General features: G+C 40.4%; 6 protein-coding genes and 3 pseudogenes across 10 annotated transcripts; 1 reads left to right on the forward strand and 8 right to left on the reverse strand.

Moving 5' to 3' along the window:
• Positions 1-6,991: 6,991 nt before the first annotated feature.
• LOC115678717 (probable inactive poly [ADP-ribose] polymerase SRO5) lies at positions 6,992-10,487 on the reverse strand. 3 transcript variants are annotated; one of them, XM_030602130.2, is made up of 6 exons: positions 10,271-10,487; positions 9,255-9,832; positions 7,932-8,173; positions 7,700-7,836; positions 7,496-7,591; positions 6,992-7,353 (listed from the first exon to the last, which is right to left on the reverse strand). In XM_030602130.2, the coding sequence occupies exons 2-6, from the start codon at positions 9,818-9,820 to the stop codon at positions 7,339-7,341; spliced, it is 1,056 nt and encodes a 351-aa protein (XP_030457990.2). In that variant the 5' UTR covers positions 9,821-9,832; positions 10,271-10,487; the 3' UTR covers positions 6,992-7,338. The 3 variants fall into 3 exon arrangements, with proteins under 3 accessions (XP_030457990.2, XP_056175343.1, XP_056175344.1); XM_056319368.1 differs by having other exon boundaries at positions 9,255-9,853; XM_056319369.1 differs by having other exon boundaries at positions 10,197-10,487.
• A 13,057-nt stretch (positions 10,488-23,544) lies between these two features.
• On the reverse strand, positions 23,545-37,019 carry LOC115678958 (probable inactive poly [ADP-ribose] polymerase SRO5; annotated as a pseudogene).
• Positions 37,020-39,453: 2,434 nt separating this feature from the next.
• Positions 39,454-42,167, reverse strand: LOC115678959 (probable inactive poly [ADP-ribose] polymerase SRO5; annotated as a pseudogene).
• Positions 42,168-72,302: 30,135 nt separating this feature from the next.
• On the reverse strand, positions 72,303-74,489 carry LOC115663468 (probable inactive poly [ADP-ribose] polymerase SRO5). Its single transcript, XM_030585470.2, has 5 exons — positions 73,777-74,489; positions 73,230-73,471; positions 72,989-73,125; positions 72,786-72,881; positions 72,303-72,627 (listed from the first exon to the last, which is right to left on the reverse strand). Exons 1-5 carry the CDS (start codon positions 74,343-74,345, stop codon positions 72,556-72,558), a joined length of 1,116 nt encoding a protein of 371 aa, XP_030441330.1. The 5' UTR covers positions 74,346-74,489; the 3' UTR covers positions 72,303-72,555.
• Positions 74,490-84,264: 9,775 nt separating this feature from the next.
• On the reverse strand, positions 84,265-85,367 carry LOC115666838 (PWWP domain-containing protein 3-like; annotated as a pseudogene).
• Positions 85,368-87,549: 2,182 nt separating this feature from the next.
• On the reverse strand, positions 87,550-90,302 carry LOC115678718 (probable inactive poly [ADP-ribose] polymerase SRO5). 3 transcript variants are annotated; one of them, XM_030602131.2, is made up of 6 exons: positions 90,189-90,302; positions 89,256-89,851; positions 88,773-89,014; positions 88,526-88,665; positions 88,322-88,417; positions 87,550-87,918 (listed from the first exon to the last, which is right to left on the reverse strand). In XM_030602131.2, the coding sequence occupies exons 2-6, from the start codon at positions 89,819-89,821 to the stop codon at positions 87,904-87,906; spliced, it is 1,059 nt and encodes a 352-aa protein (XP_030457991.2). In that variant the 5' UTR covers positions 89,822-89,851; positions 90,189-90,302; the 3' UTR covers positions 87,550-87,903. The 3 variants fall into 3 exon arrangements, with proteins under 3 accessions (XP_030457991.2, XP_056174919.1, XP_056174918.1); XM_056318944.1 differs by having other exon boundaries at positions 88,526-88,662; positions 89,256-89,833; positions 90,189-90,291; XM_056318943.1 differs by having other exon boundaries at positions 89,256-89,833; positions 90,189-90,291.
• Positions 90,303-97,481: 7,179 nt separating this feature from the next.
• Positions 97,482-101,513, reverse strand: LOC115678786 (serine/threonine-protein kinase ATM). The gene is made up of 2 exons (XM_030602221.2): positions 101,223-101,513; positions 97,482-101,010 (listed from the first exon to the last, which is right to left on the reverse strand). Exon 2 carries the CDS (start codon positions 100,975-100,977, stop codon positions 97,687-97,689), a length of 3,291 nt encoding a protein of 1,096 aa, XP_030458081.1. The 5' UTR covers positions 100,978-101,010; positions 101,223-101,513; the 3' UTR covers positions 97,482-97,686.
• A 1,275-nt stretch (positions 101,514-102,788) lies between these two features.
• LOC115678787 (iron-sulfur cluster assembly protein 1-like) lies at positions 102,789-105,689 on the reverse strand. Its single transcript, XM_030602222.2, has 3 exons — positions 105,256-105,689; positions 103,698-103,752; positions 102,789-103,181 (listed from the first exon to the last, which is right to left on the reverse strand). The coding sequence occupies exons 1-3, from the start codon at positions 105,563-105,565 to the stop codon at positions 103,013-103,015; spliced, it is 534 nt and encodes a 177-aa protein (XP_030458082.1). The 5' UTR covers positions 105,566-105,689; the 3' UTR covers positions 102,789-103,012.
• A 24,681-nt stretch (positions 105,690-130,370) lies between these two features.
• LOC115678846 (boron transporter 1-like) lies at positions 130,371-136,215 on the forward strand. The gene is made up of 12 exons (XM_030602310.2): positions 130,371-131,524; positions 131,730-131,812; positions 131,902-132,094; positions 132,188-132,326; positions 132,544-132,709; positions 132,939-133,105; positions 133,225-133,398; positions 133,470-133,565; positions 134,191-134,328; positions 134,404-134,723; positions 135,021-135,291; positions 135,759-136,215. Exons 1-12 carry the CDS (start codon positions 131,421-131,423, stop codon positions 136,035-136,037), a joined length of 2,130 nt encoding a protein of 709 aa, XP_030458170.2. The 5' UTR covers positions 130,371-131,420; the 3' UTR covers positions 136,038-136,215.
• Positions 136,216-144,179: the final 7,964 nt, after the last annotated feature.

A 144,179-nucleotide genomic window follows, 5' to 3' on the forward strand; every position in this document is an offset into this window, starting at 1 on the left:
GAAAACCTTTCCGGTTAGACTTGCCACCATGAGTGTTCTTTACTCAATTTTGTCCTATGTAAAAGGAAAAGATATGTCATTTCTATGCTAAAGTGGATGAACTTTAGAAACGAAATACACCCTTTTTGATGGACTGGGAGATCGCATGCCCCTTAGTCTACTCTCCCAATTAAGCATTTCTTCGTCATGTTTCATTCGAGAGGTCCCAACATTGGTGCTCTATCCGGCTCGCCAGCACGTCAGAGTCTAGCATGTTCCCCAATTCATTATCTTTTTCTTTCAAAAGGGGCAATCTTTTCTTGATCTGCCCCCGACTTTTGTACGAAATGATGTTTCGCTCATCATGGGGTCAAGGAATGGTCAGCATTCTCTTTGACTTTCTGGGGTTGATATCACCCACTGGTAGTAGTGAGATTTGCCCCATGTTTCATTGAAGGTTGGATGATCTTCGCTCGACTGCCCCTATCAGATGAGTTGGTCCGCTAGCATCATCAGGGTCTGGTGTGCTCTTCAGCTTGTGTCATTTTCAAATGTCCCCTTCGTAATAACAAATCAAAAAGGAGTATGCTCTGAGACACGAAGTGAGCAAGTTAGAAAAACAAACAGGGCTAACAGCATGCACGCTTTTCCACCACCGTTTTTTTTTTGCCCTTTTGAAAAATGATAAAACGTTTGTTTTATTTTCAAAAGCTTAGAAACGAGGAAACATGAGGAAGCCCGGGCCTCAGAACACTTTCCTTTTCGTGGCTGGATATCATCAACGGGCCGGTTTGGAGTACTTCCTCAGGCCCTCAAAACAAAACATTTGTAATTCTTTTGAATAATTCAGGCGAATTACATTTGTTGGAATGGAAATTGCAATACTAAAATTCCAAGCATAATTACAAATTCGAAAAGCTGGGAATTCTAGAAAACAATTGAGACTTTTAGAAAGCAAGAAAAGCTCCCAAGTATGGGAGGATTCAAACTATTAAATATGCCTCTATTCTAAGGGAGGAAAATTGAGTCTACAGTTTACTCAATGATGACATCCGCGCCTCCTGCTTGATTGGGTGGTGCATTGTGGAATGAAAGCATCTTTGCATCCAATAATTTCTAGACCTTATTTTTCAGGACGACACAGTCATTGACGGAATGTCCTATTTCGCCCAAATGATAGTCACATGCCTTGGAGGGATCGTAGTTGGAGAAACGTTCAGGATTTTTACGCTTTGGCTCTTTAGCAAGCAACCTCTTGTCCAGGAGAATAGGCAGGATCTGAGACATAGGCAAAGGGAGTGGCGTGAATTGTTTTTTGTTATTTCGCCTTTGGGGTGGAGGGATACCGGGTTTGTATTGTTCACGTTGCATGAACTTTGGGCATAGGGTGCTCAATTCCTTAGGATCAGGGGACTCGTGGACATTGTCAACTATGACATCTTTACCCTTCTGGTTGACACTGGATGGCTCCATTTGAATCATCACCCCTGGTCTTGGATAGCGAAGCGGAGTCATGGCGAGTTGGTCTAAGCGGACTGACAGATGTTCCACTTGTTTTGAGAGTCGTTGAAGAAAGGCGAAGACCTGCTTCATTTCGGTTTCCATGTTATTGAGACGGATGTTTTCTTCGGCCATTTTTTGTAGCTACCTGCGAAAACGCTGATATGAATGAGTATAATGCCCAATAAAGAATCATTCTATGACTTAGTCATATTATTATTGCATATTTTCTTTATTTGCAAAGAAAAAATAAGCAAAAAAGGTTTTTATTAATATTAACATTATAGGCTGCGTCCCCGGGGTTCGAACCCCGGTCGCCTCGGACCGTTACTGCTCATCCCCGGATACCACTGGGCCGAAGGCCGCGGTGGTGTCATTAAGGGGCAAAAAATTTTATTTAAAGCATACAAAACGGTCCGAGTTATATTAACATTTGTACAACCCATGAACATTTTTACAGGAGATAACCAAAACCCCTAAACATAAATACAGGGAAATATAAAAGACGGGGTTTTTAACAAAAATGGCGCCATTCCCGGATGCTCATTCTATAAACGATGGGGAAGCTACAGTCTCTCGGAGCCGCTTATTTTCATGGATAAGTTCTGCAATAAGCGTATCTCTCGTCTCGTCGGTCCCACCATGCTAGCAACTCTTTCTTAGGAGCGGGGACGGATTGGATATCAGCTCCTCCCATCGTATGTAGAATGCAATCAACGGGTGGCCTAACATTAACAAATCAAATAAATAAGTAGGCTGAATAATAAAATGAGAAGGGACAGAATATATACCTTTCCTTGAACCATGGCAATCACAACGACATTAACATGGGGAGTGAGGTTCGATTTCTATCTAGACTGGCTCAGCAACATGAAGTTAAAAGGGTGCCTGATCGTCGCAGTCTCGCGTTGGTGTCAAGTCCTTTTAACCTCGGCCAAATCGAAAGGAATAACTTATAATCACGCGAATAGCGGCTAAAGATACTTCTTTACGATTTTTAGAAATAAATTTTGGGGAAAAGAAAGGCGACCTCTACATCGCGGGCTCGCGTTCGAGGTCGTATCTTTCTTAACACCATCCTAACATGCCCTATCGCGGCCCAGGTCCGGCAGGGTGGTTGTGTGTGCAACGGTGTAGTGCTAAATCATTAAAGCATGCACAACAAATTATAAACAATCAATTCGAACCTGCAAGAACAAATAACACCTTAATGTCAGTATCGTACCTGGAGTCCTTGCTGCCAAACAAAAATCATTTTTGAACAGGATAAAATTTTTGGCCTAAGTCCACTTTAAAAAATGCAAGTCCCCAGTGGAGTCGCCAGTCTGTCGCGACCGAACTCCCGAGCCCTTTTTTATCGAACATGCAAAAAAGGGGGGCTCGCCTGGTACGTGCTAAGTCTAGGTTCGGGACTTAACTCGGGCTCTCCCAAGCCCATACCATATCGCGACTTAGGGTTTAAGTTTCTTAACATGCAGGTGATTTATATCAATGAGTCGCCACTAATCGATTTTGGGTGGACTGATTAGAAACCCAAATAGGGTGATGGGAGAATCACCCTATTCCTGCGAACCAGAGATTAACTGAGTTCGGGGACTTGGTTACACTAGTTGGATAACTAATGCCATTTCGGTACCATTTTACTTTGTTCATTTCATGAAAACATTTGTCAAGCAGTTTGGATTGATTTTAGGACCTTTCTCCTAACATGTGAGGTGATCAAGCGAGTGCATAATCAGAAACGATTAGCAGTCAGGAACATAACAATTCAAGCAACCTAAGGTTCTAACTTTAACTAAGTCAGATGACATTCAAAACACAACAGCTCATGCAATTGTATTAAAAACATGCATAACAATACAACGGTAATAAAAACTATCATGCAAAATACTACCGCGCAATCCTAGGCTTATCTAATTTAAACATGGTAAATTATGCATAATAATACTACAATAAATTAAACATTTAGAATATATCACACAATAATTTTTTTAAAAAAAAAGATATTTTCTTTTTTATTTAAAAAAAATTTAAATTTTTTTTTTCGAGAAAAAAAAATAATACAGAAAAAGAAGAAAAGAAAGAAAAATTTTAAATTTTTTTAATTTTTTTTTAAAAATAATAAAAATAATAATAATATAATATTAAAACCGGGTCGGGTTCGGATCCGATCCAAGTCTAATCCGACCCGGGCGTTGACTCGGGTCGATCGGTCAATCCGGTCGGGTCGGAACCGACCACCGGTCAACGGATCCGACCCGGCGTTGGACCGGGTCGGATCTATTAATCCGGGTCGGTCGGACCGACCCGGGCGTTGACCCGGGTCGGATCTGTTGATTCGGGTCGAATCCGACCCGAACATACAGACCCGCGGGGAGGGGGGCGTCGGAGAGGCCAAAATTGGCCGTCCGCCGGCTGACCCAGGCCAGCGCCGCCCCCAAATCGCCCGACTAGGACCGCCTGTGGGCTGTGCCACTCACCTGAGCCGCCGTCGGACCACCGTTCGCCGGCCGGCGATGAAACAAAAACCAGCCTGGTTGAGGCATTTCGTCGAACGCCTGGCGGGTGCGTGGAAAAACGAGGGATTCCGACCTCCTCCGGCGATCCGGTCGACTCCCGCGGCTTGGGTTCACCTCCGACGGCGACTACGGATCGGGACCGACGACGGTATGGGCCGAGATTCGCGCGAAACGGCCGGCGCGAGTCCCGGCCTAACCACGCTAAAAAGCAGGGGAAAACAGAGGGGCTTCTCGACCGGGGGCTCACCGGTGACGGCGCGTCGGGGCGGCTTTCTGGCTATTCCGTGGGCGACGGCGATGCTGCTGGTTGTCCTTCCTGCTCCGGCGTGGCCTCTGTTTGCTCCCTCTCTCTCTCTCTATTCTCTCTCTTGTCTCTCAGTCTCTCTCTCCTCTGTTTCTCAATGAAAATGGCCGGCCGGGACTCTCTCTCTCTCTTTCTGTGTCGACGCCGTCGGCTCGGCGACGGGGATGGATGGCTGAGGCGCGGTGGCCGCCGGAAGAGTTCTCCGTCTCTCTGTCTCGCTCCGTCTCCCTCTTTCTCTCGGCTCACGCTCTCTCTCCCTCTGCTCTGTTTCTCTCTCTATTTGGCCGACCGGCCTCTCTCTCTCTCTCTGGCTATTTATAGCCGGCGACGACGAGCACTCTCTGCCTCTCTGCGTCGGCGTGACGACGGCCTGCACCGGCCTACGCCACGCCACGACTTTCGTGGCCATTTGCAGGCCGGTGCAGAGCAGGGGCGGAGCAGGTCTGAGACGGGGCAGAGAGGAATAACGAGCTGAGAGGGAGGAGGAGATAAGGGGAAGCCGGGACAACGGGGAGGACGGGACTGGCAATTAATGCCAGTCCCGTCGGCGTGCTCACGCGGCCCTGCTCTGGCCGGATAGCGACGCCGAGGAACGGCGCCGCCGTGCGTCGGCGTGACGTCTCGAGCAGGGGAGAACCTGGGCGAGAGAGCGACCGGCTAAGGGGAAGAAGAAAGGAAGGGGCTGGGCCGGGCCAAGCCCAGTCCGCGCGGGGAGAGAAAAAAAGAAAAGGAAGTGGGCTGGGCCTGCGTGGGGGAGAAAGAGAAAGAAAAGAAAAGGAAAGGGAGCGGGCCAAGGGCCCGCGCGGGGGGGTGGGGGGAAAGAGAAACGGGCCGGGTCGGCCCGGTCCTGACCCGGCCCGACTCGATTTTTTTTTTTTAAATAAATTTTATGCTTCTCTAATAGACCATATTAATGCAAATGTGCCTAAATTCTATATGCAATGCATTTAAATAGAAATATTTTTTGTTTTAGGAATTAAAGAAAATTAACTCCTAAATTTTGTGCAATTAATTTTGGGCAAATTAAAAATAGGTGTCAACAATCGTCGATCAAATTCCGGCATGATATTTTTACATTCTCAAGCTTTGTCGTCGATTAAATTCTAGCGGGTTTGTTTACGTCTGGTTCGTTTGTAAAAATTATGCTTTCCGAACCTTGTCTTGATTAAATTCCAACACGATTCGAGTTTGTGTAGTTCTATTTGGAATAAAGTTGTTGATTCTTCCATTTGTCTAGATATTTTATGTCTGGAATCACTACAGGACCCAATCTCCTTTAATTAACAGCCGAAGAACACTTTCAGTGAAATATATTTCGTCTCTAGAACAATTCCGACGAAACACACCAATATCACAATTTTCTAGATTGTCAACAATTGCATCTTCAACAAATGCTCGAATTTATCCCTGCGCCAGTTCTCCAACACTCACAGCAAAATCAACACCGTCAACGATCTCAATATTTCTACCGGCCCCTTTGATTGGAACCTCCAAATTAAATGCCAAGCCGCTACATTTCTCATCTACAGTTTCAGTCCAGTTCTTTCCTTCAACATCACAGGTTACATTCTCATTCCCAACTTCAGCATCTGTCGCCACGGCTTCAAATGTTGCACAGTTACCATTAACCTCAGACTCGAATTAACATTTTCTTCCGGAGAATCAATATGCAAGCTTGACCTATCACCATCCTCACCGGAACTAAACAGATGATGCTCTGAAGTAGATTCTCCCAGGGTATCAACTCAAGGGCGTCGAGCAAGCTTTTTGGTCTTCCATCAAAAGAAGAACTTTCCAAACATTTTTTTTTTATCTTCTTTATTTTTCCCCTTTCCTCAATAGAACGAAACTCATTAAAGAAAAGGCCGGAGTCCCTATTCCGGGAAATAAATGGGTGAGCAAGAAAAGAAGCAAACACAGGTGAATCTTCCCCTGAATGATACCATTTCAGTTTCAACCTTTGACATCTAAGATTGTTACTCAGTTACGTTATTAATGATTGAGCCATAAGGTTAAATGGACATATTCACGAGGAACGCAGCCAAGTCCAAGTCAAATAGAAATCCTTTCTACCTATTTATAAAACGGGGACTTGGGCTTAGGCTTCTTCCATTTCTCTGACCTCTTTTCTTTTTTCAATTCAATCGATTGAAACTAGGCTAAAATTTGACCAATGCCCACCAAACAGAAAGATATGACAAAAAATAAAAATAAAATGCTGGAAGATAAAAGACCTTTTGGCATGAATTGAACCTCCAAGAAGCAGCTTAAGCTTCCTTTCAAAGGAGGAAAACTTCGAGTTGCACTTTTGCATCTATAAAGGCAAAGCAAGGACCTTTCATAATAATATAAAAAGAAGAAGACGATTTTACAAAACAAAGAGAACCATTCCACCCTCAACCATATTGCTAGGGTCGACTACCGATTATAAACACGCTCACAGGGCTCATCTACCTCTATAACTAAGCTACTTGCCCATAGAGGAAATTTGAATGGACAAACCAAGGATCACACTTAATGAAGATGCATAATTCAATAAAAGAAAGGTGGCTAAAGATAAAAGGTTTTCCCAAAAATTTCTGGCTACAACACTATTCCTCCATTTTTATCAAATCTAGCCAGAAAAGTTTCAGGATCTCGTTGTGTTGTGACAGGTCATTGGGTGGAAATGTAATTATATCGTACATAATTGCACAGATAAAAAATTATTCCCATAACATGTTAACTAAAGAAGAGTTGTGATACTCCACTATAAACAAACAGTCATGTAACATAGGGACCAAGAGAAGCCGCAGTTTAATGCTATAATCAAGCGCAAACATTCAATTCAAACAAATTCCAAAAGAGTCGTTTTCCTATCTAAGAGTCAGCAACTATGTCAGTGTTTGATCCGGATGGGCCTCCTCCTCCACATCTTGTGTATCATTAGCTCATGCCACTGTATGCTGTAAACTCATCTAAATGAATTTGTATATTATTTATACGCCTCCCGTCCCACCTTATTCAAGTCCATTCATGGTCCCATAATCAGCCGCTTCACGCCCCAAATTGCTGTAGAACATAATAAATTATTTACTATCAACTCATCAATGTTATATTCCGATGCAACCCAAGCTCACTATGTCCATGACTTGACATTAAGACATAGCAGTGCTTTCGAATTACTGTCTATCAAAGGGATCATAATCCACACCTTAGCTCGGAATCTTTTAATGATTTGAGTCAGCAACTTATCGCCTACAATTTGTCTGACTTTTTGTACCAGCACATGCCTCGAAATCTTTCCCCCCTGGAAAATGTTGATCATGTTTTAACATAATTCAACATTGAAGGTAAGAAACAAAAAAAAGCTTGAAAGACAAGAACTAATTGATGACACTGTTGATATGGCACTTACTTTGTGGGCCTTATAATAGTTGGACATCAAGCTGACGTCGGATGGAGGGAAGATTTTCGAGATTTCCGAAATAAAATATCGAAATGGGATCCACGGGGCATTAGGATCCCATGACTTCTCGGGAGTTCTCAGTGACCCTATTAATACATCAAACCAGTTGATAGAACAGACAAAGTCATACACACAAACATGGTCAATGCGAAAGTAGGAACAAGAAAGAAAATTTGATTACCTCTTAAGCGGAAAGGGGCTCTAAAGCTGACAACGTACTTCGGCAACACGTGAGTGTTCAAGTGGGTGCTCCAAATAATGTATCTCCTTGGAGATGATAAGTTGTCGACGCCCGAGTCATATTGTTCGGAACTGGGATGAGATTGTTTCGAGCCACGACGGACAAGCTCAGATTTCCCCAGTATGACAAGGCAAATTAACATATGTTGTAGGCCATCTTTATCTATAGGAGTGGTCTTAATGCTGCCAAAGCAGTGCAAAGAAACTATCTAAGATCAATATTATCACATGCACAAATATTAAAGTAAGTCAAGAAACAACATGTTTGTGAAACGTTGGTGATCTACTAGATTTAACCGACTATAGCTTAAAAGGGAAATACAATAACGCGCTAAATCAACATGTCTTAGTAATAGTACCACTTTCCACATAGTATCTCTTGATTATTAAGCAATTAATATTGGCGGATTTAGCGCTACCAAGGCATTACCAAGAAACCATCTAACGACAATTTCATCATATCCACAACATTCTAACATGAGTTCGAAAACAACATGATTGCGAAATATAGGCGTTCTATTATATATAGTCGATCATATCTTACGAGGGAAATATAGTAACTGTTGGGGAAATATGCTCCTCCTAATTTGTAGAAAAAAAGAAACTTCAACTTCAAATGAGATGAACAATGAAGTCAGACTTTGAGGCGTGATATCACTTTTTTTAAGGAATTATTTGCTCCACAACGTTGCTAATGGTTACCGGCAAAAATCTTTCAGGATACAATAAAGTCTCAATGAGAATACCAGATAGCAATTCTGGTACATCTCTTAGAAGAAATGGGAAATTGTTGTTCTTAATGAACAAAAACGTTGAAATATTTATACGTTGAACAAACACAACCTTTTGAATGTGAAGAAGTTATGTACGAACAGACACGACTTTCCAAAGGTTAAGAAGTTATGTCCGAATAGACACACCCTTCCAAAGGTTGTAAAGCGCCTAATAACTGTTAGGCAAAAATTAATAAATTCGAAATTAAATTATTAAAAAATAACCGCACTTTATTGCGAACAAATCATCTTGTTTCAATATGACAAAACAGTTATTTTATAATAATAAATTAGCAATTTAATAAATAAATAAAAATGATCGTTGATTAGTACCAAATCTCGTCCACGTGCACATTCACATCCTTTCGATGTGGGACAAGGCACCTCGTTGTTTGTTTTACAAACAAACTACCAACAGTAACGTGCTAAATTAACGTATCTTCGTTATTGTATCACTTTCCAAACAGTATCTTAAAAGGGAATTTCAGTACCTTTCGAGTGGATGATTAAGAGGAGCAAAATAAATTCCACAGCCATACAAGCCATTGTTCTCAGGCTTCCCACTGTAGCCAAAGCCATAGCACAAGATCTTGGACAACTCTTCCTTCGAAGTCGCATACCATGCGCGCGTCACGTTGGCAGTGTCGCCGCCACCTTTCTCCTGTACTGCCTGTGAGCAAAGTTGAAAAGCTTGGGCCTGTGCTTTCGCCAAGACACTGGAGTAGCAATTCTGGTGGATTGCCACCACGGTAACTTGTGCCCCCAGCGCAGCTAGCCGTGAGACGAATTTCTCCTTGATATAGCGGTGGGTCTTGTTTCCCTCGCTGAGTTCCATCAACCCGCTGCCGATGAACGGCGACAGAGCAGTACCGGATTGATCACTGGAGAGAACGCTCTTGCAATCGGAGACGGACGAATCCGGATCCTGATCGTCCTTCAGATCGTTCAGATCTGGACAGTTGACATCGATTGCCAGATGGTTGAATTGGTGTGCAACCTCATCAGGAGTGACGGTGTGGACAGTCGGTGACGGACATTGATGGATGTTGTCCGACATTTTGGGTTGAACCTGGAACGTTCCAAAAATGTGCTTCAAAAAAATAACGAGAGGTTGGCACGGATTGAAGAAAGAAAAATGCGCTTCACAAAAATTTTACAGCTGCTAAAAGAAAAACGATTGCAAAATTGGTACGGATTGAAGAAAGAAAAATCGAATTGCGGAACAAATGAAGATCAAATGCTTTTAATTCATGAAGTGACAATTGAAAAAAGAGCCGCGCAAATCACCAAACGAAAACACTAACAAGAGATTCTCCAGGTTTAGTCGAAAGAAGCAAACAAGATATTAAAAACAAAGATAGCCGACGGACAAGAAATGAGAAGGTCGACACTCTGATTCTCAGCAACAAAAGCATACATCTCTGGATGCTTACAGAGGTTTTCAGGAAAGTGAATTTCGTTGGCTTCAAGAAACACCGCGATCAAAGCAAAGACGAAGGACTCTTACTCGATTTCTCCAGATACAGAATTAGTGAAAGACACGAACAAGGAACGAGTGAAGCAGAGGTTGGTCTGCTGTGTGCGGGGGATCGATGGATCGAGTGTGTGTGGATGGCTGAGATTGAATGAGAATAGGGTTTGTGCTTGAAGAAGAGGAAGAGGGGGATTTGAGTTGTAAGACAAGGATTTTATAGAAGAAAACCAGCAAAGTTGCCCTCATGCCTTTCACGCACGTATTGTGTGACGGTCTTCTACCTTTCAAACCTTCCTTTGGCGGTGTCATTGTGAAGTGCATGCAGTTCTTATTGAGCTGTTCGTTTTCGCTTCGCATTTTGTCTGGAAATAAAAATAAAAATAAAACATCACAAAAAATCTATTATTGTGCCTTACATCTTAAGTAAATCAATTGGGATTTTGTCAACGAATGTTGAGAAACACTTGGTGAACATTAAAATATAGAAATTTGTCATTTTCAAAATAGCATAATCAGAACATTGAAAATGGAATAATTCTTTATTAGGTATGATTAACGGAACACACTGAAAGCTTCAGTTGATAAGATTGATTAATCATCGGTATATAATTTATTGGTGATACGTGAAAGGTATAATATTTATGCACGGAAGTGCTTCGATCACTCTTTCACATAATTAATTGAGACCGTACGCGGAATTAATTCAACCTCTGAAGTCCCGATATTCCATCACAAATAGAAACTCTATAGTTAGGTGCCAAAGCAACAATGAGGAAATATTATTTCGCGCTATAAATACTAAAATTCAAAAATCTACATATTAAGTACGCCTTCAGCCCGAGAACCCAATGATTGCTCTTTCCCAGAATTAAATGAGCTCGTTCGCGGAACTAATTGAACCTCCGGAGTGATGACGAGAAACAAAGCAAGAACATATTGCTTCATGTTATGGATAATTAGTGCACTAAAATTGAAAAATTTACAAATTAAGTACACTGTAATATAAGATTATCGAAAAGAATAAAATGGAAAAGCACAAACATAGAGGGGGTACCCAGCACTGGAATGAGATGCTTTGAACCACGTGAGAAGGCAAGAGCTCCCTTGGAACTATCCTTGACCATAACGTCCAAAACGGGCAACCACCCTGTCTCTCTCACCCACCGTTTTTGTAATATTTGCCTCTTCTTTTGACCAGGTCAAAAGACTTAGGCCGAAGGAGAAAAAAAAGAAAAGAAAAGAAAAGAAAAGTCAAAAAGTGAAGATAAAAGGAAGAAGCAGCGGCTGGTCGGGAAAACAGAAGAGAAAAACAGAGGAGAAGAAAAGGAAAAAGGAGAGGAGAAAGGGAAGAAGAGAAAGGGAGGGTTTGTACGCGCGGGTCCTCGCCGACCGTTCCGACTAAGTAACGCAACGACTAGTAAGTACTTCGCAATCCTCGTTAGTCCTATCGGAATAATTTTTCGATTAGGGCTCGGAAATAAGAGTTATGTGGATTTGAGCTGCGTAGTCCAATTTTTGGGTTGTCAAGTCTTAAATATCCATGAAAATGAAAGATTATGGTGTTGTGGGGCTGTGCGTTTTGACGGATATCGATTCGGAGTTACGGTTTGTCCGGAATCAAATTTTGAAGTTGAGAGCATAATCTGGAATTTCGTGAACAGTACTTTCCAGGGCTTTGATTGTTGTTTTTGGGCTGTTGTTTGGGTTGGCTGTGTTGGGACATCCATAGTATGCTGGATGGGTTTCGTTTTGACTATAATAGCGCGCAAAACGGAGTCCGGTGGAGGAAGTTATGGCGCGTGGAAATTTGGCGCGCGAGTTGTTCGTTGTGGTTGGCATTAGATTTTTTCCATTGAGCAAGCCATCGTAGGCTCGTGGGTGTCGGATTATTGGCTAGTTAGCCTTAGCTTATTCGAGTCGCGCGTTAGGGGTAAGTATTACTCGGTTTTGATTCGTTTTTTCCGTATGTTTGATAGGATTTTGGAACCGTCGGCTCAAGTATCACATATGGGTTAGTTGTGGATTACCAGGTGAGGGACATTATATCTTCTATGAATTTACAAATTCATATTTTGATAATGAGATATAATTTTTAATACAGTGGAGCATGTTTTCTGCATAAATTGGATCGATCATTTACTACATTTTGTCGATTGTGAAATGAGTTGAAAAGTCTGATGACGTTATTGAAATGAAGCTTTTGTGAATGCTTATATTAAAGGTTTTGTGAAGAGGATTAGCCGAGGGCTATTCTTGTTGTGAAATGTTTTGTGAAATGGATTTATTGGTGTTGATTATGGATTTCTAGATTGAGTTATAAGTTGCTGCTGCTCGTATTACTATGTTAAGAACCCGTTGAGGGGGGAGTATGCATACTGTCAGGATATCCTTCTGGGCCGAACCGCCGGCTTATAATAGGTGGTAGACCTTGCCAAGAGGGTTAAACTTGGTCGCCTTTGTCACGGCGTTAAACTTGACCATAGTTTGATTACGAGCATGAGATTGGTTGATGGATGAACCATCAACGTGTTATGTGATGAGATTAGTCAATGGATAGACCATTGATGATTGGCTATTGTTGTTAAGTGAGCTTTTATTGAGAAATCTGATACGAATGACTTTTATTGAAAAGTTATTATACCTTTGAGATATTTTTGGTTATATTGTACATTGAGTTTGAGTTATGAGCTGTGATATTTTTATGCTATTGCACAGTAATTGTTCGACCCACTTAGAAGAAATATGTTACTCACTGAGCCGTGGTAGCTCACCCCTTATCTTACATACCTTTCAGGTTCTTCTGCTGGCCGCAAGTAGGGCGTGAGCGGCCGTAAGTCGGAGGATTTCTTTTTGATTGTGGGATTTTGGGTACGTTGTACATATTGACGTTGAGCTATTGGAATAGTTTTTTTGTTGGATTTGTATATATCCTTTAGATGGTTTTAGAAAGCTCTGATGTTTTCGAGTCTTGTTTAAGTTTAGGCTGCGTCCTTTGGGTGAAAGGACGGTCGTGTTACGATCCCGTTTTGGTTATATTCGGGGTGTGACAGTTTTGCTTGTAAATTGATAAAATCATTAATTACATACCAAATGGAGAGGATAAGATAGAGATTTTCACAATATCCTTTTTGTCTTTTTTTCATTTATTGGTAAATTTTTTAATTATAGACCAAATAGAGAGGATGGGTCTAAGATTTTTATAATACCTTCTTTTGGCTCTTTTCTTATTTATTTAGTAAAACCATTAACTACAGGCCAAATGGAGAGGATATGACCTAGATTTTCATAACACTTTTTTTTGACATTTTTCCTATTAATTTGGTAAAATCATTAATTACAAGCCAAATGGAGAGGATAGGGAAGAGATTTTCACAATAACCTTTTTTTTTATAGCATTTTTCTTATTTATTTGGTAAAATGATTAACTACATACCAAATGGAGAGGATAGGGCAGATAATACCTATTTTGGCTTTATTTATTTGGTAAAATTGATAATCAAAAGACCAAATGGAGAGGATAGGGTAGAGATTTTTCATAGCATATTTTTTTTGGCATTTTCTTTATTTTCATACTTAATTTGTTTGAGGAGTATTGACATTTGAGGTAATGGTGGGTGCTCGGTGAAAGCTATTCGCCAAGCTATTCACACAAACATAGCACAAAAACTAATGGCCAATTTTCTTTGATCAAAACCTTAAAGCATATACAATGTGTTATATGAATAAATGAGATTCCAAAAGTCATTACCTGATTATTATTTCCGACAAGTGAAGTTTTCAAAACAAGTGCAAAGTTAGAGAAGTCAAATATCAAACATTTGGGTGAGAGAGAAGAGAGACCCCAAAGAAAGTGAAAGTTGAGGAAATCCTTGTTTGGCTTTATGAACGGGACTAATTTAAATAAACAGATTTGGCTTAGTGGTAAATTTGGTATGAAGTTTGATAAGTGTAACAGGTCGTTCCTCCTCCTAAAGATGTTTGTGAATTTTTCTTCTAATTATACAAAATGTGATTACGAGTAAATCCACTCTCAATCATGCATATGTGTAGGTAAAAAAGTTTTCTTTTCATTCATCATTGAAAAAATTAATTACTTGAGAATGTACGAAGTGAAATTCTTGAATTTCAAAATAATAATTTTACATTCCATGAATGCCTTTAATAAAATTTCCTAACTACACTTAGAAGGTTAGTGACAATCATCGTCCTTTTCTTTTATAATGAAATGAATGTATGAGCCATAGAGTGGTTCACGTGTTTCTATTTTTACGCAAAGACCTATTTTGTACTTCGGTCTTACTTTAACGGTATGTTTTTTTTTTTTTTTGTAACCGAGAATCCGCCACTATTCCCCGGGGACAAGTCCGCACGGGTAATCGGGGCGCCTATACCTCGGGGGAGATTAGCCCAGCAACCCACCGCCAGGGTCCCCCACTTAAATTACGGAACCGAGTGGGGATTCGAACCCAGAACCTCTGGGGAGGGAAGGAAAGCGCCCACCAACTCGGCCATACGCAGGTGGGTACTTTAACAGTATGTTGCGCTCATCAACATCTGAGAAAATCAATAATTACACTAATGGGCATTTAAATCATATTTCTTTTCTCTTTGAGATGCACATTAAACTAAAAAGAAGAAAAAAGATATTTCTATAATTAGACCAAAAAAAAAACGAGAAAAGGAAAACAAGACATTTTCCAAGATATTTTTTATTGGAAAAAATAATTAAGTAAGAAAACCAATTTGCTAGTTTAGTTTCTGTATAGACAATTTACTTTTTAGGTAAAATATCTTAGATGTGCGCCTCTCATTAAGTAACTAATTTAGTTTATATATAGACAATCAGACCGTCCATGATGTAAACCCCATTATTAAGCCAATATAGAAATTACCCCGTTAGGTACTTAAATATCTGAGCTTGCAACATGAAACAAAACTTACCAACATACCTTTTTCGCCTGGATATGTTCATCTATCATTTTCAGAAACCCATTTATTTTCTAATTTGGTTTTATTTATTTTCTGGATTTTTAGCATCCTGAAAACACAGAAAAAAATGCCCTTTTTGGATAGTATATAGTTCATTGCCATTTAATGCCAACCGACTCTCATTCAAAATTGTGTGATAAGTCTGGCGCCGTTTGGTTACGTTCACAAAAATCGTATTTCGGTTTTTTAAAGCAAAAGAATAGTTTTGACATGAAAACACCACTTGCATGGTTTTCGATATTATCAATTATTTTTAAAAATTAACGTAATCTACTGTTTTGAAAGAAAAAAATTATTTTTCATACAGAAAAATTAACTTCCGTTATCTCTATCTCTAATTTTGGATTAATAGCGGAAGGTGATTGTTGATATCTTGTATAAAAATTTATATCTTCTTCTTTGCCACAAAATATTCATGAGAGCTGTTAGCGCCTTTAATTTTTATGAGGGATGAAATTACTAATTCAATGATAGCTGCATATGTTTATCACAAAAAGTAACCCCTCTCGTATCATGTCGTAAAAGCTATTAGCGATTTTGACATTTTTGTTTGTCTTCTAATTATAAAGATTTTTTTTTTTATGTATGATAAACAATGACGATTTTAAGTTGAGTTGAAAGTGGTTCTTTTAATGTTATAGAGAAACAAATGTGTCACTTTTGTTAGTTCTAACTAATTAATATTAATTTTACCTATAAATAGTTTGAAGTACTGATATCGATGAAAAGTATCATTGGAATTTAAACATGACAAACATAATTTATGAAAATGATATTAGATAAACATTTATTGTTCGGGATAACCAAATGTATCGTGTTTTTAATCAAGAAAAGTTCAAATAAACTAAAAATAAGTTAAATAATTTTACTATTTACAAATGAAAACAGTATCAAAGTAACCAAAGGGGACCCTATTATATGAAAAAGAATCTTTATAGAAATCACCCTAATTACTATATTGCTAGTTGCAGTCATTTCCGTGAGGACACTTTAAAAAAGCTTTCAAGAGAACTGAGCAGCATGTAAAACAAACCAATGTAGAGTACAAGAAGGAAGTTCAAACTTCAAACTACACAACCCCCTTAACCTATTCTCTTTGGAAACAAGTGGAAAATAATGCATTAAAAAAGGGGTAAATAAGGGTCATCACTTCCTAAACTTTTGTGTCTCCAAAACAATGAGAATTACAAACAGAAGATCAACAATAATTCCATAACCAACATTCCATCCCTCGATTGCGAAAATAATTAAAACCCGCCCCACGTTGTGCTGATACCAATTCTAATATTCTTGCACTTTTGATCCCTTTCCTGGTTGAGCCAAAAATGCCATCACCTGTCGAATTTAATAAATTAAGAGATATACATAATTACTCTATAAGAAAAGGCATAAGATATATATATATATATATATATATATATATATATATATATATTTATATGAGAACGAGGGGGAAAATAATGTAGATCTTTGCGGTCCGATTGCTACAATATTAGGTAAATTATTCAACTGTCCAAAAAAAATTTATATCAATTTATAGTATTATAGTATTCTAATATTATACGTGGATAAAATTGTCCAAAAAATCCTAAACCTATTTGTACAGCGGCCAAGTTAGTCTTAAACTTCTAATTTTGCCAATTTAGTTTTAAATTTTTTGACGATTTTCCAATATTGTCCATCTGGTCAACTTTGGCTAGAAATCGCTGACGTGGAGGTATAGCTTAGCATTGTTCATCCTATGTGGCACAATAGCGACGACCGGTGACGTGGATGATTATAGCAAATTATTTTTTTATGAATTTTTCTTTTTTCCCTATGCTTATCTTTTTTTTTTCTCGTTGGTTGTTGGCCACAAGCAAGGGCTGCCCTTGCTAGATGTTCCTGACATAGATAACGGCGAGGGCGTCATGGCCCTTGCCTATGGCTGGTGATTGACAGAGAAATAAGAAAAAAGAGAAAAAAGGAAAGGAAAGAAAAAAAAAGGAAAAAAATCAGAAAATTTAATAAAAAATAGAAAAAATTCACGTTAGCACCGGTTATACCACGTGGGATTAGCGGCATTGACTACACCACCATGTCATCAATTTCCGATCAAAATTGATTAGATGGACTACATTGGAAAACATCAAAAAGTTCAGGACTAAATTGGCAAAATTAAAAAATTTAGGATTAAATTGGTCGTCGTACAATAGGTTTAAGACTTTTTAGACAATTATCCCATTATAAGTGTAAGCATTGAACTTGATAATAGAATGGGCAAAGAGTAGCGGGCGGAGTTTAGCTAGACCCCGCTATTATGAGGCTGAGAACGGGCTTGCGCCAAGCCCACGTCAAATGACCCAAATTGAGTCCATTTTTAATACCTTTTTCTTCCCTTAACTTTGATCAAGCCAAAAATGGGCTCATCGGTATGTGCGATCCCCTGTTGTGCACAATACTTATACTCCGAAAAATTCATGTATGCATCTGGAGAACATGAGTTCATTTAACTCCACCATTGAATGTTGTTGCCCCACATGAAACCCACAGAATCTAATAATTGAGATGGAGTGAGTTTTTAGTGCTTCAATATATTTCATTCAAATGCATACCTTGCATCTAACAATTTAGAATTGTTCTCACAAGTCTCTATATGTGAAAATTGACTAAAAACACACCTCATTCTTAAGAATCCTCCACTATAGACCTTGTGAAAAGTTCTTGATTGACCACCACGAAAGCGATCGAGTTGGTCACAAATTGAATCGACACATAAAAGTTTTAAGTCGCAATCAACAAGTCTCTTGCTCGGATCATACTTACAAGATATATAACCACATAAAAGGCTAAATAGTTTAATTAGGGTTTGCAACTTAATCAAAACTGCAAGGAAACACAAATGATATTCCGAAGCATAAAAGCACTAAAAATCCATGAAATGAAATCGAGACAGCTGCACAATTGCCAAATCGAATGTACGCCCAACTTTTGTGCTCAATGAGTTGGTGCCAAATCAGCAGGTTTGCTCGAGCCCTTAGCAAGGCCGTTGTTCCCTGGTGAGTCGTCCGGCGAATGATTGTCATTAGTTGTGCATCGAGGCAGCGCGCCATCATCTCCTGTAGCACTCGATGATGCTCCAGCAAACCCCCGAGGCACTTCAGCTGAATGCTTGCGACCCTGCTCATTTTAAGCAATACATAAATAAGTATATAAATGCATATTATTTTAAATACAAGGCTGGAGGTTTAAATGAGGATGGGAGGGTTTGGAAAATATGGATTATATGTAGACCTGAAGATTGGGAAGCTTATCTTTAAAATTTCCTAGATTGAATGGGAAGGGCATGCTTACCATGGTCGGAATTGGGATCAACTTCTGCAGCCATCGGATTCTCGACATGATGTCCTCATTCCCAACTGTCACAAAAAGCATAGATCAAGAGTTCCTAGAGATATATGTCGCAGATCTCTGCATTTAACCATGTTTATGTCATTGCCACATGCATAACGAAAATAGTTTTTCACAATGATGGCGACAACGACGACCACCGCCACCATCAAGCCTTTTATACGGAGAAAATTGTTCAAAAGGGCTTCAACAATATAGAAAGTAGAATCAAACTTTAAAGTGAGTTCTAAATAATCTAGAAAAGAAAGCCTTACCATAGTTCGAGTACATTTTACTTATCATAGTCCCGTGAAATTTCTCCAAATCGGTGTTTTCATCGCTCTGATCCTTGGTTTCCGTCTGCTTAATTATCAACAAACAACTTGAAATACCCATCAGTTCATCCCAAATATAGAGACTTCAAATAAAACCATCTACATAAACTAAAGATTGGGATAAAATTCCTTAAACTCAGAGAAAGTAGTATCACCTCCAAAGTTGCAATCTCAGCTGCTCGTGCCCTAGCTCGAGCTCGGCAAGATTTCGTCTTTTCCTCCAACAGATATTCCTCCACCCTTTTTGTGTTCTCAGATTTGGTGGCAGATGCACGCTTCAACATAATTCTAGGAGCAAAAATTAAATGAAAATAATTTCCACTGCTTTATTTGAAAATTTCGAAAATAGAAGGAGGAGACAAAGATTTGGATTAAACTACAGGACTTCATGGAAAAAACACACTTCAACGTTAATTCAAGAAAATTCAATCACAATTTTTTCGTATAAACTGGAAAAAGTAAGGAAGCATATTGTAAAACATTATCTAGTTGAATACGAAATCCTTAGAGGAATTGTTAAAAATGATGGAACATATAGTACAAAGACGGCCATATATATAGGATTCCTTTGAAAATTTTCTTAGGTGGTTGGTCAATGAGTCATGAGGTGGTGTTTCTCATTCGGGATAAACAAGTTCGCTTGTGTTAAGTTTAGTTTCATGAAAATCCAAGATATGTTGAGAGAGCTGTAAAATGATTATCTCGACTTATATATGTTTGGAGTGGATTTTTACCTCAAGTATGATGAGCACATAATATTCTTTTCAGCCCATACAAAATGAAATGCAAAAGTACATATTACCACCTAGGTATTACTCTACGAATTTGAAAATCGATTAGCTCTATTCCCAATAGCATAGAATTGCAAGATTTAAGATCTTTGTGAGCTTGATAGCAAGACACCGGAAGACAGAACAAAAATATGCATAGACTCCATGATTTTATGTGCAAAATGATATTGTAATAAAAAACTAAACTAGTCATCTAATTCAATAATGTTTTTCGACTGTTCCTTTCGCTCAAAAAACTTAAAATGTCTTTCAATTAAAAACAAGATACTTTCAGGTAAAATTATAATTTCCATCTCCGACCTTTATTCTACTCCATCAAATTGTTTTATATGACTTATTATTTAAGAGTACATTTTCTTTTGCACAATTTTCTTGATTAACGGTGCATATAAGTTAGTGAAGGAGCCCATATGTGTACTAATCATGTATTAGAGAAAACTGGGTGCTATAGGTAATTCTTTTTTTTTTTTTCAGATATTGTCGTGTTGGTAAGAAATTAAACGAACTTATGGAATTAAACTGAAGTATTAGCATGTACCTCTTTGAACGCCTTGGATTAAGGATGGCTGATTCTTGGAGAGTAGATTTCGATTGTTTCTTCCTTGGCTTCTTGAAATCAGCAGGTAACTCCATTGCGCTCGGTGTCAGTGACGTGCGTGGGATGTGCACGACATTTGAATCTTCCATTTCTTGCCCAAGAATTGGTGACATTTCATCATCCATGTATTGTTCTAGTTCGGAGAAGTGAACAGGGCTTTGGTTCATGAACTTGGAGAAAATTTCGTCTCCTTCTAAATCATTGAGTCCATCAAAAAACGATAGATCGTCTTCTTCCTCGACATGATTTTTGTTTTCGTCCATCTCCACCAAACTATTCGCGCATACAGAGCACAAAAAACAACAGTTGATTTCTTAGATCCAAACCTTAAAGCATGTAATAAAATTGGTTATTTGAATAAATGAAAGCCAAAAGTCATCACCTGATGTTTAGTTCTCACAAGTGAAGTGTTTAAAACAAGGTGCAAACTCAGAGAGGTTAAGTGTTATGTATTCGGGTGTGAGAGAAAAGGGACCCAAAAAAACGAAAGTCAAGAAAATGCTAGCATAAGAGAATGAAATCCTTTCTTGAGTTTATAAACAGGACTAATTTAAACAAACAGATTTGGCTTTATATTTAATTTTTTGTCAAATTTGACAATCATGACAGGTTGTTCCTTTCCTCAAAAGAGATGTGATGGATTTTTCTTCTAATGATATGTAATGTTGTTTGTCATAAGCCACTCTCGACTCACATATTCTTTATCAATTATGCATGTGTGGAGTGAAAAATAATAAAAAAGAGAGTAAAGAGGCTCTTGTTCGTCATTGAAAATTTAGTTCTTGAGAATGTATGAAATGAAAAGCTTGATTTTGAGAAAGGATAATTTTCCATTCTATACTTAAAGGGCTGGTGAGAATCATCACCCTTTTCTTTTATCACCAAATGCATGTATCGGGCTGCGGCGCGGGAAAACCATTATTTTGTGCATTTCTATTTTATGCGCGAAGGGTTTATTTCCGTACTCGATCTTGCTTTAACGGTACGTCTTGCGCACATCGACAATTGTGGAAATCAATAATTACGCTAACGGACATTTAAATAAAACAATTATCATGATTGAAATACGCAAATCTTATATTATTCTTTTCTCTTCGGAACGTCCTTACTGTGTGCAACGATCTAGGAGGGCATATTAATCTCAAAAGGAAAACAAAATATTTTGAAGGATATCTTATTGGGTAATTTGATAGTTTAGTATACAGACAATTTCCGGCCTATTTACTCTTTAGGTAATATATCTTAGATGTGTCAATGTTATCAAGTAACTAATTTAGTTTATACATACACAATCTGCATGTTCACTTGTATTATTGGGCCAATATGGCAATTTCCCTGTTAGGTACTTAAATTTCTGAGCTTGCAACATGAAACAAAACTTACTAACATACCTTTTTCGCCTGGATAAGGTAATCTAGCATTTTCAGTAACTCATTTATTTTCTTGGTATTCACAATCCAGATATTACTCAAAAAAGGATATCCTTTTGGGATAGTCTAGTTTATAGCCATTCGGTGCCAACCATCTTTCATTTGGATTGTGAAGTAATTTGGGTTTGTTTATTTTGGGGAAAGTTTCATGACAAAGGAAAATGCTTTCTATGGAAATCATTTTCAATGAAAATGTTTTTCCTTTTTCAGATCAGGGAATTCATTTACCTAATTATAAGCATGTATATTTTCTTTATAACTAATAATTTTCAGCAAACAAACACGTGATAGTCCGAAAACTAATTCAATATTCTTTCACTCAAATAAATACAATCGTTTGGTAACAATTACAAAAATCTTTTTTCTGTTTGTAAAAGAAAAAAATTAGTTACAACATGAAAGCCTGTTTGCATGGTTTATTGATATTATGAACTATTTTTTTTTATGGTCGAAATATTATCGACTATTTGAAAACAAAGTGACGTTACCATTCTACCCATTTTGGGTTCCACATTTCAGCAGCCTATCCGTTCCCTTGGTGTCCCTTTTTTGGTATTTTCTTTTGCGGGTTTCGCTTTCCTTCATCTTCATCCTTCTAGTCTCTTTATTGCTGGCAATTTTCTTCCTTCCACGCATTTTGGGAAAATGTGGTATCCTCCGATGGAGTTGAGGAGGATGCAGAGTTCGAGAGAGTCGGGGATATGAGGCGGCCTCCGAGCGGAGATTTCTTGCCGAGGTAGTTAGCGCCACACCTGAGATTTGCATCCAAGATGGAGAAGATCCATCCGTCAAAGACAAGCCATCAAACTCCATCAATCTTGACTCAATATTTTCATATCCAGCAAGGTTTGCAATTTTTACATTTGTTAACGAGTTTAAAAAGCTTCGGTGTAGTTTAAATTGGGAATCGCAATGAAAATAATAGAGAAGCATAACTTATGAAGAAGCATAAGAACAAAATACAAAAGAAGATGCACATTTTATCAGAATGAATATATTGACTTGCTCATAGCTTGAGTGATTTTGCAATTTCATTGCGACACATAATAAAAGCTCCAGAACTTAAATAATTATGGAACATCCAAACAGGTATAGAGGAAGATCTGGTGTATAGAAGAACTAGTGTCCATCCAGGCCAGTATCCTCAACCTGAATCTATAGTACCACATTTTAATCAAGAACATGTAAAAGAACTCGGTGGGCAAGATCAAATCCAGGTACCACACGAGATCCAGATACAAGACGTGGACTAGGACAGCAGTGAGCGGGGAGTCACTTAACACGCTTACTACCTTGTCAAGCACGTGATGATCGCCTTCCAAGCACAGCCTCGAATATGACATGTCGTAGTAAGACCTACCTCCGCTGGCGCTGTCATCAAGCGCAAACCACTCGGATGCCATGTGCCTCTCTTTTATTCGTTGCTCGATCAAGCTCACCACTCAATCAAAGAGGTCAAAGCAGATGCCGCCGAGGAAGGTCTCTGACAACGAAACCCAGACAGAGATCTCTAGTGTGGAGCTCGCCGACTTAGCTTGTTGTGGCCGAGCGTGAAGAACTGGTGCCACTCGGACGAGTCGGTCGGCTTGCCGAGGCGGTGAATCGCCAGCTTCGTACGGACAAAAAGTGAGTCAACGTGCAGATCTCTGCGTAGGGGCTGCCGTTGTGAGCGAGACTACGCGGCTTGACAATCTTGATGAATAGGTACTGCATTGGCTCCACCAGATCGTACAGATGGATCCTCTCCATCTCGGATGCGAATCTCAAGTGCGACCATATCTACCTTGGCGAAAAATCATCGCTCAAAGGCCACCTTATAACCTTGACTCTCTCTCCGACTCTCTTGCTCTGCATCCTCAATTCGCTGAAAGATGCCATGTTTTACCAAAAAGCGTGGAAGAATTGCCTGCAACAGAAAGAAAGAAACAGAGAATATTGATGAAGATCAAAGAAAGCAGGACCCGCAAAAGAAGAAACCAAAAAAAAGACATCGAGGGAACGGTTAGCTGCTGAAAGGTGGGGCCCACAGTGAGTAAAATGGTCACATCACTGTTTTAGGGAGTGTTTTAGCCAAATTAAGAGTGGAAAAAGCGCGGCCCGTTGTTCAATTATAACTTTAATACTTGTCATTACCACGTAGTTTGTATGTTTTAACTTCTCTACTTTCATTTTTATGAAGTGAATCTAGTAGTCCAATGTTTAATTATTTTTATGCCATCATAGCATGACGTTTTAAAAGATACTTTAAAAAAAAAGTAAAAATATGACAAAGTTAAGTAAATAAAAAATTCTAAACATCCATTATTATCATGCAAATGCAATAGAAAATGCTCCCTAGAACATTATTACATATAATACTATCGTTGTCTTGATTACGTGGTATCATTAGCTGTTGAAAAGAAATTATGACCATTGTAATGGCATTAGAAGACAACCTATTCAAACCATTTGCAAACACGTTTCTTTTTGTCAATTATAAAGGCATCAACATTTTCATAGAATCATCAATGAAAAGAAAATTATCCTCAAAATACAAATATACTGCAATAATAACAAGTTGCATATGCAACTTAACAAAAGATATTGTCTGTGGCTCCTCTAAAAAAGGTTACTCTCTCGGAAAAAAAAATATTTTACTTGAATCAAATAATATAAGTTTTTAATTACATCAACAAGAGAGTCATTATTCACTTAACACAATATATATATATATATATATATATATATATATATATATATATATTAAGGAATAATTTTCAATGTTATTGTGCAAGAAGCTCCAAATGAACTTGTTAACATGATTAATTGCCGTTCTCTATTAACAGTTTCATCATCGACATATACATTTAAGCAATTTGGGTTTTCTTCAATTTTGCCTTTCGTAAAAACAATACAATGAAAGATGAGTAAATTGTGTATAATGCATTTATCAACCACAATATTCAATCTTCGAGTATGTTCTCGTAAATTTGTACCGAAAATCGAAGTTGAAATATTCATGATTATGAGGATTATCTGGGAAAATAAAGTTAATAATTGGCGGAATAATTTTAGAACATGACAAACATGAATGAAACTTTAAAATGTAATGAATGTGGAAGAAGCGGCTAGGGTGGAAAAAAGTTAATTAAAAGGGAAGTGGGTAATTTTATCTTTTAATAAAATTGAAAAAAAAAGAAGAAGAAAAAAGGTAAGAAATAATCTTAAATCGAGAGTAAGACCTGCAAGGGATAATGTAGTCAATTTGATGTGATAGAGGTCGGTGTCCGGAGCCAATAAGAAGGTGGAAATAGCACGCGTCAGAGCAAAATATACGGTGTGTATATACCTTTCATTTTCGATTTGGCATGCAAAACAACGTTAAGCCACCGCTCTAGAAATCTTCCTTCATCAAACTAATTAAAAAGGAAGGACAATAATTACTCGTTCAATCCTGGGTTGTAAGAAAGATAGCTTTATTGCAAAGGGAAGGGAAAGTCTTGGACAGCTCGGGCTGACCCCGAATGGCGATCAATTCAGTAAGGTGCCAAGCGAATTAAGCGAGATAGAATTTAATCATGGGATATGTTTAGTGCTGCCGGTAAGAAACTCAAGAATTCTCCCTCCCTCACCCATCTGTGGACTACACAAGAAAGAAACCCCACTCCAAGAAAAAAAAAACCGTAACACAGTTATTCGTTGTCCCGATTTGTATAAAGGTAAAATAATCTTAAGCTTCTTATGGTTTCACATAAAATGAATTTTGGTGGAAAATATTTCCAATTTCTTATTTTTGGTTGTGTTTTGCAATTTATATGGAAGTGATTTGCTAACGTTTGTTATTGAAAAATTATGAAACGCTTGTGAGTAAAATTATCGCATACAGCACTATGTTCCAGGTTCACGCGCCGGGGATCCAAGTTTGAGAGTCGGGGACTTGGGCTCAGGTGCCATGATCTTGGGCACATCCACCGGGGACCTAGTCACGGTTGTCGAGGTCTCAAGCTTGGCCTCAAGGAGCCAAGGCCCGAGCACCGAGGTCCCAAGCTCATCCTCAAGACCCAAGTGCAGTCGCTGCCGACTTGGGCATGAGCGCTGAAGTCCCAAATGTAAGAATTTCCTAATGTGGGCTTTATTAATTGAAATTAACTGAATTAGTTTGGTCTAATAAATGTGATATATGTTGGTTCTTAATAAGTCTAATATGGGGCTGGCTAGTATGGGCCGAGTACGGCCCGGCTCGTAATGAGAGATCCCGTGGTCGAAAACTCTATAAATAGCACCCAAGTCATTTCCTTAACCAGATGATGTACAATCTGGCTCACATACGAATCTAGAGTAGAATTTCTTCACGTGAGTGACAATCTCATTAGGCCAGCGTCCGACAAAGGGTATAAGGGAGATGCACAAGAGTTCGTGTTCGGAAACCGTCGCCAATTCTGCGTTAAGTTCGATGGATTCCAAACCAGATATGTGAATAGATAATTTCTCTATTTACGTGAATAGATAATTTCTCTATTTACGTGTTTCGGTTTCTGTTTATGGTGATCCTGGGTGTGCCATTTTCGTGGCCAATATGTGGTATCAGAGCCTGTCATAGATTAGAACTGAAACATGCGGGTTAAGATCGTTTTCGTTTTGACCAAGAGGTTTTTGCCACTTTTCGGAATTTTTGGTCGGATAAAAGTTGAATTTTATTGCATATTTGAAATCTACTTGTTGAGATGAGAAGATTGATGGGCGGCATGTCACTGGGGGAGGCCGCACGGGCCTTCACTCGCCGACACACGCTGTGGGCGCGGCGGCGCTTGACGGCCACGTGCGGCCGTGACTAACCGGCGCATCTCCCCGCCGGTAACCGCCAGTAACCACTGACATGACGTCAGAGAGGGTGCGGATCCGGGTTGACCCGGACCCTAACCTGACCCGACCCCACTGATCACCCAACCCGAATGTCGACCCGACCCGACCGTTGACCAGACCGGTCAACCGGTCGGACTTGCGTTTCAGACTGGTTGACCGGCTGAACATGCGCGCACGCGCCGTTCTTTCCGGCGACGCGTCAGGGTGCGTTCGGCATCCGTTTGGGACGTTCTTGGTACCGATGTGCTCGTATCGAGATTCTCTACATTGTAGTGTATTTATTTTTAATGGTTGAAGCTTTTAAAGATTTGAAAATACATATAGAACCCTATATACAGTTATTTTTAGGGTATTTTTGCATATTTTCGTGTATTTCTCTATGGTTTCGGAAATGCATATGGAAGCTCACATGTATATCACCACATAAGGAATGTGTAGAGTGTAATTCATTGTCTATCAATGAATGGAACAATATAATTAACATGACATGTAATTTCAGATATATATGTTCCTGTCTTTATATCTAACATTATATGTATACATTGAATGTGATACATAAAGCTCATATCCCTAGTATGAGAGATTTTCAAGGATTCAGTTGGGTAGTGATTGCCAAAGTGGCACATTTGACTGGATTTGAGAAATATCGGTCTCATATTGTAGTGGAATGTCTCCTGTTCTAATGCATGGTCATACTCCCAAAGGAGGTGATTTTGTATTGGTTCATGGAGAGATGCATGTATGGCATGTGCTTGAGGAATGACTGATCTTAGTAGTTCATACACCCAAAGGTGGTGATTTCACGAAAAATTAGAATATGTTCTCATGGCCGCTGTCATGTAGAGACTGTACAACTGCATGTCATATTTCTGCCCAAAGGTGATTATGTGATGATATATGTAACTTTCTGCATAAGTACTCACATGATGTTGATTGTATTGTTTGTTTGTTATCTAGTCACCTTTTCTGTAAACGGCAATGCCATTTCCATTAAGGTCCTTACTGGGTTGAATTTTAAGAAATGGAAAGAAGATTTTCTATTTTGAATGGAGCTGGCAAATGTTCACATTGCTCTTACAAAGGATAAGCCGGCAGATATCACGGCCACCAGTGCTGAAGCTGAGAAAGCGCACTATGCTGCTTGGGAAAAGAGCAATCGGATTTGCTTATTGACAATGAAGAAATCCATTCAATACCATTTGAAAAGTGGTTTGCTAGCTGATTGTACTGCTAAGGAAATAATGGCAGCCTTAGAAGCTAGAAACCGCATTTCATCTAATGCTGAGGTTGGTACACTTCTTCAAAGGCTCTTCAATATGAAATATGATGGTACTGCTGGGATTAGAGATTATATCCTTAGGATGGTAGACCTAAAGACAAAGCTTCAAGCTCTTAATGTTTCCATTCCTGATGCTTGCATTGTGCATCAAGCCCTGAACACCCTTCCACCTGATTTTGGGATTATAAAGACAAATTACAATTCCCAAGATGAGACTTGGTCGGTTAATGACTTCATAGCTAGGGTGGTAGTAGAGGAAGAGAAACTTAAGAAGGAAAGAGGGCATCTAGCCTTATATGTTTCTGATTCGCACAAAAGGAAGAATAAGAAGTTCAGAAATCGTACTCATAAAGATACTTATGAAACTATCGGTCAATCTAATGATATGGGTTAAAAAAAAAACATCATTCAAGAAGGATGGTGACTGCTGCTTCTTTTGTAAGAAGAAAGGTCACATAAAGAAGGATTATGGAAAGTTCAAGGCTTGGATCTCCAAACGTGAGCCTGCAGGTAATGATTCTTTGGCACTCATTTGTGAATCCAACCTATTAGAAGCACCATCCAGTTCTTGGTGGCTTGATAGCAATGCAACTAATCATGTTGCGTTTACCATACATGGATTCATAAACCGGAGGATGCCAAATCAGGATGAATCAAGACTCACTGTGGGAAACAACGAGAAAGTCGACGTGGTGTTTGTGGGAGATGTTATCTTAATTCTAGACTCTGGTTTTAGATTAATGTTAAAATATACTTTTTATGTATCTTTTTTTAGATGGAATTTAGTTTCCGTATCGTGTTTGGACATGTATGGCTACTCTTTTGAAATTAAGAACAATGTTATTTCTTTGTTTCATGATTCAAACAAGGTTGGGTACTGTAATATGTCCAATGGATTGTACAGATTGTATTTGTCTCCCAATGACATATATGTCACTTATACGGCTGAAAAGGCTGTTTCCAAAAGACCTTTACCTAAGGAACAGTCTTATGTATTGTGGCATAAACGGCTTGGTCACATCTCTAAGGATAGAGTAGAAAGACTGATAAAAACTAACATCCTGCCTGCTCTTAAAAATGACCTAGAGACATGCATAGACTGTTGTAAAGGTAAAATGACCAAGATAAGGAAGAAAACTGCAGTCCGAAGTTCTGACCTGTTGAAGGTCATTCACACTGATATTTGTGGACCTTATACAACAACCTTGTGTAAAATTTTTTATTTCATCACATTTATTGATGACTATTCCCGATGTGACTATCTGTACTTAATTAAAGAAAAGTCAGAGCCTCTTCACAATTTCAAGATTTTTCGGACTGAAGTCGAGAAACAGTTAGGAAAGTTCATAAATATTGTTAGATCTGATCGAGGTGGAGAGTATTATGGCAAGCACGGCGATGCTGGACAGCTTCAAGGGCCATTTGCCAAATACTTGGATGATTTTGGGATAGTGGCTCAGTTTACTATGCTTAGAAGTCCTGAGCAGAATGGTGTGGCCGAAAGGCGCAATCGCACCCTTACGGAAATGGTGAAGAGTATGATTAGTAGGATAAACTTACCTGATTTTTTGTGGGGTAAAGTTTTGAAAACAGCTTTGTACATTCTAAATCGTGTTCCTACTAAACTTGTCCCATTGACTCCTTTTGAGTTATGGACTGGACGTAAGCCTAGCTTAAACCATCTTAAGATTTGGGAATGTCCTGCAAAAGTGAAGTTATATAATCCAACATTAAGTAAGTTGGACTCTAGAACCACTCGGTGTTACTTTGTATCTTACCTGGATTATTCAAAGGGATATCGGTTCTATAATCCCAATGGAGGCACAAGAATTGTGAAATCACAGATAGAGAAGTTTCTAGAGTTTGATGTGGCCGAAGAAAGTAGTTACTCACAGACTATTGAGGATAATAGTACGGTGGGTAATGTTATATCTTTTTCTCCTCCCATACAGAAAATTATGGAGACTCCCACACCACAAACTGAACCTATTGAGGCTCAGGATCCTATTGTTGAGACAGCTCCTGATGAAGTTTCTCAAGCCTCTTAGGTGCAGGATGAGACTGTTGCTACTCCAATTAGGAGATCCATTAGAGAGAGACGATTAGCTATACCACCGGACTATTTAGTCTATATAGGAGAGCAAGACTATGATATCGATTTTGTGACTGATCCAGTGACTTATGCAGAAGCTGTTTCTTGTCCTCAGTCGGAATTATGGTTAGATGCAATGAGAGATGAAATGCAGTCTATGAAGCATAATGGTGTTTGGGAACTTGCTGAATTACTTGAAGGTCACAGATCTATTGGCTGCAAATGGGTATATAAGACTAAAAGGAATTCCAAAGGAAAGATTGAGAAGTTTAAAGCCAGATTGGTAGCCAAGGGTTTCACTCAGAGAGAAGGAGTAGACTATGAAGCAACTTTTTCTCCAGTCTCTTCTAAAGATTCTTTCAGAGTGATCATGACATTGGTAACTCATTTCGATATGGAGTTACACCAGATGGATGTTAAAACTGCCTTTCTCAATGGAGACATTAATGAAGAAGTCTATATAATGCAACCCGAAGTACGCTTGTATGTAGACTGAAAAAAACTATTTATGGTCTCAAGCAAGCTTCTAGACAACGGTACTTGAAGTTTCATAGTGTTGTCACTTCATTTGGTTTTGTTGAGAATAAAGTAGATCAATGGATATACTCCAAGGTCAGTAGGAGTAAATTCATTTTCCTTATACTCTATGTGGATGATATTCTGCTTGCGAGTAGTGACCTTGGTTTACGACATGAGACGAAGCGGATGTTGTCAAAGAACTTTGATATGAAGGACCGTCGTGAGGCGTCTTTTGTCCTTGGTATTGAGATTCATAGGAATCGTTCTTCCCGACTATTGAGTTTATCTCAGAGGGCATATGTTGATCGTATCTTAGAAATATTCAACACGCAGTAATGCAAGCCAGGAATTGCTCCTGTCATTAAGGGTGATAAGTTGAGTCTGTCACAGTGTTCTCATTCAGATTTTGAGAAAGCCTAATGAAGAATGTACCTTATGCTAATGCACTTGAGAGTATTATGTATGCTCAAGTATGTACTAGACCAGATATTGCTTTTGCAACAGGACTTCTAGGCAGATATCAGTCAAATCTAGGACACGATCACTGGGTTGCTGCCAAGAAGGTTTTGAGGTACTTAAAGAGGACAAGAAATTATATGCTGATTTACAGATATGTTCAGGACCTGCAGCTAGTAGGGTATTCGGATGCAGACTTTGCTGGCTGTTAAGATGACAAGAAGTCGACAACAGGGTACATTTTTCTATTAGCGGGAGGTGCAGTATCATGGAAAAGCAAGAAACAGAAATCCATTTTATCCTCTACCATGCAAGAGTTAGGCTATTTAGCTTTGGAACCTCATTAGAGAATTGACCGTATTTGATTTCGTGGATAGACCCATACAGTTGTATTGTGATAACAAAGCTGAAGTATTATTTGTCAACAATAACAGAGGTCTCAAGGGGTCTAAGCATATGGAGGTCAAGTTCCTGACCATAAAGGAAACAGTTCAGAATGGTGACATTGCAGTAGAGCACATTTCGACATATGATATGATTGCAGATCCACTAACTAAAGGCCTTCGCCCTTGTGTATTTGATCGACATGTCATTAACATGGGCTTAGGAGTATCATGTGATATTGTTAATTAGTGGGAGATGTTCAGTCTTGTGTTGCTCTTATGAAATTTGTATATGATTTTGTTACATTTTGTAACATTTGGATATGTATCAACTTTTTGCATTTAATGAGGCATTTGTGAATGTAATTTTATCACGTTGAGTATGTATAATATTTGATGAAAATCTCGAGGCATTGTGTAAACTTTGAGTACAAGCTAGGGGCATTCTTGGTATTAGCTTTATCGATATGTCTTGTTACACATAAGGAATAGTTAACTATAAGGGTAAGACATATGTATGTTCGTTGGAACCATGAAGGATATTCTCTAGTGACACACTAGGTTTTGTGACACTTGAGGAGAGAGAATTTGGACTGACAAAATAGACAATACATGAAGTATCACTCATTATGAGGTATTGTCCATTTACCATACTACTATATTGAATCAATATTAGTAAAGTTGAAAGTACTCGTGACCATGGAAGGCTTTGCGTTAGTACATGTAGTTACCGACATGATTCGATGTTCGAAACTTTATGGGATCGGATTGACTATTAAGAATAATTTCTAGACCAACATAAGGGTGCGCACACAGTTTTGTTTCAATTAATATAGCCCATGTGGGAGAATGTAAGAATTTCCTAATGTGGGCTTCATTAATTGAAATTAACTAAATTAGTTTGGTCTAATAAAGGTGAGATATGTGGGTTCTTAATAAATCTAATATGGGGCTGGCTAGTGTGGGTCGAGTACGGCCCGACCCGTAATGAGAGGGCTCGTGGTCGAAAACTCTATAAATAGCGCTCAAGTCCCTCCCCTAACCAGATGATGTACAATCTGACTCACATACGGATCTAGAGAGGAATTTTTTCTCATGAGTGGCAATCTCATTAGGCCAGTGTTCGACAAAAGGTATAGGAGAGATGCACTTGAGTTCGTGTTCGAAAACCGTCGCCAATTCCGCGTTAAGTTCGATGGATTCCAAACTAGGTACACGAATAGGTAATTTCTCCATTTACGTGTTTCGGTTTCTATTTATGGTGATCCTGGGTGTGCCATTTTCGTGGTCAACACCAAACATAGGCCCTAGGGTCTTGGGCTTAGTATTGGGTCCCATGAGGATGGGATAGGAGCCTTAGCATCCGATTCAGCGACGGCATGCTCGAGACCCCTACGCTCTGGTCCCCGACACACATACCCAATTACTCGACCAGGACTCGGACTCCGACAATCATGCTTGAGTCCCTAGAAACCTAGTGCAAGACCTTAGCTCCCACACTCAAGACCCAACAGCTTGTTAGCAGCCTCTTGAGGATGAGGTCGAGTCCCTCAAAGCCAAGGTTGAGAACCCAATGGTCGAACCCTGGACTCTAAACCTTGTGCAGGAGTCCCAACTGATTGGGCCTGAATTTCTTGAGGACCGGCCTAGGACCCCGGCTCTCACGCCCAGGTCCCTCGAGGCCGAGCCCTAGACCCAGGCTGTAATGCACTAAAATGTCACGCACAACATGTATCCTTTATTTAAACATTTTCTCATTAATAGTAGCATACGCAATCACACCAAAATGTCAATACATAGATTCCTTCAAGATTAACATCATTCGATTTAACATACATAAACATTTATGTACATTCTCTATCTTAACATCCTTACAACGGTGATCAACAACTACCAAAGAATACAAAACATAGTCCTGGAAAAGGTTGCGGTCACCTAACACCTTCACACCACTCTTGCACCAAAATCTTGCTTGTACAAAAGTAAAGTTTTAAACTATGGATCGACAATCTCGCCCGTTGACACATCGCTATCACCATGGAAGCCGGGGGGACCATCAAAGCCCCTTAGTGATCCAGAAAAGTTTCAGGATCTCATTGTGTTGTGACAGGTCATTAGGTGGAAAAGTAATTATCTCCTACATAATTGCACAGATAAAAAATTATTCCCATAACATGTCAACTAAAGAAGAGTTGTGATAGTCCATTGACAACAAACAGTCATGTGACATAGGGACCAAGAGAAGACTGCAGTTTACAACTAATCAAGCGCAAACGTTCAAATCATACAAATTCCAAAAGAGTCGTCTTCCTATCCAAGAGTCATCAGCTATGTCAATGTCCGATTTAGATGGGCCTCGTCCACATCTTGTGTATCACTTGCCCGTGCCGCCGTGCGCCATGAACTTATCTAAAGGAAAACAGGTCTTACCTATACGCCTTCCATCCAAGTCTTATTCAAGTCCTTTCATGGTCCCATAATCAGCCACTTCATGCCCCAAATTGCTGTAGATCATGATAAATTATTCACTATCAACTCAATGCAACAGGAACAATCATTAATGTTATATTCCGATGCAACCCAAGTTCTCTCTATCCATGACTTGACATCAAGGCACGACTGTTTGTGTCCCCAATCCTAACAATTTGAAGCACCCACATGAACACTCGCGTGTTGCCTAAGTACATTGTTATTTAGAGCGCCTTGTTGCGTAAGAGGTAATCAAATTTTCTTTGTCATTCCTGCTTTTGCATTGACCACATTTTTGTGTTTGACTTTGTCTGTTCTATCAACTGTTATGACGAATTGTGAAATTTATATGCAATAAGGTCATTGAGAACTCATGGAAACCGAATTCCACTTGGATCTCGGTTTGGTTTTTGATTACGGAACTCTCGAAAATCGTCCCTCCATTTGACGTTAGTTTGATCTCCAAGTATTATGAGGCCCACAAAGTAGGTGCCACATCCACATTGCCATCACTTAGTTCTTGTCTTCATGATGAATTAAACCTACCTTAAACGAAAGATTTTTAAAGTGATTTAGCCGGATCGGAGGAAATATAAAACGTTGTGATGCACCTACTGAAGTATTCATTAGAACTTGACATGTGATTTTAGTTAAGCTAAATGGCGATCTTGGCCTTTCTTTTACTTTGAAATTATGAATGAGCACATGCAAGAATTCATGCCTGCCAATCGTCTTCCTTGTGTTTTGCATAATCAGGATATTGAAAATGAAATAATTCTTTATTAGGTATAGTTAACGAAACATCGTGAAAGTGTCAGCTGACAAGATCGGTATAGAATCTATTGGTGAAACGTGAAAGGTATAAATATTATAGCGCATAATTGTTATACCTTTCACGTTTTACCGATAGATCCTATACCGATCATTAAACAATCTTGTCAACTGACACTTTTAGAATATTTCGTTAACCATACCTAATAAAAAATTATTTCATTTTCAATGTCCTGATTTTGCAAATGTAAGAAAGACGATATTTGAAAAGTGATAGATTTCTACATGTTGATGTTCAACAAATGTTCCTCAACATTCGACGACAATTGGCAGGCATGAATTCTTGCTTGTGCTCATTCCTAATTTCATTGCACGTCTAAACTAAAAAAGGGACAAAGATTGCCATTTAGCTTAAAGTAAACTACAGTCACATGTCAAATCCTAATAAATAATTTCAATAGGTGCATCACAATTTTTTAAGGGTTAATACCACGAAAAACCCCAAACTAGTACACTTGTAACAAATTTACTCCAAACTAATTTTTTGACTACTAAAAGCCTCAAATCGGAATACCTATGACAAATTTACCTTCTGTTAATTTCCATTAAATTTTATCGTCAAATTGCTGAGTTGGATAACACCTGACAGTTGGTGGGTGTACCGGTTGGGGTTTTATGTTACATGTGTACCAGTTTGTGATTTTTTATTGTATTAATCTAATTTAACGGAAATTAACATAAGGTAAATTTGTCACACGTATACCAGTTTGAGGTTTTTGATAGTCGAAAAATTAGTTTGGAGTAAATTTGCCACAAGTATATCAGTTTCGGGTTTTTGATGGTCAAAAAATTAGTTTTGGATAAATTTGTCGCATGTATACTATTTTGGGATTTTTTGTGGTATAAACCCATTTTTTAAATTTCCTCTAGCTAAGTCACTTTAAAAATCGTTCATTAAAGGTAGGTTTATTGCATTAGGAAGACAATAACTAAGTGATGGCAATGTTGTTGTGGCACTTACTTTGTGAGCCTTATAATACTTGTAGATCAACTTGACGGATGGAGGGAAGACTTTCCAGAGTTCCGTAATCAAAAACCGAAACGGGATCCAAGGGGAATTCGGTTTCCGTAACTTCTCATGAGTTCTCAACGACCCTATCGCATATAAATTTCACAATTCATATAAATTTCACAAATCATCAGACCATTTGATAGGATAGACAAAGTCAAACACAAAAATGTGGTCAATGCCAAAGCAGGAACTAGAAAGAAAATTTGATTACCTCTTCAAGCAGCAAAGGGCTCTAAAGCTAACAATATACTTAGGCAACACATAAGTGTTCATGTGGATGCTCCAAACAACGTATCTCCTTAGAGATGAAAAGCCGTCGACGTCCGAATCGTAATGTTCTGAACTGGGATGAGATTGTTTCGAGCCACGACCAACAAGCTCTGATTTCTCCAGTATGACACGGCAAAGCAACAGATGTTGTAGGCCATCCTTATCTAAATGAGATGTCTTAATGCTGCTAAAGCATTACAATGAAACTATCTAAGGCCAATATTATTGCATGCACAAATATTGAAGCAAGTCAAGAAACAACGTGCTTGCGGAACATACTCGATCTACGATATTTAACCGACCATAGCTTAAAAGGAATTCACAATAACGCGCTAAATCAACATTTCTTCGTGATAGTATCACTTTGCAAATAGTAACTCTCGATTAGTTATGCTATTAATAGTGGCAGATTTAATGCTGCCAAGGCATTAGCAAGAAACCATCTAAGGCCAATGTCATCATAGGCACAACATTCTAACATGAGTATAGAAACATGATCGCAAAATATGCTCATTCTATTAGATATAACCGATCATATCTTACAAGGGAAACATACTAAAACGCTAGATTAACATATCTTCATTATCGTACCACTTTACAAAGAGTATCTTAAAAGGGAATTAAAGTACCTTTCGAGAGGATGATTAGCAGGAGAGAAAAAACTCCACAACCATATAAGCCATTGTTCTCAGGCTTACCACTGTAGTCAAAGCCATAGGACAAGATCTTGGACACTTTTTCCTTCGTGGTCGCATACCATGCGTACCTCACGTTGGTGGTGTCGCCGCCGCCTTTCTTCTACGCTGCTTGTGAGTAAAGTTGAAAAGCTTGGGCCCGTGCTTTAGCTGAGAAACTGGAGTAGCAATTCTGGTGGATTGCCACCACGGTAACTTGTGCCCCAAGCGCACCTAGCCGTGAGACGAATCAGTGGTGGACCTTGTCTCCCTCACTGAGTCCCATTAACCCACTGCCGATGAACCGCAACAGAGTTGTCTCAGATTGATCAGCGGAGAGTATTTTCAGATTGATCAGCGGAGACAACACTCTCGCAATCGGAGATGGACAAATCCGAAACCTGTTTATCCATCGGATCGTTCAGATCTGGACGGTTGACATTGATTCACAAAAATGTGCATTTAAAAAAATTACGCATCGATTCAGAAAAATTTTACAACCGCTAAAAAAAAACGACCGCAAAATTGGTACAGATCGAAGAAAGAAAAATTGAATCGCGGAACAAATGAAGATCAAAAGCATTTAATTCATGAAGTGATAATTTCAGAACAGAGCCTCGCGAATCACCACCAACGAGAGATTCTCAAGGTTTAGTCGTTAGAAGAAGCAAACAAGATTTTAAAAACAAAAGCAAACAAGTTTAGTCGATGGACATGAAATGAGAAAGTTGACAATCTAATTCTCAGCAACAAAAGCATGCACCTCTGGATGCTTACAGAGGCTTTCAGGAAGGACTGCGATCAAATCAAAGACGAAGGACTCTTACTCAATTTCTCCAGATACAGATTAGAGAAGGACATGAACAAGGAACGAGAGCGGTTGGTCTGCTGTGTGCGTAACGGGTGCCGACGGAGGGAGTGTGTGGGAACGGCAAGATTGAAAGAGGGGGATCTGAGTTACAAGAGAAGGATTTTATAGAAGAGAACCAACGGATTTGCTCTCACGCCTCTCGCACACGTATTGTATAATGATCTTCTACCTTTCAAACCTTCCTTTGGCGGTGTCATTGTGAAGTGCGTGCGTTTCTTATTGAGCCGCTCGTTTTCGCTTTGCATTTTGCCTGGAAATAATAAAAAAAATTCACTAAAAATAGTCTATTCGAATTTGAGGAATTCCGTGCTAGTGTCTCTCATCTAAAGTAAATCAATTGGGATTTTGTCAACGAATGTTCAGGAACACTTGTTGAACATCAAGATGTAGAAATTTGTCACTTTCAAAATATCGTCTTCCTTGCGTTTTGCATGATCGAGACATTGAAAATGAAATAATTCTTTATTAGGTATAGTTAACGAAACACCGTGAAAGTGTCAATTGACAAGATCATTTAAATGATCAGTATAGAATCTATCAGTGAAACGTAAAATGTATAATGTTTATGCATGAAAGCACTATGATTTTCGCTCATTCGCGGAATGAATTGAGACTCTCGAAGTCCCGATATTTGGTCACAAATAGAAATTCAATTGTTAGGTGCCAGAGCCATTACAAGCAACAACATGAGAAATATCGTTATGCGCTATAGATACTAACATTGAAAAATCTACATATTAAGTATGCTTAAGCATGAGAATGCAATGATCACTCGTTCGCAGAATTAATTGAGCTTGTGCACGGATTAATTGAACCTCTCGAAGTCCGAATATTCTAACATAAATAAATATTCTATTGGTGTGTGTCGGGATAAGGGCACCAAAAATGTCATAACTTTCGTATGGCGCTTACTTAAGTGCCATAACTTTAAATCAATCACTTGAATATCATAACTTTTTTTCAACTACTTAAGGGCCATAACTTTCAATTAATCACTTAAGTGTCATAACTCTTTAAAAATGTTCACCACAAGTATTATGCCACGTTGGAGTTTCGGCACTTGGGTGAACATTTTTAACAAATTTTGGCACTTAAGTTATAGATTGAAAGTTATGATACTCAAGTGAATGTTTTTTAAAAGTTATGGCACTTAAGTGGTAAAAAAAAAGTTAAGTGCCATATGAAAGTTATGACACTTGTGGTTTCTTTATCCTGGCACCCACCAATTGAACCTTTATTTATGATAGAATATTCAGACTTCGGGAGGTTCAATTAATCTGAGCAGAAGCTCATTTAATTCCGTGAACGAGCAATCATTGCATTCTCTTAAGCATACTTAATATATAGATTTTTCAATTTTAGTATCTATTGCGCATAACAATATTTTCACATGTTGTTGCTCGTAATGGCTCTGGTACCTAACAATTAAATTTCTATTTATGACAAAAATATCGGGACTTCAAGAGTCTCAATTAATTCTACTAACCAGCAAAAATCATTGTGTTTTCATGCATAAATATTATACCTTTCACGTTTCACCAATAGATTCTATACGTATCATTAAACGATCTTGTCAACTTGACACTTTCAGGATGTTTCATTAACCATACCTAACAAAGAATTATTTCATTTTCAATGTCCTGATTATGCAAAATGCAAGAAAGACAGATATATAGAAAGTGATAAATTTCTATATTTTGATGTTCAACAAGTGTTCCTAAACTTTCGCCGACAATTGGCAGGCATGAATTTTTGCTTGTGCTCATTCATAATTTCATAGCACATCCAACTTAGAAGGAGAGGCCAAGATTGCCATTTAGCTTAAAGGAAACTAAAGTCACATGTTAAATTTACGCCAAAAAAAAAAGTCACATGTTAAATCCTAATGAATACTTCAACAGGTGCATCAGGAAGACAAGAACTAAGTGATGAGAATGTTGATGTGGCACTTTGTGGACCTTATAATACTTTGAGATCAAATTGACATGAGAAAACCGAAACAGGATCTAAGGGGAATTCGGTTTTTGTGACTTCTCCGGAGTTCTCAATGACCCTATTGCATATAAATCTCACCAATTATCAAACCAGTTGATAGAACAGACAAAGTCAAACACACAGATGTGATCAATGCAAAAGTAGGAACATTTGAACAGGAAATAAAGTTTGATTACCCTTTAAGCAACAAGGGGCTCTCAAGCTAACAACATACTCTGGCAACACGTGAGGGTTCATGTGGGTGCTCCAAATAATATCTCTCCTTGGACATGATAAGTCGTCGACGCCCTCAAATGAAACTGTTTCGAACTGGGATGAGACTATTCTGAGCCACGATTGATAAGCTTTGATTTCCCCAATATGACACAGCAAAGCAACATGCTATAGGCCATCTTCATCTAGAGGGGCGGTCTTAACGCTGCTAAAGCATTACAACGAAACTATCTAAGGCCAATATCATCGCATGCACAAATATTAACGTAAGTCAAAAAACGTGCTTGCAAAACAGACTCAATCTACTAGATTTAACCTATCATAGCTTAAAAGTGAATTACAATAGCGCTAAATCAACATTTCTTCATGATAGTACCACCTTCCAAATAGTATCTCTTGCTTTTTTATGCAATTCATAGTGGTGGATTTAACAATGCCAAGGCATTAGCAAGAAACCATCTGAGGCCAATTTCATCATATGCACAACAATCTAACACGAGTACAGAAACAACATTATCGCGAAATATATTCGTTCTATTAGATATAACCAATCATATCTCATAAGGGAAATATGCTAACACGCTAAATTAACATATCTTCGTTATCGTACCACTTTCCGGACAATATCTTAAAAGGGAATTCCATTACCTTTCTAGAGGATGATTATCAGGAGCAAAATAAACCCCACAACCATGCAAGCCATTGTTCTCAGGCTTCCCACAGTAGCCAAAGCCATAGCACAAGATCTTGGACACTTCTTCCTTCAAGGTCACATACCATGCATGCCTCATGTCGGTGGTGCCGCCGCCGCCTTTATTCTACACTGCCTGTGGGTAAAGTTGAAAAGCTTGGGCCCGTGTTTTCGCCGAGAAACTGGAGTAGCAATTCTGGTGGATTGCCACCACGGTAACTTGTAACCCAAGCGCACCTAGCCGTGAGATGAATCTGTCCTTGATATAGCGGTGGACCTTGTCCCCCTAGCTGAGTTCCATCAACCTGCTGGCGATAAACAGCAACAGAGTAGTCTCAGATTGATCAGCGGAGGGTAGTTTCAGATTGATCAGCGGAGACAACGCTCGCGCAATTGGAGATGGACGAATCCGGAACCTGATCGTTCAGATATGGATGGTTGACATGGGTTGCCAGATGGTTGAATTCGTGTGCCACTGCATCAGGAGTGACGGTGTGGACAGTCGGTGACGGACATTGATGGATGTAGTCCAAAGATTTTGACCGAACCTGGAACGTTCCAAAAATGTGGTTAAAAAAATAACGAATCGATTCACAAAAAATTTACAACTGCTAGAAAAAAATGATCGCGAAATTGGTACGGATTGAAGAAAGAAAAATCGAATCGCAGAACGAATGAAGATCAAAAGCTTTTAAATTCATGAAGTGACAATTGCAGAATAAAGCCTCGCGAATCACCAACCCAATACACTAACGAGATTCTCGAGGTTTAGTCGTCGAAAGAAGCAAACAAGATTTTAAAAAACAAAGATAGCGACGGACAAGAAATGAGAAGGCTGACAATCTGATTCTCAGCAACAAAAGCATGCATCTCTGGATGCGCACAGAGGCTTTCAGGAAAGTGAATTTCGTCGGCTTCAATAAACACTGCGATCAAAGCAAAGACGAAGGACTCTTACTCGATTTCTCCATATACAGAATAGTGAGGGACAAGAACAAGGAACGAGAGAAGCAGAAGTTGGCCTGTTGTGTGCGTAACGGGGTTGATGGAAGGAGTGTGTGAACGGCGAGATTGAATGAGAATAGGGTTTGTACTTGAAGAAGAGGGAAGAGGGCGATTTGAGTTACAAGAGAAGGATTTTATAGAAGAAAACCAACAAAATTGCTGTCATGCCTCTCACACGTATTGTATAAGGATCCTCTACCTTCCAAACCTTCCTTTGGCGGTGTCATTGTAATGCGCACGCAGTAGCCATTCGGTTTCGCTTTGCATTTTGCCTAGAAATAAAAAAATAAAAAAATCACAAAAGAAATCTTTTCAAATGCGAGGAATTCGGTGCTAGTGTCTTTCATCTAAAGTAAATCAATTGGCCAATAGGCAATAAGCATACGACCCTGCTGGTTAAGGGATTGGAGAGGGGCGCTGGTATCACAGATGTGAGGTTCAATTTTCGCGCTCTACAAAAGGCAAAGTAAAAGTCAGAAAGTGAGGAGAGTTAGAAATAGAACAGATAAAAAAAGGGTAAATCAATTGGGATTTTGCCAACGAATGTTACGGAACACTTGTTGAACATCAAAATATAGAAATTTATCATTTCCAAAATATCGTCTTCCTTGCATTTTGCATAATTAGGACATTGAAAGCTCCGTTGACAAGATTGTTTAATCATTAGTATAGAATCGTTCGGTGAAACGCAAAAGGTATAATATTTATGTATGAAAGCACTTCGACTCTCACTTGTTCACAGAATTCATTGAGACTGTACACAGAATTAATCGAACCTCCGAAGTCCCGATATTCCATCATAAATAGAAACTCCATAGTTAGGTGCCAGAGCGATAAGAGCAACGACATGAGGAAATATTGTTTTTCGTTATAGATGCTAAAATTGAAAAAAAATTACATATTAAGTATGCCTTAAGCCTGAGAACCCAATGATTGCTCGTTCGCGGAACTGTCCTTCACCATGACGTTCAAAGCGGGCAACCTCCCCGTCTCTCCCCCACCGTTTTGCTTGTAAATTGGTAAAATCTATTACAGACCAAATGGAGAGGATAAGACAGAGATTTTCACGATTTATTTTTTTGGCTTTTTTCATTTATTGGTAAAATTATAAATTACAAACCAAATAGAGAGGATAGGATCTTGATTTTTATAATAACTCTTTTCGGCTCCTTTCTAATTCATTTGGTAAAATCATTAATTACAGGCTAAATGGAGAGGATAGGACCTAGATTTTCATAACACCTTTTTTTGACATTTTTCTTTTTAATTTGGTAAAATTATTAATTACAAGCCGAATGGAGAGGATAGGGAAGAGATTTTCATAATATCCTTTTTTTGGCATTTTTCTTATTTATTTGGTAAAATTATTAACTACATATCAAATGGAGAGGAGAGGGCAGATAATACCTCTTTTGGCTTTTTCTAATTTATTTGGTAAAATTGTTAATTACAGACCGAATGGAGAGGATGGGGCAGAGATTTTTCATAACATCTTTTTTGGCATTTTCTTTATTTTCATACTTAATTTGCTTAAGTGGAATTGATATTTGCGGGAATGGTGAGTGGTTGGTGAAAACTTGGATGGATGAGATTGAGACGCAATCAACAGCATTTTATTTAGGGTTAATACTACAAAAAATCTCAAGCTGGTATATCCGTGCCACATTTATCCAAATTAGTTTCTGTGTCAAAAAATAACTGGCACACATGTGCCACATTTAACCCAACTAATATATTTGTGATGCACCTATTGAAGTATTCATTAGGATTTGACATGTGACTTTAGCTTACTTCAAGCTAAATGGCAATCTCGGCCTCTCTTTTAATTGAGAATTGCTATGAAATTATGAATGAGCACAAGCAAAAATTCATTCCTGCCAATTGTCTACGAATGTTCAGGAACAATTGTTGAACATCAAAATATAGAAATTTATCACTTTCAAAATATCGTCTCCCTAGCATTTTACATAATCAGGACATTGAAAATGAAATAATTCTTTATTAGGTATGATTAAAAAAATATTTTGAAAGTGTCAGTTGACAAGGTCGTTTAATGATCGGTTTAGAATTTATCAGTGAAACGTGACAGATAGAATGTTTATGCACGAAAGCTCAATTATTTTCGCTTGTTTTTGGAATTAATTGAGACTCCCAAAGTACTGATATTTTTTTATAAATAGAAATTCAATTGTTAGGTGCTGGAGCCATTACGAGCAACATGAGAAAATATTTTTATTTGCTATAGATACTGAAATTGAAAAATCTACATATTAAGTACGCCTCAAGAACCCAATGATCGCTCGTTAATGAGCTCGTGCTCAGATTAGTTAAACCTCTTGAAGTCCAAAAATTCAATCATAAATAAAAATTCTATTGGTAAGTGCAAGGATAATGACACCACTAAATGCCATAACTTTTTTTTTCGACCACGTAAGTATTATAACTTCTAAAAAAAGTTCATTTTAATGTCATAACTTTCAATCAATCACTTTAGTGCAAAAAAATTTTAAAACGTTCACCCAAATGCTGGAAATCCGACGTGGTATAGTATTTGTGGTGAACATTTTAAAAAAATTATAACACCAATAGATCGATTGAAAAGTTATATGGCATTTAAGTGATCAGAAAAAAAAAAGTTATGATTCTCAAGTGAATGGTGTACATAAGTTTTGACACTCAAGTGATCGAAAAAAAAGTTACGACACTTGTGATGTTCTTTTCCCGATGGGTGCAGAGTGAACATGAGCAACAAAACAAAAATTTATTGCTTCCTGTTGTGGATAATTAGTGCACTAAAATTGAAAAATTTACAAATTAAGTACGCTTTTATAAGATTATTGACAGAATAAAATGGAAAAGCGAAAACATAGAGGGAATACCGACCACAAGAGTGCCCGTAGAACTGTCCTTTTTTTTTTGGTCAGATTGGAACTGTCCCTTTTGTTTTTTTGGTCGGAGGAACTGTTCTTGAACATAACGTCCAATATCTTGGAACTGTCCTCCCCTTCTCACGGTGAGAGGGTGAGAGTCTCACCCACCGTTTTGCTTGTAAATTGGTAAAATAATAAATACAGACCAAATTGAAAGGATAAGACAGATTTTCACAATATATTTTTTGCCTTTCTTATTTATCGGTAAAATTATTAATGACAGGCCAAATGAAGGGGACAAGACCGAGATTTTCATAATACCTTTTTGGCATTTTTCTTGTTTATTTGGTAAAATGATTAATAACAGACCAACCGGAGAGGATAGGGCATAAAATGCCTTTTTCTATTTTTGACTTTTTTACTTATTTGGTAAAATTGTTACTGATGTATCAAATGGAGAGGATAGGGCAGATTATACCTTTTTTCGGCTTGTTTATTTATTTGGTAAAAATGTTAATTACAGACCAAATGGAGAGGATAAGACAAAGATTTTCACAATATCTTTTTTTTGGAATTTTTTATTTATTGGTGAAATTATTAATTACAGGCCAAATGTAGATAGGGCGGGGATTTTCATAATACCATTTTTGCATATTTCTTGTTTATTTTGTAAAATGATTAATTACAGACCAATTGGAGAGGATAGGGCATAAGATACCTTTTTTGGATTTTTTATTTATTTGGTAAAATTCTTAATAATACATCAAGTGGGGAGGATATGGCAGATTATACCTTTATTTGGCTTGTTTATTTATTTGGTAAAATTGTTAATTACAGACCAAATGGAGAGGATAAGATAGAGATTTTCACAATATCATTTTTTGGCTTTTTTATTTATTGGTAAAATTATTAATTACAGGCCAAATGAAGACGATAAAATCGAGATTTTTATAATACCGTTTTTGGCTCTTTTCTTATTAATTTGGTAAAATTATTAATTACACACCAAATGTAGATAGGGCGGAGATTGTCATAATACCTTTTTGGCATATTTCTTGTTTATTTTGTAAAATGATTAATTACAGACCAACTAGAGAGGATAGGGCAGAAAATACCTTTTTTTGGCTTTTTTTTATTTATTTGGTAAAATTGTTTATTACATATCAAATGGAGAGGATAGGGCAGATAATACCTTTTTTTGGCTTGTTTATTTATTTGGTAAAATGGTTAATTACAGACCAAATGGAGAGGATAGGATAGAGATTTTCATTACATTCTTTTGGGCATTTTCTTTATTTTCATACTTAAGTTGTTTAAAGGGTATTGATATTTGGGGTAATGGTGAGTGGTCGGTGAAAAGCTGGATGAATGAGATTGAGACAAGATTAACAGCATTTTATTTAGGGCTAATACTTACCAAAAACCCCCTAAACTGGTACACACGTGCCACATTTACCCCATTTTGTGTTAAATTGGGATTGTTTTGGGGGGGGGTAAATGTGGCGTTGGTGCACTAGATTAGAGTAAATGTAACACACGTGTATCGGTTTGGAATTTTTTGTCAAATAAAAGTTATTTTGGGATAAATGTGACATGAGGTAACTAGTTTGAGGTAAATGTGACACAGGTATACCACTTCGAGATTTTTTGTGATATTAATTCTTTTATTTATTTGTTTTTTATCTTTAATTCCATGATATCTTTTGTGCGCATTGAATATGTGCAATTGGCAGGCACGAATTCTTGCATGTGCTCACTCATGGCACGTCTAATTTAAAGAGAGGCCAAGATTGCCGTTTGCTTAGAGTGAATTAAAGTTACATGTCAAATCTTAACGAATACTATAACAATTACATCTCATTTTTTTTGTAATTTATCCGGCTAAAGCGCTTTATAACTAGCCACTAGCTAATAACGTGTTGAATTCTTTAGTATTATTTGCCCCTTCTAGTGTGTGCGAACATTTAGCTAGTTAGCTGTGAGGAGAGAACGTTCATTTCTCGTGTGACAAAATTAAAAAGGGAGAAGTGAAGAGGGTGGTTGAGACATAGAGAGAAAGAGAAATCAAGGAATTATTAAAAATCCGGTACATAAACGAAATATATGGCGAGTATATACCTTTCATTTTCGATTTGGCAAAGCAAAACAATGTTAAGCAACAGCTCTAGAAATCTTCATTCATCAAACTGATTAAAGAGGAAGGACAATGATTACTCGTTCAATCCTTGGCTGTAAGAAAGATAGCTTTATTGCATAGGGAATGGAAAGTCTTGGACAGCCGGGCTGACTCTGAATGGCGATAAATTAAGGTGCCAAGCGGATATAGCAAGATAGAATTCAAACATGGGATATGTTTAGTGCTGCCGGACAGAAACTCAAGGATTCTGCCTCCATCACCTATTGGTGGACTTTATAATAAAGAAATCCGGCTCCAACAAAAAAAAAAAAGCTTATTTTGCTGGAAAATGTTTCCAATTTCTTATTTTTTATTGCATTATGCAATTTATATGGAAGTCATTTCCTAACGTTTGTTACTGGAAAATTATGAAACATGTAATTAAGCAAAAGTATCACGTACAATGCTATGTTCCAAGTTTAGGTGTCGAGGACAAGCTCGGGAGTCGGGGACTTGGGCTCGAGCACCAAGATCTTGGGCATAACCGTTGAGGACCTAGTCATGGGTGCTAGGATCTCAAGCTTGGCTTTCGAGGAACTAGGGCCCGATAACTGGGGTCTCAAGCTCATCCTCAAGAGACCCAAGTGCAGTCATTGCAGAGGGCGCTAGGCAGAGGTGTTAATAAAGCCCGCGCCGGCCCGACCCTATCCTAAAATTTTGGATATTTTGGGGTCGGGCCTTAGTTTTTTTGGGTAAGGGTTTTAAGGTATGGGTATTGTCAAGTTATGGTTGGGTTGAGCCGGGCCGGGCCATCCCTTCTTCTCCCCTGAAACCTCCCACGTTTCCTCGAGTCCTCTCCCCTCTCCTTCTCCAATGGCTCTCATCACGGCTCTGTCCTCTCTCTCCTCCAAGTCCCTCCTCCTCCCTCCCTCCCTCCTCACATTCAAGATCCGCCTGCAACCAAATCTCTCCCTCTCCCTCTTCGTGCTCACGCCTCTCAGATCCGCACATGGTGAGATCTTGCTCCGGCGCGTGAAACCTTCGAACCGCCGCCGCCGCCGCCGCCGCCGCTGCTCGCGATTGTGTCCTGGCGAGCCGGAGATTTGCTACCCACCCGTCCCCTTCTTCTCCTTCCTGTTGAGCCTCCGCCGTAGTTATTACGGATCTGCTGAGGCGCAAGAGTGTTTCGCTTTGTTCTAGGGTTCCGATCTCTTACTGCTTCATTTGAGGGGGTAGCCGGGGCCTCGGCCTCGGCGGGTTTTAAAGCCCCCACCTTCACAAATCTATCAAACAACAATGACGACAATGACGGCGGCAACAATTGCTCCTCTAAGCTCTTGATTCTTTACCTGTTCCTTCCTCCGCGGAAAAGAAGAGACTACCGTAATGCCTACCCTCGCTTGCTGCGTGGACCTTGTTGCCGCGCCTCCGGCTACGCCCTCGTCGTGGATGGTTCCCTCCACCTGCTGGCGGCAGCAGTCCCACCTTTCTCTGGCGCGCCTCTCTCGACGACGACCACCGCCGCTGTTGAGGACGGGTCCTTCTGGTCACTCTCGCTATCAGAGTCCCTCAATCGGATCCCCGAGTGGGGGCTCTGTACTTCGCAAGCGGCAAAGAGAAGATCTCCCTCTCGCTCCTCTCCCAACCCGAAACCCGACCCGGACCAACCCGACCCGACCCATCTCTTGGGGTATATAATGAATAGGGTCTCGGGTCGGGTCGGGTCGGGTCAAACAAGACCTTATAGGTTTAGGGTCGGGTTAGGTATCATGAAAACCCGACCGATTGACACCCCTAGCGCTAGCTCTCGAGCATAGGCGCTAGGATCTCAGGATTAGTATCAGATCCCATGAGGATGGGATAGAAGCCTTGGCACCCGGTTCCATGGCAGCATAATTGAGACCACGGCGCCCTGCGCTCAGGTCCCCAACAATTGTACCGAAGTACTCAAATGGGACTGGGACCCCAACGGACATGCTCGAGTCCCTAGAAACATAGTGCAAGACTCTAGCTCCCACACTCAGGACCTGGCAGCAAGTTAGGAGTCTCTCGAGGGCAAGCTTGAGTCCCATGAAGCCAAGGTTTAGACCCCAGTGCTCGAACCCTAGACTCCAAAGCTCGTGCTAGGGTCCCCAACGGCTGGGCATGCACTACAAAAAAACATGGATTTTGCCACGGAAATTTGCGATGGGTAATTTGTCGTCGCAAATTTCCGACGAAATTTGCGACGGATTTTATTTTCCGTTGCAAATTAGCGACGAAAATTAATCGTCGCTAATTTGCAATGGGTTTTGCCAAGAAATAAAAATTCGTCGCAAATTTGCGACGGAAAATAAATCCGTCACTAATTCTGTCGCAAATTTGCGACGGAAAATAAATCCGTCGCAAATTCCGTCGCTAATTTGCGACGGAAAAGTGGTCGTCGCAAATTTGAGACGGAAAATAAATCCGTCGCAAATTAGCGACGATCACTTTTCCGCCGCAAATTAGCGACGGATTAATTTGCGACAGAGAAAAAATTCGTCGCTAATTTGCGATTGATTTTGCGACGAAAACGAATTCGTCGCTAATTTGTAGTTTATGATGGAAAATAACTTCCGTGGTACCCACCCCACCCGTCAATTTCTCTCTCTGTGTACTGATTCCTCATATCCCCTCGCTTTTCTCCCTCTTTCGTTTCTCTCAATAAACCTATCCGTGTGCGCACAAATCAATCTCGGTAAAGCATTTCTACCGGTAAGTATCATAGCTAACTTCGTGATTCGAATTATTTTATTTTATTGACTTTTTTTTTGTTTTTTTTTCATAAATTCTTCGCCGGCCATGGGGGGAGGCCGAGCGGCCTCGGCGGCTATGGGGCGAGGCCTCTCGGCCTCCCCCTATGGCCGTCGACCTGATTTAGGGGAGGCCGACCGGCCTCGCCCCATGGCCGCCGGTCGACCTTGCCCAGGTGTGGCGGTCGACCTCGCCGTCGCCTCGCCGGCCATGGCCGGCGAGGTCGAACTCGCCGGCCTCAGCCGGTTGCAGAACCGGCGACCGGAGAAAAAGATAGGGGAAAAAAAATCGAAAAAAATTTAAAAAAAAATCGAAAAAAATTAAAAATTATAAAAAAATGAATCTTAAGTGATTTTTGTTTTTAGGTACGTGTCCATTTGAAGGTCTCGCAATCCAAGTGAACATTGCAATTCTCATCAAATTGACCACTTTCTACTACAAAGATTTCAGTCAAATATTTAGGTAAGTCTTCTTTACATGGTAATTTTTTCTTTTTTTTTCAAGTTCAAAGTAATTGTTGCGTCAAAAACAAAATTTTAATTTTCATAATTTCATGGTTTTAATTAAGAACAATAGATATGATATTTTTAATATTTTTCGAGATTTTTTTATTGTTATACAGACACAATGCAAAGAGACAGGGCTTGGACGTATAATAAGAACTTACCTGGACGTCGAGGATTGACTGATGAGTTTCGTACTGAGTTGAAACTATTTTTAGACTTTGCTAGTAGTAAATATGAGTTCATAGATGGAAATAAGTTAAGGTGTCCGTGTAAAAAGTGCAGTAATGGTAAATTTCATGTATGTGATAAAATTAAAGAACATCTTTGTAGATTTGAGTTTACTCCGAACTATTATAATTGGACTTCCCATATTGAACCATTTATATCTGATGAAGGATATCGAAGAAGTAACCAATTTTTAGTTAGGGAAGAATGTAGCTATTATGACCAATTGAACCCATACGAGAGGATGGTGATTGATGCAGCTGGTCAGAATTTTATTTCAGAATCGAATCATGCAAGTACTAATTTTACTCCTACACTTGAACAAGTGGGTACTAGTCATGCATCACAATTGGAAGAGATAGGAATAACGGGTTTTGATGAGAATGTGTGTAATAGAACTTTTCCATCTAATTAGTTCTGGGAAGTGTTGAAAGCAGCAGATGAACCTTTATGGGCAGGTTGTGACAACCACACTAAGTTATCAATGACAGCAAGACTGTTAAATATCAAGGCAGAGCATAATGTGTCTGCGGATTGCTTCAACTCTTTTGTTGAAGTAATGCGAAAAATAATGCCTTGTGATAACATCATGCCAAGTGATTTTTACGATATGAAAAAACTAATGGATAACTTAGGTCTTCCGATTGTAAGGATTGATGTATGTAGTAGGGGTTGTATGTTATATTGGAGAGATAATGAAAATGCAGAATCTTGCAAATTCTGTAGCCAACCTAGGTACAAGATTTACAGGAGACAGGGTTGTAATCTGAAGCGTAGACCATGCAAGCAAATGTTTTATCTGCCCTTAATCCCCATATTGCAAAGGCTTTATGTCTCTCAAGCCACTGCTGAACACATGACTTGGCATGCAAATCATGAAACAGAAGAGGGTCTAATGTGTCATCCTTCAGATGCAGAGGCATGAAAACATTTTGATAGAACATACCGTGAGTTTGCGATAGAGTCTCGAAACATCAGGTTAGGTCTATGTGCTGATGGATTTGCCCCATTTGGGAAATCAGGAAAAAGTTATTCATGTTGGCCAGTTATCTTAACGCTGTACAATCTTCCACCTGGTATGTGCATGAAGACACCTTATATGTTTTTGACATTGATCGTGATTGGCCCGCAAAATCCGAAAAAGTTAATAGATGTTTATATGCAACCATTGATTGAAGAGTTACAACAGTTATGGGATGAAAGTGTCCTTACATATGATGTTTCTACCGATCAAACATTTGTAATGAAGGCTGCTCTTCTTTGGACGATAAATGACTTTTCAGCTTACGGAATGTTATCTGGATGGAGTACAGCTGGGATCTTAGGATGTCCGATATGTTTGAAGAGATCAAAGTCATTTAGATTAAAACATGGAAAGAAGCCAGCTATTTTGACTGTCACAGGCAATTTTTACCGATAAATCATACATTCAGAAGGAATAAAAAAGAGTTCATCAAGAATAGGACTGAAAGAACACCTCCACCATTGAGGTTGACCGGCGATCAAATTTGGGAACGGGTGCAGGACTTTCCAACTGTTGTTCAGAACCTTTACGGCACGACTATTGCGTATGGAAGTACACATAAGTGAACTAAACGCAGTATATTTTGGGATCTACCAAATTGGAAGGCCCATCTTATTCATTATAATCTTGACGTCATGCACATAGAAAAGAATATTTTCGACAATGTCATAAATACTGTGATGGATGTCACCGGAAAAATAAAAGACAACTTGAACGCAAGAAAAGATATGAGAGATATTTGTGATCGGCCAACACTAGATGTGGATGCAAGCAGCAGGGGACCAAAACCAAAAGCAGTTTATACATTGGATAAGGATCAGAGACGAGTTATTTGTCAATGGTTGAAATCTGTGCGGTTTCCTGATGGATATGCTTCGAACCTCGGGAGATGTGTTGATTTGAATGAATGCAAGTTCACAGGTTTGAAGAGTCATGATTGTTACATATTTATGGAAAGACTAATTCCAATAGCTTTCAAGGAAGTTCTACCGAACTTTGTATGGGGCGCCATTACAGAGTTAAGCAATTTCCTGCATGATATTTGCTCGACAGTGTTAAAAGCATCACACATGGAGAAACTAGATAGAGATATTCCAATTATTCTTTACAACTTAGAAAGGATATTTCCTCCATCGTTTTTTGATTCGATGGAGCATCTCTTAGTTCACTTGCCTTATGAGGCCAAAGTTGCAGGTCCCGTCCAATTTCGATGGATGTATCCATTTGAGAGGTAAATTTTTTTTTAAATAAAGTTCAAATTACTTTATTATATATTATGTTCCGATAAGCTTCTTTCTATTGCAACTAGATTCTTATATCATTTGAAGAAAAAAGTGAAGAATAAGGCATGTGTTGAAGCTTCAATTTGTAATGCATATATTATGGAAGAAGTAACAACATTTGTATCATACTATTTTGAGCCGCACGTGCAGTGCAAGAGGCGGAGAGCAGGCAGAAATGATGAGAGCCCCATTGATCCCAACTGCAAATCATTCTCTATTTTCAATTATCTGGGTTGACCAAGCGGCGCATGTACGTTTCGTTACTTAACAGGCGAAGAATGGCATGCCGCCCATACATATATTTTACTGAACTGCCCAGAAGTCGAGCCATACTTCGAGTAAGTGTAAATTTACAAATATATGTATTGTGTGTCAAATATTTGCTAATATATAAGTAGTACTTATTACTAGGATTTTTCAAACTTCAATGTATGGACTACCACCAAATGAGTTTGACCGTTTGTGCGATGAACAATTTGCAGCATGGTTCAAAACATATGTAAGTTGCCTATGGACCAAAACCAAGTTATTAATATTTTATACATCATTTATTAAAATATATATTATTGACTTTGCGTGTGTAACCTTAGGTTCACAGTAATCATGATGAACTTGGAGAGCAAGGATTACTATATCATCTGTCATGGGGTCCACAGTTAAGAGTACGCAGTTGGCCAGCATATTTCATAAATGGATATAATTTTCACACTCAAGAATATGGAATGGGAAAAGCCACAATGAATAGTGGTGTGTCTATTCGGTCATCCAATGGTGGCAGTTCAAAAGATGATTTTTATGGCTTGTTGGATGAAATCATAGAGATAAAGTACCCTGAACCATTAATGATGCGGGTTGTGTTATTTAAGTGCAAGTGGTTCGACCCCGTCAAAGGAATGAAGGTGCATACGAAATTTAATTTGGTTGAAATAAATCACAAGAAAAGATATATGAAATATGAACCATTTGTCTTGGCACAACAAGTAATTCAAGTATGTTATGCATCATATCCTAGTTCGAAACGTGACAAAGCTGATTGGTGGGCTGTATGTAAAATCAAAGTACGGAGAAAAATCGAGGAACACTGGAAGGATAGAGCCTATCAACAGGAGGAAGTTTGTAACACGGTTGAAACTGAGGAATATAACATTCCAACTTTACGAGATCCATGCGGAGCAATGATTGATGTGGATCCAACTGAAATTTGCGAATTAAATGTAGAAGATGGTACAGAATCTGATTTTGAGACAGATGATGAAGATGATGCTCATGAAGAAGATGAAGATCAAGATCAAGACGAGGACGAAGATGCAGATCAAGACGAAGACAAAGATGAAGATGAAGATTAAAATTTTTGTGACAAAACACTAATGATGTGTAATTATTATTGCGACATGTGTTATTTTGGTTGTCATAATTATTATTATTGTTCTTGTTATTATTGTTATTGTTATTATCATTATTTTTGTTGTTGATTATTTTTATTAATGTAATTGATCGTCGGAAAATTTGTCACTAATTTACGACAAGTCAAATATTATTCGTGCGATGACAATTGAGATATTCTATTTTCCATTGGATTTGGATCGTCGCTAATTCCGTCGCTCATTTTACGACAAAAACTTATTCGTGGCTACTGTTCTTCAAAGAATTAGCGACGGAAGTGAAATTCGCGGCAATTTTTCGAATTCGTCGCAAATTCCGTCGCAAATTTGCGACGGATTCGAAAATGCCATTTATTTTTGGAATCCGTCGTAAAATCTGCGACGGAAAAAAATTCCGTCGCAAAAAAAATAATTTGCGCGGAGAATAATTCCGTCGCAAAAAAAATAATTTGCGACGGAATATATATCCTTCGCAAATTTGCGATGGAAGATAATTGCGTCGTAAAAAAAACAATTTGCGACGGAGAAATAATTCCGTCGCAAATTTGCGACGGATTTTGCGATGGAATCGAAAATGCCCTTTATTTTTGGAATCAGTTGCAAAATCCGTCGCAAATTTGCGGTGGAATTATTTTTCCGTCGCAAATTTGCGGCGGAATTATTTTTCCGTCGCAAATTTGCTACTGAATTCAAACTTTAAACCGCTGAAAGAAACTATGCATATGGTGGTGAAAGAAACTAGCCCTAGAATGTCTTAGAATATCAAAACTTTAATTTTTTTTAGGTGAAAAAAAAGCAAAAAATCAAAAATTTCAAAACTTCACAGAATGACTTAGAATATCTGTGGCCACCCACTTTGAGTGAAATTTAAATTTTTTTAGGTGCCGAAAAATAAAATAAAAACATAAAAAAATCTAAAATTTTAAAACTTCACAGAATGACTTAGAATGCCTCTAGCCACCCACTTTGAATGAAATTTAATTTTTTTAGGAGCCCAAATGGTATTTTTTATTTTTTTTATTTTTAAATTTTTATCGGCACCTAAAGAAAATGAAATTTCACTCAAAGTTAATAGACACATGTATTCTAAGCCATTCTGTGAAGTTTTGAAATATTTGATTTTTTTTCTTTTTTTTCTTTTTTTCGGCACCTAAAAAAAATAAAATTTCATTCTAAGTTGGTGGCCACGGGTAATCTAAGCCATTCTGTGAAGTTTTGAAATTTTATATTTTTTGCTTTTTTAAATTTTTTTCAGCACCTAAAAAAATTAAATTTCACTCAAATTGGGTGGCCACAGGTATTCTAAGAAATTCTGTGAAATTTTTAAATTTTAGATTTTTTGATTATTTTTTATGGCATCTAAAAAAAATTAAATTTCGCTCAAAGTGGGTGGACATAGGTATTCTAAGCCATTTTGTGAAATTTTTTATTTTTTATTTTTCAATTATTTTATTTTTTTCGGCACCTAAAAAAATTTAAATTTCGCTCAAAGTGGGTAGCCACAGATTCAAAACTTATTCTGTGAAGTTTTGAAATTTTTGATTTTTTACTTTATTTTCCCATCTCAAAGATCGTGACTTCCAGATCAATATGTGTTTTGAAGAAAGAGTTCTCTCAGAAATAATTCTCATTTTTGGTCTAGAAATAGAAAACCTACTTTTTTTTTGTTCTTATTTCTGGTTCAGAATCGGTTCTGGAACAAAAAGTTTTTCCAGAAATAGAAAAATGGAATTGCGTTACCAAACGGGTTTCTGATCCAAAGCTATTTGTGGGAACAGAAAACCAGTTCTGGACAGAACCAGAATAGTTATCATGCGCTACCTAATTAGAGTAATTTGCGACGGAAAAATAATTCCGTCGCAAATTTACGACCGAAAGAATAATTCCGTCGCAAATTTGCGACGAAAAAATAATTCCGTCGCAAATTTGCGACGGACAATAATTCTGTCGCAAACTTACGACGGATTTAATTTTCCGTCGCAAAATCCGTCGCAAATGTTTTCTCGCACATTCAAAATTTCGCGCACGTTCAAAATTTTTTGCTCTCTCTCTCCCCCTGCCCGCGCGCGTGCTCCCCGGTCACGTCTGCGCAGGCCTTGCAGACCTTTTTCCTCTCTCTCTCTCTTCTTTTTCTTTTCCTTTTTTATCTTCTTCTTCTTCTTCCGTTCACGTCCCTCGGTCACGTACGCTGCGGCTCCCTCGCACTGCCCATCCACCCCAGGCCGGTCGACCCGCTGCTGCACGCCGCCTTCTTGCCGACCCAACCGAGCCGCCCGACCGCGCATCGCCTTCTCTGCCTGGACCAGACCGCCAGCCACCGTCGCTTGCCGCCAGGCAGCTCGTAGCCGCGAGTGTCGCGGCTCCGCCCGTGTGCTCGCCGCTCGCCTCGCCGAGCTTGCCGCCGCCCAGCTTGCCCGTGCGCCTCGCTCGAGCTCGTGGCCGTCGCCGCCCAATCAGCTCGCCCAAGAATGCCCGATGCCGTGATGCCGCTGCCAGCCGCCGCCGACGCGTGCCGCCGCCCGAAGCCCGCCGTCCGCCGCCGCCGTGCCGCCAGCGCGCTCGACGCCGTCGCCCCCCCAGCGCGACGCCGCGATCGCCGCCTTAACGCCGCCGCCGGGCCTCGCCGGAGCTCGTGGCCGAGCTTGTCGCCGCCGCCCGACGCCGTCGCCGCCCAGCTCCATCGTCGTTCGCCCGGCCGTGGCCGAGCGCCTGGCCGACTAGCCGCCACTTGCGGCCGAGCCCGCCACTGGCCGACCAGCCATTTTGCCCTATTGTTTGGTTTTTCTTGGCCTTGAACCAAGTAAGCGACTCCCTAAACCCTACCTAGTATAATGGGTATTAATCGGATTTGTTTAGGGATTGTTTAGTGTCGAATTGGTTGGCTAAGTTAGGGGCCGATTTCAGGATTGCATGTGGCTTTGATCGATTATGTGGCCGATTAATTTGTCGATTATGTGGCCGATTAAGCGTTCAATGACGATCGTGTGGTTGATTAGGGTGAGCATTGAATGCATTCCGGAACAGAATGACGATCGTGTGGTTGATGGCAAAGGTACACCACAAGTGCCATAACTTGTGTACGGCGATCACTTTGGTGCCATAACTTTTTTTCGGATCACTTTGGTGCCAAGTCGGAAGAAAAGAGATCACTTTAGTGCCAATTTGGCCGGAAATCCGACGTGGCATTTTCTATTAATATTTTACGCTGACGTGGCTCGCCGGAGGATGAGTCAGCGTGTACAGTCAGCATTTTTAATTTTAAATATTTTTTTTCCTTTTTTTTTTCTTCTTTCCTTTTTCTTTTCTTTTCTTTTTTTTCTTTTCTCCCCTTGAAGCCCGGGAAGGGCTGGGCGAGGGCGGCCTTGCCCATGGCCGGCGAGGGGCAGCCTCTCCAGATCTAGGCGAGGTGACCCTCGCCGGCGACAGGCAAGGCCAGCCCTCGCCGGCCCAGGCGAGGCCGACCCTCGCCGGCTTTTTTAGAAAATGCATAAAAAATGAAAAATTCTAGAAAAATTCATAAAAATTTCCAGAAAATAAAAAAAATCATATTTTGGGAAAATATTAAATTTGGTGAAATTTTTTTTAAAAAAAATAAAATAAAAATAAAAAATTTCAAAACTTCACAAAATGGCTTAAAATACCTGTGGCCACCCACTTTGAGTAAAATTTAAATTTTTGTAGTTGTCCAAAAAAAGAAAAATAATTAAAAAATCAAAATTTTCATAACTTTACAAAATGGTTTAAAATACCTGTGGCCACCAACTTTTAGTGAAATTTAAATTTTTTTTATGCCCAAAAAAATTATAATAAAATAAAAAATTTCAAAACTTCACAAAATGGCTTAGAATACCTATGGCCACCCACTTTGAGTGAAATTTAAATTTTTTAGGTGCCCAAAAAAAATTAAAAAAATAAAAAATATTCAAAACTTCACAGAATGGCTTATAATAACTGTAGCCATCCACTTTGAGTGAAATTTAAATTTTTTTAGGTGCAGAAAAAGGTTAAAAAATAATAATAAAATAAAAATTTTTAAAACTTCACAAAATGGCTTAGAATACCTATGGCCACCCACTTTGAGTGAAATTTAAATTTTTTTGGTGCCCAAAAAAAATTACAAAATTCAAAAATTTCAAAACTTCACAGAATGGCTTAGAATACCTGTGGCCACCCACTTTTAGGCAGAAATTTTAATTTTTTTAGGTGCCCAAAAAAAATTTAAAAAATCCAAAATTTCAAAACTTCACAGAATGGCTTAAAATCCCTGTGGCCACCCACTTTGAGTAATATTTAAATTTTTTTAAGTGAAAAAAAAATCAATAAATCAAAACAGAGTTCTGTTCCAGAAATCAATTTTGGAGCAGAATTAGTCATGTTTTACCAAAGAGATTTCTCCTTCAGAAATCAAATTTTGGCAAAAATAATTAAAAAATCAATTTCTGGCAACAATTTGATTTCTAGAGCATAATGGTTACCATTCGCACCCTTAGTTGTATAATGCCAATCGTATGGTTAATTAGTTTAATCGTGTGGTTGATTTGCTTAATTGTGGCTGATTGGTTAACTATGGCCCGATCGTGTGGGTTGATTGCTGATCGTGTGGCCGAGAACGAAGATCATGTGGCTGAAATTGATGTTTCATGGTTGATCTTGTACTTGATGAATGATCGTGCGGTTTGAAAGTGGATCGTGTGGTTAATTATGGCTATTGTTGGCTTAGCATGGCATATCGTGATCATATATTGATGTTTGATATCAAAATGAGTGCGATTCATAGTATATTTGTTCGTAGGAAATTGTACGTCATAAACACTTGGCATTGGCTAATTAAGAGGATACATTTTCTGCTTCTGAAACAAAATGGTAAGCTTTGTCATGTACGTCATTATGTGTCTGTAATACGTGTTCATATTTTTTTACATAGTTGTCTAACCTTCCTACTTGTCAGTATAAACGTGGAGGTCACATGCATAGAAGACCAGCCCCTTCCTCGTCCTCGTCCCCGTCCCTTTCCTCTTCCTCTGCCCTTGCATCTAACCCTCAACCACTATATGCTGATGGACAATATGGACACGTTGGCCTTTCCTCCAATACTCAAGAACATGTTAGGGGACTTGGACACATGCGAACTGAATCTCCTTTAGATCCATCTCCTTCCGTTCCACCTTATTATTCAGCGCAACAATCAAATAATGACGGAAACACAGGTGAAGAAGATAACCGATTCATGATATGCCCATTTGGAGATTCATAAGTACTTCATTTTTTTTAGTATATGTAATATTTATGATTTTAGATATGGATGTCAACTGAATTGTCGATGTTGCACAATATCCGTATGTTTGCAGATTCACGGATGCTCCGTTTGTTGTGAGGGAACTGAATAAAATAGTCAAAAGTGAAAGATTGGATGGGGCAGTATATTAATTACAGCAGTACTCCACAAGAAGTAAAAGATTTGTGGTAGAATGAGTTCAAGATAAGTTTTAGATATTCTATTTTCTCACCAACTAAGTTCGGCGTAGTATATTGATGGTCAAGAATGATGTAAATGGACCAGAATAACTCTTTAGTTTCGGTACTAAAGGGACCAGATATTTTCCCCGAGATGATCTTTACAAAATCTATCGCCGAATTGTCTGGTGCATGGTAATGGATATGTGACCATCATAATAACTTTAAGTTGTTTTTGTATTGATTGCAGCGGAAGTTCAGATGGGATGAAGAGGAAGAGAATGAAGTGAGAAGAATTTTTAAGAAGAAAGTCGGTGATCACATACGAAATGTGATGAATAGAGCGAAGATCAAGCAAGTGAAGCCGGCTTTCATTACAGCTGACAATTGGACGGAAATTAACAGAATTTGGAAAACTGAAAAGAGTCAGCAAATCAGTGAGCAGAATAAAAAGAATCGATCTTTTAGTTCTAGTGAAGGGTCTGCCACATATGCTGGGGGCTCTATCAACATTGGGAAGTATCGCAAACGAATGGTAAGTCTGTTAAATAAGTTATAAGTTAATTTAATTCAATTACTCGTGTTTACATTTTGTAGGCACATGAATTGGGGACGGAACCGACATTTGCAGCTACATTTGAACGCACATTTCAAAAAAACGATAAGACATGGACTGGCCATCGAGCAAAAACTATTAAGGTATGTAAGCTTATACTTTGGACTTTATGGAAACTAGAATAAAAACCGTGAATGCTTTTAATATTTATGGTAGATACATATATGAAGTTATTTTATTTTCATCTATATTGTTAATGTAGGAAAAATATAATGAACTTTTAATGAGCAATGCTAGTGGTGGTGATGGTGTTGTTGCGTCTGAGCCATCAGTTGACAGTATGGCATTATGGGTGGAGGCAACGGGTGGGATGAAAAAAGGAAAAATATTTGGGATGGGATCCTTGGCAAGGGTATACATGTCGAATCATGCAGCAACTTCATCATCCAATGCGACTGGTTGAAGGAGGACACGACATGACGAGCAATTGACCCAAGAATTGAACCAACTGAAAAATATACTTGTAGAGAAGGACGAAGAAATAAATGACTTGAAACAACAAATGCAAATCGTTATGCGACACCTCAACCTCAATCGCGATGAGGTTCCTCCTGTACCTCCCGTCAATCCAATAGGTGATGGGCACAATGATGAGCGACACAATGATGTTGAGATTGCTGATGATGATGATGATTTTCTCAGTCATTTCTAGTTAAAATTCCCAAAATCGGGGGTAAGCTTGCTTCACAATCTTTTGTGCCATAAGTGCAGTTTGCCCAATATGTTCCTGCCCTACAATTACTTTCTGTGCACAACTCTCTTACAACTAGGTTCTTTGCTTGCGAAAAACTGAAAATTTAGAGATCCCAGGATGACATGCTTGTTACAAAAAATCATGATATTTGAACATTGTAGAAATACATGCCGTAATTGACTTTGAGTCCTGCCTTCCTGGGAATTGGTGTTGGTAATTCACCTCTCTAAGTCATTAAACTGTTGAATGCTGTTTGGAGAAGGATCTAATTTTTCGTAGGTGACAGAAATACGGTTTACAAGGGTGAAAAAACTACAGTGGATGTCAAAGTTGACTCAAATTCATATGTAAAAACATTGATGTTCGTCCTGAAACGTTTTTTTGTTAACCCTCTTACTTGTTTTTTTATACCTAGTTCCACATTCATGCATAAACGCTTCTTTTATATTCTGGACTGATTGAATATCTTTATTTATGTATCCACATTTCATCAGGTGTCGACAAAAGTGACTGCTTCTGGTGTCCTGCTGAGTACCAAAGCTGCCCAATCTTGTGTCTGGTTTGTCGATTTTTCGTTTTTGAAGCAGAATCTATGGTTGTCCCGCCTCCTTTGAATGTTTTGAATGTATTATAAGATTGGATATCAAATAGCATCATGTCGTACTTTGCAACTTTGCATATATCATTATTTTTTGCGGACTAGCATCTTTCCTTCAGTTATATTTTTCAATTATATGGCATTGTATCTAGTTAGTTCGTTTTCTTATTCTGAAGCGAAATCTATGGTTGTCTCGTGTCCTTTGATTGTTTTTAATGTATTATATGATGTTCATTAATGCGTAGCTATTGCTATGGACAAGATTTGATGGCCCAACTGGTGTACAATTTGCGACGAATTTTGCGACGAATATTTAGCGACGAATTTTGCGACCAATACAGTTCGTGGCTAATTTGCGACGAATAAGTTGCAACGAATTTTCCGACGAATAAAGTTCGTGGCTAATTTGCGACGAATAAATTTTGCGACGAATAAAGTTCGTGGCTAATTTGCGACAAATTCGTTGCGACGAAATTTTGCGACGGATAAAGTTTGTGGCTAATTTACGACGAATAAAGTTTGTGGCTAATTTGCGATGGATAAAGTTCGTGGCTAATTTGCGACGAAATTTCCGACGAATTTTGCGACGAAATTTCCGACGAATTTTGCGACGAATAAAGTTTGTGGCTAATTTGCGATGAATAAAGTTTGTGGCTAATTTGCGACGAATTATTTGCGACCAATTTTGCGACGGATAAAGTTCGTGGCTAATTTGCGACGAATTTTGCGACGAATAAAGTTCGTGGCTAATTTGCGACGAATTTTGCGACGAATAAAGTTCGTGGCTAATTTACAATGAATTTTGCGACGAATTATTTGCGACGAATTTTGCGACGGATAATGTTCGTGGCTAATTTGCGACGAATAAAGTTTGTGGCTAATTTGCGACGAATTTTGCTCCGTCGCAATTTAGCGACGGAAATTGAAATTTTCCGTCGCAAAAATTTGCGATGCCGAATTAGCGACGGAATTTTTTCCGTCGCTAATTTTGTCACAAATTCGATTTGCGACGGATTTTGCCATATTTTTCGTCGCAAAAATCGTCGCTAATCCCTTGTTTTTTTGTAGTGGTGCGTTTCTTGAGGATAGGCCTGGGACCCCAATTCCAAGGCCTTGGTTCCTCGAGGCCGAGCCTGAGACTCAAGCTATGATGCCCTAGAACGTTACGCGCAATTCGCATTCTTTACTTAAATAATTTTGTATTAACGTTCGCATGCTGAAGTACAACAAATGTCAATATATAGATGCCTTCGAGATTAACATCATTTGACTTAATATACATAAGTATTTATTTACGCTGTGTATTACACATCCTTACATTTGTAAGCAACAGCTACCAAAGAATACAAAACATAATCCTGAGAAAGGCCAAGGTTACCTAACATCTTCACATCACTCCTGAACCAAAACTAGCTTGTAAAAAAGTAAAGTTATTAAACTATGGATTTTTTTTTTGTTTTTTTGGTCAAGTATTAAACTATGGATTGACAACCTCGCCCGTTGACACGTCAATGTCACCATCAAAGCCCTTGAGTGGTCCAGCCAACTCACCCCCAATATTAAATTACCAAGCGGCAAATCGATGGGGGATCCACTCTTGTAACCCCGTGTTAATCCATACAATTGAACCGCACTTAGTATAAATTATTGCCAGCACATCTTGATATTCACAATCAAAATTACTGAAACTCTGAAAAACAATGGCAGAGAGGAATTCATCCTACAAATCTTAAAAAATTAAGGGGTGAGTCAAAGCTCAAGCAATGAATTCTCTAAGTCTAAGGTAGTAGGTTCTCTTATCACTCAACCTAGTATCAATAGAACAACGTGAGTTCAGGACAAGTACAAAATAATTTTGTTTGACCAATGTTATAAATGCACTATCTTTCCTATTGTAATATCCAATTAGACCTAAGAAACTCTGAATTTCAATTACCGTCATCAGTCTTGGCCAATTTATCACTGACTCAACCTTTGTTTGGTCAACGGATATCCATGCACCGATTACCACTTGGCTTAAAAATACCATGCGGTCCAACTAGAATTTGCACTTTCTAAACTTATCATACAACTTGTGCTCACGAAGCGTTTGAAGTACGAGCTTTAAATGCTGCTCATGTTCATCCTAACCTTTTGAGTATGCCACAATATCATCAATGAACACTATTACAAATTAATCTAAAAACGACTAAAGCACCCTGTTAATTAGATCCATAAATACTGCTAGTGCATTAGCTAATTCAAAAGGCATGACTAAGAGTTCAATATGGCTGTATCAAGTTCAAAAAGCTGTCTTAGGGACATCCTTCTTTTTTATTTCCAGGTGATGATACCGCAATCAATCAATCTTGGAGAGTACTGACACCCCTTGAAGCTAATCAAATAAATCTTCAGTCCTAGGCAATGGGTACTTGTTGTTAATCGTAACTTTCAATTACTGCTAATCAATGCTTCCATCCTTCTTGATAAACAGCATCGGTGCACCCCAAGATGATGCATTAGGTCGAATAAAACCTTTGTCAGATAATTCCTCAAGTTGCACTTTTAACTCCTTCAGCTCCATTAATGGAAGCTTCAGAAATAGGATCCATTCCAAGAGTTAGTTCAATTAAAAATTTAAATTCACGTAACCTTGGTAATTCCTTTGGGAATACATCAGAAAATTTTCGAACTATAGAATTTTCTCAAGCTTTGCTTCTTCTTCTTTTCACTAATTGGCTACAAACGGTAAATATCATTGGCAGATGTCATTAAGAAGACAGTGTACCTCAAGTTCAGAGTTAAAACTAGGACAATTAGGTGGATTGAATTGAATTTTACTCTGACAACAGTCCACATTGGCTCATTTTTTACGAAGCTAGTCCATTCCAAGAATAACGTCAAACTCATACATAATCAATACGATCAAATTTGCCATTTGATATTGTCCACCCATTGTGACCTTACAATCCTTACACACCATAGTAGACAAAATTGCATTTCCTAATTGTGTAGAGATACTTCCAGCGGCCTAGAATTTACTCCAATTGATTGTACGAATCGTGTAGATATGAATGACTGCGTGGCACCTATATCAAACAATGCATAAGCGCTATTGTCTCATAACTGTAAAAACTCGGCCTTGATATGGTGGCCTCTGAAAATTTTCCTGCTACGGGGTTCTGTTGTGTTGCGATTGCTGTGTCGATTGTGGTGGCATCATACGCTATTGCTGCACCACCAAAAAACACCCCCTCATCATGTGGCCTCGTTGTTTACGTCCGTAAAAAACTCCTCTTAATGCCTAGCATAGTGCATTTCTATGTTACTTCTCACAAGCACGACAAATATCACTTTGATACTACGTCCACACCTCTTGTTGATTATTTTGTGTGAACCCAAATTGTCCCCTAGCATTGTTTCTCCTATTCGGATCAAATGGTCCCTTTCCGACTTGTATAGGTCTCTTGTCACGGCGAAAGAAAGATCAAAGGCTTGATGATTAGGCCTTGCCTGAAAGTTGTCGCTGCCAATTCTGACAAATCTCTCTCCACAAGTTGAGCAGGCTCATAGAGATCATTATAATCCTTGAAATTTAAGGGCACTAGCCTACTCCAGATATCTGGCTGTAAACCAGCCCGAAACCTCTTACGGATCCACTATAAGGTCATTCTGTAATTTCATCATTCTCTTATTCCGAGCATAGTCCAAAAAATACTTTCCAAAAAATACCTTAACAAAGCCATTCCAAATAACGATAGTACTGGCTGGGAGCACCGCTTCTTTAGATGCCCTCCGCCACTGTTTCGCATTTTCTTGAAGTTGGTACTCAGCTAAGGCTATCTTGTCAACTTCGTTGCAATTTAGTAAGGCATATATCTTCTCCATTCCGTGGGGGAAGAACAGCAGAAGTGCCAAAAGTTGTGTACGGAGCTCACTTTAGTGCCAAAAGTTTCAAACAGATTACTTAAGTGCCAAAAGTTGTGAAAAACGATCACTTAAGTGCCACATCGCCGGAAATCCGGCATGGCATTTTTTTATTAATTTCTCAAGCTGATGTGGCTCGCCGGAGGCTGATGTGGCATTTCTTTTCTTTTTTTTTCCTTTTCTTTCTTTTTTCCTTTCTTTTCTTTTTTTTCTTTTCTTTCTTTTTATTTCCGATGGCCGGCGTCCGGCCACTGGCCTCGCCAGGCGTCGCCTTCCTCCGGGCGAGGGCCGGCGAGGCCGCCGTGGCCTCGGCGAGGCCGCCTCGCCAGATCCGGCGAGGTCGGCCTCGCCGAGGCCAAGCGGCCTCGCCCGGGAGGAAGGCGACGCCTGGCGAGGCCGCCGTGGCCTTGGCGAGGGCTCGCCTCGCCCGGAGGAAGGCGACGCCTCGGCGAGGCCGCCGTGGCCTTGGCGAGGGCTCGCCTCGCCGGATCCGGCGAGGCCGGCCCTTGCCGAGGCCACGGTGGCCTCGCGAGGCCTCGCCCGGAGGAAGGCGACGCCTCGGCGAGGCCGCCGTGGCCTTGGCGAGGGCTCGCCTCGCCAGATCCGGCGAGGCCGGCCCTCGCCGAGGCCACGACTACCTCGCCAGGCCTCGCCCGGTGGAAGGCGACGCCCGGCGAGGCCGGCCTTGGCCGGTGGCTGGCCTCCGGCCACCGGCCATGGTAGAAGAAGAAGAAGAAGAAAGAAAAGAAAAGAAAGAAAAGAAAAAAGAAAAAAGAAAAGAAAGAAAAAAAATCAGAAAAAATATTTAAAAAATTGAATTATACACGTGGAAATGCCACGTGTCATTAAAATTTAAATATAAAAGCCACGTATTAAATTTGATCGGAATTTCTCTCCGTTGGCACTTAAGTGATCGTTTTTTCTCCAATTTGGCACTTAAGTGATCGCCGGCGTAAACTTTTGGCACTTAAGTGATCCGTTTAAAACTTTTGGCACCAAAGTGAGCTCCGTACATAACTTTTGGCACTTCTGTTGTTCTTCCCCCCATTCCGTCGGTTCACGAGTTTGTCTCTTCAGGATTTCCTATTCCAACAAACCTTGGTGGTTTCAGCTTCAAATATTGCTCTATCAAACCTGCAAATGACTCTCGTCATTTCCTGAACTAGAGGCAGTTTGCTGTCGTGCCTACCTTTCATCAAACTTTCGTCATTTGCAAGCATGGAGGATCCTCCATACAAGGATATTGCTCTGAATTGGGGGGAAGAACAGCATTGGTGCCAAAAGTTGTGTACGGAGCTCACTTTGGTGCCAAAAATTTCATTTGGATCATTTAAGTGCCAAAAATTTTGAAAAACGATAACTTAAGTGCCAACTCCGGTCAGTTTGGCCGGAAATCCGACGTGACATTTTTTTATTAATTTTTGAAGCCGATGTGGCTCGCCGGAGATACAGTCAGCACGTACAATCAGCATTTTTTATTTTAAATAATTTTTTTTCTTTTTTCCTTCTTTTCTTTTTTTCTTTTCTTTCTTTTCCCTTTGGTCACCGCCGGTGACCGGAGGCTGGCCACCGGCCGCCTGGCCTCGCCCGGACGAGCCCGTCGTCGCCCTCCACAGGCGAGGCCCGGCCGACCCTTGCCTGGGCGAGGGCGAGCGAGCCCCGGCGAGGTCGGCCTCGTCTCGCATGGGCGAGGGCGAGCCCTGGCGAGGGCTCCCCTCGCCAGATCCAGAGAGGCCGGCCGTCGCCTAGGCCACGGTGGCCCCGCCGGACGTCGCCCAAGGCGGCGGCCTCATTCGGGCGAGGCCCGGCGGCCGATGGCCGGCCTCCGGTCACCGGCGGTGACCAAAAGGAGAAGAAAGAAAAGAAAAAAAGAAAAGAAGAAAAAAAAGAAAAAAATTCAGAAAAGTATTTAAAAAATCGAAATATATACGTAGAAAAGCCACGTAGACTAATTTTTTTTTAAAAAATCCAACTAAGATTAAAAATTTAATTATAAATGCCACGTATTAATTTGGCCGGAATTTCTCGCCGTTGGCACCAAAGTGATCATTTTTCCTCCGATTTGACACTTAAGTGATACAAATGAAACTTTTGGCACTAAAGTGAGCTCCGTACACAACTTTTAGCACCAATGCTGTTCTTCCCCCCTCTGAATTGCCACCAGAGCTCATCTTGTCTTACAAAAGCCTACATATATTAATTAACTCAGTAGATAGAAGCTAACATAATTTGTATCACACAAACAATCAAGGGTAAAATGTAACAATCTGAATTTTCGATCCTTTTCCCGGGATTTAGGAAATGAATTTGATCAATGCACTTAAAGTGAGATCTCACCCGGAAATGCGCATTCACGGGATGCTAACCTTAGGGGTAGGGCCGTTACGGGATTGAGTTCACACGACCAAAGAACTCGACCTGGGTTCGATTTTCGACCATATGGATTGACGAGGGAATGTTTTGAGCCAACCGAGACCGGTCTACTTGATTGATCGTGTCCGAAGGGAACTAGCGACAGACCCTCGCAATTATATGACAACCGAGGTCGTCCTGGATAGAGTAAACTTAAACGTGATTTGACTTAGTGTCAGTCACGGGTCGAGAGCGCGTAATTCCAGAGAGCCGCCCGTTAGCCAGAGATAAGCTAAAGTCGCGATTGTTCAATTTTAGTCATTTCTTGGAATTCAGGCCCGGGAATCGAGAATTTTGAAAGTGACAATTTTGGACGGCCGATGACGTTTTTGGCTTGGCCAACCTTGGGGCCACCCATTTCTGCAAAAAAATGGATTTTGGTCCGGGGCCGGGAAAATTACGATTTTGCCCCTGTGGACACCGATGTTGGATTTTGAGGCCGTTTGAGGTTATTTTTCGCGGCCAAGGTCAATTTGGGGTGGCCACGCACATTCAGAGTGGTTTTGGCCAAAAATTGGAATTTCGACAAAAATTGGAAAAATAATATTATTTTATTCCCGAGACTTTGACGTGGATTTTCGAGGGCTTGCGCGATGAATTTCGCGATTCTGACGCCATATTATGTTGGCCACGCACATATGGAACACGTATGTGCAAAAATTGGAATTTCGGTTCGGGATCGGAAAATTACGAAAATGCCCCTAGGCCATTTTTGATTAATTCCGAAAATTGGATTTAATTTTGGGATTAACCAAGGTGAGTTAAGGCTAAACCAGGTCTGGTCAACCATGGTTAAGAGCAAAGGACCATTTCACCCCTAAATTATTGGATTGGATCAAATTTGGGCCCTTGGATTAGGGGCAAAATTGTCCTAAGGCACTAGATTGAGACACTTGGACTCCACTAAGCTATCTTTGACCCATTTGACTAGATAGTCTTCTCTCTCTCTCTCTCGTGCAGACCCATTCGGCCATTTTCCCATTTTTTTTTCCTCTTCTTCTTCACGTTTCTGGTTCTGCAGTCCCGTTTCGCCATTTCTGCAGATCGTTCACGCCGAACAAGACTGCCCGCCTGTGCCGCCCGCCGAGCCAACATCACCAAAGAACCGTTTCCACCTCCGTGCAGCCACCATAGCCCCGGTTTTTGTCCAAAATAGCCTTGTTCTCTCTTTTTCTCTTTCCCGGTCTGCAAACAGTACCGTCGGAGCTTCGCCGGAGCTCCGATCGCTGTCCGTCGACACCCAGGCCGCCCAGCCTCGCCAGTACGTCGCCATCCAAAGCCAGATCCGTACAAAGTGTCCGTACGGTAATGTTCACCGCCCCGTACGGATCACTGTTCACGCCGGACCGTACGGACGCGCAGCTGTCACCGGCACCTCGCCGGCCACCGTCCCAGCCTGTCCGTACGGTGTCCGTACGAAATTACTGTTCACCGAGCCGTACGGGGGATCACTGTTCACGCCGTCGTACATTGCCGGCGACGCTGCTCCCGTTGCTGCCGCTGACCCGGCCTGTTCCAGCCCCGTTCTGTCTCGCCTTTTTGGGTAAGTGTTTTCCCCAAATGTCATTTAGGACCTCGGGTATTTCTAGGCTCGTTTAGGACTTGATTTAGGCGAAATTGTGGCTGTTTTCGTGGCTGTTTTAGGCTGAGAACGGGGCTGGCTGTTCGGAGGTTATGGACTGATTTGGGAGATTGAAAATGCATGGTTTTGTAGGCTTGGATGGGGCCGAGGTGATGCGAAATGATCGCGGCTGAATTGTGCGATTAATTGATGGGATTGTGCCTTGAATTGAAATTTGTGCGTGGTTGTGTGAATTGTGTTTAATGGCTGGTTGTTTAGATGATTGTGGACTGATTGGCGAGGGAAATTCGAGGTTTAGGAGGCTCGGTTAGGACTGTGATGTTGAGGATCGATCGGGGTTGAATGGTGTGATTAATTGGAAATGTATTGGCTTGATTGGGTTTATCGGATTAATTGTGTAGTTTGCTGTCATTGGCTTGTTCTAGTTTGTGCTTGGGCCGAATGTGATGTGGTGCTATGCCGTGTGTGTGGCCGTGAGGTATGATGGTGTGGCAGTGCGATTGCACAATATGTTCGCGTGCCAAGAATGTGTGATAGTGCTTCGGGATCGCGTGTTATATGTGTATGAAAGTGTGGTGTGCTGGCGTGGTGAGAATGTATATTTGCAAAGTGTATGTGAATTGTGAAATGTGCATGCAATGTGGAATTGTGTTTGGCCGTGCGAGTACTGGTCGTGCGTAAGTGTGGTTTGAGTGGAACGAGGATATGGAAATGTGGTTTGGTTGGAAAGGTCCGTCCTGAGGCGTGTACGTTACGCGGGACGATGCCGTCCCTGACGAGGTGACGATGCCCGGCCTGACGAGGTGTCGATGCCTGACGTGGTCAGAAGACCGTTGGCCTGATGCGTTTTACGCGGGCGCGGTAGAAGGAAAGTGTGTGTAGGATTCCGTCCTGAGGCGTGTACGTTTACGCGGGACGATGCCGTCCCTGACGAGGTGACGATGCCCGGCCCGACGGGGTGACGATGCCTGACGAGGTCAGAAGACCGTTGGCCTGATGCGTTTTACGCGGGCGCGGTAGTGGTGGAAAGGTTGAGAATGAGTGGGATTTGGCAAGACAAGCGAGAGGATTGTGGAAAGTGACGCATAGTGTGAGTAGCGTGCGAGTGTGTTTGTATCGCGTGATGTGATGCTTAATTATGGGGTAGAAACTGCTAGGCACGGTATGGGACGTACCCAAGTGGTTTCTGTCTTATAATTAAGGCACGTCCGCGTCTGTGATTCCTTGCTGTGATGTGTTGGCTGTGTTATTGTCTAACGTGCAGGAACGTGCGTGATGGATTCCAGGTAGGGTCGCATGTGATTGTTAGTTTGGCCGATCGTTGTGTGTTATGTGTGTTTTCGTCTAGCGGTACGTGAGTGCCTACGTGGGGTTTGGGGTTGTACACTTATTGAGATTCGTCTCACGGTTGTATAACCGCCACTTTCAGACCCCCGGCCCTAAACCCGGGAAGTGCGCCTTTTCTTTTTGGAAGTCCGGGGAGCTACTGTTGGTGCCCAGTGGAGCTGCAGGTGAGTTCCAGAGATTCAAGCCAGAGATTCAGAAGCAGACTGGAGGAGGGCGACCCTTAGGTTTTTCCCTAGGGTGTTTTAGGGGTTGTATAACTTGGGTTATCCGATAGTGAAGTTAAGATAACCAAACCCCTGAACTTTTGTTTAAACGGTGACTGAGGATGTTAGTCTGTATTTATGTCTGTAATATGATGTTTGTATATTTGGTGTTGTATGAATATGTGGTTGCTGGATTGTTCTGTTGTTCTACCCCATTGTCGTCATTATTTGTCCGGGGTTTTGTTATTCGCTTCCGCATGTGGCTCTGATGTTTGGGTTGGGTCGGCGACGTTCCTGGGACGTCACATCATTTCGACCGGAGCAGGGGATGGCGCGAGCTCGTTGGGGTTCGGGGCGTGACATAAAATCATGCGTTTAGTATTTTACACTCTCGCAATTCACCCAACTACTTCAACCTCTAAGCATACCTTATCCCCCCATTGGTAAACCTGCTCCGATACTAAACAGGCTGTGACGCCTGAAAACGTTATGCACAACACGTGTCCTTTACTTAAATATATTTTTTTTAATATTAACATGTGGAAGCACAACAAAATGTCAATACATAGACGCCTTCAAGATTAACATCATATGATTTATTTACTTTCTATCTATGTAATCCTTACATTGGTGATCAACAACTACCAAAGAATATAAAACAAGTCCCGAGAAAGGTCGGTCCCCCAACACCTTCACACCACTCCTGCACCAAAAACTTACCTGTAGAAAAGTCAAGTTCGACAACCTCGCCCAACAACACATCATTGTCACCATTAAAACGGGGGGCGGGCATCGAAACCCCTCAGTAATCCAATTAACTCACCACCGATATTAAAGTATTAAGCGGCAAATAGATGGGGGATCGACTCTTGTAACCCCACTTCAATCCATATGATAACGCTACATGGATGCATTCGTTTCACGAAAAATAAGTGATTTGAAAAATATTTTTCAAAAAATAATCGTTAAATTCATTTAGAAAGATAAATAAATGGAAAATTTTTCATAGGCCCACGAAAATAGTTAGACATAAATTATTATCGATGATGAAAATAATTTCCGTTGACTAATTTTTCTAAATGATATAAGCAATCATTTTTTGGAAAATATTTTTCAAATCACTCATTTTGCGAGAAATGAACGCACCTGAAGTACAAATTACTATTGGTTTAGGCACAAGCACATCTTGTTATTCACAATCAAAATTTAGGGGAACTTCAAAAGGCAATGGCCGTGGGGATTCATCCTATAAGTCTAAAAAAATTAAGAGGTAAGCCAAAACTCTATAAATGAGATATCTAAGGTAGTATATCTTCTTATCACTCAACCTAGTACCAACATAACAACGTGAGTTCATGACAAGTACAAAATAATTATGTGTGGCAAATTGAGTAAATGTATTATCTTTCCTATCATGAAATGCCGATGATGACCATGGACAAATATTGCATAAGATTATCTACTCAAATGCAAACAAATAGAATATTATTTTATGGTGCGTAAATACCACATAATAGTTCATCGATATAGACATGTGAGTTTCTAGCTCTTACTTGTCACTAGGCAAGACCCATCTCGACTCACGAGATATCTCAACAACCGAGGCATCATCTCCACCAAGAAACTATGACGACCCAAGACGTCATGCATAACACGTGTCCTTAACATACCAACATAACTCATCTACCTCTATAACTAAGCTACTTGCCCATAGAGGAAATTTGAATGGATAAACCATGGACCACTTCTAATGAAGATGCATAATTTAAGAAGAGAAAGGTGGCTAGAGATAAAAGGTTTTCCCAAAACTTTCTAGCTAGACCATTATTCCTCCATTTTTATCGAGGCTTGCTTGAGAAATTTCAGGATCGGTTGTGTTGTGACAGGTCACTAGGTGGTAATTTAATTATATCCTATATAATTGCACAGATAAATAAATATTCCCATAACTTCTCAGCTAAAAAAGAGTTTTGATACTCCATTGAAAATAAATAGTCATGTGACATAGGGACCAAGAGAAGACCGCAGTTTATGACTATAATCAAGCACAAACGTTCAAATCATACAAATTTTGAAAGAGTCTTTTTCCTATCTAAGAGTCCGCAGCTATGTCAGTGTCCGATTCGGATGGGCCTCCTCCTCCACATTTTGTGTACCATTTGCTCGCCCCGCTGTGTGCTGTGAACCCATCAAAAAGAAAACAGCTCTCATTTATACGCCTCGCATCCCAGTCTTATTCAAGTCCATCATAGTCCCATAATCAACTGCTTCACGCCCGAGTTGCTGTAAAACGAAATAAATTATTCACTATCAACTCAATACAATAGAAACAATCATAAACTTTAAATCTGATTCAACCCAAGCTCTCTCTATCCACAGTTGACATCAAGGCATAAATGTGCTTTTCGAATTATTGTCTATCAAAGAGATCTTAACCACACCTTATTTCTGAAACTATTGATGATGTCAATCAGCAACCAATCGCCTGCGATTTTCCTGACTTTTTGTACCAGCACATGCCTCGAAATCTTTCCCCCCTGGAAAATGATGATCGTGTTTTCAAATATTTTAACATTGAAGGTAAGGAGGAAACATCGGTTGAAAGACGAGAACTAAGTGATGACAATATTGATGCGGCACTTACCTTGCGGTCCTCATAATACTTGGAGATCAGACTAACGTCAGATGGACGGAAGATTTTCGAGAGTTCCGAAATCAAAATTGGAAACGAGATCCAAGGGGAAGTCGGTTGCTGTGACTTCTCCGGAGTTCTTAACAACCCTTTTGCATATAGATTTCACAAATCATTAGACTAGTTGATAGAATTGACAAAGTCAAACACACAAACATGATCAAAGCAGGAATGCGAAAGAAAATTTGAATACCTCTCAAGCTACGAGGAGTTCTAAAGCTAACAACATACTCCGGCAACACATGACTGTTCATGTGGGTGCTCCAAACAATGTATCTCCTTGGAGATGACAAGTCGTCAACGCCCGAATCGTACTGTTCTGAACTAGGATGATATTGTTCCGAGCAACGACTAACAAGCTCCGATTTCCCTAGTATGACCCGGCAAAGCAACAGATGTTGTAGGCCATCTTCATCTATAGGGGCAGACATAACGCTGCAAAGCATTACAAACAAACTATCTCAGGCCAATCTCATCAAATACACAACATATTATCATGAGTCAATTAACAACATGCTCGCGAATATACTCGTTCTACTAGATTTAACCAATCATAGTTTAAAAGGGAACTATAATAACATGCCAACTAACTCGCTAAATCAACGTATTTTCACATGCACATGCTTGTGAAATCATACTCACTATAACCGATCATATCTTAAAAAGGTATATCTCTATCAACTTATCTTATGCAATTTCTAAAAGTTATCTTTATAGGAAAAAGAAAGAAATTCCAGTACCTTTCGAGAGGACAATAATCAGGAGCAAAATAAACTCCACAACCATACAAGCCACTGTTCTCAGGCTTCCCACTGTAGCCAAAGCCATGAGACAAGATCTTGGCCACCTCCTCCTTCGAGGTCGTATACCATGCATGCCTCACGTTGGCGGTTTCGCCGCCGCCTTTCTTCTGCACTGCCTGTGAGTAAACTTGAAACGCTTCGGCCCGTGCTTTGCCAGAGAAACTGGAGTAGCAATTCTGGTGGATTGCCACCACGGTAACTTGCTCCGCAACCGCACCTAGCTGTGAGATGAATCTCTCCTTGATATAGCGGTGGACCTCGTCTCCCTCTCTGAGTTTCATCAACCCGCTCTCGACGAACAGCGACAGTGCAGTGCCGGACCTGCCGGCAGAGACGATGCTCTCGCAGTCAGAGACGGACGAATCCGGAGCCTGATCTTCCATCGGATCGTGCAGATCTGGACGGTTGAGATCGATTGCCAAGTGGGTGGATTCACCTGCAACTGCATCAGGAGTGACGGTGTGTACAGTCAGTGAACGAGATTGATGCATGATGTAGTTCGACATTTTTTACCGAAGCTGGAACGTCCCAAAAAAGTGCGTTAAAAAAATAACAAGTCGATTCACAAAAATTTTACCGCTGCCAAAACAAAAAACTATCATAAAATTGGTACGGATTGAAGAAAGAAAAACCGAATCGCAGAACGAATGAAGATCAAAAGCTTTTAGTACATGAAGTGACAATTGCAAAACAGAGCGTAACGAATCACCAACCCCAAAACACTAAGGAGAGATTCTCGAGGTTTGGTCGTCGAAAGAGGCAAACAAGAGTTTAAAAACACAATCTCTTTTTTGGAATTTTTTTATTTATTGGTAAGATCATTAATTACAGACCAAATGAAGAGGATAGGATAGAGATTTTCATAACATCTATTTTTTGGCATTTTCTTTATTGTCATACTTAATTTGTTTAAGGGGTATTGATATTTGGGGTAATGGTGAGTGGTCGGTGAAAAATTGGATGGATGAGATTGAGGCGAGATCAGCAGCATTTTATTTGTTTGTTTGTTTATTTTTGCCTCTGTGATATCTTTCGTGTGCGTGGAACAGGTGCAATTGGCAGGCATGAATTCTTGCTATGGGTCATTCATAATTTTTTTTTTTTTTTGGTAAGGTAAGGAGTAGGTCATTCATAATTTCATGGCACGTCTAAATTAAAAGAGAGGCCAAGATTGCCATTTAGCTTAAAGTAAATTAAAGTCACATGTCAAATCTTAATGAATACTCTATCGACCAAAAAAAATTGCTAATGAATACTTCAATAGGTCCATCACAATTTTTTAAATTTCCTCCGGCTAAATCATTTAAGGTAGGTTTGTTGCATCAGGAAAGGAGGAATAAAATTAAAACATTGGATAAGGTTTATTGCATTAGAAGGAATAGAATTAAAAAAAAAATGGGATAAGGTTTAGTGCAGTTAAGCAACAGCTCTATAAAGAGATTTTTTTGGCAATTTTATTTATTGGTAAGATCATTAATTACAGACCAAATGAAAAGGATAGGACAGAGATTTTCATAACATCTTTTTTGCCATTTTCTTTATTTTCATACTTAATTTGTTTAAGGGGTATTGATATTTGGGGTAATGGTGAGTGGTCAGTGAAAAATTGGATGGATGAGATTGAGGCGAGATCAACAGCATTTTATTTATTTGTTTGTTTATTTTTGCCTCTGTGATATCTTTCGTGTGCATTGAACAGGTGCAATTGGCGGGCATGAATTCTTGCTATTGGTCATTCATAATTTCATAGCACACCTAAATTAAAAAAGAGGCCAAGATTGCCATATTTAGCTTAACGTACAATATAGTCACATGTCAAATCCTAATGAATATTTTATCGACCAAAAAAAAAAAAGTCCTAATGAATACTTCAATAGGTGCATCACAATTTTTTTAAATTTCCTCGGGCTAAATCAGTTTAAAAATGGTTCATTTAAGGTAGGTTATTGCATCAGGAAAAGGAGGAATATAATTAAAACATTGGATAAGGTTTATTGCATTAGAAGGAATAGAATTAAAACATTGGATAAGGTTTATTGCATTAAAAGGAATAGAATTAAAACATGGGATAAAGTTTATTGGATTAGAAGGAGTAGAATTAAAAAAAGGATAAGGTTTAGTGCAGTTAAGCAACAGCTCTAGAAATCTTCCTCCATCAAACTACTTAAAAAAGGAAGGACAATAATTACTCGTCCAATACTTGGCTCAAGAAAGATAGCTTTATTGCATTAGGAAAGTCTTGGACAGCTGGGGCCAAGTCTGACTGGCTTTGTCATCTTTGGTCATGGGAATAGAATTAAAATGGGCTTTGCTAGCATAATGATTTTTGGGCCACTATGAAAGTAATAGCACATTATGGCTATGTTGTGTGCCACATTGTGAGCCACAAATTCTTGAAAAAGTGAACTTCATAATAATTTATAATTATTTATTATTGATGAAGGATTGTCACTTAATCATTTCTCAATTAAAATAGGGGAAATGTTTAGTGCCATTTAGCAGCAGCCCAAGAATTCTCCTTCCATTACCCATTTGTGCACTTTATAAGAAAGAAACCCCACTCCACTAAAAAAAGATAACGTAACACAGTAATTCATTGGCCCAATTCGAATAAAGATAAGTCATTTCCTAATGTTTGGTACTTGAAAAATTATGAAACACATATTTGAGAAAAAGTCTCACGCTATGACCCTATGTTCCAAGTTCAAGTGCCGGGCACCCCAGGCTCGAGAGTCAATAACTCAGGAACTGAGGTCCCGGGCATAGCCACTGGCCTCAGGGAACCAGGGTCTGAGCACCGAGGTCCTAAGCCCATCCTCAAGAGACTTAGGCACATTCACCACCAACCTGGGCATGGGCGTTGGTCTAAGCATGAGTCTTAGGGTCTCGAGCTTTGTATCGGGTCCCATGAGCTATGTAGCACGAACACGTTCAGGAGGCCGACGTGTCGGTGTACGAAACGTGACACGTGTCCGACACACTCCAACACGCTCCGATACACTGTTAACAGGTGTCGGAAATCTGACATGCTGTCAACGTGCCAGACACACTACCGACATGCGAGTCCAGAATCCCGATAGGGGATTCCGACTCGCACAAGGTCAATTTTATGAACTTTCAAAAAATTAGGGTTCAATATGTAAATTTATAAAAAAAAAAATAAAAAGAAAGAAAAAAAGGGTGAAAGAAAACCATAGTTTTCTGTTGTCATCTTCACAGTGCCTTTACTTGCGCTCTATACTCCCTCCCCCTCTCGATTCACAATTGCTCTTCTTCGCTCGAACCAATGACGTCCGCCAAGGAGGAGGCCTTGAAGAGGAACACCGATTGCCTATTTCCTCACCATTTCTCATCTTCTTCCTTCACATCCTCCAACCTCCAAACTCCCGAATCCCCACCCTTAGACCAAGAACCCACCACCACCCTCCATTTCGTGGACCAAGAACTCCTCTAGCAAATGGCTCCTCCTCCTCTCCTTCCCGGCGTGCGCCATTATTTTTTTTTATTATTTTTTTTTCCAAGACACGAAGTAAATTCTAGGATTTTTATTATTATTTATTTTATTTGTGGACTTAAATCAAATTAAAATATAATAATTTATCATATATATTTAATATACGTCTCCCAACATGTCGAAATATTGTATTTTTTAAGAAATGACGTGTCGCGTGTCATGTCGTGTCTTGTGTCGCGTGTCGATGTCGGTGCTACACAGTCCATGAGGCTGGGATAGGAGCCTTGACACTCGGTTCCGCAGTGGCATGCTTGGAACCCCAGTACCCATGCCCAAGTACTCGATTGGAACCGAGAACCCAACAACCATACCCTAGTCCCTAGAAACCTAGTGCAGGACCTTGGCTCCTAAGCTCCTATGTAGCATGGACATGTTTAGGAGGCCGACATGTCGGTGTCCGACACTCGACATGTGTCCAACACGCTCCAACACGCTCCAACACGTTCAGACACACGGTCAATAGGTGTCAAAAATCCAACACGCAGTCAACGCGTCAGACACATTGCCGACACGCGATTCCGACTCACACGAGGTCAATTTTATGAATTTTCAAAAAATTAGGGGTGAAAATGTAAATTTATAAAAAAAATGAAAAGAAAGAAAGAAAATAGTGAAAGAAAACCCTAGTCTTCTATTCTCATCTACACAATGCCTTCACTTGCGCTCTGTACTCCCTCCCCCTCTCGATTCGCGATTTCTCTTCTTTGCTCGAACCAATGACGTCCGTCGAGAAGGAAGCCTTGAAGAGGAACACCGATTGCCTATTTCCTCACCATTTATCATCTTCTTCCTTCGCATCCTCCAAGTTCCAAACCCCCGAATCCCCACCTCAAACCTTGAACCCACCACCACCGTCCTCCATTTCATGGACCAAGAACTCCTCTAGCAGACAACTCCTCCTTCTCTCCCTCCCGGCGCGCGCCATTATTCTTTTATTATTAATTTTTTGAAGACACGAAGTAAATTCTAGGCAAATTATAAAATAATAATTTATCATGTATATATAAAATATATATATTTAAAATACGTCTCCTAACGCGTTGGAATATTGTATTTTTTGATAAATGACGTGTTGCGTGTCATGTCACGTGTCGATGTCGATGCTACATAACTAACCTCAAGACCCAGCAGCCTGTCCTGAGTCTCTTGAGGATGGGCTCGAGTCCCTTGGAGCCAAGCTTATGACCCCAAGCCCAAACCCCAAATTCCAAAGCTCGTGCTTGACTGCCCGACGATTGGGCCTAGTTTTCTTAAGGATGGGCCTAGGAGCCCGGCTCCGGGCCTTGATCCATCGAGGCCAAGCCTGAAACCCGAGCACGCATGACTAGGTTCCCAAGGCTATGCGCCAGGGCTAGCGGTCAAATTCGGGTGCCAATGACTAGACCTGTCAAAATGGGTTATAAACCCATTTTTTAACACATATATTAGTAAATGGATCATAAATAGGTTAGTTATATTCACAAAATGGGTCATAAATTGATATAAATATAATATGGGTATTAAATGGATCATAAATAGGTCGTAAATGGGTTTACAACTTGTTTAAACTCAATTTATCTCTCTCGCCCTCACTCATTTTCGCTCTCACTTACTCCACACTTTTATCTCAGTTTGGATATGAGTTGTCCTAGATTAAGTTAAATATGAAAGTATTTTAACAATATGAATTTGGTCAATATGGTTGGGGTATTGGTTGGGTCAGGCAAGGGTCATTAGATTTTCATTAAATTGAAATGAATCAAAACGGATTAAATAGGTCTATTTGAGTCGAAATTTTTTCGACATGATCTAAATCCGATCTAACCCATCTGTTTGACAGGTTTATCAATGACTACTACTACTACTACTACGAAGAACTGACCATATTGCTGACCTTGCTCAGAAGGCTTTTGATATTAACCTCCAGTTTCACTTTGGACCCCCGGAAGAGATTGTCTCCTGAGTTCTCCAGCATCAACGTCATCATCTCCAAATAAAGTCGAGAGGTGGCGCCACACTGGGCAGAGTGCTCGATCCAGACAGGACGCTTGGAGAGTTGAACTAATGAAGTTGATGTTGGATGTTTGTTTGTAAAACAAACAAAACAATGCCTTTTCTTTTGTCCCACATAGGAAAGTTTTGGGTAAGTGGGCCATTTTATAACTGTGAGTGTCTTCTTACTCCTTAGAGTGAAGACAATGGGATGTGTGCTAACCACACAATACCCACGTGCGTGGGTGCGCGAATAATTGCGCGATTTTGGCGCGATTATTAGGCGCACTTAGCGCTTGCGCGGCCGCGGTTTAATTAGCTCTAATCCCTTTATTTTTTATTTTATTTCGTAAGGTTATCTCCTTAATCTTTATTAGTTGAAAGGTTGTTTTTTGTTTACTAAATAATTTTTCGAAATTATGAAAATTCGGAATTTTATTTATATATATTTTTTTATTTTATTTTATTCCGAATTTTACATGTGTCTTTTCAAGACAACTTTTGGAGATTATACTTGTTCAGTTTTCAACCTTTTCCGAAGGGTTGCATTTGTTCAGTTTGCAACTTCTTCCGAAGGAATATCTTTGTTAGCTTTGCAACTTTTCGTGAAGAGTTGCCTATGAAGACCGATTTCTATATATGTCAGTTTTTGGCAAGAAGGAAAAAATCAATCAATTTTTTCAAGTCTTCTTTCGAAAAACTACAGCCATCATTTTCAATTGTTTCCTAGAGAGACTCGGAGAAATACTAGTAATTGCTATCTAAGTATTCTCATTTTGAGACTTTGTTGTATCCTGGAGGATTTTTGCCGGTGACCATTAGCAACATTGTGGGGCAAATAAATCCTTAAGGAAAGTGATATCACGCCTCAAAGTCCGACTTGATTGCTCTTTGATTCGAAGCCATTCAAATTTTACAACAGTTGATACTTCATAAGAGCTGAACCAAATGGGTCGCTCTTCTCCAAGCTCCTACATGCTTCACCGGCATCTGTGTTCCTAGCAAAGACCAGCTGAGCTATATCAGAATCTTTCAACAGCTGGGTTTCAAATTCCTTCAGAGGCCCAAACAGGGATAATGCGTCAATTAAAATTCCGTCTTAGGAACGGGACTTCGTGAAGCAAATGTCAAAGTAAGAGCAGTTCCTTCGGCTTCTAGGTTTGTCCCACAGATGATTTATCAGCCGAGCCTGGAATAACCTGAGTTCCATTAAATCCGGTATACTAGAGTATATTTCCGCATCTTTCTGCTTTTGTCTTTCTCTTCTTTCGTGCATTCTTGCAGTCAACCGATGCAGATCCAATATCCAGGTGAGTTTCTGTGGCAGCAGCAGGCACAGATTGGTGTGCAATATCATCAGGTGCTATCAGCAAGCCTGCAGTAGTTTTAAAGCTAATTCATCTTGATTCCTCCTCTTCTTTGGCTCAGTTCCAGGAGGAATGCCCATAACCAGAGAGTGTTCACCTTGAAGCCCTGGTATGCCACCGTGTAATTCAAATCCGGTAAGCCGTGCAGTTGCTTGGTCCCCACATCCTAAGGAGTCGCTGATCTTTTCTTTCCTGTCTATTCTCCTGCAAAATTTCCATTCGTCATGAGAGATATCATCTCCAATGAATCCTTCAAGGGTGAGCTGCTAGGGGTAGCAAAGGTAATATTTACATCTGGTAAGCCAGAGAGACTTTGTTTTGATTCTTCCACCCATTTGCTCTCTGAAGCTAGCTCCAATATCTAAATTCCCCTTTTTCAGCCTTTCCTCTCTTCTTTCTCTCCTTCAGCTCAGAGTTACCAGCAGAATAAGGGCCGGCAGCAAATCCCTCTTTATGATCAGTAAGGTCTTTTACACACTTTTTATAATTGGCCTGATCATTGATAAGTTGGACTTCTAAATCCATAATCAAACCACCCAATCGAGTCAAAGTCATTACTTTCATTAGGATGTGCACATCCTTATGCCGCATGACAAAGCTCGGCCGAGAACTTAATTGATGAAATGCTTGATAACTCTAGAGTTGAGAAATGACTGTTGGCTGGGTTCACTCCCATATGGAGGAAGCCCAATGAATTGCAATCACCAGCCATCTTCACAGCCGACAAGGGACAACCTCAATAATGACTATTAGAAGGGAACTTTTTAAACCATTTGCTTGGAATTATTTTACCAGTGGACTTGACAAATTAAGAAGAACCAGCGAACTCACCACATGCATTCATGCTGGCTCATTCATGAGAACCATTCAGGGAGCATTGATCTTTCATTTCCGCAAAACCTTCTTTTTTCCCTAGTTTACATAGGGATACGACAAGTACTTGCTCTTCTTTCCTGCTCTGGACTCGAGCCCCTTCTCGTTATTTTCCATGGACCGCTAGTTCCTATTTCCTCCCTGATAGAGGATGAAATATTTTGGATCTTTTTTGACCCAGTCAAAAAGAAAGTGGTGGGACCCAAAAAAAAGAATAAGAAAAAAAAAAGAGAGAGGGGAAAAAGAAAGAAGAAAGGAGAGAGAGGAAGAAGGGAGAGTGGTTCTCGCTACGGACTTTATCGCGAAGTTGATTCAACTACGATTTGTAACGCCCGATAAGTGTTCGCGTTCTCCGTTCATCTAATCGAAGTAATATTTGGCGTTAGGGCTTAAATTCAAAACTATGTGAAATTCGAGCCGCGAAATCCGATTTTTGAGTTAGTGATGAGCCATGGGGTTTGACGGGAGTCATTTAGAAACAACGGTTTTGTCCGAGTGAGAATTTTAAGGTTTCTTATGCAAGTTTCGCATTGCAAACAACTTGAATAATCGCTTTAGGTATACGATTTGTCGATGCGTATGAGTTGTTTTGTTATCATTTAAGCGTCATTTAGCCAATTTGTAATTATTGTAGTATTTTACTTGGTTTTGACGTTAATTCTTGTCCAATTATTTGGATTACGATATCATCGGCCTTGTTTAGCTGCGTGTTATTTGGTTGTGGGTATTCATAGGTAAGTGGCCTTATCTCTTCTTTAAGTTTGTAAATTTATATTTCGAAAGCAATATAGATTATATATAGCACAAGTTAAGAAATAGCATTGTTGATGCATAAAAAATCGAATCAAGCATTTACTATCTCTTAGTTATTTACATATGTTTCGGAAAACGTGTTATGCAATGTATTGTGAAAAAATATATATGTATTGCCTTGTGAGTTGGTTTATGAAAGGATTTTTGAATGACAAATGTTTAGAGAAAGGTATTTGTAGCGGATGAGATGTGTTGCGAAAGGTTATATATTTCGTTTTATAAAATATATTATTGTTTACAAGATTGATTCTGGATTGAATTTTTGGTATTTGAGGATGATTGTGTTAGTGGTCTGCCTTAGGAATCAATCAAGGTTGATACTCTAATATTAGTTGTGGATTAGGTTGTGTCGGAAAACCGACCTTCACTATACTTAGGTAGTCATAATGTCTTGCTAGAGACCGCTTATGACTTGTGGGCCAAAAAGGGTTTTGAGCACACTGCTAATGTTTAGTGAACCTACAAGGTCGCACACAATAGCGAACCGAGTTAATATTTTCTGTGCGCCGGGATCTACTTAAAATAAGAAGTAGATTTTAATTTATTCTCTTATTCAACTTATCTAATTGGTTTTGATTTTAATTCTTGTTTAATTATTAAGATTACGATATCATTGGCTTGTTGGGCTGCGTGTTGTTTGGCTATGGGTATTCCTAGGTAAGTGGCCTTATCTCTTCTTATCTCTTGGTATAGAGATCTTTGAGAGAGTCTCAAAGATCAAAGGCGATCGAAAAAGAAGTCCAAGATCTTTAGCTAGCACTTGGATCGTTGGAGACTTCCGTTCGTGTGTGTGGATACCGGTAGAGTCGCAACACTTGGGGCGCTAATCCGTACACAATCGATTGTTAATTTACCTTCGATCTGCAAAAGGTATGTGTCGAACTTCTGTTTAGATTTCAATATACGCATGGATCCTGTCTAGGGTTTCGATTTATAGATTCCGCCTGCGTTTTTAGCACTTATGGAACCCAACAAATTGTTTGATGCTCAATATGGTTGTGAACCCAGTTAAGGGTTTTTGGATCCTTGTGGGCCAAACCACCGGCTTTATAGGTGGAAACCTTACCAAGGGGAATCTCGTTCGCCTTGTCACTAGGTGTTGTGTCATGATCATGGTAATATATTGAGTTAATAAATTAGTTAATGAAATGGATCATTGATATAGTTTTTGATAGATATTGATCAATGGACTTGACCATTGATATCTAACTTGTGATGATGAGTATTTTTTACTTGTTCAAATTTTTTTTGAAATGAAACAACTTATATTTGATTTGATGTATATATATATATATATATATATATATATATATATATTATATTATATTATGGGATAGAAGTATGAGTTTTTAGTATTACTTTGTATACATGAACAATGGTTGTTCGATCTCCTTAAAAGCTATGTATTACTCACTGGGCTGTGGTTGCTCACCCCTCTCCTTCACAATCTTTTCAAGTTCCTCAACTAGCGATTCATAATACGAGACCGCTGTCAACGGGGATTTTTGGGAGTAGGATTTGGATGTGAGCTTAGCTTGTTTGTATATGATTGTGGATAGTTGTTGGGTTGGCTGAACTCTAAGTTGTACATATTGTTTTTTATGGTGATAAAAGCTATGATCTTGTAACTAACTGGTTGGTTTATTAGATATACATGGCTAGAGTTATATATGATAAATAACAGGTTGTTTGAGGCCGCAGGACGGCCATGTCATCCCCCGTTCTTGTGGATTTGGGGTGTGACAGACGATGCAGTTTACCAGCACTAACATCTTCGACTGCATCACTGTCATGTTCCTGAGCAGAAGCCTAAGCTTTACGCTTCTTTTTCATTTATGAGCCCATCTTCGCCTGAGAAAAATTTGCCCTTTAAGTCCTCCAGTGTCTGTTGTCAAAATTTTGCCCTTCCAAGTCCTCAGTGTCTGTCGTTTGACGGAGAAGTTGCATAGGCATATGGTGATGCCCAATCGAACAATAGAAGGCAGTTAAGTAATTCATCGCGACTGTAAGTTCGAGCATGCTAGGCACAGAAGTAGCATTGGCAATGCATTTTAGAGGATGGAGAAATTTCTCAGCTTCAAATAAACCGCTCGAAACTTCACCAAGTTCCTCCAGAACAGAGGCCTTTGCCTCTTTTGCAGGCTTTACACCCAATCTTCATCTTCATGTAGAAAACATGCGCACAAGAGCTTCGGCCTCACAGGGGTACCAAATTCATCCTCAGCCCTTTGGACAGCACAGATGAAGCTTCTGGACATATTTTGTCTCAGCATCTGCTCAAAGTTCCCGTGAAAAGATTTCAAGTGAGACAGGAGGCACCAAGAAACATGACCACTTCCCAAGTACCCAACAAGTAGACAGCCCTCCCATCAACTTCCAATGTTTCCATACCATAATTCGGCGAATCTAAAGGATCTAGAATCTTTCCTGGCCACCTTGTTTGACTTTTGGTTTTCACCCATACTACATCGCCTACAGCAAAGCTGACGCTGTCCTTAACTATCTACCATCCTATCCAGCACCCGACACGGTTCTTTCCTGCTCTTCTTCGATGCCCAACTGATGGCCACCTTCAAGAACATGATCCTGAATTGCTCCCCTTGCCGGTCCAGGAAATTCCACAAAAAGAGTTATACCATTGCCAGATAGTTCATCTTCTCATATGAATCCTCTACAATCAAATCCGGTGCTTCATTAACTTCAATTCCTCCATCTAGGACCACTGCACCATCACCAAACTCCTAGCCCCTTTCACCACATGAGCTCGCATTTCTTTCACCAGCATTGCAATTTCTAGATCGCCAACCATCGCATCTTCAATGAATGCCCGAACTTACCCCTGCACCAACTTACCCCTACATCTTTAACATCCTGAGCTGCCGGTCCTCCAACGCTCACAGAAAAATCAACGCCGTCAACTGTCTCAATATTTCTACCGGCCCCTTTGACTGGAACCTCCAAGTTACATGCCAAGCCGCTACATTTCTCATCTACAGTTCCACTCCAGTTCTTTCCTTCAACACCACAGGTTACATTCTCATTCCCATCTTCAAATCTGTCGTCACAGGGCATCAAAAAGATGCACCATTACACCTTAGACTCGAATTAACATTTTCTCCCACAGAACCAATATTCAACCCTGACCCACCACCATCTTCCCTGGAACTAAACAGATGATGCTCTGTAGTATATTCTCCTAGAATTTCAACTCGTGGGCGTTGAGCCACTGATCCCTTTAGGTCTTCCATCAAAAGAAAAACGTTCCAAACATCCTTTTTATTTTATTTGTCCCCTTTTCCCATGGATTTACTCACTCCTAGAGGTGAGCGGTTCCACTCGTCATAACAAGTTCTCTAATTTTTAGAACTAAGAACCTACCATGCATACCTAGGAACTTGGAACCTACCCTGTCACAGATCCCGAGGTCGGTTTCAAGATCTACCTCGGTTCCACCTGCTCTAAATTGAACGATTGCAATGAATCATCACTTTTAATAATCACCATTTGCTACAATCCACTTATCACAATTTATATTAGATACACGAAGAATATAAAATATTAAGAAAGTGAAAGTCTCAGTCATGTGTCATGACATGATTCTCTCATACTCCTCTACCCTTGTGAGTAGTGCTTGGGGTTGTCGAGTGAATAGTGAAGATGCAGAAGGGATGAATATAATTAGGTCGTGGGAGTGATATCAGAACAGTTAGTGCTAGGAGTTATAGGATGAAACGACTATATCCTTAGGAGCTCTGAAGACGGGATTGGCCTCTCATGTACAAACTGATTGAAAGCTGATGCCGCTTTCCCGATAAAGCCATGACAGGCCGAAACTAATTGTAGTGCCTAAAGTATTATGTGTGTCTCGCTCGATGAATTAAACGCCTAAGCTAAGCTGAGCGTGGTACGATCCAATACAAGGAAGCTATTCGCCGTATTGTTCTTTAGAATAACTATAAAACGAGGGCTGGCTTGGTGTGAACGACCCGCCAGGTGTAGCATGGGCTATTCCGCGACCAAAGAACAGCCAGCCCATGACACATGGATATTGTTGGAAATTTAGGCTTATACTAGTGATTTTAGATTACACACTCATCGCAAGATTGTGCAAAAACATAGAATAAGAAAAACACAAAGACTTGTTCTAAGTATCTAGGTTTCAGGTTGGACCTATCGGAACAGGTTCCTCAATTTTTGGAATCTGAAATCTACCATTCATACCCCAAAACCTGAAACTGGATTGATTCCCACCGATCTGATTCTCACCTGCAACCATGCTCACCCCTACTCACTCCTACAGACGATAAAATAAAACAAGATTCCTAAAAGAACGAAACCCATTAAAGATAAGGCCAGAGTCCCTATTCCGGGAAATAAATTGGTGAGCAAGAAAAGAACCAAACACACCCCTGAATGATATATTTCCGTTTCAAACCTTTGACATGGAAGACTGTTACTCAATTACATTATTAATGCTTGAGCCCCAAGGTTGGACGGACAAATTCACGAAGAACGCGACCAAGTCCAAGTCAAATAGAAACACCTTTCCACTATCCATAAAACGGCAACTTGGGCTTGGGCTTCTTCCATACCTCTGACCTCTTTTCTTTTTTAAATTCAATTGATTGGAACGAGGCGAAAAGTTTGACCCATGCCCACCAAAAAACAAGATACGAAAAAATAAAAAAGAGAGTAAAAAACGCTAGAAGACAGAACACCTTCTGCCATGAACCCCGAACCTCCATGAAGCAGCTTAAACTTCCTTTCTTCGGAGGAAAACTTCTAGTTGCAGTTTTGCATCTATAAAGGCAAAGCCAGCACCTTTCCCACACTAAAAACGAACGAAGAAAAAAGACAATCTTACCAAGAACCAGCCACCACTTTGTTAATGTCAAACTACCAGCTATAGACACACTCACATGACTCATCTACCTCCATAACTAAGCTACTTGCCCATAAAGGAAATTTGAATGGACCAGCCATGGTCCACACCGAATAAAGATGCATGATTTAAGTAAAGAAAGGTGGCTAGAGATAAAAGGTTTCGCCAACTATGTCTATCGAGACTTGTCACAAAAGTTTGAGGATCTGGTTGTGTTGTGACGGGTCATTCAATGGAAATGTAATTATTTCTGCATAGCTGTGCAGATCATGCAAAACGTTCCCATAACATGTCAAACAAGGAAGCGTTTTGTTTTCACTAGAATTTCTCCGTTCTCCATTGAATACAAACAGTCAGTGTGATACAGGGAACCAAGAGAAAAACTACAGCCGATCACCATAACCAAGCACAAACATCCCAAAAGATCAGCAAAATCATACAAGTTCCGAAAGAGTCTTTTTCCTATCCTACTATTAGTAGCCATGTCAGTGTCTGATTCCTGATGGGCCTCCTCCTCCACATCTTGCAAACCATTTTCTTGCGCGCCGCTATGTGCTTGAACACATCGAAGCAAAAAAACCGATCTTTACTTTACACGCCCCACACCCCAGTCAAGTCCATCCATGGTCCCACGATCAGCCGCTTCACGCCCCAAATTGCTGTAGAACCGAACAAATTATTCTCACTTCTGTTGTGACTTTATACGGTGAAGTATCCTATGCTATACAGATGTACTTGATAAACAAGAACTTGCAGGAAATCTACTTGATCAGAGAGAAACTTGCAGGCAAAGATCGATAGCATATAGCACAAAGCAGAAATATATACATCTGATGCAACCGAAGAACAATGAATCCACCCACCCATAGGAAAAACCGGTAAAGAATGATTTTCCTGCACTTATAATCTGCGCATCAATACCAGTTTTTACTTTTCAACTCAACGTGACAGAAACAATCGTCATATTCTGATGCAACCCAAGCTCTCTCTATCCATGACTTGACATCAAAGGCATACACGTGATTTCAAATTACGGTTTGTCAGAGGGATCAAGATTCACACCTTGGTTCTGAAACTTTTGATGATTCTAGTGAGCAACCCATCCCCTGCTATTTGCCTGACTTTTTGTATCAGCTCATGCCTTGAAATCTTTCCCCCCTGGAAAACGATGGTCATGTGTTAAGATAATTTCAACATTAGAGGTAAGCAGAAAGCAAAGCTTGAAAGACAAGAACCAAGCGATAACAATGTTGATGTGGCCCTTACTTTGTGGTCCTTGTAATACTTGGAGATCAAACTGACGTCGGTCGGACGTAAGATTTTCGAGAGTTCAGAGATCAAAGACGGAAACGGCATCCAAGGGGAAGTTGGTTTTCGCGACTTTTCCGGAGTTCTCGACAACCCTACTGCATATAAAATTTTCACATATTATCAGACCACTTGACGCAGACAAAGTCAAACACACCAACATGAGTCAATGCAAAAGCGGGAACAAGGAAGAAAACTTGATTACCTCTCAAGCAACAAGGGGCTCTTAAGCTGATTATATACTCCGGCAACACGTGAGTATTCATGTGGGTGCTCCAAACAATGTATCTCGTCGGAGATGATAAGTCGTCGGCACCCGAATCGTACTGCTCCGAACTCGGATGAGACTGTTCCGAGCCAGGACTAACAAGCTCCGATTTCCCCAGTATGACCCGGCAAAGCAACAGATACCTCAGGCCGTCTTCGTCTTTAGGGGCCGACTTAACGCTGCCAAAGCATTACAAAAAGAACTACTAAATGAAAATACTAACACGAGTCCAAAAACAATATGCTCGCGAAATATGCCATGTCCAATTAGATAGAAGCGACCATAGCCTAAAAGGAAAATACTAAAGCGCGCTAAATCAGCATATCTTCATGGTCGTATCACTTTCCAAACAGTGTCTCTCGATTATTTACGCTCGATTGTTTACGCAATTAAAAGGGAAAAAGAAAGGAAATCTGGTACCTTTCGAGCGGATGATTATCAGGAGCAAAATAAACTCCACATCCATACAAGCCATCGTTCCCAAGCTTCCCACTGTAGCCAAAGCCATAGGACAAGATCTTGGACACCTCTTCCTTCGAAGTCGCATACCATGCGTACCTCACATTGGCGGTTTCGCCGCCGCCTTTCTTCTGCACCGCCTCCGAGTAAACTCGAAACGCCTGGGCCCGCGCTTTCGCCGCGGCGCTGGAGTAGCAATTCTGGTGGATCGCCGCCACGGTAACTCGAGCCCCTAGCATGCCTAGCCGCGAGATGAGTCTCTCCTTGATAAGGCGGTGGGCCTTGTCTCCCTCGCCGAGCTCCATTAACCCGCCGCCAGTGAACGGCGATGGAGCAGTGCCAGATTGGTCGGAGGAGACAGCGCTCTCGCAATCGGAGACGGACGAATCCGGATCCCGATCGTCCATCGGGTCGCTCAGATCCGGTCGGTTGAGGTCGATCGCCGGATGGTTGAATTCGCGTGCCACCGCATCGGGAGCGACGGCGCGTGCAGTTGGCGACCGACATTGATGCGTATAGTCCGTCATCTTTGACCGAAGCTGGAACGTCCCAAGAAACTGCGTTAGAAAAGAAACAACATTCACAAAACTTTCACGACTGCTAAGACAAAAACAAGAAAAAAGAAAAAAAACTTTCGCAAACTTGGTTACGGATTGAAGAAAGCAAAAAACCGAGTCGCAGAAGGAACGAAGATGGAAAGGCGGCAATTGCCAAAAAACAGAGCCCCCTCGCGGATCACCGACCCGAAGCGCCACCAAACGAGAGATCCTCCAAGTCAAGCAAACGAAAGATGGAGGAAACAGAAAACAAAGAGAGCGGCGGACACGGAACGAGAAAGTTGACGGTCCAACAATTCTCAGCAAGACAGAGCATGCATTCTTCAAGGAAGCTTACGGAGGCGCGCCTTCAGGAGACGTGGGAGGAGGAGGAGGGAGATCTCGCTGGCTTCAAGAGAAAGACTCCAACCACAATGCAACAGGAAGGGAAGCAAGCAAGAAGGAGGAGGAGGAGCAATCTGGCTGGATTTCCAGAAACAAGCACGGGAGGATATACAGAGAAAACAGAGGAGGAGGACCCAGCGTCAGTGCGCGACCTCTGAGCGTGGTGGGGTCATGGGGAGATTCAATGAGAGAGCAGAAGCGGGAGGGGGGTTCTTTGCTTGAAGATGAAGGAGATGAAGGAGATGAAGGAGAGCGGATTTGGAGTTTGTGGAGGAGGAGGAGGAGGATTTTTAAAGAATGGGAAACCAACGGAACCGCCTCGCTTTGCCTCTCTGGCGAACCCACGCGCACACGTAATTGCACTATATAACGCTCCTTTGGCGGTGCCGTTGTTGAAGCCGCATGCAGTTTTTTCTTATCCAGCCGGTAGTTTTCGTGCACGGAGAGGGATAGATTAAAAAAAAAAAAATCTAAAAAAGGAGAAAAAAAAAATCATTATGAAAAAATATAATGTGTTTCTTCTTCTTTCGGTCAAGGAAAAGAATGATCTGTTTTGAATGCTAGGGATTTCGTGCTCAAATAACAGCCTCTCGAATTACATATTAAAGGGTCAATACCACAAACAAAGAAAAAACTCTAGAATTAGACCCATCGCAACACGAGTATTATGAACTTTTTGTTTGTATCGCTAAAAATCCTAAATTTTCCCGTCGTGACACGATACCAAAAAAAAAAATTGTGTCATAGAGTACCCGGGTGGAACTGAAATAGAATGGATATATATCAAACATGTATAAGTTGAGATTTTTTCGTGTCACAAAAAAAAAATTTGAGAGTATTTGCATCACATTGAACAAGTTTACAGTTTTTTGCGGCACAAAAAGAAATAGGGTATTTGTGTTACAGTGGGAATAGTTGGGTTTTTTTTGTGTGATATTTTCCCTAAAATCAATTAATCGGTATTCTATTAACGAATGTTCACGAACACTTGTTAAACATCATAATATATAGATTCATCAATTTAAAGATATTATTATCTTCTCCGTGTGATGCACAATCAAAGTGTTGAGAATGAAGATATTTCTTTATTGGGTATAATTAACCAAAAACCCTAAAGGTATCAGCTAACGAGATCTGTTTAATAATTGGTATAGTATCTGTCAGTGAAAAGGTAAAATATTTATGCACGAGAACGTGACGGTTCCCGCTCTCGCGCACGGAACTAATCGAACCTCCTGAGGTCCGAATATTCCGTCATCGCATTATGAATAATTAGAGCACTGAAATCAACAAAATCAACATATTATAAGTAGCATGAGAACCCAACGCTGACCGCCGGTCCGCGAAATTGATTTAGAACCCTCGAACTTTGTTCTGCCATAAATAGAAATTTCTACTGGCGATGCCGGAGCGACGATGAGTTACAAATTGCGAAAAATCCCGTTTCGGTTTTTTTTTTGCTAAATAAATCCCGTTTCGGGTTAAATAGATAATTTTGTGCACTAAAATTTAAAAAAAAATCTATCAATTAAAGTACGCCTTGATAAAATTATCCACCTGGCACCCAAAAAATAATAAAAATAAAAATGAGATTATCCAGAAGAAATAAAATAGAAAAAAGCGCAAACACAGAGGCGGGACCGACCACAGGTAAAAGAGTAGAGTAGGACTAGGAGATATTTTGGGCGACGTGAAAAGACGAGACTGCCCTCGAAACCGCCCTTGACCATACAAACGTCAAAAAGACCGGCACCCCCGGTCTCTCCACCCACAGTTTCGTTTGGTAATTATCCTCTTTTGGCATTTTCGTCATTTACTTATTTATTTATTGGTAAAATCAGTAATTACAGGCCACGAGGCCCCAAATTCCAATACCCTTTAAAATAAATTAAGTACCGAAATTTTTTTTTTAAATGCCAAAAAGGGTTTGCGAGGCCCAAAATCATATGCCCAAATCATTTTATTTATTTACCCTTTTTTTATAAAGAAAACGGCACAAATGGTCCCTGAACATTAGCCCGTTGTGCAACGCGGCCCCTAAACTTTTAATTTGTTCGATATGATCCATGAACTATACCCCAATGTGCAACGTGATCCGGAAACTTTTAAATTGTTTAATGTGGCTGTGTTCAATTTCCCTGAACTTGAATTAATAGAAGGACAACACAATATTGAACATTTTTGTGTAGTTCAAGGACTAAATTGAACACGTACCAAAAGTTCAGAGACCGCATTGAAAAAATTAAAAGTTTATGGATCACATTGCACATTGAGATAAAGTTCAAGTGCCACATTGAACAAATTAAAAGTTCAAGGATTACATTGCACGTTGACCAAAGTTGGGAGATTATTTGTGTCATTATCCCTTTTTATATTTATATATTTTGGGGTGCATCGAACAAGTGCAGTCGGCAGGCATGAATGAATTCTTAGAATATGCTCGTATGAAATTATTTCCTTTTTTGATACGATATATTCGATCATTTTGCTAATATTCTCTTTCGATTTGCAATAATGGAGGACAATGAATATACCGGCTCCACTTCGGATTCATTCGTCGATTGCGTGCGTGTGCTATACCTTTGTTGCTTTGATTTGGCAAGGCAAAGCAAATTATCTAAAATTCTACGGCATCCTCCTTTATGCCCTCTTAGGAAGTCCGTCCACGAAAAGGAAATCGAACTTGTTCTCTTCCTGGCGAGCAAGAAAACCAAATTCGAACTGCTCAAATCGGTAGGACAACGATCGCTCTTTCAACCCTTTGGCTCCAAGAAAGATAGGGTTTTTATGTTTAGCACGCAAGGAAAAGGCTTGCGCAGGTCGGGCCGGGTCGGAATTGGGTCTGTGGTGTTTGGTCGGGAGGATAAGTTAGGTATGATGCGACGGCAGATTAAGAGATGTCACGACCCTCTGAAAGTGGACCCTAACGGATTGCTGGGCAGGCACGAATGATTATCTCACGAGGTGATGGTTACGCTAACCATTTTTCTCATTAATTCATTATTGTCTTAGAGTCGCCACTAATATCTAGTAGGCATTGCACTTTAGACCTATGCAAACAGGATAATTTAGTTTCGAGAGGACTTAATTACGCTAAATTAAATTAACGCCCATGATTTGGTACTTCTTCTCTTTATGCAAATTTTGGTTGATTTTTATTTTCTTAACATGCATCTACATGTCCATGCATATTCGATGACAAATCAAAGTTATCAAACGTGAAGGCTTCATAAAGGACCCTACGAGCAAAGATTATAAAGATTATATCTTGGCAACAATTAGACATGAAGGCTCCAAGAAAGACCTTGTGAGCGGTAAATGGAGAGTCAACAGAAAAAAAAAAAAACTTGTACAAGTTTCCTAAAATAAATCAAGAGTTAATACCACAAAAAATCTCAAACTAGTACACTTGTAACAAATTTATCCTAAACTAATTTTTTGACCACTGAAAACCTTAAACTGGTACGCCTGTGACAAATTTACCTTTTGTTAGTTTCCGTTAAATTTTACCTTCAAATTGTTGAATTAGATAACACGTGACAGTTGATGGGTGTACCAGTTTAGGGTTTTACCCCCCTGTTTATCACAGGTTTACCAATTTGTTATTTTTTGTGATATTAATCCAATTTAACGGAGGGTATATTTGTCACAAGTGTACCAGTTTGGGGTTTTTTTAGGTTAAAACATTAGTTTTTGGTAAATTTGTCACAGGTGTACCAGTTTGGGTTTCGGTAATCAAAAAATTAGTTTGAGGTAAATTTGTCACAAGTATACCAGTTTGGGATTTTTCGTGATATTAACCCATAAATCAATGCATAAAAAGAATTATTTTTACTCTAAGATGATGCAAATATGCAATCTTCCCTTAATTGCAAATGCAAACTTAAAGGATATTTTCATGTGATTTTTATATGAGGATGCAATCAAAAGCTATTGATATACAAGATTTGATTTCTCATATTTGACAGGCGAATGAGGCATGTAAATAAATATGGAACCTAGAGGACCTAAATGTGCACTAAAATACTTATGCATGGGAAATTCTAATTTCTCTAACTTGGTGGGCGCTTTCTTTCCCTCCTCAGAGGTTCTGGGTTCGAATCCCCGCTCGGTTTCGTAATTTAAGCGGGGGTCCTGGCGGTGGGTTGCTGGGCTAGTCTCCCCCGAGGTATAGGCGCCCCGATTACCTGTGCGGGCTCGTTCCCGGGGAATGGTGACGGATCCTCGGTTACCAAAAAAAAAAAAAAAATTATCGGACGCGAATGTGACGCGAAAAATCAGCACTATGGCTTTCAATCGAAATGGTTCCCCTCGTAATATGCAAACAACACATGAAAATATTGTATCATACAACCTTGTAGCACGGTGCGAATGTAATGCAAAAATCGGCATTACGGCTTTCAATCGAAATGGTTCCCCTCGTAACATGCAAACAACACGTAAAAATATTGTATCATATAACCTTGTAGCAAGGGTAATGCCATGTAAATCCAATTTTATTTTTATCTTTATGACCCTCGACGCAAATACGTTACGCTAGCTTGACATGAAATTAAATACGGTAATGCCATGTAAAATTAACAAAAGTTAAATTATGTCATATGCACCTGTAATGCAAATCTAAAAAATGGAAAGTTTCCATAACATAGCATAACATGAATGATTTTTAACGAGAACTAAACGTGATTTAAAGTGCGTGGCATAATGAATTACTATGCCATAAACTTAGTCTCAATCAACACGCTAGTCCAAAGATCAAACAAATTCGAGTACTCAAAGTATCAGAATCTAACTATAGTCTATATCAGCAGTTTCATGACCCAAAACGATTTAATAACCAATGATACCTTTAACCATCCTGCAGCTTTGCGACGTCGGACGGCAATGTCGCAACGATGAGATGCATGGTGCAACTAGTCCGATGACAGATCGGTTTGATTCGGCGGGGCAGCAAGGGAAGCGAGGATAGCGAGCCTAATTCACAATAGCGAACCGAATTAGCGAGCGGCGACGCACAACTGCGTACTGAATAGTGAGTGTTGGCGCTGCGGTATGGGTCTGGTTTCAAGGACACTTTGACCGGCGACTTCGAAAGCGGCAAGTAGAATAGGTACGGTGACGAGCCGGAGCGGCGACCACAAACCCAAAAGGTGCAGTGAGATGGACTGGACTGGCTTCGGATACAACAATGGACAGCTTTGGCAAAGGTTGGGGCGACGCACGCCTCGGTTAGGCGGCGATTCGGCAGCGCGAAGACAACCACAGCAACGAACTAGGACCTAGGGGTTTGGTACAGTAGCTCAGGGACCATTCATTATCAGATGATAGCAGCTAGTTTGGTGCAGACGATGGCAACAGCTGCTTTGATGACCACCACTCCTCGGAGCATAGTCAAACCGGCGTGTCGGGCAGCGAGAGCAATGGCAACGACGCGACATCAAGACGCGGCAAAAGATGGAAGAGCCGGAGCTGTTACTGCCGCCGGCATGGGAGTCTTGACAGGAACTTGGCCAGCGCGGTCTGGCTTCATGACACTGTTGGCCGATCGAAGGAACGATGTTGGGTTCTCGACGGTGTGGGCGGATTGATGATAAAGATTAGACATAGATTCTAAATGACCTAAGAATGCCTACATGCGTAAATGACATGCAATGTATCTACGTTTTCTTTTCTTGTTTTTCTTTTTTTCTTTCTTGGCTGAGAATAGATTCTGAGAAATCTAATCTCAAATTTAGCAAAAATGAAATGTTTAATGAATAAAATGCTATTTTTTAAGGAAAATAAGTTCCAACATTTCTTATAAAATACATGAAAATGAACTTTGGACAAAAAAATTTAGATGTTAGAAAGCGAACATAGGAGAGATTTGGTGCTGTCGAGCAGCATCTCAAGAATATCTTTATAAGAAAGGAACTCCACTCAATGAATTGAAAAAAAAAAAAAAAAGCCCATGACACCTTAATATATTGTCCAATTCAAATAAAAATAAAAAAGATCTTAAGACTACATTTGTTTCACGAAAAATGAAATTTACTGGAAAAACTTTTTCAATTTCTTATTTTTGGCTATATTTTGCAAATAACATAGAAGTCATTACTTGACAATTTATAAAGCATATATTTGAGAAAAAGATCTTGCATACAACCCTAGATTCTGGGTTTAGGTGTCAAGTATCCAAGCTCGAGTGTCGAGAACTCGGGCTCAGGCACCCAGGTCCCCGACAAAGTCGTCGGGGACCCAATCATGGGTGTCGAGGTCTCAAGCCCAGCCTCAAAGAGTCAAGGCTCGAGTGCTGGGGCCCATCCTCAAGAAAACCAAGCCCAGTCGCTAGGGACCCAGACACGGGCACTAGGATGTCAAGCCAAGCACCGGAGCCTCGGGTCCGAGCACTTGGGTCTCGAGCTTGGCCTCGAGGGACCTGAGCATGTCCTCAAGGGACTCGAGTCAGGCTGTTGGGTCCCTAGCGTGGGAGCCAGGTTCTGTGCCTAGTTGCCGGGGACGTGGGCATTGGCACTGGAGTGTCGGTCTCGGCCTCTGCGTACCCTGGGCTCTGGTGCTGGTTGGCTGTGTTAGAGTTGGTTTCCTCGTCATTTATAAATGGTATAAACTCGCATGAGTGATTCAAAAGCACATGATTGCGAGACACGTATCGGGAGTAGCCTAGTAATCGTTTTTAGAAAAATGTTTTTCAAATTATTCATTTTTCACGAGACAAATGGAACCTTAACGTTATAAAAACAAATCCCATTCTTAAAATATTAATTCCAAAGGTCACACGATGCAAAAATTTTCCTAGTTTGATTACTAGACGAATGCTCTAAAGAAGCTATATAAAAACATCCTTGTACTAACAAACTTCCATCCTAACCACTCATCAATCACAGTATAAAGTATAAACATAGAAAAGGTAAGTACCAGAGAATTTTCTGATATTAGCCTACAAATTACCCACAACCAGCCTTACCAAAAAAAAAATTACCGACAACCAGAAACAGATGCAGATACTATACCTCAAAAGCCATGAACTTTTCATCCTCAAACTTACTAGACCAAGAGAAAAATGTGTAATCCTCGCATTCAGGGATCGTCTTTACTTGGTTCTGATTGAAAAACTAAACCAAAGTACGCAAATCATGCAGTTCGGTGTCGTTTCTTTATGCATGAAGTATTGGCCAGGGCGATGATTTGCGAACCACGTGCTATTTGGTTCAGTTTCTTGAGATCAGAAACAAGGGACAATCCACTGTGACGAAATAGTTAGGTAAGATAGTCATAGATAGCCAGACTGTAGAAGCCATAAACTACAAAAGGTTTCTCATTCCTGCCATAAGACTATCATGTCACAGTTGATTCAGAAAACAAGGATCCTAGCTACTTTGAGACTAATAAATTGGCCTCAACACCTAGCAATTTGTAAACCTAGACGAAGATCATTCGGATGCCTCTAGCTACTACTTAGAAGAAGAAGATGAAGAACCGACCATATTGCTGACCTTGCTCAGAAGGCTTTTGATATCTACCTCCAGCTTTGCTTTGGTCTCCGGGGAGAGATTGTCTCCCGAGTTCTCCAGCATCGACGTCATCATCTCCAAATTCTGCTTTATGAAATTCAGAGGCGGCGCCTCACTGGGCATAGTGCTCGATCCAGACGGGACGCTTGGAGGGTCAAAGTGATGAACTTGATACTTCATAAGAGCTGAACCAAACGGGTTGCTCTTCTCCAAGCTCCTACATGCGTCATCGGCATCTGTGTTCCTAGAGAAGACCACCTGAGCTGTATTAGAATCTTTCAACAGCTGGGTTTCAAATTCCTTGAGAGGCCCAAACCGGGAGAATGTGCTGATTAAAATTTCCCTCGTAGGAACAGGACTTCCTGCAGCAAAGGTCAAAATAAGAGCAGTTCCTTGGGCTTCTAGATTTGTCCCAGGGCTGATTCTATCTATCAGCCTTCCAGTAGCCAGCCTGTTAATCTGACACTGATTCTCGGATCCTTCTTTTGTTCTTCTCCTCTTCTGCTTCATTTTAACTGCCGGCGAGAGTGAGTTAGTTTTCTGAAAATCTTTTCCTGATGAGCCTGGAATAACCTGAGTTCCATTTAAATCAGGTATACTAGAATATAATTCCGCACCTTTCTCCTTTCTCTTTCTCTTCTTCCGCGCATTCTTGCCATCGACAGATGCAGATCCAACATCCAGGTGAGTATCTGTAGCAGCAGCATGCACAGATTGGTTTGCAATATCATCAGGAACCGTCAGCAAGCCTGCAGTCGTTTTGGTGAGAGACGCGGAGTGTGCGGAAGCTACTTCATCTTGGTTCCTCCTCCTCCTCCTCCTCTTCTTTGGCTCAGTTCCAGGAGTAATGCCCGTAACCAGGGTCTGTTCACCTTGAGGTCTCGGTATGGCACCGTCATTATTCAAATCCAATAAGCCATGCAATTGTTTGGTCCCCATATCCAAAGGCATCATCGTTCTTTTCTTTCCTGTCTTTTCTCCTTTAAGACTTCCATTTGTCATGAGAGGGATCATCTCCAGAGAATCCTTCAAGGGTGAGCTGCTACTGGTAGCAAAGGTAATATTCACATCTGATAAGCCGGAGAGAGACTTTGTTTTGATTCTTCCACCCATTTGCTGTTTGTGGCTAGCTCCAGTATCTGAATTCCCTTTTCCAGCCTTTCCTCTCTTCCTTCTCCCCTTCAGCTCAGAGTTACCAGCAGAGTAAGTGCTGGCAGCAAATCCCTCTTTGGGATCAGCAACGTCTTTGACACACTTTTCATATATGGCCTGATCATGATAAGTTGAACTTCTAAATCTGTAGGCAAGCCACCCAATCGAGTCAAAGTCATTACTTTCATTAGGATGTGTACATCCCAATGCCGCAGAACAAAGCTCGGCCAAGAACTCAGCTGATGAAATGCTTAATGACTCTGGAGTGGAGACATGACTATTAGAAGCCAACTTTTTAAACCATTTGCTTGGGAATATCTTACCGGTAGACTTGACAAATGAAGGAGAACCAGCGAACTCAATACCACATGCATCCACCCCGGCCCCTTCATGAGAACCATTCAAGGAGCCATGATCTCCTATTTCTGGAATACCTTCTTTATTTCCCCAGTTTACATAGGGATACGACAGGTACTTGCTCTTCTTTCGTGCTCTTGACTCAAGCCCCTTCTCATTATCTTCCTTGGACCCGTAGTCACTGTTTCCTCCCGCCTCTTCTTCTGATAGAGGATCCAGTTTACCGGCACTAACATCTTCAACTGCATCACTTCCATGTTCCTGAGCAGAACACCAGGTCTTACGCTTCTTTTTTGTTTTTAACCCATCTTCACTACCCTTTAAGTCCTCAGCATTGTCCTCGGTCTCTGTCGTTGGACGGAGAACTTGCATAGGCATATGGTGATGCCCAATTGAACAGTAGAAGGCAGATAAGTAATTTTTCACGACTGTAAGTTCAAGCATGCTAGGCACAGAAGTAGCAAGGGCAATGCATTTTAGATGATGAAGAAATTTCTCAGCTTCAAATAAACCGCTCGAAACTTCACCGAGTTCCTCCAAAACAGAGGCCTTTGCCCCTTCTTCAGTCTTTACACCCCCATCTTCATCTTCTGGTAGAGAGGATGCGCACAAGAGCTTCAGCCTCACACGGGTGCCAAATTCATCCACAGCCTTTTCGACAGCACTGATGAAGCTTCTGGACTTATTTTGTCTCAGCATCTGCTCAAAGTTCATATGAAAAGACTTCAAGTGAGACAGGAGGCACCAAGAAACATGACCACTTCCCAGGTACCGAACACGTAGACACTCGCTCTTGTCAACTCCCAATGTTTCCATACCATATTTCGGCGAATCTAAAGGATCTAGAATCTTTCCTGGCCACCACGTTTGACTTTTAGTTTTCACCCATACAACATCGCCTACAGCAAAGCTGATGCCGTCATTATTATCTGCCATCCTATCCATCACCTGACGCGGAGTTCTTTCCTGCTCTTCTTTGATGCCCAACTGATGGCCACCTTCAAGAACATGATCCTGAATTGCTCCACTTGCCGGTCCAGGAAACTCCACAAAAAGCGATATACCGTTGCCAGTTAGTTTCATCTTCTCAGATGAATTATCTCCAATCAAAGCAGGTGCTTCATCGGCTTCCAATCCTCCGTCTAGGACCACCGCATCATTACCAAGCTCCTCGCCCCTATCACCGCTTGAGCTCACATTTCTATCGCCGACCTCAACATTTGCCAAAATGTCCTCCGTGTTGCCACCAGCATTGCAATTTTCTAGATTGCCAGCCATCACATCTTCGACGATGCCCGCACTTACCCCTGCACTAACAGTAATAGTGCTCTCTCTTTCGACATCCTGACCCGCCAGTCCGACACCGCTCACCGCAGCATCAACGCCATCAACAATATCAGTATTTCTACCGACCCCTTCGACTGGAACCTCAGAATGAAATGCCAAGTCGCTACATTTTTCATCTACAGTTTCACTTCCTTTAACACCGTAACTTACATTCGCATTCCCAACTTCAGCATCTGTTGCCACAGCATCAACAGCTGTACCATTACCATTAACTTGAGACTCGAAATCATTACCATTTTCCTTCAGAGAATCAATATGCAAGCCAGACCCACAGCCATCTTCACCCGAACTGAACAGACGACGCTCTGTAGCGGGTTCTCCTAGGGTTTCGACACAAGGGCGTTGATCCACAGATGCTGCTTTCAGGTCTTCCATCAAGAGAAAAACTTACCAAACACACTCCTACAGCTGAGGAAAAGAACGAAGTCATTATTAGAACGAAACCCATTTAAGAAAAAGGCCCGTCTAACACATAAGCCACAAAATTACCAGAAAAAACCAGTCCTTGACTGGGTACAAGACGACCCAGAACGCAAAAGTTAAAAAAAACATCCAAAAAAAAAAACAAGAAAAAAAGAAGAAGGAAATGAAAAGGGAAAGAAGGCAAGAACACAAAATACCCGGAAAAACAGAAGGGTTGGTGACACAGACATCGGACGGAGTCGGAGTAGGGACTCTCCACAAATTCCAACGATCACCCTCGTTACGGTGCACAAAAAAGGTCGAATCTTTGGCAAGAGAAGGGGGCGTCGAAACGAGGGAGGGAGGGAGGGAGACGATGGATGAAAATGCTGCGAGACAAGAGCTCTGAAGGAAAGGAAAAGGGAAAGTGGGTGCTTGCCTAAGCCCTCGCCTGGTGCGTGGGTGGAAGGCCTATGCTTCCCTTGGGCTTAGTGATAGAGAGAGAGAGAGAGTATCGAGGCAGAGAATACGGGGTAGGCATTTAAGTGTGGGGAAGAGTTAAAAGACTGGGGGGACGAAGCGGAGGGCATGTGATTTCTGCGAGTCTGACCAGATGACGAGAAGAGCTCCGTAGAGTAGGAAAAGAAGTGTAAGCTTCTGCTCCTGCCCACGTATGTCATTAACACACTTGTCATTTTACAAATTTGCAGCCGTTGGAGGGCTTATTTGGGTTCCCTCTCGGGATGAGTAAAAGTTGATGGTGGAATTCTGTCATGGGCGATGGCCTAGGTAAAGGGGCGCTATTAAGTATTAATTTCGAGTATAAATATCGAGATTTTCTCATTCAATATACGAATGCCTTATACTGTCCACTGACGTGTGAGTATGTATTTACCTTCCACGTGATTAGTACTTTTAGAAACGTTACACCCGTGTGATTATGGCAAGAAATGCACGTTTTTTATGCGACATTTCAATCCGTTCACCGATTTTCCAAATTTATGAGGAAAGAATACCATCATACAACAAACCGTCCGAATGATTAGGAGAGTTTAAGTGAAAGTGGGAAGAGCGAACTTTTTCTTGAGTCGAGATAGTCGAAGTCCTCACGCCCGAAGGAATTATACTTGTGACCCTACGCGAAGCATAGGATGATTGTACTCGAGTTCAAAATGTTAATTACGACGTTTTTAAAGGTCACATCTTCGCACGATATGGAGTTTCCACCCTAAATCGCCGAGTTTTCTCGTGAACCGAGTACATAGACAGGCCCGTGTGAGAGCTGCTACGATCCATGAAGGCCGCACATCCCGTTGATATCGGGAAGGTTACTCACACATGAACAACGACTACCACAATTTGAGCTGACTCCTAATCTTGGGCTAAAAAACACTGCATCGCACGTTGTAACACCAAATCGTACTCGGACTCCAGCGTAAGTTCAGAGATAAACACAAACTGAAAGAGTCCTGAAGCACCAGAGGATCACATCCCCATTAGAAATAGTCCACAATAGGAAAGGAATGCAATCCCCCGTTCAACACACCACTGAATACCACAGGCCTGTCAACAAACATGCATCTGAACATCACTCATACAATGAGACCTTAGAATTCCAGACAAGCATTGGAACACACAGCGGCGTAACCTCGAGCCATCTTGGCATTAGGAGGAACATGAGATGGGAGATCACTAATCAGAGCCTAGCACTTCGAAACCTAGCCTTCAAATCAACAGATCCGTGAACAATCAGCCAAGAAGCTGAAGAACTCTAAACAACTGCATCCACGACCAACGAGCCAAGAACGTGCCATACCTGACATATATCAACAACAAAGGCTCCTGTTCTCAGAAAATACTATGAAAAAGTATTCTTTACATTTTCCAAGTCCGTTATTACAACTTCAAGCCACGAGATACGGTTTTGTATATATTGCTATCATCATGGACAGCTTCAGGCATCAGCCACCTTCTCAGAGGTACCATCATCATCATTTCATGGACAGCTTCAGGCATCAGCCGCCTTCTCAAGAGGTGCATCCTTAGCATTATCGATGCTTCCATTCAACTTAGCACGTTTAGCTTCATAATCTTTTACGGCTGCCTTTATTGCATCCTCAGCAAGCATGCTGCAGTGCAACTTAACAGGTGGAAGAGAGAGGTGCTTTGCAATTTCCCTGTGAGAGGCATCAATTACAAACCACATTCAGGAAAAACGTACAAGGAGTACATCAAGAACCACAACATAAGAAAAATGAGGAATTCACTCGTCAGCACATATTTATCAACGCCGTTAGCATGTCAATCAAATATTCCTTGTAAATCCAAAGCAACATTTCTACTTAAGCCAAGTGCCAAAAATGTCCACGCCAAACATGTTAACATGTCTTCCTAGATATTCAAGAAATGCAGAATTCTCGATCCTGTACATGTGGGCCTCACTCAGCAGTACAATGTGAAAGAAGACTGCTCTTGACAAGCAGTATCAAACTATCACCCATCTTTAATTTTCTGCACTAAAATACAAATGAGAAGAACAATTAAATTATTACTAATGAATCTGAATGTAAGTGCAAGAACCGTCAGTTGATTCCATGCCCAATAAAAAAACATAAAACCACAAATAGTAGCAGGCTTACAAAATCACTGGAAAGAAAAATTACAAAAGTATTCACCAATTAAAGAGAGCTTACGTGTTCTTAATGGATACGACTTCCTCCATCTGCTTCCCTTTCACCCATTCGGTCGCTGGAACAAGTAATTAGAATAAGAAATTAGTATAAAGAGGAGGGATTTCCTAAACTGACAACACAATGCCCAACTCAGAGGAAATTCAAAATTCTATGAGCGTATTGGACAATTACAATTATCATAGCATAGTTGGGAAAAAGCAAAGGCTCATCTTGCAGCTATATGCAGAATCTACAATTTGATAAACGAATATAGTGAAATTGATTCCCGCTTCATTGCAAACATCGCACAGGAAAACATACCTAGAGCTTCCACTAAAGCCCCTTAATAAAACAACTTTAGAAATCGTCCTTCAACAAAATATGCAGAAAAATTTCATAATGGCTTTAGAGAGGGTGACCTCATCATCATCCCAGGAATGGATTAAGAAAACAGAAGGAAACCAAAAGGAGGTCCAGCTGACACTCCGCATCAGCCACAGGGTACCCTACAGTCTACAGACACGTCTGGCAAGTTCAGAACTGCAATACCTTACATTGAGATTCAAATTTTCAGCCACAAGGTAGCCTATAATCTAGGATTCTCGTTCATAATATTTTTTATGAATGAACAACACAAAGCAGAGACGAAGTGCATCTCTCTGCCCAACCACCAGCAGGTCCAAGTGAAGATCTAACTCAAGCAACGTAAACTTCTGCAGTGTTTGATTACAACTTCTACATAAGAGAACAAGCCAACTCGCATAATTTCTTTACCTGACCAATCCAAAAGATTTCAGAGACAACCCTGTCTTGCATCAGCAGCGGACAAAGATTCAAAACAAGAAAGAATGATGACCGATGAAAAGAACAAAGTAGTCTGACCCTCTCCAAGAAAACATCTCATATAAACATCCAACAAACGAGAATAGACGATAATTGAAAAGAAAGGGAGAAAATCAGGAAACAAGCAACTTAGATCAACATTTCTGGCACTCGTTGCATTACGACGTTGCCATACACCATTTCGCATCGGCCTACGCTACACTGGAACAACAGAACATAACCAGTGCGTCAACTTTTTATCCCCAACTAGAACAACGACACATCCGGTGGATTCAAAAATGATCGCTGAGTAAAAGTAGAACTCACATCATCAGCAGATCGCGTTACAACAAAAACATACTATTCCCTACCTAACATGCTCACAAAGTCACAATCAACAAGATGACAGCAAGAAAATTGACCCCGCATATGAAAAACTAGGAAAGTAATTGGTCAGTCATTCATCGGGACACCAGACACAATACACAAATTCATACATCTTTCAGTCCGCCAACAGAAAACCTCATACGCAGGATCTTCAACTTTCCTGGAAACCACACACGCCGTAACGTACTCCCAATTACCTCGCTAAGCTCGAAATTCAACTAAAACACATTCAAGACAAACCCAAGATTTCACCTTTATCTATCTAATCTCCGCAGAACCAATCCACCAATGCAAATCACCCAACACAAAGCGAAAACAGACCTCGCCCCTCGAAAGGGCTTCCAAGTTTTTTTTTTCCGCGAATACGCACCGACAGAGGACGACGCGATGGCGGACCCGCAGCCGAAGGTCTTGAAGCGAGCGTCCACGATCTTCCCGGTCTCCTCATCGACCTTGATCTGCAGCTTCATCACGTCGCCGCACGCCGGCGCGCCCACCAGCCCCGTCCCGACCGTCGGGTCGCTCTTGTCGAACGACCCGACGTTCCTGGGGTTGTTGTAGTGGTCCACCACCCGCTCGTGGTACAGCCGCGGCGGCGGCACCGCCGCCCGGGCCGGCCCGGACGGGGGGCCCCGCGGGGCCAGTCCGGCGAGCTTCTTGACACCGATCCTCAGCATCATCGCGAGGAAAAAATTGCTGAATTTGGAGCTCCGGAGCTTGGGATTGAGAGGCTGAAGAAGATCGACTTTCTAGGGTTTGGGAAGGATGAATGGCGGCGAAGAGGCTGCCTCCGGAGGAGGACACGTGGAGGGACGAGGGCTTTCGTCGGGTTTTGCGAGCCTGGGTCGGCGCGTATTTTAATATCCTCCATCTCCACCGTTGATGGAGGAAAGGGGTGATCTTCTGCGGTGTTTATTTATATCCGACGGTCACGATCGCGAGCGCGAAGTCAACTGTTAGGGTTGACTTTCTAGATGGGCCACATGGCCCGTGAGAGAAATGGTGACTCGGTAGGATGGGCGATCATCGTTTCATCGGGCGGGCGGGCGGGCGGGCGGGCTCAGGGCCGGATCGGCACTAAGGTCCGGCGTAACTTGTTGCTCAGGTTTGCCGATCTTAAGTTTTCGGTGTATTATTCATCGGAACGGGCAGGGTTTTCTCGCCGAATGGCATCGTCCAACCCGACCCAACATTGCCTTTAGGGCCCATTTGGTTCGAGACGGCGTGTTTGGGCCCGTCGGCGTCAAGCCCATGATCAGATCTACTTAGTAGACAGCCTTCTAGCCAAGAATGAATTGTATAAATGATAAGAAGGAGGGCTCGGCATTTTCGTTGCTATCTTAGGCCAAAATTCTCGCCTTAATCAAATAGATTACATCCTAAGATGCTCCTAATGATGATGATGATGCATCCTCACGCCCAACACCCCACTAATCTAGGTAAAATTTTAAGTACTGAAAAATTCTCATTACAAACTTTTGGCGGTACGTTGAAATTTGCACCTAATTGTTTTAAATCGAATATAAAAACTTGGTTTTTCCTCGTTAAGTAGACCTATTTATATCTAATATTCTTTATAAGTCAGTAAAGAACCAAAGGAAACAAAACGTCATATTTAAATATGTGGTCAAAGGTTGCTTAATTGATAAAGGCCTGTTAATTATCTAATTTTATTGTTAAAAATTTCTTATAATCAAACACTCGAAATTTTTATGATAGCATTTAGATTGTTGGAGATCATTGAAAGATATAAGAGATTCTCATATCTTCCTTGATTCTCCATGTCTCTGAGAATTGTGCATTATTTTCCTTGATTATGCATATCCTTGATTAATTGCAATTGATATTGTAATATCATATTATTTAACATGGTAATTTTGTAAAACTTATAAATAGGCCCATGTACTCTTTTGTTAAAATATACAAAACAATATGTAGAAATTACATAATTCTTTTCTTCCGCATGTTTACTTACCTTGGTATTAGAGCTCTTCTTGTCTAAGGAAGTAACTGTCAAGCCTTTTACACTGTAACCGTAGCAACGTTATGTCAGCCGTGGCGATGTTTGTTTTCCACCAAGCTGCCGCCCTTGAGTGTTGTTCAGAAACTTTCGATTACTTGTTTCGAAAAATGAACACCACCATTAGACTCACCGCCATCAAACAAGCCAAATCCTGAAATTTTAATGCGCTATCTGCCCCTTGTATCACTTGCCAACCAGTTCTTGGAGATTTCAAGTCAATTCCTGAGGTATTTCGACATGCCAAGTCTATTTTAGACCTTATTTTCAACATATTTGTCCTCTGCGGTGTTGGTTTCTTCATCTTTGTTATCCATTCCACTCTTTCTCACTAGCAAATGCACGTAATGGATAAATTGGAAGTTTCACTACCTGTTCAAACCATTTTTAATTTTCAACCAAAAAAAAAACATTTTTAATAGTTTGAATTATATTTTATTGGATCAAAAAATATCGAGTTTTTTTAGAGGACATATGTGACATTCCGCAATTTCGCTCACTTGGGATTTATGAAATGATTTATTTTATTAATGTACTCGTAGTTAGTTCTCACCCGGAACTGATCATTCCTGGGATACTAACCGTTAGGGAAAGGCTAGTGAGGGATCTAAATTCGTACGAATAAACAAAATTCGATCGTGAATTGACTTTCGACCATGAAATCGTCGAGGTGATATTTTGAACCACTGTTGGCCGATCCAAGGATAGCTAGGGGTTAGTTCGTCACTGTCATAGTAATGGATCGCGGGTGATTCCGCCGGACCACGAAATGACTTGATGAATTATCCTGAACCTATACCGAAAGATCGTACCCCTCGGATCTAGTAATTGATCCTCGCAATTTTAATGACAACCGAAGTCGTTATGGTCTGAATAAATTGCACGTGACTCGATTTAGTATCAGTCACGGGTCGTACAGGCGAAATTCCCAAAAGCCACCTGTTAGTCTGAGAAACGCTCGAGTTACGTTATATATATATAATTTTAATATTGATTAGAGACTAAACCGAGCATCAGAAAATTTGGAAAGTCACGACAGGGCCTTTGGACGACGTTGTAATTGGAGCGTACAACTCTGGATTTCTTCGGATTTTTTAGAAAAGTTCGATTTCGGTGAGAAACGGAGAAAGTGACCATTTTACCCTTGGGAATTAATAAAGGGTTAGTTTTATGGGCAAAGGGCATCTTGGTCATTTTACCCTCAAATTTGGAAAAGACAATTTTGCCCCTGGACTTTTTGAGAAATTACAAGATTAACCTTGGATATTTTTGGTAAGATTCGATCTGGGCTGTCGATTTCAAGATTAGATCAAATCTGGACCGTTGGATCAAAATGTGAGAGAGGGGTATTTTGGTCATTTGCCAAATTGGGTCAAAAGTTACTATTTAGGTCCAAGACCCTTTCTCTCTCCTCTCTCTCCCCCATTCGGTTCTCCCCCTCCACCGTGAGCCCCCCCCTCCGATCTCTCTCTCTCTCGCCGGACCGCCGTCGCCGCCGCACCACCCACCGCCGCGCCACCGCTGATCCGCCACCCCCATCCCGCCGCTCTCTCTCTCTCACCCTCTCGGTCTCCCTTGGCCGTGAGCCAACCGGCCACCGCCCAAACCGCCGTCGCCCGCCGTTCCTCCCGATCGCCGCCGATCGTCATCGCCGCCGCAAGCCGCCGTTAGATCTTGGTTTTGCCGCCGCTTTCGCTCTAGCCGCATGAGTCTAGAGTCGGGTAAGTCTCGCCTAAACCCGACTTAGGATATTGGGTATCGACGGATGATTTTGGTTGGAAACTGGGTTTATTTGGGTGCGAAATTGTATGGATTAGGAGTGGAACTAATTGGCGGGCCTAAGAATCAAAATCGGACGAGTTTGGTGGATTTTTGGAGGTTGGTAGTTGGCTGTGAGTGATCGTTCAATGGGCTGTGATGGGCCGATCGGGACGCAAATTGGATTTTTAGAACCGGCAATTAATTATGAGAAAGTGCCGTGAAGGGCCGGAATTGATTTGACGCCATTTGGTTGGAGGAAAATGGCAAATTGTGTGTTTAATGCGTGTTTGAACTATGACTGGGTTGTGGTGATAAAATTGAGTGCGTGGTTGCGTGATTAAATGATTGAAATATGTTTGTCGAGTGCACGCTTGGGCCAAACTGATTTAATTATTAAAGTTGGCCATGTCAAATGCTTAGTGAGCATGTTTGCGTGTGAATTGATGCGTGTACGGGCCACGTGTGATTGGCCAGTTGAGTGTGGTAAATGCTTGTTAAGCATGTGCATAAATAAAAAGTGGATGTGGTATGACATGAGTTCGTAGAATTTGTGTCGTCCTGAGGCGTGTACGTTTACGCGGGACGATGCCCGGTATTACCGGAAGACTGCCAGCCTGAAGCGTGTACTTCAACGCGGGTTGCGCAGTAGGTGGTAGATGTTGAGCCTGATGCGTGTACTTCAACGCGGGCAAGAAACATGGCCTGAGGCGTGTACGTTTACGCGGGCCTGGAAGTGTTGTGAAAAGAGGTCACAGTGTACCTGAGGCGTGTACTGTAATGCGGGTCACTGGCGAGGTATGTGGAAAAGAGATATTGAGAATGGAACGAGTGCATGACATGAGAATTGTGTATGCTTGTGATTGTACTGAAGTGCCTGCTATGTGATAATGGTATGTGTGTGATTGTGTGTTTGTGTGATTGTCTGGAGGTACGTGATAGCCTAGGTGGGGTTTAGGGGTGTACTTACTGAGATGTAGTCTCACGGTTATTTTAACCAACAATTTTCAGAACCCCGACCTGAGCCATGAATCCTCCGCCACCGCCACCAGAACGTTTTGGGGTACCAGTGCACACCGAGAATGAAGTTGTAGAATTTCCCATGGGTGATGGCATGACCTGGATTAAGCATACTTCGACCATTTTTGTAGAGGTAGGAGTACCTTTATGGGAGACCCATGTTTATATCGCCTGGTTCTTCCGGGATGTAGATGGAGATGAGTTCGGGCCCGTTAGGGGTTTTTATGTTCCATTTGTCTTAGTTGGAGATTGGGACCCGTCTGCCATACCCCCGATAGATGGAGAGTTGACCAGTACATAGGTTAGCTTAGCGCAATCTGGGATGCATCCAGCACCCGCCGTACAAGGATCTTCGGAGGTTGAGCATGAACCCGAACCCGAAGCATCGCAAGCTGAAGATGACCCGATGGACATAGACTTAGAACCAATTCTTGAGGAGGAACCAGAAGAGGTGGAGCCCGAAGTAGAGCCTGATGACGAGTCTGAGGAGTCGGAAGAGCCTGTAGGAGACCCGGAGTATATACTCCCTTTTGAGCAATACATGGATCCCAATTTCGTGCCTGAGTACAATTTCTTTGATTTTCTAGCCGAGGAGGATCAGAATGAAGTCCCAGCTGAGTCGGGCGACATCAATCACCCGATTGAGATTGAGGCGGAGACGGAGTCTTCGGAGGAGCAAGCTGATCAGGGAAGTTCAGATTCAGATGAGGATGAGTCAGACTCAGAATGGACGCCGAGTAAGGGGCGTAGGGGCTAGCATTAGGGGTTCAGAATGATAGATTTTGGAGAGTACCATTTTTGAGGTCAGAGTGCCAAGTCATCAATCTTTTGTATATCGGTGGTTTTAATTACGGTGTGTAAGTGTATGTGGTGGCTGTAAACTGTAAATGATTTCTAAGTTTGATAATGAAAATATGTATATTCTCCCTGACTTTCCCAGTTTATATTGTCCGGGTTGATTGTGGTTTCCGCCGTGCGTTAAATCTCTGATGATTGTATTGAGGTCGGCGATTATTCCTGGGATGTCGCATAAATCGACCAGTGGCGGATGTCGCGAGCTCGATAGGGTTCGGGGCGTGACAACATAGGCTTTGGCATTACATCACTAGTGATACTCATGCACCTACCAAGACTGCCGAAGAAATTGGGGTAAAAGTTTGGAAGATTGGGATATATACCAAGAATTGCCAAATCCAAACATGGTTTTGAAACACTTGGATTTCATTTATTAAATTTCAATTTGGTCGTCTTAGTATAGCAAAGGAAACTTAGGATTTGCTTACTAGCGATATTCAACCTCGGACATTGCCCATCTGTACCAGCTGTTAGGGAATTTGCATCGCATGCATAAGGAGACAAATCAGTCTTTTGATGATTTTTTGTATTCTATGCACGCCATTTGAGATCAGCTAGCCTTATCTAAGTAACAATGAGAAGTGTATTGTGATGCTAGCATATTTGTTGAATATCACGATCGTACACATGTTATTCAATTTCTATTGGCACTTAATGATGAGCTTGAACTTATGCGAGCTTCCCTTCTACTTTGAGATCCATTACCTCCTCTAGAGATAGTTGTCTTAGAGGAACAATTTAATACATGCAAGAATAAGCTGATGATAGGAAATGCATTATGCTTCTTTCAAACAAATATGGAAATAAATAGATAGAGAGAGAAGAGTTGCACGCAAATTTTATAGTGGTTCGACTTAGACTAAGCCTACATCCACTCTTCCAAACTAATAGGCACTGATAAGCTGGATTCCACTAGTAATTCCTTGAGAGGTTACAACATAGCACATGCTATTTCTACCCAAAGGTGGTAGATTACACTAACGATTACACTAACAATTCTAAGCACTACTACGTCACTCATACGCTTCTTAAAAAAGATTATGATCGGTGAATAACTTTTAGTAAAAATGAATTGCTTGCTCAATAACAAGAATGTATATATTAGAGAATAAAGCTTTCTCAATTTGTAGCCGTTCTTGTTATTCGTGCTCTTTTTGGCATATGTTGATATTCTTATATAGTCCTCAAGATCCACGCCAATGAATCAATTTAACTATTGAAGATGAACGACACAATCACTTAGAGATCTGGTCGCTCATACAATCAAATCTTCCTAGCAATAGTATGGTTTCCATGAATAAGTTAACTTATATTTGGAAATAATCTTTCATAGCAATTTGATTGACAACTAGTTTGCTTTCCTTTTGTATGTCAATTTCGAAGTTCCTGGCCTATGGTTGCTGTTAATAGTACTTGTGACTTGAATTGAAAGTCAACATAATGTCTAGGTCTTCATATCAACATTCATAATCATATAATGGCGTTCACCTCTGGCGATACAAGGACTAGTCTCTATCAACAACACGTGAGTCTATCTAGGCTTCCTACCATAAGTCCACTTGCGTATTGCTTTCTATTTGAACTTCCTGGGTATGACAATGACCACATAAATTGTTCACCTTGTCATGGTGCCTTCAAGTCTTCATGAACTTATCGTTCTTTGACTTGTTCACCTCCATTAAATTCGTTCCAGTCATCTTCGGTCTTTCACTTCATACTTCAGGTTGATGAAGCTTTTCTTGCGTGTACCATATGTCTTCATCAACTTCAAAATATCATAGGAGGTTTTCTCAACGCTTTGAAGGTATGATGCACTACTTCGTTCACTCCTCCCATTTCTACTTCTTCCTCATCACACGAACATTAGTATACGCACTGTTCTCAACAAGGTCACCTTGCATCATATTGCTATCGACTATAACCTAAGCAACCTATGGGGATGAACAACCAAACCCGATATAGAGGTCCACCGATATGTGCATCTATTACTGCTGCTACCATTGAGAGTTCCTAAATGGCTCATCCAATACTTTCTCTATCCCTCGCACTTCTTCTCTGTCTACATTCCAATACTCCTGATTCATGTTTCTTGGAACTTGCTTATTGCAATCACATGACTTCTAACTTCAATTTGTTTAAGTCATGATCATTAACTTCACAAGTACCTACTATTCATACAGCTAACAACTCACAGATAATAGTTAGTCATGCAAGAAAACTTTAACGTTATCGTTGTCCTTACCTAACAATTTCTCGGTTCCAATATTCTCCTTAAACTTTATTTCTATGCGACAATCATGTGAACCATTTACTTCTCTTCAAATTGTTGTCATACGTGAGATCCACAAATGGAATGAGCCGTAAAGTGGGACACCTATTCGAGTTTATCTTCGACTATCTTTCAATGATATCTAATCCTAATAAGCACACTGACCTCTCACCGCAAATCTTTGAGAAAAGACATATATTCTATCGTCTAAAATGGGTCTCTACAAGATAGAGAGGACATGAAGTCCCATGAATCATACACGAGAGAAATGGCTTGTGTAGCCTCTTATGAGAATGAGTATGGAATAGCCATTATCTTATGGTTGTACAACAGTGTATTTATCCTCGCTGATGTAAAAGACATCCGTAATGGTTGGCCTAAGGCCCTAAGGTGTGGCAAAGATGTGTTCATGATGCCGTCCCCCATAAGTTGGTGGTGACAATATCTCGTTAATCGGGATGAGTCTTGGCCAAAGACAAGTAGGGCTATCTCGAACGACTAAGCTACTTTCTAGGCTTAGAGTTTACTTTATATTCCCTATCATAAGCAAGATATGCCTTTAATCTTCTTTTTCAAGCAAGACTCACTAATAACAAGATCGCTACAACTTCCATTGAGACTAATGCCAAATTCGATGACAAAGATGGGACTCTTCTTTCAAGACAATAGATTGGCAATCTTGTATATCTCACATTTCTCGTCTTGACACTACCTATGCTATTCACATCACCGGACAATTCATGACCACACCTTGTATGACTCACTTTGCTGCAGCTCTTCGAATTCTTTGCTATGTCAAGGGTACCTTATTTTATGATCTTCACTTTTTTGCTAACTCTAACTAAGGGTTGAGTGTTTATTCCGATGCTACAACGTTGGTGACCCTTTAGATCGTTGCTCCACTTAGGCTACTACTTCTTTCTAGATACCTCAATTATTTCATGGCATGGTAAGAAACAAACCACCCTAACTCATTCTATGTGGTTGCGATGGTTACTAGTAGACATGGAAGTCTATCATAATGAACGGACAGTTATTTACTGCGATAACCGGAGTGCTGTTCAAATAGTACATAATGATATATTTCATGAGCTCATCAAGTAAATTGAAATAGATTGTCTTCATATGATATCATGTGTTTTGTGGTACTATTTGTCTTGTTTCTACTTCATCGATTGATCAGATTGCCAATGTCTTCACTAAGGAACATCCACCCATGTGATTTTTGGATCTTTTCTCCTAACTCCAATTGGCTTCCTCTAAGTTGTCTTGAATTTGTGGAGATATTAGAGATCATTGAAACGTATCCAAATATTCCTATCTTTCTTGATTCTTTATATCTCTCAAGATTGTATATTATCTCCATTTGTTGTGCATATCCTTGACTGATCCTGATTGATTATAATTGATGTTATGTTATCTTACAAAGCCTATAAATAGGCACGTATACTTTTTTTTTTTATCAAAAAACGCAAAATATATATATACACAAAAAATGACACAAATATTTCTTCTGCATTATTTCTAATCTTGGATCATGTTCAAATAAGCAAGACTAAAATCCTCATTATTCTTTCACCAATAAAGAAAAGAGAATCGTTAGAAACATGAAGGACTCATCCAAAAAAGGGTTGGCATTATGCGTCTGAATTCTTCTACCCCATACTTGGGATCAGAATCTTTCGAACTTTTCAATTCTCCTGTGAAAGTGAAAAAAACACCCGAGGAGAAAAAAGGAGTACCTACACCTCTCCCACTTTCGCTAGGCCTCTTGGCAAAAAATGACATTTGACAAGGCCTTCTCTGCCATTGATGTTTTTTAGAAAGCGGCGATTGCAATTGGGAAGGGACAACTTTTGCATTATTGACCAGCACCAGCCGACCTTTAGCTCTTTACATCACACCCTCCATTACACAAACATTTGACCCTCCCAAGTATCCTTGTCTCGTCAGTGCTTCTCTCCTCTGCTCGGTCGAGAGGGATGCTCGTGGCTTGCTGATAGAATTTGACATGACTCGAGTACGACATGATAAGATCTTTTCATTATTTCGGGATGATTGGCCCCGTGTTCGCGAGAGATGTTGCGGATGCCATCTCATCGTGATTTATGGAATCAATGTCGAGCGAGTTATGTTTTCGTAGATCTTCCAATACCATTAGACTTCATTTCTACGGAAAGTCGATCTCAAGTGAATGAAATAGAAAAAAAAAAAAAGGGATAAGTGCAATTACTTTTTGAAATTTTGAGACTTAATTGCACTTTTATAACAAGTTTTAGCACTCGATTGAACTTTTTAAAAGTTTTGAGACTCGATTGCACTTTTGTGACAAGTTTTAGGACTTGATTACACTTTTTGAATGTTTCAAGACTCAATTGCATTTTCATGACAAGTTTTAGGATTTCAAGTACACTTATCCTTAAAAAAGGAAGGGTTGGGGGATGACTAAGTCGAAGATTGATTTACTTGGACTAGATCGACCTTACTTCATAACCATCTATTTTATTACGTCTCACATGACTCAAGAAATACACCGATACTTGATCGATTAGAATGCATTCCTATGAAAATCACTCCTTTCAATTGAAATGGCATTAGAACGAAAGCTCCTTCGCATGTATGGAATAACATCTATGTGGGAATCGAGCATGCTTTGAAATGAGTTGCGCATGACGAAAAATGCTGTTGAACCTTTTGTCATTTTGTTCAATGGGTGCATTACACTCACTCAGCACCATACGTCCTGCCCTTTCACTTCAATCATTTCTCATTTCGTCGGTTTCCAATTTCCACCAATCTTTCAAATCTTTTAGAAAATCAGATGTCGCTTGCAGCTTCTCCAAAGAAGAGAGAAACAAAAGAACCTATGTAAGTCTAATCAACATAACAAAGAGTAACCACCCATGGGTAGCTCAGTTGGTTAGGGCGTACTTGAGATTGTGTGATTAGGCGCACTGGTTCCAGGTTCGATTCCCCAACTAAGCACTTGTGATTTAAGTGGGGGGCCATGGCGGTGGGTTGCTGTGCTAGTCTCCCCCGAGGAATAGTCGAGGTACGCGCAAGCTGGCCCGGACACCTCGGTTACCCAAAAAAAAAAAACATAACAAAGAGTATCATGTAATACAAGAAAATGAATAAGATTTTGCACGAAGAGATGCATAATAAGTTCCAACATCTAACTTTGATTTTGAGACTATGCAATTTCATTGTCTCGACCGATGTATATTTGTTGGTCCTCACAAAATTAAAGTGCTCCGAGATAATCTAATGGGGTTGATTTAGTGACCGAGAAAGGATAATTCATGTATACGAATTTAAAATTCTCACGTCACCAAGTGCAAATAATATCACATTTGGACTATAATTCATGTTTCTTGAGGCACCTTACTTGAGTTTGATTTGCCACACCGTGCTTACTGAATATGATTTTGACGATTTACTCTACAATAACAATTATTTTTTTATCGGCGGAAAAGTTAGAAGTAAACATAAAGGAGAAGGATAGATGCATACATCGAGATTTGATGGAGCTCAACGGAATCCGCAACTTCTTAATTACTAAAGGACTTGACTTTTTGGAAGATACGTTACGAAACAGTTTCATGCTATGCACTTGAGACAACTCAATCAAATCGACAAAATTGTGAACAAAAACAACCTCGAGAGTCAAAACAAATCATTATCAAAACCGAACTTTTTCTTTACTAGTGTCAATTAGGAGAATATTATAACATTAGTTATAAAGGACGACGTTGCTTTCCAACGGAACATGTGGGATCCATTGTTGCCCGGGAAAAAACCTTATCCTTGACCTAACATCTCCAGATCATCATGCACCCACCATTCACAACTTGTAAAAATAGTACACTGTTCAATTTTGTATTTTTAATTGGGAGCTGCATGCGATGCTCTTCTTCTTCTTCTTTGCTTAATTTGATTGGTTTTAGAACCATACCTAAACTTATATTTTTTGAAGTGTGCGGTATAGAAGGACCCTCATCCCCCGAGCTGATCTAAGAGGTGACTCTAAATTTTGGCAACATCCCCAAGATATATTTGTCAACAGATTTATTATGAAGTTTGAAGAATCCCTTTTAGAGAAATAAATAAATCACTTTGTTTAACATAATCCCACATTGCGGTCGATCGTATATTTCATTATAGTTCTACGATTCAAAGTATCATTTCCTATTTGATCTTAGTCTAAAAGTTCACGTGTTTTATATGCATATAGTCTCTCTCAACCTAGCTATTGCCTTAACTTTTGGGTTGGAGTTTTTAATATGGTGTCATCAAAGCATAGGCCAAAAAAGTCAAATCGAGGCACTCATCTTTTAAACTCATTTGCTCACGGTGGAATCACAAGTTGCCTGAGTACTCATTTGCTTACACGCGAGGGAGATTGCTAAGTATAAATCTCACACCGCTTAAGTACGTGGTTATAATATGCATTATATACAATAGTCCCCCCCCCCCCCCCCAACAAATGATTTATTATTTTGGGAGTGGAGTTTTTAACAAGGTATCGGAGTACTTAGGACTCCCTTTCATACTCATTGCTTGTGGTAGGTTCACAATCTGCTCACACATAATAGGAGCAGTATCCATTTCACCATACAGAGCCCTGTGCAAGGAACTGGCTTAACCTTCGCCTATTAGATTAAATTTTTGCGTCAGAGTTTATAACAGCATTGCTAATTTATGATCTCGATTTTTTATTGGTACCCCTAATAAGAAATTGTTTTTTTTTTCACTAACAATTGACAAAATAACATTTTTTTTCCACTGACATGTAAACGGGGGAGTGTTAAATATTATCATACATCAACCTTCTACAGGATTCACATGTGCCTTATATTCATGTGCTTATCGTTCCCCTATTAACTTAAACTATCGGGTGAGACTTTCTAATAACATTGCTGATGTAAAATCTCGACTATTTGTCGGTACCACTAATAAGAAAACGTTCTTTTTCCACCGAAAATCGACAAGGTAACAAATTTTCTTTTCTCAAGTCTCTATGTCCTGTCGTTGTTCAGTGTATATCAAAACCCCTAAATGAAGTGGTTGACATTGTGACAACACATAGTTGATGAAACTTCAATTAGGCACCCTGAAAACGTACTTCTTTCGATCCCTAACTTCGTTTTCTAGGGTGAGACACTGAGAAAAGTGATGGAGCAAGCACCTTGGTTCAACCATAGAATGCCAAACAAGCAGGTTCATAATGTACCCAACTTGGAGAACCCTTTCTCCAGCCAAGCCCAGAAAAAGCAGTTTGGTCATGAGCAATGACTGCCAACCAGTAGCGTCACTAATCGACAAAGTACATAATGCATAACCTCTTCTTACTTCTGTCGATGTAAAATGATGATGTTTGTAACATAAACAAAGGCCAGCAAGTGGGCAAGGAAGGTCAGGGATCCCTCTCACGAAATTTCGTACCAGATGTAATAGTCAAACCAAACCTTAGCTTATTGTTGCATTTTTGTCCTCATGCAAGAAATAAAACTATATAATATAAACATATAAACATATATATAGGACCATCCTCATATCACTACTGAGAAAATGTCGGGTAGATAATATAATCCTTTATGCATGGCACCTCCACCTAATCTGCAAGAAATAATAATTTATACCCCAACGTATATGCATCACGTATGAAATGAAGTTTTAGTAGCTCCATTATTAATCTATCCATCTGATCACTTTTTACACACCTTTCTCTCTCCTTGTCAAACTTTTTGCGTCACTTTATCTTCGAGGGACATACACTACTGGGATAATGTCGGGTACTGGCAACTGGAAACCTATGTGCTTGTATTCACGAATCCGCTCCAATTACCCTTCGATTATAATCATCAAATCGAAGTATTACAGCCATAGCGAACGTTGCCAAAAGATAGTGATGATGGTGTGGACTTGTCCTCTTCAAGATAATCTTAGATAAACGTGTGATTTTTTGCAAAAATTTGATGCATATGATTCGCGTATTATATGTGATTATAATTTACAATAGATAGTTCTTAGTTTGTTACATAAAGCTTGAATTGGGAAAATGACACAAGAAGTGTCATAACTTTGTATGACGTTTATTTCAGTGCCAAAACTTTCCTAGCAATCACTTAAGTACCATATCAGTGAAAAATCAATCATTTAAGTATTTAATCCGGTGATTCGTCCTACGTAACTTTTTTTATTTTAGTTTTGACTCCGACGTGACTTTTTTAGAAGAAACTCAAGTCCAATGCGAACAATTTTTGACTGACATGGCAAAGAAGGACAAAAATTTCCCCCAAATTGATTTGAAAATGAAACCCTAATCTTTAAGTCTTCTCTAGCTTGACCAGAGAAGAAGAAAAATTGAGGAACCATGGCCAACCAACAAAGGAGGAAATATTCAGTGGTTGGCAAGCGCCACGTACGTGATGTGCGCTTATCTATTATTAACCAATTACAAATTAACACATGGAATCAAAAAAATAAATTAAAAATCCCCTAAATCCACCTAGATTTCTCTTTTCTTCCTTTTCCATCTTCACAACGAGCCCACGCCTCCTTCCGCCATGGCCACCGGTGGGGCCGGAGTTGCTAGCGCCGCATCTCTCCACTTTGGCTGTCTCCTCCGTCCGATGCCTCACTTCCAGATTTGGTGGCAAGGGACTGGATTTGGTGAAGAGAGAAGCCATGGCTGAAGATCTCTCCTTCCACCACTCAACAGAGAATCCATGGACTGAAAGTGTGTACACCAGATTTGGAGCCTTAGGCCATGAGAGACGACGGTTTGTTCACCCGCGATAGCGGAGGGGGAGATGCAGAGGTCGACGTCTCCAGATTTGCCGCTCAGCAGCCGGGACGATGGAGAGGGTGGATGCGAGGTTGGTCATTGCTCACAGCCATGGCTCTAGATCTGGAGCCTTGGCCGCAAGCCCACTGCTCTGTTATGTTTTAAACATAAAGCTATTGAGCTTGTCGCCGGAAGCCATGGATGAGCCAAGACTCGAGATGCAGATATGGTGGCGGCTTAAGCGGTGGAGATAGCCAAAGCGGAGCGGAGGTTGAAGATGGAAGAGGAAAAAGAGAACTTTTTTTTTTAATTTTCAAATCACTATTTACGTGTCAAGATCTCATTGGATATTAGTAAATAAGGGCACACCACGTCAACACTGACATGGCACTTACAAACCATTGAATATTTTCTCAAGAAGAAGAGAGATAAATGGAGGTTTTGCCGAGCAACATGTCTAGAAGATATGATTTCCATTCATTCATATTTGAAGATTTTTCATATCTTCCCCTTTTTGTTCGGTTTATTTTTTCTTAACTTTAATTTTGAAAAATAGAGTATAGAAAAGAGGAAAAACAAAAAAGAAAAGAGGGTTCTTAGAAAATCAAGCAAGCATTCTCAAACTGCATTTACCAAGCAAATCATGAAGAGTCTGTTGAGATGCATGTGTGAATTATATTTGAAAGACCTGCTGTCATGCCCCGAACCAAGGCCACAGTGTTCGGTCCTAGGCCCGGTCATGATTGCCTTTATTGTTTCGGGGATTTGTAACGCGATGTCCGGTTATTGTTTTCCTTAATTAAGCTCAAGCGAAAGCAACTAGCAAACAACAATTAGAGCACAACATGAGCAAAGAAGCTTATCATACAAGCACACGTAATTTACATGATAGATGGTTATATTACAAGCCCTTCTTTCTTACAAGCCTTCTTGATTATTTGTTTATATCCGGATCACGTCCGGTCCTTCTCATACTAACCGTGTGGCTGGGGTTATCCTAGCTTCACTACCTTCATCCCTGCAAAAAAAAAAAATTCAACTTTTTTCCCAAGCTTCTTCAACTAGCTACAGTACACCCGTATTCCCATTAGGCGTGTCATCACCAGCAACCCCGGGTGGCCCGTCAAAGTCAGCTAAGGGACCCAAAAGGTCTCCGTCGAACCGCACGAACCATGCTTCATAACGGTGGGGGACTAGCTCATCCGCACTCTCTTGAACTCAAACAGTTGTATTACATTTACGATATGTGGTTTCAGTCTCGACATCAACAACATCTATCACTCGCACATGCTTTTCAATCGAAAGACCAAAGCGAACCGGAGGTGGTAGGGCCATACCTACAAAGCTGAAAATATAAAGAGTGAGTTACACAACTCAGTAAGTTAAATTCATTATGATTTGGCTAAGAAATAGTCTCGCATTGAACAAGAGAAATAACCGTTACCGTTGGCATGTTGATGGTAGATCAATAGCAAATGCTTCTTACCTTGCCTATATACTAAACATAGCATGTTCAACAAACAAGAGAACATCAAGCATGGTTTTCAATGTTGCATGCAAAGATAAACACACGGGATTCATTATTCATCAACCGAAATTCATCGATTCCTCCGGTTTTCACCGGGCATCCGAGCCTCCCTTGGGCATCGCCTCGAAATCCATCAATAGCGGCATCGTCTCGAAATCCATCAATAACAGCACCACCCCAAAATCTATCGATGGCAGTAACATCCCGAAATCCATCGGTCACGGCCTTAGTCCCTCATGTGATCATGCAATAAACATCAAACAATTTAATTCTTATCTTGATGACATTAGCCCGTGCAATCGTGCGGCGCTTGTGTGATCCATACTCTATAGGGCGAATTGCCTAGCATATGGGGCTCGGTCGAGGGCACGTGGCTCGGTCCGCCATGCCGAGTGTCGGCTCAAAGGCCTAACTTGGTCCGGATTTACATGCCTCAATGAAAATCTGCACCAAGCCAAGCTCATCCCATGACGCCACAACATGAGTACGAGACTATACGATATTCCGTTTCGTGACCCGTACGTGCCTTGACTTACGGCCATGATGCACAATAACAAGCACACAAACAAGCATCAAACATGGTCACCACTCAAGCCCAAACGTGCAACACCACGTCCTAATCAAAGTATAGAAAATTCACTAACTACACGGGTGTCCTAGAGTGTTCAGTGATGGTGTGGTGGGTGAGAGTGTGTGGCTAAGAGAGATGCCGAGACAATGGCCAAGAAAGAGAGAGTGGGAGGCCAAGAGAGATGGGGAGAGAGAGAGAGAGAGAGCTGTTCGGTTTTTGGGGAAAGAATGAAATAGCTTGGGGTCTCTCCTATTTATAGCCAAGACTTCAATAATGACTATGCCAAATGGACCAATCATATTCATTCAAGTGGCACTTATTATTGGAGGAGATCTTATCAAATCTTAGGCCTAATAATTTGAGTGTCCAATTGACTACCAAGTGTCCTATTATGGTCATTATGCCCTAACTTAGGGTATATGAGTCACCTAAGGCATTAATTTCCTCGATGACACGTAAGCCTCTAATAATGGTCTTTCCATTAATTATTCTTGTCTTGGCCTTCATTCTTGTCTTCTAGGCTAAGATTTTCCTAATGATTATCCTCTAATTATTGGCTCATTGTTGACTTGGTCAATTTCGGCTTCTTGCTCCTCAAGCTTGGCCGAATCATGCTTGTTCTTATCCATTAATGACACTTAATAATTCACTAAGGACAATCGGCTTATGGTTCGCCTCTTCATTAAGGATAATTTCTCAAAATCAATTATGGTACTAAGCAAAATGACTAAGTGAATGGAGAATTTCCGAGTTTAATCCGATCTACCAATCCATTCGAATCGAGGTTCAGTGTAGGAATACCTCCCGATATGACCAAATATAACCAAGCCAAGGTCTGAGCCCAATTGTGCAAGTTCGCGCCAGTCGAACTGACCAGGCGCGTGGCCTGTGCAGTCAAGTCTGATCAGGCACAGGGCGTGGCACATGGCCGGGCCACACAGGCACGAGGCCGAGCACATGACCAGGCACAGGACCGAGTGCACAGGCACGGTGCCGGACTACACGAGCGGTACGCCGAGTACAATGCTGGGCCACACGAGCGAGGGATCGGTTCATGGACCAAACACATGCATTGGCTCATGAATGGGCACAATGCATGGCTCATGGCCAAGTCTGTTAAGCACAAAACTAGGTCAGGGCAGGATCTGACGAGCAGGCACAAGGATTAGGCACAATGACTGGTATACAGCCGGGCACGGGGCCGGTCTGTGATCTAGTTGATGAGCACAATGACCGATTCATGACCAGGCACAAGGCATGGCTAGCGCGGTTGGCACAAAGCCTAATATGTAACCAAGCCACTAAGCTCGTGGGCTGGTACATGGCTCGTACATGACCTACCCGACTTAACGCGACGATCCGTGGCGGATTCGCGACCGATCTAGTATCAACGACCCATGGTCGACCCTCGGTTGTCATGTAACCGCTTGGAATCCAGTACCCCGGAATCAATCCATGGTCATCCGCAACCGATACATGGCCGTGCGGAATCACCAGCGATCAACACATGCCGACACGGCACTAATCCATGGTCATCCCAGACCTTCCCACTAACAACCCTTATGGTCAAAAGATCAATCTACAGTCGTATCACTTTAATCGACTTGCATGATCGGGGAGTCATTTTATTGTCGATCCCATGGACAATCCCTAGACAATCTTTCGATCGAACCATGACCAACTATCAGTACACTCATTCCGACCATGTTATCCATTCCATTACCGACCCTCATATCGGACTGCTCGCCCATTTTATTACCATTCACCTTTGGTCGTCTTGGCCCCAAATTCGAGGATGTCACACCTACATCGAAGAATTGATGCGGTGTAAAGTAGTTAATATATCCTAATTAGTCCATAACTCATTGACTTAAGTTTTTGAGTGAATGTGGGTCCAACAATATATCTTGACAAGTCAGACTTGGGGTTTCTCTAAGCAATCACTCATGGCGAAGATATCGAGCTTCTGTTGTGCGTTTCCAACAACTGGTATTAGAGCCAATAGTAGATTGGTGGGCTCCCAATCTATTTCGGTCTTTGGTAAATATCTCAAGAAAGGAATTTGATGACCAACACAATTTCCGGGCGGTGGGCATTATGGTGTGGCAATGCGGTCCTGATGGTAGTCTCCATGGTTCGATCTGGAGAAAGCGACTAGGGATGAAGGTGGCCATTATAAATTCAAGTTGAGATATCTTGATGAAGAAGAATACCCAAATTAAAAGGGAGCAAACCTAACACTAAGATACTGAGCTCACATGTAAGAGGGAGATTGTTGAGATGTATGTATCAGTTATTTTAGAAAGTCCCACATTGGAGAATTGATGTGTTGTTGAGAGGTTATTATATCCTAGTAACAAAACAATTAGAATTAGGCTCGATCAACTTTTGAGTAAAGATAGACCCAACTAGACATGTTGACGGGCTCAGACTTGAACTTTCTCTTGGCAATCTCACTAGGTAAAGGTATCGGGTTTCTGCTGCGTATTCCCAACAGAGGCAAGAATAAGCACACGTGCGATCAAGAAGGCCTTCCTTTGGGCATGCCCAAAAGTCACTTTGTTGTGTACATCAACGAGCACAAAAGCAGGTATGTCGTCTCCATAAACTTCTTGACCTGACTTGGCTTTCAAAGCCTGCTCTAGCAAGCTGAGTAGTAATGCGGATCCCACCATGAAACAAGCTTTCCGATACCTTGTGGAGAAGAAGATTTCGTGACTCTTTCCTTTGGTCACAAAGAAGAGCGTCGGTTTGCAAATTATTAATTATAGCCCTAATTTTTTTTATCCATAACAACATCGTTTTTTGTGGTTTTGTTGATTGGATGTTTTGGCGAGCCATGTCGACCAATTTATGATAAATTAATGCAACATTAGATATTCCGGCCATACAAATCAATGATGGCATTGATTTTTTACTAAAATGGCACTCAAGCGATTGATTGAAAAGTTTTGGCATTGAAATAAGCGTCGTACAAAAGTTATGAGATTTCCAGTGTCCTTTTTCCCAAAATTGGATCTATTAGACACAAGAAACCACGTGTATATTATGAAGGAGAAATTACCAAACAAGTCATAAACCTATTGCATATATGCTAATATAGTTTTAAACATTTCAATTGTGTCAATTGAATCTTAAACCTTTTGATGACTTGCTAATTTAATCCTTCTGGTCAATTTTGACCAGAAATTACTGACATGGACGTTAGCCGTCTATGTGGCATGACAGACGCTGAGGTGGGCAACTTTTATAATTTTTCTTTTTAAAAATCAATTTTTAAAATTTATTTTATTTTATTTTTTAAAAAATTTCGAGCTTGACCTCGCCGTCCTCGGGCAAGTTCAATCTCACCAGGATCGGATGAGCTTGAGCCTCGCTCGAAACCGGCAAGGTTGGCCGTCGCCGACCGTTGCTAAGGCCCAACGACTGGTAGAGGAAGAAGGAAAAAGAAAAGGAAAGAAAAGAATAAAATAAAATATATTAAAAAATCGAATTTTAAAAAAAAATTGTGAAAATTGCCTACGTCAGGGTCGGCCGTATCAGGTAAAATGGCTAGTGTCTACGTCAGCAATTTCTGGCCAAAATTAGCCAGAATAACTAAATTGGCAAATTGGCAAAAAGTTTATAACTCAATTAGCACAATTAAAATGTTTATGACTGAACTTACACAATGAAAATGGGTTTAGGATTTTTTTGGTAATGTTCCATGTTATGAAAGCTATATCAAATAAATGTCTCGTTTCGACAATAACAAAGCTAATTTGAAAGGCCACTATAAACACCTTCTTCACCAATTGCATAGGTGGATTTTGACTTGGGTTATTTCCTCTAATTATATTCATGGATTTACCCAAAAACAATTCATCAAGAGTACCAACCTCTCTTCTTTCTAATTTTATTTTCAGAAAAGAAGGGATATGCATGCTTTAGTCTACTTGCAACTTTCTATCTTAGGTTAGCCATTCGACTTTTGATACTAAACTTTAATTATCTGAACTATTAAATAAATTGGAGTGCGACCAATCACAAGGTGTGTTCGTCACAAGATTAGGTATATGCCATCGTCATCTATTTTTCTCTTTGAGGAAATCGATTAACCTTATCTGGATAGAGGTGTGCCAAGTCATTTGAAAGCATACATCGAATATGCCTCAACTTCATGTTTTGATATATGCTTTATATCTCCGAATAAACTTAGCATAAACAAGGAAAATTGGTTCGGTTCTCTTGGAGTTTGATTTCTCTCATCATGTCCCATAATATTAAGAAATGTTGATGTGTTTCCCATCGAATAAGTCGGGCCTTACTGATAACAAACTAATATTAAAAAATGTTAATGTAATTCCCGTCGAATAGGTCGGGCCTTACAGATAACGAACGACGTGAAACAAACGCGATAATATAGAAAACAAACCACCACAAATTAGGAAAAAGACAATGACCATTGTCAAGAGATCAAGCAGAAATTGTTCATTGAGATTTAATCAATTTATAGCTGAGATTTGACACCTTATTATAGTGGATTAGTCATGTATCTTTGTAGGGTTTAATTGATTTTTAGCTCAGATTGTCAAGCATGCATCTTTGTTTCTTTTCCTTGGCACGTCACATTGTGAACATTGTTGAGTATATGAAACAATGTACGTGATCTTTGTTCAATATGGTTGGAGGAGAGAGGACTCGAAACGCATGCAACTTTGGGGGTTTCAATCAGCACATCACAGGTTAGGGTTTCTAAGGGGGAGGGGACCATTAGGAAAACTGAAAGGTACCACTTAATCATACATACATTTAATATCTAATCATCTCACCTAACATAGGACAATGACTCAAATAAATCATCGATTTGCCTTGAAATGGGTCATTAATAAATTACCAAATTGAAGGGGCTGTACTTGGAGTTGAATATACTTTAATTAGTTCCATATATCTCCTAGTCAGGGGAAATCTTCCCATCAGTACTAAACCTATTGTACAAATACCAATCCTAAATTTTTTGGTTTTGTCAATTTAGTTATAAACCTTTGCGTGAAGTTCCAATATAATCATTCCGGCCAATTTTCGCTTAAAATCGCTGATGTAGGGGTACGCCACGAAGGACGGCCAACGATAACTGGACCGTCGCATCAGAGATTTTTGTCAAAAATTAGCCCAAAAATTAAATTAGAATTTCGTGCAAATATTTAGGACTAAATTGGAAAAATCAAAAAATTTAGGATTGATTGGATGATTTCCCCATATTTTATCTGTAAAGATTCACATATCTCTTAGATCTCTTGATACGTTGTTCGGGTCCTGCTAGGTCTCCACAAGTAACGATTTAGGAATTAAATATGTTACTTGACACAAGTTGATCTATAATTAACTGATAAGACTCCTGACATCATGCTGCATCAGCTTATTGTGTCCAAATTGACCTTCGAAAATTCACTTTTGCTGGTTATTAACGGGCGGTCGTTTTTTTATTTTTTGGTGGCCAATCGCGAAATGACAAGTGTAGCGCAATCACATATCATTAAAAAACAACACAATTTTTTAGGACAATACGTGATCTCTAGGCAACTTTCACAAGGGGATAGGGTAAGTGATATGTACAATGTCATTGCAAAAGGTAGGAGCAATTAAAAAAGAAATTTGGATGAATCGTTTGATGTTCATGTCCACCGCGGACGTTCCACTTTGTCTCAGGATTGAGTGCGTGGATGTACTTTATCAACGATCAATCCAAAAAGATCTAAGGAAATCTTGTTTGATCAACCAAATTCACCAGCCTGAGTTGATTTTTGTGACATGATTGATTAGGTTGATTATTTATTAGCATCGTCATCTACACTTGGGCTCCATTTATTTCACGGAAAATATTTTTTAGAAAACATTTTTCCTCATTTTTCAGCATTTGCGTTGCTTACAAAAATGAGTGAATAGAAAATCTATATTTAAAGGAAAAAGACCACTAAAAATCCAAAATTATGCTCGCTGTGATATATTTACCCCAAACTTTTTTTTGTGATATCAAAAATCTCAAACTATACACATTGTGACACATTTACACTCTGTTAGGTTCTGTTAAAATTTTTTATTAAAACTCTGACGTGACACTAACGTGGCGCTCGCATGATGCCACATCAGAAAAAAAATTTTAACAAAAATTCAAAAAAGTGACTGTTCATTGTGAGTTACTGTTCATTATCTTCTCGCTTGGCCAAAGCTTTTCTAGAGCTCATCCGTCGCTGCCCACTGCCGCCTAGACCTTCGGGAGCTTTGTCGTAGCTGTCAACCATGGTGGCTGCGAGCTCGAAGCTTGGCCGTGGCCGCTCCGGTAGAGCTCGAAGCTTGGCCATGGCGGCCGCTCAAGCTCGAAGCTTGGCTTGATGACGAAGAAGAGGAATACAATGACGAAGATCCACTTCGGCCAAGCTTCGCCCTTAGGCCAAGCTTCGAGCTCAAGCGGCCGCCATGGCCAAGCTTCAAGCTTGAGCGGAGCAATCATGGCCAGCCAAGCTTCGAGCTCGAGCGGCCGCCATGGCCAAGCTTCGAGCTCACGGCCGCCAAACTATAAGGTCGAAGAATTGAAGCTCAATATTAAGGACGGGGGAAATGGCGAGGCCGTGGAGGTGTCGCTCGGTCTCACAACCAGAGGTTCTCTTCCTCTGAAACTTCCCGGAAGCTATCCAAGTTCCATCGGTTTCAACTCGAATGGCTATCTTTCTTGATGGTAAAACTGTTGATCCTTGCATTATCATCTTCTAACCACATTTTGATAAGAAAAGAAAAGCCAAAAAGGAACGAGCTTGAAGCTTGGCCATGGCCGCTCCACTCGAGTGGAGCGGCCATGGCCAAGCTTCAAGCTCACGGCCGCCATGGTTGGCAGCTACCACGAAGTTCAAGTGGAGCTGCCATGGCCAAGCTTCAAGCTCACGGGCGCTATGGTTGGCAGCTACCATGAAGCTCCTGGAGGTCCAGGCGATAGTGGGCAGCGACAAACCAACTCCAGAAGAGCTCTGGCCAAGCGAGAAGACGATAAACAGTAACTTCGAAGATGATGAACAGTAACTCGCAATGAACAAAGATTTTTTTTTAAAATTTTTTTCTGATATGGCGTCACGCGACCGCCACGTCAGAGTTTTAACAAAAAATTTTAACAGAACCCTAACGGAGGTTAAATGTGTCACAATGTGCATAGTTTGGGGTTTTTAGTGTCACAAAAAAAAAGTTTGGGATAAATGTGTCACAATAGGCATAGTTTTGGGTTTTTTGTGATTTTTTTCCCATATTTAAATTCAGAAATCGAAAATCATTTTTTTAAATATGATTAGATATCGATACTTAAACCATAAACTCTACGTTTGGGCACGGGAACTCTAATGCTTGTTCTCAAGCTCTTGACAGTGGCCGGGTTCATCAAGTCCAAAGAGGCCGGCTCGAAACCCCGGTGCCCAAGCCCAGGTCCGAAGAGTTTGGGCTTGGGACACCAGCATCCATGGCTAGGCCTAGGATTTCGGTATCGTTGCTCGACTCCTTGGCGCCCTAGCCTAGGTCCATAGAGATTGGACTCAAGACCTGATGCTTGTGCCCAGATCTTTAATACTCATGTTCGAGTCCATTAAGGCTAGGCTCAAGTCCACAAAGTCCGGGCTAGAGACCCCATGCTTGGGACCGGGTCCATCAAGACTAGGACCGTGACCCAAGTGCCAGTGCTCGGGTCCCCAGTGCCGGGGCCCATGTCCATCAAGGCTGCACTTGTGTCCATTGAGGCTGCGCTTGGGTCCCCGACGCCCGTACCTGTGCTCGGGACCCCCGCGTCCTAGCCCGAGTCCCAAGTCCATTGAGATTGGGTCCAAGATGCCAGCTCAATCAAGGCCCGGCTTTAGACCCTGACCCCCGCACCCAGGTTCATCGAGACCAGGCTTGTGTTCATCGAGGCCGGGATCGGGACCCTGGTGACCGTACCCGGTTCCCTGGCTGCCCGGTTCCCTAGTTGCCTATGCGCAAGTCACTAATGCGCCGAATAATGTATAATTATTTAGATTTGATTTTTCTTACCAAATAACGAAAAATATTTTTTTAGTTCAGTTTCAGATTTCAGCCCAACACCGATTGATTCAAGGTATAGATTCTGAATTGGGACTGATTCAGGGTACAGAATCGGAACCGGACCCAACGCCTTGGGAACCGGACCGTCCAATTGCTTACCACTTCTAATACGTAATAACGTTGTGTTGGGGGCGGCGGCGGGGTCGTATTCGGAGAAATCTTAAATTTCACGCCCGGAGACCCGTCTGGTTAAAAATTAAGCGGGAATCACCGCATCCGTACGCGGGGGTTTCGGCAAACCTAATTTCTTTATTTAAAATTTTGTCGGAATCAGCAATCGGATCAGGCGAAGAAAACATTGTTTTCCTCTCTGTCCGATAACACATCCTTCCATGCTTTTCTTCCCTTTTCCTCTCCTCAATAAACAAACGAATTCCGTGAAGGAAACAAACTCTCATCAGGCTTCACAGCCGTTAGTTTGCCATTGTCGTCTCCCCCGTTCTCTGTCCCTCTCACATCGCTCTCTGCGTGCTTGAGTACGACTGCAGAGAGAGAGAGAGAAAGAGAGGAGATAGAGAGAGAAAAGAGAGAGAGAGTTGGTTTGTATTATTGGCAGTAGTAGTACTTTTGGACGTGGGGAGCGGGTGCTATTTAATGTCCAGTCATCCGCACCACTGTCTCCATCCCACGCCCACGCCTGAAATCCTCTCGTATCGCCCGAGTGTGTATCTTTCTCTACTTGCATTTTGCTCTTGCGGGTCGCTCCGATACTCTGTCCCCGGTTCTTGAGCCTTCTTGGGTTGTCCTTACATGATCGTTTCCCCCTCTGTGAGTAATGTAACTCGTTGTTCCGGTGTTGCAACGCGGTCTGTGTGCTGGACTGCGAATGCCCGTTTCCCCTGAAGTTCGTTGACCGGTTGCTGTGGTGTTTCTCGACCATGACTTGTCGTTAGCTCCGCTGTGTTCTGGGTTTTGAGCATTTTGCTCGATAGTACTCTCGGGTCGTCGGTTGTTTCGCTCCAGTAATGGCTTTCCGTTAGTTCGAGTGCGTTTCGCTCCTTAGGACTTCGTAGAATTGGCTGCGAGCTCTAGCTTCTGATTCCGCGCCATGTAACGGTTCCTTGGCATTTACCCTGCATTTGGTAATCCTTGTGCTCGCTTCCTGGGTGACTCTCTGATTAATTTGACCCTCTCTTGAGATGAAAGACGTGATGCTTTTTGAAGTCGATCGCTAAATGTATCTAATTTGGAGAATGTCCTCTTCTCTTTGCTAGTTAGATCTCCTCTTACCGTGTCCTTCATGGATTCCCTTCGTTAGTTTCGCAATAGCTGAAGGAAATGGAACTGAAATAGGTCCATCCCTTCTGATGGATTCTTTCGCTATTCGAAGTTAGCCAATCTTATCGCGAGTTATTATTACCTACCCTCAATCATGTAAAGACATCCCAAATTCATTCGTTCATTCATAAACCCTTTATTGGGTACTTACCTGATCAGGAAATATTCTTTGTAGCTCTTTCCCTCGGTTAAATTATGACTATGATGTCCTAGTCTATCCTCCTGCAGTTTCTTTGCTTCTGCTCTTGCGAAATCCGTAATAGCAGCCTCTAGCATCATTCGTAACCTGTTGTTTTTGCATTTCAACCCAATAAAAAGTAAACTGTAACACTCTTCAAAGTCTCAATTAACCATGGAAGAAACTTTTGTTCCCTTTCGAGGGATCAAGAATGACCTTAGAGCAAGACTTCTGTGCTACAAGCAAGATTGGACAGGTGGTATCAAAGCCGGTATCAGGTACGTGAGCTTTTTTCAATTATATGGCAGAACAGAATTAGCATCTTAATTCACGGCTGTACAAACTATGGACATGGAGGAATTTGGTCAGCGTACTTGATAAAATATGGCTGATCCAAGTGCAAAGATATGATGGATACTTGTACGTGTTACTATCTTTAATGCTCATCGAAGCTTTCCTGATCGACCTTTCTTTGCCCATTAGAATCTTGGCGCCAACGACTTACATATTCTTTGCCTCTGCCATTCCAGTCATATCATTTGGGGAGCAGTTGGAAAGAAACACAGGTACAATAAATTTTCCTCAATTGTCTATGTCCTTTCTTGATTATTGGAATTACTTTCCTAAAGTCAGTAAATGGAATCGTGTCCTGCAGATGGAACCCTTACTGCAGTTCAAACTCTTTCATCTACTGCACTCTGTGGTGTCATTCACTCACTTGTGGGAGGACAACCACTTCTCATACTGGGGGTTGCTGAACCAACTGTCTTAATGTACACGTTCATGTTCGACTTTGTGAAAGACCGAAAGGATTTGGGCCAGAAGCTTTTCCTTGCTTGGACAGGATGGTAATATACTCTGCCGATTCCGAAATCAAAAGTTTTTAAAAGTGACACTCACAGTGAGAAACTGAACCATTCTGTTATGGCGTTTTCTTATAGGGTGTGTGTATGGACAGCCCTTCTGCTCTTTTTACTGGCCGTTCTGGGTGCATGCTCTATAATCAATAGATTTACGAGGCTTGCTGGTGAATTATTTGGTCTGCTAATTGCTATGCTCTTTATGCAGCAGGCTATACGAGTGAGTATGCTTAATCATCTTTCAACATTGAAAATTAGATATAACCGCAAGATATTCTTAATTATTTGTTTTTACCAATATGTCCTCGGAGAGCCCTCTGAAGATAGCTTTTCAAAGGTGCTTCTCCACTTACATCTACATATGGGTCTACTGGTACGCTAGTGAGCACTAGATGTCTTTGACAGACTGAAAATGCCTTTAATTTGTGAATCCGTAGGGAGTGATAGAGGAGTTTGGCGTCCCTGAGAGAGAAAATCCCAATCAGGCTGCACTATTACCATCGTGGCGATTTGGCAATGGAATGTTTGCTCTGGTCTTGTCCTTTGGTCTCCTTCTTACAGCACTCAGGAGCCGCAAAGCTCGTTCTTGGCGCTATGGAACAGGTATTCATAAATTCTTTAAGCATCCACTGAAAGAAGTGCATTATTGAAATATTTAAAATTCTTCCTAAATATTATTGTTTATTATGCTATACATGGTTATGGTAAACATTTGGAATTAGGTTTTTCTATAATGGGGAGTTGCTGCCATGGGAGGAGGCACTCTTCTATCTGAAGCAAGTACAGTTAAGATATAATGAGTTTTGCTAACAATATGTGATGATCTTTATAGGGTGGTTACGAGGATTCATTGCAGACTACGGTGTCCCACTTATGGTTCTTGTCTGGACGGCTGTGTCATATATTCCGGTTAAAGATGTCCCAAGGGGGATTCCTAGGCGACTTTTTAGTCCAAATCCCTGGTCTCCTGGGGCTTATTCAAACTGGACAGTTGTCAAGGTGCGTTCCAGCATGCATCTATTGTGGGTTTTCACATTTCATTTTGGCCTGCGGTCCAGGAAGAAGGATTTACGAACTGAATCCTGTATTGACGAGATATCATGCTTTCTTGCATACAGGAAATGTTGAATGTGCCACCTCTATATATAGTTGGAGCATTTATCCCAGCAACTATGATAGCTGTGCTTTATTATTTTGATCACAGTGTTGCATCTCAACTTGCCCAACAGAAGGAGTTTAATCTCAAGAAACCGTCCTCTTATCATTACGACCTCCTCCTTTTAGGTTTCTTGGTGAGTGATACCTCCTTTCCAGCTATGTGACAGTTCCTTTTGCTCCTTTTAATCTGTTTGGTTCCCACCAGACTATCCTCTGTGGTCTTATTGGCATTCCTCCTTCCAATGGTGTGATTCCACAATCTCCAATGCATACGAAAAGTTTAGCTACTCTGAAACATCAGGTAATTCTTGGAACTTCGGTCATGAGATGAATAAATACTTGGCAGTGAAGGAATTAAGTAGTTCAAAAAGGAACTTTGCTATTGAAATTAAGATTCTCTTGCTTCTCAAAACTGGCAAAAGGAAGATATTCCTGGGCATGTTTCTGGTTGTACCGAGTAGGATGCTGACCAAATTCAAAGAGGGGCCTGCATCCTGTTTTTGGATGGAACTGGAGGATATAAGAAACTCAGCCTTCAGCTTGGAAGCCAAGCTAGTCAGTAAACGACCATCCATAACTATAAGAGATGTATGGCGTAGCCAAGTGTTATAAAACTGACTTAATGCTGAAGCGAAGTCATTTTCTCAGGGTGCCAAACTTACTTATGCTTGCTTAGAACCACCTACAATATTCCTCGAACTCGTGGATGTTGTCTCAATATGGTAGGCTCACTGCTGTAATTTGCCTCAGAGAGCTTGATAAGGAGCTAGGAATGTTCTTGTTTTCTGTCCTTTGTATACTCAATTGTAGACTATATCGCTTGAGATCGAATGTTGATATTCGTTTCATTATAAGTTTTGTTTATATTTTGTTATTTCATCTTCTTAAAGACCTATAGTGCCACGACTAACACTTGTTGAAAACAGCTCCTGCGGAATAAGCTAACATCAACAGCCCGGAAAAGTATGAGGAAAAACTCAAATCTTGTTCAGCTATACAGAAATATGCAAGAAGCCTACAATGAAATGCAGACTCCCCTGGCCTACCAAATGCCTCCTATGCTGGTGAACTCATCTGCCTGATCTTCTGAATAATAATTTCCCCTGCTTTTGGTAAGACTAACTTTATGACGGGTATAGGGGCTGAAAGAGCTGAAAGACTCGACAATCCAGCTGGCCTCAAGCACCGGTTACATCGATGCTCCCATTGACGAGACTATTTTTGATGTGGATAAGGATATTGACGATCTTTTACCGGTCGAAGTCAAGGAGCAGCGCCTCAGTAATCTGCTGCAGGCACTGATGGTTGGTGGTTGTGTTGCTGCAATGCCTTTACTAAAGAAAATCCCGACATCTGTTCTTTGGGGCTACTTTGCTTTCATGGCCATTGAAAGCTTGCCTGGGAATCAATTCTGGGAGAGGATCTTGTTACTTTTTACAGCTCCAAGTCGAAGATACAAGTAAGCTCCTAATTCTGTCCTGTAAATCTTTCGGCAATGGCATCTAGATCTCAAGTGCTCTCTCTCTCTCTCTCTCTCTCTCTCTCTCTCTCTCTCAAATTAGAAGTTGTAACAACTTGCAATCTAGCTTTGGTTTTACAAAACAAAGAAGAACAATGCATCCATCTAATCGCTGATTGTCTAGTTAAGTGGCTGGTGGTCATCAGGCTTTCTTCTGCATGTAATTGGCATGATTATCATTTGTGTTAGAATCTTGTATGAATATAAAAAACAATGATTTATTTTCTAATTTGGCAGGGTTCTGGAGAAGTACCATGCAACCTTTATTGAGACTGTGCCCTTCAAAACAATTGCCTTTTTCACTTTGTTCCAGACAGCTTACCTGCTCCTGTGCTTTGGGATTACATGGATCCCAATAGCTGGAGTCTTGTTCCCACTTTTAATTATGCTGCTCGTTCCGGTGAGGCAGTATTTCCTGTCTAAGTTCTTTAAAGGAGCTCATCTTCAAGACCTGGATGCTGCAGAATATGAGGAAGCCCCTGCCATACCCTTTAATATGTCATTTGAAGTAAGTTGTCAGGACTATCATTCTAGCTTTTCCTGTCAATGGATTTTAAATGGACATAGCATTAAAATATCCTTAAGTCATGGCACTTCTATCCGGTATCAATTTTGTTCGATGGCTTGCTGAGGCTAATGCTAGTCTAGAACATCTTTAAGCATTAGCATGACTGCATTTTCGTCTTATGGCTGTATGAATCTGTTCTGCATGCCTATGTCTGTTCAAATGGGACATGCACCTGCTCCAGTTGGGATCAACAACTTTTAAAATCATCCTCTTGTTTCTTGGATGATGTAAACTAGAGTAATGCTAGGTCTATTAAGACTAATATTACAAAAAATCTGCCGTATTGGGTATAGCAAAATAACCGAGCTGTAGCATGTCTAGCATTACCCCACGAATTTACTTCATGATAGAAATGCAAAAAGATTAGACGGTCATGCTTCATGCTTTGCTTCTGGTTTATGCCACAGGATCAAGAAATTCCTACAAGAACTACCGACATAGATAGTGGTGAAATTCTTGATGAAATGATCACCAGAAGCCGTGGTGAGATCCGCCACACTCATAGTCCAAAGATAACTAGTTCGACCCCGAACTCGACCGAGGATATAAGACCAGCTCTCAGCCCACGGATGTCACAGAGGGCATTCAGCCCTAAATTTACCGGTAAGGGAGTCGTGGAAAAGCAAACTCACAGTCCTGGACCATCAACTCTTGGAAAGGACACTTACGGCTCGTCTTCAAATTAGAAAGATATATTGCAGTTCTCATTAAGCCATCAATTGTGCCAGAGGAGTCAGTAGTCAAGTGCTAAAAGTTTCTGTAATTGATCACAAATATTTCCGAGTTCTGTTCTGGCACTAACCTGTGAAGGTGATGTATGTCTATTGTCACCTTGCCCAGTATAATCTAAAACACTGCATAGAACTACAGATAACATGTCATGTTTTCTATTATGTCCTGGTCCAAACCTCCTCGTCTGAAACGCAGTTTTCATACACCGAAGACTGATAATATCTCTTTACATGAAATGACGCAACTCTTGCCATTTGAATATATATCAAATCCAAACATGTATCGAAATTTGAAGTACTCAATCTGGCAAGTTCCCTTCTCCTTGCGAAAACGAGAATATCTTCTCAAATGGTGCGAAAGTTGATGATTGGTAGATCAATTGGTATGGAGATGATTTCTACTTTTCTCTTTGTTATCGAAGATCTTCGAAGCCTTAAAAGAACTTTAATCTTCAGTTAATTAGCTTTGACTCCAGGTAAGGTCTTCCATGCACGCTGAAAGATTTTTAGTGCTACTAATGTGAGCTCCTAATGCTGCACGCGTTACGACTACTAAGCATCAGACATCAATTTGAGCGACCATGGTTGTAATTTATGAAATCAATTTGACTTTGTCAAGTAGGGTCCAAGATCAATTTAACCACATTTGCTTCATCAAAATAATTAATTTGTTTTGAATATCGTAGATAAATCATTTTTTTTCCATATTCATATGAATAAATTACCACTATCAAATAAGTGCATTTAAATAGACATATCTCTTTGAGTTATTAATGGTAGTTCAGTATGGCACAAATTCTTGTATTCTGCTTTTGTAGCATGAAAATACATCTCTTCAAAACATCATATTTTAATATCGCGAAAAACCCAAAACTGGTATGCCTATGACAATTTTATCCCAAACTAATTTTTTTACCATAAAAAACCCCAAACTGGTACACCTGTGACAAATTTACCCTCAATTTATTTCTGTTAAATTTTATTGTCAAATTACTTTGTTAAATAACACGCGGCAATTGACAGATGTACCAATTTTATGTTTTACCATCCATTTGTCACAGGCATACCAGTTTATGATTTTTTGTGATATTAATTCAATTTAATGGAAACTAACGGAGGGTAAATTTATCACAAATATACCGGTTCGGGGTTTTTGATGATCAAAAAATTAGTTTGGAGTAAATTTATTACCGGTGTACCAGTTTGGGGTTTTTCGTGATTAAAAAATTAATTTGGGATAAAATTATCACAGATATACCAATTTGGGATTTTCCGTAATATTAATCCTATTTATTATCAACACTATAAATAAATAGTACACTTTTAATAGTTATGAAAAGACGCTTCTTTTCGTGACAATATGCTTGAACAAACACGCTTTGTCGTACCTCTAGTAATAGTTCACTGTTCTTCATCTCGTTTCAAATAACATGTCTATTATGCTTCTTGCAACTCCTCTTCTTCTTTCTCTCGGATCGCACTAATATGCAGAGGAAATTGTCCGATAAGTTCTAAACTTACCAATTCAGTCCTAAACTTTTTAGTTTGACCAATTTAGTCCTAAACCTTTTGACGATTTGCCAATATAGTCCTTCTGGCTAATTTTGGCGAGAATTCGCTGACGTGAACGTCAGTCATCCTATATGGCTCGGCCAGCATTGATGTAATAATTTTTACAAAAAATTTCTGAAATTTTCTGATTTTTAATATTTTTTGAATTTTTCTTGTTTTCCTTATTTCCTTTTCACTATGCATCTTTCCAATAGGATTGGCGAGGGCTGGTTACACTTGCCGACATTGGGCGAGGACCACCAAGCCCTAGCCGACTGCAAGTGAGGGTTGCCAAGCCCTCGCCCAGTGGCTGGCAAGGGCCTGCACGCCTCGTGGCCTCAAGTCCTCGCCTCGCAGCCACACCCCTCCCCCGTGATCAATGTGACCCTCACCCATGGTTAGCGAGGGCTTGGCGACCCTCACTTAGTGTTGGTGAGGGCATGTAGGCCCATCCAAAAAGATGCACAATGAAAAGAGAAAAAAAGAAATAATTATAAAAATTATAAAAATCAGAAAATTATAATATAAAGAATTGCAAAAATTATTCACGTCAGCATCGACCATTCGCCGTCATGTCACGTAAGATGGCCGATGTCCACGTCAGTGATTTTCGACTAAAATTGTTTGGAAGGGCTATAGTCGTCGAAAGGTTTAGAATTGAATTAGCCGTCATACAATAGGTTTAAGACTTTTTGGACAATTATTCCAATAAATGCCTATAACAACTAATATTATTAACTTCCTTCATTTTCATATGAACAAGAACCTCTCTCTGGAACAGTAAATTTGAAAATATAATATCTTTGCTTTTTCATTGGTAATATAGAAAAATGTTAATACCACGAAAAACCTTAAACTATACCTAGTGTAACCCAAATATCCAAAACTTTTTTCTTTGTCACTAAAAACCTTAAACTTGCCCATTGTGACACAAATATCCAAACTTTTTTTTTGTGTTATAAAAAACCCTGAACTTATACTAGTGTGACATACATATCCTGGATGTAACTAAAATAGATGATATATATGTCACATATGTATAAGTTTGGATTTTTTTTGGACGAAAAAAATTGGGAGTATTTGTGTCACAGTGGGCAAGATTAGGTTTTTGGTGACATGTTTAGAGTATTTGTATTATAGTGGGCATAGTTTGGAATTTTTTGTGATATTTTTCCTATAAAAAAATTGTGTTTATTATTTATTTGGTGGCACTATTTTGACACCTTTTTCTAGTCGCCTTTTTATCTTAGGCTCCGTTCGTTTGGCGGAAAATATTCTCCGGAAAATATTTTCCAGGTTTTCGGTGTTCGGGGCGGAAAACGTTTTCCGCGGGAAAATATTTTCCTTCCCCCACACAAAATAGCCTAAGTCTATGGAAAATGACTTTCGCTTCTTCAAAAGCGAAAATCATTTTCCGAGCTTCTTCTTCTTCTTCTTCTTCACTAAGGTCGCCGGCCGCCGCCGGTCGCTCCGCCGCCGCCCGGTCGCCGCCGCCGCCGCCGCCGGTCGCCGGCAAAAAATATTTTCCGAAACTTTTTCATATTGATCACCGAACACCGGAAAATTATGTTCGGGAAAACATTTTCCAGGAAAATGACTTTCGAAAATATTTTCCAAAAGGAGAATATTTTCCGCCAAACGAACTGGCCTTAGTTACCAAATTTCCTTCTATCACAATATTTGGCTCAAAGTTTATGATTGGCCTTATCCCGCTCTCTCTCAATATAATTAATTTCATCACCTGTCTCGTTCACATACCATATTAGTGCTAAGTTGTCAAAAGTTAACTTATCTCTAATGTACTTTTGAATCGTTAAAATTGAAAGTTGTCTTTGTTTTAACTAAGACTATGTTTTGAAAGTGGAAATTTTTTTTTCCGATAATGAGTTCATTGATTTGTTTAAGATATAACAAGGTTAATTTGAGATGTTAGAAAATCGTTCATTTGTTATTTTGTCTATCTTAAAGTGATTGTGATGAAATGTCAAATCTAATTGTAACTTTTTCGTATTAGAAACTTATATTTAGTCATAGAGTAAGATTTTGAGGATATGATTCACGAACTACATTGGTAACAATGGAACCATAAGAAAAGTAAAGTGCTGATCTTTCTCGTCCTTTTTCTTTTCATTAATCTTTTTTTAATCTCTATTGCATGTTAAGTTGAATACTTATGTTTATGCTGTTTTGGAGGAAAAATGAAATGTTTTTCTTTAGTTAGGTTCGAGAAGGAATGAAAAGATAAATTTGAATTAACCCAAGATAGGAAAATAGAATTCATAGATCAATAAGTTTCCTAAAAAATGTTTGTAACTACTAATACATGCTTGATAAAATTGAAAGCTAATTTGGTCAGTTAACGTAAAAAGATGTGTTTTAGCAATAATAGAATTTTGAAATAAGGTCACCTTTATTTACATAGTATGCTTTTATCAAACCTGCAATTCATCTTCATCCTCTAATTATACATATTGTACTACCATAGTAAACTTGAGTATAATCAACTTACGTGTACAATGCATATTTCCCGTAATAATTTCCATTAACATGCAAAGAACGAATTACTCTGTCAAGGCACGTGCAATCATTGCTAACCTATCAAAAGATAGCACCGGAATCTATGTAATCAGGAGCTCTGTTGATCTATCTAGAAGCTCAACTTTTTTTTGATTGAAAGAATAATAACTTCAAACACTGGATCCACATATCCATGTGTATTCCAAAGTTCCAGTCTTCTTCAATTAGGTTCTCAAATTAATCAGGGAACTTCCAAAGACCAAAGAATTTAATCCCAAGCTCTGCTGAAGTTTGGCGATATTTTGAAACAACTTGTTTCATCAAAGCCACGGAAGATAACCATTAAAAGAAGTTTAATCATAAATTAATTAGCTTTGACTCAAGGTAGATAAACATTGTGGTATGCTGAAAGATTTTTAATGCTACTAATGTGAGCTTTCAATGCTGCACACGTTACGTATAATAAGTTTCAGACATTAATAAGAGACATAAAAGAACTAGGTAGCTTACCATATATATGTTGTTGACGTTATTTGAGGGAGCATATGGCTTTGTCAAGTATGGTGCAAGACCAACTTGAAGTCAAACATATGCAACCAAAATCCTCTCTAAGATCAATTCCAAATGAGCCCAACCTGGTCAACATGCACATTTTGGTCATGAATCATGATTGATCACCCACAGACATCGCCAGCCATTTACCATTTTGGACATCTCATGGATTTTCACACACAGCTTGATGAAGATCTTGCCTCCCACCAAGCCTACCTGTCTGATAATTGCATCAATCCGTGCATAAGAAATAATGAAGCCGCCTTTGGCACTGTTTCATCGACAAAGGGCAATTTTCTGCAAGATTTTAACCATATCGATCAGTTTTATGTCGGCGGGTCTTCCTTGAATCATGCACTCAACCAACGAACTGCGTCTTTCGACCCTTCCGATGTATACCCGTGCAAAGTTTTTACAGATCTCAATGTGTACGAGTGCAAGCCATATGCCGAAGATGGCGGGCATGGCCTCGTCATGGACAATTTTCAAGTTGGAGGGAGCTTGATGGCTGTGACGACAGCCGATATGATGAATGAATCTGGTCGAAGCCATATGTTAGGAGACTATCATCAAGATGTCAAACCTGTGAGCTTCGTGGTCCCGGACGAGGTCTCTTGCATTAGTGCTGGAAATGGGTATTACAGGAAAAGTCTCATGAATAAGAGTAAGGCGTCCTCATCGTCCTCGTCACGAAGAACTTATAAAGCTCGTAAACGACCCCATGTGATCAAGGGACAGTGGACAACCGAAGAGGACAGGTTAGAGTAACATGATCTCCCACACATTTCCCCATTTTCACATCAAAAGTTTGGTAGGTTTTCTTTCGAGTTTTCAGGTTTGGTTTAATGGACGCAGATACGAATATGAACACAAACCCAGTATGCGTGAATCTTATTAAACTCATGTCATTAAATGTAACTGCAGGCTTCTGATTCAACTGGTGGAACAATTTGGATTGAGAAAATGGTCTCACATTGCTCAGATGTTGCCTGGTCGGATAGGAAAGCAGTGCAGAGAAAGATGGCATAACCATCTGAGACCCGATATTAAGGTTTTCTTTCATTGTCATATTTTTATTATGTACTTTTGTTTCCCACTTGACCATATAAAAGATCAAATCTTTTATTAAAAAAACAAGAAAGCTGAATGACAAAATTTGATATTCTCGGCGTTTCTATTAAAAAGGTTCATGTATGCAACCATGCATGAGTTGTTTTTTTTTTTTGGTAAAGTACCATGCATGAGTTGTTGTGTTCGATTCCACCCAAAAAACTTGTGATTCTACAGAAGGACACATGGAGTGAGGAAGAAGACAAGATATTGATTAAAGCACACTCGGAGATCGGCAACAAGTGGGCCGAGATTGCCAAGAGACTCCCCGGAAGGACCGAAAACTCCATCAAGAACCACTGGAATGCCACCAAGAGGAGACAATACTCCAAGAGGAAGTGCAGGTCCAAGTACCCAAGAGCCTCCCTCTTGCAAGACTACATCAAGAGCTTGAACTTGAGCGCGTCTGCGAGTAACCCTAGAAAGTCTCCTGCCGGCGGCGGCAGTGACTGTGTCATGGTGGCAGACGACAACCATGAGAGCTCAAGCAAGTCAGCATCGGATCAGCCGAGTCTGGAGCTAATTGACTTTTGTTCAGGCGACCGGTTGGTGCCAAACTTTGAGTTCAGCGAAGTCCCGGAGTTGTCGTTCGACGACAAGTTGTTTCAAGAGGGATGCACCATTGATTCTCTCCTTGAGGACTTGCCTTGTCCACCTGATGCTGCGCATGTTAGTGATGAAGGGTATGGCATGGAAATGCTGGACATGGATCAATTGATCGAGCCTGATGAAGAGCCGAAGAAGGACTTAGACCTTGTGGAAATGATCTCTCAAGTTAATAGTCTTTAAATTTCTGATCCAGAAACAATAATTAAATTTCTTCTATTCAAAGATTAATCCCACAAAGAAATGATGAGAAAATGTTGATAAAAGGGCTTATCTAGCTTTTCAGCTGATGAGCTTGAGATGTTAACATTTAAAATGAGAGAGAAACAGATTGTGGTTGAATTAGGAAAAAGTGAAGAATTATTTGGAAGAAACTGCATTTTCTTTATTTACTTTAACTTTATTATAGAGTGGAAAAGTTGAGGGGAAAAAATAGCTGATGAGAAAATAATGAAGGTCAACAGTTGCTCACCTGCTTGTATGGTATTACTTGTATAACTTTAAGTCGGGATTATTATCGAATGTTGAGGTTTTTATTATACTTGGTGGAGCATTGCAATAACTTTACTATATTTTATTTGGTTATTGTTCTAGCTGAACTAAACTTGTATGTGTATGGAGGGGTCTAAATGGAGCTCGTAAGATACATGCAATTTCGTGGCCATGAAGGAAAGAGACAACTACATATGGGACGTGGTCGAGTGCATCCATGACCGATATATGACCACGGATTATGTGTGATTGATATATGTCAAACCATTAAATCTTAGAAGTCATTCAATAAAATGCCGTGTTAGAATATTCAGATATCAAATCACACGTCTTTTCATCTAATAACTTAGGTTATTAGTTTTTGATGATTCCATAAAATTTTACGTAATATCAAAGCAGAGATCCATATCTAAATCTTTTTAGGCCTCTTGCCAATTAGTAATTTCACATTTTAATCTTAAACCAAAATCCAATTAACACTCGTAAGAGAAAGTATTGGACTATTTTAAAAATTAAATCAAGTCTTCATCTAATAATTTAAGTTATCAGCGTAGTTGGCAATAATTTCACATAAGTTACTCGGTAACTGGCTCACATTGAAATATCTCAAAATGACTCAAATGTTCCCAATAAATTGTTGATATCGGCATAAAACTCTAAAACCCTAAATATCACTCTTCCCTCTCCACCTCCATTGTCATCTTGGGCCGCTCGCAACCACCATTGCCTCTCGCTCCACACCCCACCATTGTCGATGATAGCCCACGAGGCGTGAAAACCTAAAATTCCAAAATTCCTCTCTCCTTCATCTTGGGTATGCCAAGCACTCATGACTAGGAGGTCGGGGCCATCCGGGTCGCTTGAGGCCAACGAGAGAGAGAGAGAGAGAGAGCGCTGTGCAGGGTGGAGATTGTTAAAATATCTAAATATTAAATCACGCATTCACCTATTAGCTTAAGTTTTTAAAACAGTTGGCATTAGTCCCATTAACTTTCACATGTTATCAGAGCAGAAAATCCCGAGTTCAAATCTTTTCAGACCTTTATTTGACTCCCCAATTATATATTTCCACGCATTAGGCTTAAGCTAAAGTCTATCTACGTGTGACGTGAAGTGTTAGAAAGGAGGAAGAAGAAAGGAGAATGGCTAGAGGGAAAAATTAGAAATATAAAGAGAAGAAAAAAGGATAAAGTCATTAGTGCATTTGAAGTCCCAAAACTTTCGATGTATTTAGAACTTTTGCTGCACTTATCCCAAAAACAAAAAGGA

The sequence above is a fragment of the Syzygium oleosum genome, unplaced genomic scaffold (assembly GCF_021117445.2).
Source record: "Syzygium oleosum isolate NSW1041296 unplaced genomic scaffold, Sole_v2.1 Sole_v2.17, whole genome shotgun sequence".
Taxonomy (NCBI): domain Eukaryota; kingdom Viridiplantae; phylum Streptophyta; class Magnoliopsida; order Myrtales; family Myrtaceae; genus Syzygium; species Syzygium oleosum.

Bases quoted from the DNA above. Each gene is read 5' to 3' on its own strand.
- LOC115663468 (XM_030585470.2), bottom strand. From the start codon at position 74,345: ATGTCGAACTACATCATGCATCAATCTCGTTCACTGACTGTACACACC. The intron at 73,472-73,776 runs GTACTGGAATTT...AATGCTTTGCAG, and splicing joins GATTATTGTCCTCTCGAAAG to CGTTATGTCTGCCCCTATAG. The intron at 72,628-72,785 runs GTGTGGTTAAGA...TTCGTTTTACAG, and splicing joins TCAATAGTTTCAGAAATAAG to CAACTCGGGCGTGAAGCAGT.
- LOC115678787 (XM_030602222.2), bottom strand. From the start codon at position 105,565: ATGATGCTGAGGATCGGTGTCAAGAAGCTCGCCGGACTGGCCCCGCGG. The intron at 103,753-105,255 runs GTGCGTATTCGC...TACTTGTTCCAG, and splicing joins CATCGCGTCGTCCTCTGTCG to CGACCGAATGGGTGAAAGGG. The intron at 103,182-103,697 runs GTAAGCTCTCTT...TGCCTCTCACAG, and splicing joins GTCGTATCCATTAAGAACAC to GGAAATTGCAAAGCACCTCT.
- LOC115678846 (XM_030602310.2), top strand. From the start codon at position 131,421: ATGGAAGAAACTTTTGTTCCCTTTCGAGGGATCAAGAATGACCTTAGA. The intron at 131,525-131,729 runs GTACGTGAGCTT...TTTGCCCATTAG, and splicing joins GGTATCAAAGCCGGTATCAG to AATCTTGGCGCCAACGACTT. The intron at 134,724-135,020 runs GTAAGCTCCTAA...CTAATTTGGCAG, and splicing joins GCTCCAAGTCGAAGATACAA to GGTTCTGGAGAAGTACCATG.
- LOC115678717 (XM_030602130.2), bottom strand. From the start codon at position 9,820: ATGTCGGACAACATCCATCAATGTCCGTCACCGACTGTCCACACCGTC. The intron at 8,174-9,254 runs GTACTGAAATTC...CTGCTTTGGCAG, and splicing joins CTTAATCATCCACTCGAAAG to CATTAAGACCACTCCTATAG. The intron at 7,837-7,931 runs GTAATCAAATTT...ATGTATTAATAG, and splicing joins AGCCCCTTTCCGCTTAAGAG to GGTCACTGAGAACTCCCGAG.
- LOC115678718 (XM_030602131.2), bottom strand. From the start codon at position 89,821: ATGACGGACTATACGCATCAATGTCGGTCGCCAACTGCACGCGCCGTC. The intron at 89,015-89,255 runs GTACCAGATTTC...ATGCTTTGGCAG, and splicing joins GATAATCATCCGCTCGAAAG to CGTTAAGTCGGCCCCTAAAG. The intron at 88,418-88,525 runs GTAAGGGCCACA...ATCGTTTTCCAG, and splicing joins AGTATTACAAGGACCACAAA to GGGGGAAAGATTTCAAGGCA.
- LOC115678786 (XM_030602221.2), bottom strand. From the start codon at position 100,977: ATGGAAGACCTGAAAGCAGCATCTGTGGATCAACGCCCTTGTGTCGAA.